This window comes from Phaethon aethereus (assembly GCF_964289735.1).
Source record: "Phaethon aethereus genome assembly, chromosome: 2".
NCBI lineage: Eukaryota > Metazoa > Chordata > Aves > Phaethontiformes > Phaethontidae > Phaethon > Phaethon aethereus.
Window position 1 is genome coordinate 30,573,846 of NC_138582.1, and position 124,568 is coordinate 30,698,413.

Here is a 124,568-nt window from a genome sequence, read left to right on the forward strand (position 1 = left end):
TATTTTCCTTTTAAATTGGGTAAGTGATGACTAGACACAATAGTTTAAAAACTGAAGATTTTTAGACCATGAAGCATAGGCTTTTTTGCACTTCTCTGTTATTAAATACACTGCTGAAGTACTTTAGTTTCCACCAGAACAGTTGATGGAAATGGTTGCTACAACCAGATTATTATCTATTCTTCTTTTTCCAACCTGGCCTAGATAGCCTTACTCCTGTTCAAATACTGTCCCACATCACAATTATATTTACCAGAGTCAGTCCTTGCATTTCTGCTCAGTGCTAGGAAAAGTAGTGCAAACATTTATTTCTCCATAACACCAGTAAACCTGTGTATAAGAAAGGGAAAAGATATTTAAAGAAGTGTTTGTCAGATTATCCTAACAAAAAACCACTGTCCTGCTAAAACGTGAGATCTTTATGTGTTTGTGTTCCAAGGGAGAGATTGGCAGAGAGATGTACATCATCAAACAGGGTGAAGTTCAAGTCCTTGGAGGCCCTGATGGTACAAAAGTCCTGGTTACACTAAGAGCAGGAGCTGTATTTGGGGAGATCAGGTAGGTCCATTGCTATTTTTTAACATTTTCTTTAGAACTGATCAAATAATCAATGGTTGTTTAACTTCTCTGTAGTAAGCATGATCGCTACCATGGGAGTCTAGAAAGTTGGTAGGATCAACCAAGAGGACACTGAGCAAGGAGATGCAGGTCAGTGAAGGAAAATCTAGAGTGAAGCATCAGATACTAATCCAGCAAGATCTGAGACCAATGTTTTGGGCAATGTACACAGGGATATACAGACAGATTTCTCCTTCGGCATTTAAAAGATTTAACACATCTTCCTGTTCTGAGGTCTGCAATACAGCAGGAGCAAATGCATTTTATTGCCTATATAGTGAGACTAGGCGCCCTTACACAGCAGATGGTAAAAACGATAATTAATTTCCAACAAAGGAGATAAAAAAATCTAAAAGAGCAAATAAGACTGATTCACTTAGGAGCTGAAGTAGGGATTAAGTTGCCAAAAATCAGGCATCCTCATTTGAAAATGCATTCATTTAAGAGCACACAAACCAAGAAAAAGGCAGACAGACCAGATTTTTGGGTCTGAGTCTATCTGGAGAAAAAAAAAATTTCTCAGGTGGCTGCAAATGGTTTTCGTATTCTCCACATGGTTGCTATGCAAAATCCATTAACTCTTATGTGTCATGTTCCCCAATTCCCAAGTACTAGATTTTAGGCACTGCATCCCCTGCTGAGATTGGCCTGAGGAAAAGTAATAAAACACATGTGCTGCTGCATGTGATAAACTGGATCTTTGATTTCTTCCAGCTGCCTTCCTGTCGTTGTTAATCCTCTTGCTGGTAGCTTTAATCTGCCTTTTGAAAAGTGGTAATCAGCTCTGTGCCAGGTTTATATTTATCTTCTACTTGTGCCTCCCTTTGTGGTAAGGGAAACGTTCCCGTTTATCCAGTGACATGTGTACAGAACTTTCTTAGACCTCAAGTGGAAATCACCTGATATATCCCATAGATACAGACCTTTTTCATGGAGTGGGAAACTGAAATTGTATTAGTTCCTTGAGAGAAGGTTATTTGAAAGGCATTTCTCTGTGTGACAATATCATACCTGAGCAAAGCCTCAAAACAAAATGCTGTATGGTAAGTTAAGTGGAAAGGCTGAGAATGCACTGGTTTTCAGTAAGGGCTGGATACTGAAAACATAAAAGAAAAAGCTACAGCAGCCCAGCTATGTAACACACACATAGCTTTCAATTATTCATTAGTCTTGCACTTGGAGCAAAGACTTTATTTTTAAAACTGAGAAAGTATAATGATTGGTTTTAAAACAAGGAAGGATTTTCAAACTTTTCATCTAATACAGGCGAGCACTTATTTCCACATGAGAACTGCACAACAGCCTTTAAAGATTCATTTCCCAATATGTGTTACTCTTCACATAGTTGCCAATAAGGACAGTAAAACCCTCAGCAATGCTATAACCCTACATTTCTAGTCTTGTTTTCTTCATCATTGATCTACTGCGGCAGTATACCCATTCAGACACACATAATTTGCATATAAATGTTAGGCAGTGGATAAACTTGAGGAGAAAATACACAGCAACTGGCAGACATCTCCAGAATTGAAGAAAAGCAAAGACATGAAGCACTAAGTGTATCAGTCGAGATTTATCCTCTTCCTCGTGGTAAAGTGTTAGAAAATAATGAGTTTGTATAGCACCTCTCCATATAAAGTTTTGTCAAGGTCTTCTGAATACTGTATAGCAGAAGCAAATGAAAAAAATTTTATTTAATGGATGAAATACTACTTCATTTAGCACACCTAAATTTTCCCCTTAGTATTTATAGCATGGTTATCACCTGATACCAGACTGATTTCCTTCTGATTTCTGATTCAAGATTTGGTTAGAGAAATATGTCAGCTTTAATCAAGTGGTTTAACTACATGATGTATAAGACAACTGCTATTTAATCTCACTCTGTTCAAAATGCATGCAAATGATGCTTTAAAAGTCTCTGAGGGCAAAGGAGTTGAAGCAAACAAAAAATGTTTATTTCAAAAAATTTCCCTGAGTTATACTAGAAGGCTAATGCAAGACTAATGTTCAAACAAGCCCTTTGCCAATTTAATCCTTGAAAATTATTACAGAAACAGATTAAGTAATAGGAGTTACCTTCCAGTTAACATCTTACCCTTGTTACTACTTTCCTGGATAGATAATATCAGTTTGGGGAAGCAAAATAAACTCGGAATTAAAGACAGAGTGCTGCCTTAGTGAGAGCCTGTCTGCACAGACAACTGAGAAAGAGAGAAATTAACTATAACACAACACTTCATTAGCCCAGAGAAATTTACACTTTAAGCCAGATGTCCTCATTCATCCATTTACTGTTATTTCACTCGAACAATTTCCTCTCAGAAAATGGTAATTCTCAAAAAATTAAAACATTTCTCCATTATATGTAAATTTTTGACAGGAAGATCTCTAAATATTAGGTCTCAGCTTTGGCCTTTCAGCTGTTTTTTAACTTTAACATTTATTTAAAAAATGAAAACTAAAGGGAGTCTTTAGCTTTGTGAAAGATTACATTTTCCACTTTGTCCCAGGGTTTCCCACGAAGCGGCAGCTGCTGCGTTTCAATGAGCACTGCACTTTGGTGTTTGACATCTTGCTCAGAAGCAAGATCCAGACCTATTTCCCTTTCCTGACTTACCAGTTCTCTCCATATGCACATAGGTGCTGAGCTGAGCCACCACAAGCCAGTTCAATGAACAGCAGATTCTTACAGAGATCAACTATAAAAAAAAACCCCACAAAACCACTGAGTCATCACTTTGACAACTTTATACCTCTAAATTAAATTTACTAGCATAAAAATTCAAAAGTTATCATCTCATACTACATTACAGCATTTCAGGCTAACAACTGAAGTAAAAAATGTAAGGTAAAAAACCAAATTTCTCTATTAATACAGATATTACAGTATCAAGAACTATCACCAGGCAACTGTAGTTCTTTTTAAAAATCTGATCTATCATGTAAATCTTAGCACACTAGCCAAAATAGGTTCAATCACAAAGTCCATAACACTGTCCTTAGTAATTCTGTTTGAGCAAGGACTGCCTTACTTGTCAAATTCACCTCACATCATCACCATAATGAAACAGCTGATCTCTTTAGTCCTAGTCTGCCTCAATAAAATGAGAAAGCCTGAAAATGATTGTTCAATGACTTGTTGAGAAGTGATTCATCAGAACTCAAAAGCTGTTTGCAATTTTCTTTAGCTGCTTATCTTATTGTGCAAATAGTCCTATTCTATCTGAGGAATTGTACAGAACTGTTTAAAAAGACGACGATATACTCAAGTATTTTCAGCTTGAATTCATATATTGATTGCCATCTTGGGTTGCAGAAAAACATGTGTGTGTGTGTGTGTGTGTGTGTGTGTAAAAACAGCCTTGCAAACACAGTTGCAGATATCTCATACTATCCTTTATAAATCAAATATAATATATTATCCATATGATCTAATAATAATAAATTTGTTCCTTAAATATATTTAATATTAACACCAATATTTATGTATCCTTGATTAATATTTTGGATTAGTACTATTTAACGTTTTATGGTGTCCAAATAATCCTTTATTAATAACTTTTAAATTTAAAAATTACTAAATATTCTCTAAAAATATTTACTCACTGGGAAACGTTTAAGGGACAAATTTTCAGGGTGGGTCACCTTGAATACAGTGATAAAGTAATTTTAGTACTAAGAGCAAATTGCAACTTCTTTTGTTTATCAACACAGCTGAGAAGTGAAGTCTCTTCATTTCATTTGCTTAATGCAAGATGAACAATTTAATTTTTATTTGTACAACATCTAATTTTTATGTGGATGTCCTACCTTTGGCCAACTACTGCTTACTGAACTGCTCTAATGCCTTACTTTCAAAAGAAAATAGCCTTCTTTTTCTGGCAGACACATTTGTAACTGTCAGCTTGAAAGTCCTTCCTAATCCATATCATTCAACTTGCCATCTTTCAAACATGGGATGTGGTACATGAGAAAACTGAAAAACAGAGTCCCACAGAAGTTATTCACTCAGAAAAATGAAAATTTTTAGAGAATCATTCGTTCATTGTAAATAACTCTTTCAATAATAACAAACTTGTGCTGCTCTATTTCTGATGTAAATAATTTTCAACAATAAAATTGAGGAAATGCCAAGTTCACACAAGGACAAAAGCAAATGCAGTCCTTGCAGTGGGTGTCTCTTGGGAGAAATGTCTCTATCTAGCAAGACCTTTCACAGTCCTTAGCATCTACATACTCCTGACCAGTAGCAACAATTTGCTTTCCTGAGGCAAGAAGGTATTTCCAATCCCAGCTGCAAAGAGACTTTACAGAATATCAGAGAGAACAGTTGGGTACGTAAGTGAGCTTTATGATGACTTTAATTGAGAACCATCAGCAAAGAGATTCCTCACTAGGGCAAGTAACGATGTGACTGACAATGCTTATTTTCATTGCAGCCTATTAGCCGCAGGTGGAGGAAATCGAAGGACTGCCAATGTGGTGGCTCATGGTTTTGCCAACCTTTTCACTCTGGACAAGAAAACACTCAATGAAATCTTGGTGCACTATCCTGAGTCAGAAAAACTTCTCATGAAGAAAGCAAAGTATGTCCTAAGAACAGTTTTTAAAGAACATTATTTAGCTGCAGAAGGGACAGTTGTGGCTTCTAGACAGATCTGTGTTCCTTTCCTGTAAGAGTAAGAGATGTAAACACCCTTGTATTTAGAGGTCAGATTTGCCTGGTAGTATTTGGTGGAAGCCATGATCTTGGCAGGGATTCCAAGGTTTGTAGAAATGTGGTAAGTAGAATGAAGTCCTGAATGTAGTTGCCTCCTCCATTGTATTTAAGGTAACTAAACAAATAGGAGATGAATACCAGGACTCCTTACATAGTCAAGAAAGAAACTGCAGGACAGATATTTGTTGAGGAGTAGGTTTTCAAAGATGCAACCGAACACCTGCTACACTGATACACTTCAATGTACCCACAGGCATGTATGCATTTCCAAAATCTTAAACAGTAGTTAGGAACGGATTTAAAGGCCCAAGAAGATGGAAGTACACAGATTTGAGAGGTGTGCATTTTGTTCAAAAGAATCTGAAAGGGGATTTCAAACGAAGCTGCTTTTTGTCTTGCTTTGGCTGTAGCTTGCTAGAAGCACCATTTCCCTAGCTTTGAAAGGCCAAAATATTGTCATATTTTGCCATAAAATTATGACAAAATGACTACCTTGTAAAAGGTCCAAATATGTGAAACAGTTTGTTAGTATACTTCAGCACTGTTATTGTTCTCAGCTCTCGCCTTACATTGGTATCAAAGGTTGGAAGTTTGCTCCCAGACTTGAAATTCCACCAGAGAAGACTGAATACAGCACAGGAGTGACATTTTGTTTAGTGGAAGTGCTAGCAGACAGGTTGCATTCAGCATGTTTCAACAGCCCTGATTATCAAATGATAGTATCTTGAGAATCATCATGTCCCTGAGGAACAAGGAATCTAGACACAGAATGGGATGACCGCTCAATTTTCAAAACCAGCATCAACAGGTAGAAAGGTGGAACAAATCCTCTGACTGATGGTCCCTAGCATTTATCCTTCCTGACTTGTCTCCAACTTCTTTCTGAACAGTTGTACAACCATCATTACTTGTTATTCCTGTCTCTCTGTCCCATACTACCTTCTTCTGCTTTCTTGCCCACCCTAATCATATTAATGGCCCACCCAAGCCATTGACTTCTACTTCCTCCAGATAGCCTTTCTCAACCGCAGGACCTTAATAACCATCCATCCTTTGTATCTGCACTCCCATTTGGGCCCAAAGCACACTCTAGATATCAGACTAGTTACAGATATCCTGTTTAACTTTAAAGATACGCAGTATCTGCCCTGTGCTGGAGGCCATGTATTCTGCTCACCTGTCTAGGCATCCACTAATTCTTCCAAAACTCCCGTGTTCCATGTATGGTCAGCCATGTCTCTAGAAAAACGAGGCACCAACATGAGGCTTGTGCACTGCTTTGATAAAGATTGCAGTTATGTTCAGTTTTGGAATCAAGTTATCAGTTAGTCTGCCCTGGAAGGTTTATGTTAGAGTTCTCCGTGCGGTTGCATTGGCCATCCCACACCCTTAAAAGTCTCCTTGAAATAAACGCAAAGGAGTTACTCAAGCAAGAAATTTGTTCTGTTGTCACCCACTCAATAGTCACTGTATAGTCTTCACATAATAAACCCACACAAGCTGTTGAAGTGTGCTGTTTAAATTCATGACAATAAAACTTAAAAAAAGTAAAATCTTCACTTCTGAAATTCCCGAAGTTACAAAGAACAAAACACTGGAGAAAGTTACAGTATTATGGGATTTACTGTACTTCAGACTGAACGTATAGTCCTTGTTATAAAAAGCCTTAAGTCAGGGCTTTTGCAAGGATAGAAAAGTTACATTGAAAACTGTACAGTAACCTAATAGAAATTGAAAGCATGAAAACCCTCTGCTTTTCACTGCTTCCAACTATCTTGGAACTGTCATCTAATCTTTACCCTCGTTGTTCATTCTCACTTTGTGTAATGGTTGCATATAAGTACAGCTACAGAAGGGTGTGAATATCTAGTCTGCCAAGTGACTGGCAGTAGTTTTCATATCTTCAGGGTACCTTATTCTATTGAAGAAGACCAAAAATAAGTACCCTCCACTGTCTAACCTGACCTATGAGAGATAAGCCATGCTGAGTTTGTTAGTTTGGTAAACTGTTATTTCCACAAGCATCAGCTGGACTCCAAATTGAGCACTAAATTCTCTCTGAATTTTCATCCAGAAGGCCAGGTAAGAGACTTCCATCTCAGGTATGAGGCATCCATCCCCTCCATACTACTTTTCACCTTACAAAACTCTCATCTGCTTTGCGATACCTTAATTCGATCCTGTACTTGTTTATTCTCTAGGATGTAAGTAAGTAATTGGCTGCTCATGGCTTGGATGTGTGTGCTATTTGCCGAGTAAAAAATTGGCTGGATGGCCAGGCCCAATGAGTTGTGGTAAATGGAGTCAAATTCAGCTGATCACCAGTCACAAATGGTGTTCCCCAGGGCTCAGTATTGGCACCAGTTCTGTTTAATATCTTTATCAATGATCTGGACGAGGAGATCAAGTGCAACCTCAGTAAGTTTGCATACAACACCAAGTTGGGCAGAAGTGTTGATTGGTAGGAAGGCTCTATAGATGAAGCTGGACAGGCTGGATCAATGGGCCAAGGCCAAATGTATGAAGTTCAACGGGGCCCAGCGCTTGAGTCCAGCACTTGGGTCACAACAACTCCATGCAACGCTACAGACTTGGGGAGGAGTGGCTGGAGAGCAGCCCGGCGGAAAGGGACCTGGGGATGTTAGCTGAGAGCCAGCTGAACATGAGCCGGCAGTGTGCCCAGGTGGCCAACAGCATCCTGGCTTGCATCAAAAGTAGTGTGGCCAGCAGGAGTAGGGAAGTGATCGTGCCCCTGTACTTGGCACTGATGAGGCCGCACCTCAAATACTGTGTTCATTTTTGGGCCCCTCACTACAAGAATGATGCTGAGGTGCTAGAGCATGCCCAGAGAAGGGCAATGAAGCTGGTGAGGGGTCTGGAGCACAAGTCTTATGAGGGGCGGCTGAGGGAACTGGGGTTGTTCAGTCTGGAGAAGAGGAGGCTGAGGGGAGACCTTATTGCTCTCTACAACTACCTGAAAGGGGGTTGTAACGAGGCGGGTGTTGGTCTGGTCTCTTCTCTCAAGTAACTAGTGATAGGATGAGAGGAAATGGACTCAAATTGCACCAGGGGAGGTTTATATTGGATATTAGGAAAAATTTCTTCTTCAAAAGGGTTGTCAAGCATTGGAAGAGGCTGCCCAGGGAAGTGGTTGAATCACCATCCCTGGAGATATTTAAAACACATGTAGCTGTTGTGCTTAGGGACGTGGTTTAGTGGTGGACTTGGTAGTGTCAGGTTTATAGCTAGACTCAATGATCTTAAAGGTCTTTTCCAACCTAAATGATTCTATGATTCTAACTCCAAATTAGAACAGTAGCCTCCACCTCTACCAGAGCCTAGGGTAAAACCCTTATCCTTTCCAGCTTTCCTCTTGCCACTGGACCTGGGACAAAAAAAATTCGCTGGAAAATTTTCCAGATTTTCATCCATGAATACGACATTTTAGCTTTGCAGGAACTTTGCTCAGTTGCACAGCACCGCTGCATGTTCTCGTTCCTTCCTGTCTCTAGGGTGCTGCTGAAGGAGAAGGGGAAACCAGCTCCAGGACCAACAGTGCAACAACCACGGGGCTTAGCCAGTCTGTTTGAGCTGAAAGAGGAAACTCCAAAATTGTTTAAAGCAATGTTTGGAGGCAAAGGAAGAGAAGGCCTTAGTAGGCTGCTGCAGCTGAAGAGAGAACAAGACATTCAGGTAATGCCACAGAAAATACAGTAGATAATTGCAGGTGCTGAAGAGGGAAACAGGAAAGATACTGGGAGGGCCTGGGCAAACAGAGCAGATGAAAATGCAGCCTTACTGCAATCAACGGCAAAAACTCCCAGTAGCTGAGATATAATCACTGTACCTAATCTCTGTAAACACTAATTCTAAAATTTGGCTCAAATCTTCCTGGACCTGGTCTCTGTGCGGAGCAGAGAAAACAAAAGCAAACGAAAAGCAAGGAAAAAAGCAAGCAAACAAAAAGCTTCAAAGAAAGTAAGGATAAAATAGACTTCACAAAGACTCTAAGGGCATCTGATCTTCTAATTTTATGTAAACAACAGTAAATACAGAAATATCCTAGCACAGTAATCCGATACAGCTGACTCAAGCACACGGTGAACTTTCCAATTCAAAGTCAGATCTTTGGTTGTCAAAAATCCTGAAGACAAAATTGAAAGTTTATCCCAGGTAAAACTGATTAAATCTGTAATATAGTGCACTTATAAGAAAATTGTTATTTTAGTTGATGAAAAATAATTCCCACGTTATACTTTGTTCTGAGATATATTAAGAAGAACCTGCTCAGTTATTTAGCCAAAGGTGGCAGAATTCTTTTCTGTCTTTATAGCTGAACTGGCAGTGTTTGGTTTTGGTTTTTTTTTTAAGTTAAGGACTTTGCTTACACAAGTGACTACAACACTATGATCAGAGCAGAAACATTGCTCAGTTTATTGTGTATTTGTGAACCTAGTAGCAAATAGGCTTGGCCAAGGAACTGGGGCACTGGGAAATATGTCAAGATCTACATAACACTTTTTCTTTCTATATAAAGGAAGGCAAGACCTAAGGAAGGGTTGTGTGCCCCAGAGCATGCCTGTTTCACCCTGCTGTAATAATAAGAAGCAGATATTATCACTATCTACAAGCTTTTTCCTAGGTTTTATATTGACATTCTGGTTCTGAAATTGTATTTTTCATTTAGAAACTGATTTTTGGCATCTAAATATGAATTTATATACGTTGCATACCATTAATCACAGTATCCATGCTGTGCCTTTCCACTGCATATACAGAATATAACTACTGAATTTCTTCTGCAGCATTGGAAAACATTTCACTTCTTGCTTCTAGGAAACTCAAGATGAAGCAGAGAGTAAGCCTGAACAAGAGGAGAAGAAACCCATGGAGCCCACGGCTTCATCTGTACCCCCTGCACAAAAAGAAGAACCGAATGCAGACACTACGCCTAAACCACCTGCAGTTATGCACAGAAGAACCAGTAATGAGTCTCTGATCATTAGTATGTCTCCATCCCCCAGAGCAGGAGAAGGAGAGATCCTTAAAGTTGAAGTTAAAGAGAAAAAAAATGAATAGATGGTGCTTCGGGCTGTGGCTAAATTCAGAGGGCTAATGTGACTTTGCTTTTGGGTAAAAAAGATTAAAAGTAGAGATTACTCAAGAGAAAAATCTACCCCGGCTCCTCCTCTTCCTCCTCTCCTGAGAGAACTGGACAATTTACATACTTACCTCTTAATCTTGAGCCTGAAGAGAGAACTTCTGGTGTAATAGGAATTAGAGCTCAGACTGTATTTCAGGACCACTTGTTTCTTGTTTGATCCATGCTCTCCCTTATCTCTTACTCTGTCTTGTTCCTGCTTCTCCTCTTCCCTCTCCTGTGTATCCTCGCTTTCTTATTGCTGTTCCTGTTGCTCAGTTTGCTCTTAATTTTTGTATGCGTTCTTTTGTACTTTCTTTTCTGGCTTCCCATAGTTATCCTTTTTCTTGTTACTGCCCTACTGTTGCTGAGATTACTTATGTTTCTCTCCATCCTCCTCTCTCCTCCCTTTATACTTCTAATCAGTGACCTGCTTCTGTGACCAGCGTGGCTCAGTGTGATGCGGAAAGTGTGATGCTGTGTGTTGGCATGGTTTAGCTTGGGACAGAGGGCTGCAAAACAAAACCATTATCGAAAGATAAAATCACAAAATACATAACAGGGAAGCAGATTGCAGAATTATTGCCAGCCTTTTGAAAGCACAAGCATCTGCTCCAGTTGTCTGACTCTGGTGAATAAACATGGCAAAGACGTAGATATTCCGCCCCACCCCAGGGATGACCTTTAACTTTGGGCTGCCGATTTACACGTTTGATCTTCTCAAGCGGTTGGACATTAATAATGCTCTCTGGAGAGCACGGAGTTGATACTGGCTAACTTTTTGAAGAATCTTGGTACCAAAACTAGCTGCTTCCTAAATAAAAGCTATTTTACGAAAAGCAGGATTTACGCCTTCTGGCTTGATGGTACATAGTTTAAACCAATGCTCCAGTTGTTCACCTCCATCATAGACCTCAACTGATGGTGCAGACTGAGCCCTGTGCATTACCAGGGCTGAGCTACATCGTACCTTTAACGTAAGCCCTTTACCAGCACCACAGCTGAGAGGGCTACAGCTGTCTAACACGGAGCACCCACACCATCAACCTTCTGCATCGACCCATCACCGAAAGGGATGCAACATTAAACAAAAGGCTGGAGCTGTGTTTTAAGCTTAATTATACATTTTTTTTTTTTTCTTCCATGGGTTTGTGACTCCTCTCTCTCCCTATCTACTTTCAGTCCCTGCTGGATGAACAGCTTTGGGAACTAAAACCATTATGCAGAGGCCAAGCCAAGAAACTGTAAAGGCAGGCTTCACAGCTCCTCCGCTGGCTAGCCAACCAAGGCAGGCACCATGCCAAAATTAAACAATTCGCTTTGCAGGCTACATATATGCAGCTCCTGTGGGCTGTGCATTCTGTAGCCCTGTTCTTTAAAGCCCTTGAACTTCTCTAACCATAGGCAAAGCTGGCAGCCCAACCAGAATCGGTGGGAGCGTTGCCCGAGTAAAAGCTAGATGACTGAATTCCGTATGTTGTATATTCCACACATCCAAACCCAAATCTCTTTCAAAAAGGAAGTTCTGTTGCATTAGCAGTGAGGTCAAGGTTCAACCACTGCATGGGGAGAACCATCTTTATTTATATGTTACTTGTTATTTGATATGTAAGAAAACAGGATGTCACAACAGAGGCAGAAAATTGTAAGATGCATCATAAAGAATTACTCATCTACTGCACATCCAGGAATGTCTCAATAGACTCTCAAAATCAGAAATATTGCAGAACTGCTTCACAAATGAGGCCTTCTGTGAATAATAATCATCTATGAATTCATTACAATATATGGTTCTCACACCTTTTTTTGAGAGTTGTCCATACATTACGGAAGGGGGAAAAAATCCATAAAACCCCGTTTTTTAACATTTTTATATTAATGAGTAAAGCACTCTCATTGCAAAAGATCAGATCCCCTTCTGCCTACACAAATGCTAGCAGGTGACTTTGAACACTTTCACTGTTGGCATACTTAAGTTCATCAGTCACACGCTGACAGACGTTACAAAGTAAGGGCTGAGACTGCAGCAGCAAGCATTATCCTGCAGCAACACGGCATCCCACGGGTTGCTGCTTTGCTATAGCTCCTAACAGCTCCGGATTGCAGGACAGCCTGTCAGCTCTGCCTGCAAACTGACCAAGTTATGCACAGCTCTCGAGCTCCCTAGACCCAAAATGAATGAAAATGTCTTTGCTGAAGATCATGTTCACACGGAAGTAGCATCCATTTGATTTTCTCTGACATCCTACTTTTCTGTTGTTGGAGTATTTTCCCCTTACCAGAATTCCTCCAGTTATAGGGGTGGGCAGGGGCAGGAAGGGTTCAGGAATCCAAGTTGCAACTATTTAGAGGGTTTTCACCAGAAGGAACAACATGAGGAAGGTTAAGATGTATTAAATCCTTTCAGGAACTAATTCTACCCTGTGGATTCTTGACTGGTGGTGAAGTCAAGTGAATTACTCTAGAGCACTTAGAAAACGTAACTTCCAGTATCAAAGCTCACTCAGGTTCTGCATGGCATCGCACTCCCCTGCAACGCTGTGTCTCTAGTGTCTCTTGGTTTCCCAATAAAGCGTCTCAGACTTGACTACAGTTAAATGTAAAGAAACTGAAGGGTGCAGTAGGAGGATGTATTTGAAAACGAAAAATAACCAAATCTCCATGCCTCTCTACTTAAAACGTAGATGCTGTTCTGAAAAAAAGTTTGGGAAAACCTGATAATAATTGTATGATACAGCATGCATGGGAGAACTCTAATGTGGCAAAAAGCATAAAACAGTCACTGCTAAAACTTTCCAATCTCAGAATAGCTTCTTGCTAAGACAATATGAGATGTTTTATGAGACACACACTGCACATTCATAACCAATGAATGAAAAGGCATTTTTCCTCTCATCTTCATCATCATCTCATCATCATAATACTTGCTATAAATCTGAGCTGTTCAGGCCTAGGAATGCTCAGCGTAGGAACTGCAAAACCAGCATTTATCATTACATAGGAAAGGCTGAATACAAAAGCACAATGGAAGAATACTATACTGAAATTGTATTTTTATTGCATAGGCACTGTAAATCAGTTAACTTCACCAGAACTGAAATACACAGGAAAGTAAAAAATTCTTGTTACAGGTTACTTCTCTGCTGTACATAGGTATATATTACAACCATTAAATGGCAAAAAGCATCCGATTATGAAGGCTGCTATACATCACTTTTATCACAAGGTGGTGCAAGTGACCTACAAGCACATTTGCTTTACAAAACTTTGACAATATTTTGCTTTGTCACCCTCAAGCTAATAAGGCAATTTTTACATGTAAAAAAAAAAACCAAAAAAACCCCACCAAACAAAAAAATGGCAAAATGACAAAATAACTCCCCTCCCCCGTGACTCATAATCTGCTGCATTCCTTGAGTCAGAATATTGCTTCAGCCAAACTTGGAAGCTTCCAGATTTTCCAACAGGCTGTTAGCTGTACACCTCTAAGGGAAGTTATACTGGGAAAATAGTTCTTACCACCGTCAGCTCTGAAACACTTTTCTTTTACACGGAGTAGGGCACACTGAGAAGTACGTGTCCTTGATATGCTATTTAATTCCCTAAGCTTGAGGAACATGGGGGCACTTTTCCAACACGAGATAATGAATTATCTCCTGTAGAAACTCAGAATTTATGTATCAAATATGGACAAAACAAAAGGCTTTATGTATATGCAGCAGATATTTAGTATAATAATACCTATTAACATACTTAAACGCACTTCCATGGCAACTTAAAACAGAATTGGTAACAGAAGTCAGAAGCAGCATTATATTTTTGGCAGACAGCTCAGAGGAACTTTAGTATCCTGTACTCCTATCAGAACAGTTTACTGTTCCAAAATCATACAATAACAATCTGCAGCAATGTGATTTAGGTTCATTGTAACGACTTCCTTGATCTTAGTATTTTATGTTGCATATCTGGCAATGACACTTCATTATAATTGGTATATAAAGTAGTAACACATTTGCACTACACTGATAAAAAAATGACTGTAGATTTTTATATAAACAAATACATGAATTAGATTTCAGAAAAGAAAGAGCTCGGCTTAACATGAAACAAAATCTCTTAGTATTCCACTATCGAAACTATTTAGGACCCCCTTCCACCAAGGAGAATGAAGTAGAGAATAACATATTCATCCATGATTGATAACTTGCCAACTGTCTACAAAACATTTGGCATGTTTTACAGCATGTGTATCTCTCGTCCATCAATGTTGCTGTGAATTCAGATTTTTGACAGGATTCTATGTGTATGGGAAAAAAACCAAACCAAACCAAGAGAGCAGCTCCAGCAACTAAGAAGTCACATACACTATGACCTGGTGCAATCTTGAGTACTCAAGTATGCTGAATTTAGCATTAGTCCATTCTGTTCTCACATGTTACAGCTAGACCATCCAAAATAAGATCAGTTGGATGTCTAACTCTAAAATACTTCAAATGTGAAACTTTAGAATTAATGTTTAGGGTGGGCATTTTGGAAGTGATAAATGAGACCTTTACATCCACTTACATGACATGCACTGAGAGGATCAGAAGAGATGCTCAGAAAGCAGTACACAATTGGGAGACAAGAAAGATTCATCTGTCCACTAAGCAAACATGATTTACACTTGGTATAAATGGTGAATAGAAAGCTCAGGCCAAGAACATAAACCAGAAGTTGTTTGCCCTAGAGAAAAGCAATATGATTACGGGATTATAACTCAAAGACTTTCTTATGATTTCCTACTGGGAGGGAAGAGGCAAGATTGGTTTTTTGCAGGCACTTTTCATTAGTGAGCTCATGAAAAAGAAGCAAGATTCAGAATATGACAAAACAAATATAAATTAGGTAGCGTTTTTGAGAACTGCCTTTGCTTGAAAATATGCAATTATAAATCAGGCAAAACTTTTTAACTGAAAAGTGAATTCCCACTTCACAAAAACCCCTATAAAGATCAATAGTTTAAAAAAACAAAAAAAACAAACCAAAACTAAAACAAAACCCCAACCAAAACAAAATCTGGAGTTCCTTTTTTCCAGCACAGTACACACTGAAACACATCTTACAGCCTTTACAGTAGTAGTCTCAAAGGCCATTAGTATCTTCTGAGATGTTAGAAGTTTACCTTGACTCACTCTAGCTATTCCTGTACTACCTTAACAGATGCATACTACAAAAGAGTATATACTTTAATGACTTCTTTGGCTCATGTTCACACAGGCCTGAATGCCAGGCATTGGCCAAAGGCACTGAAGTGGCAAAAGTTGAACTGGCATGCAAGGAGGGCCTTTACGCGCTGTTCTGGCACTCGTCTAATTATGAAACTCCTGTGACAAAATTGTGTTATGGTGGCTTAACAGATACAGAAGTCTCAAGTATTCCAGATTCCTTGAAGCACATACAAACATTTATCTGCTTGGTGGGGATATACCTTCTTTTTCATTTCAGATTGGTTTTATGACCAGTGAGAAACTGCAGTCCTCAGTGTTGATCCCCACAAAAGTAAGTGAACGCTCCCACTGGCCATATTTATCAAAGAGGTAGGTGTCCTACTTCCAGCTATTCTCCCCCTTATCTCTGCATATTCAACCTCTTTTATTTTTTTTTTCCACTCTTACTTCTGAAAATAAAATTCACCCATGCAAGCCCGACCTCTCAAATCAACATTAAATATTAACAGGAACGCAATTTTGGCCCTTAAAAGGCACACTTGGCAAAGTGATGTGCAGGGAAAAGCTAACAGATGTTACCATACAGAGGGGTGTGTATACATGTATAGAGAAGTATCTCGAGAACCCAAGTCTGGAGATACAGCAAGTAAAGCAAACACAAAGTCTCAGCCCATTCACTTTGCAGCAGGATTCTTAGGTGGTTGCAGCTTGTAGGTGCTGAAGTAGTTCACCACTTGCTGAGGGACTTCTGCCAGGACACACTGCGCCAGAGCTTCTTTTGGAGACTTACAAAAACAAGAACACAAAGTTTCAGATTCCAGCAACTGTTAAAGGAGATCCTAAGACAGGTAATAAGTAACTCCTTTACTAGGCCAATTAAGTCTGACATTTTACAGGGGACTTTACACAGCGGCCTTGTGGGAGAGATGAAAGCTTCCCTTACATCTTCACCTTCTCGCTCCCATTACCAGGAACCAGCTGGCTGCTTTCTTCCACTGAAGTAATAGGAGCTGGGTGCACAAAGGGCTGCCCTGTCTGTAGACACCTTTTGTCATATGAAATACACACACAGAGTGCAGATATCGAACGTCAGCCATGTAAACACACTTCCATTATCTGCTTAAGATGACTCTTGAGGAGCTTGTCTAATCATCTGCAACCTTTTGCACCAAGTGTCATCCACAGTAACTGTACTGCTACAGAGCAGCTCTTCCAGAGATACTGGTTTTTTTCGGTAAGACTAAGTATCCGTGGAGAAAAAATGCACCCCTTTTTCTAGAAACTGAAAGCATTTGAATATATAATTTTATACTGAACACTGACCCTAGTTAATCTACATCCAAGTATTCAGTAAGCATATTCTATATTGATTTTGCTCTCTTTCTCCTTTCGGTCTGCCTGAGTTGCTCTGGGATTAAACAAGAACTTGTATCAAAAGTAAAATATTATTAACAAGCTTAATATTAAGAAACAAAACAAAATTAGAACATATTAAAATGGAAACAAAAATATTGATCTTATCTTCCCCATCCTGAGGAAATTTTGTTGTGTGGGGTTTTTTTTTGGTTGGTTGTTTTTTTTAATTGACTTTTTCCAGTGATAGGACATTTCAAATCCAGACTATATTAGTCTGTGCATATTTTATTGGGTTCTAACAGCAAGAAAATCAGGACTCCATTCTTTCACCACCTATGGTTTTGGTATATTTGCTTTAAAGTAAATGAAAACTATCACCACTTTTGTGCCCACACAAAATTTCTGCTGATTATGACCTCCCTGATTTAGTCTTGAATTTTAACACTGCACTAAAATGTGAGACTAATCCACATTTACAAATGGGCATCCACAATAAAAAACAGTTTTCTGTAAGAACAAAACCACAGTAAATTCTTCCTTGTTTAATCAAGTCTGAAGGAGATTTACAAACGTCATTCCCCTGCAGCAACTTGTCAAAAATGCAGTGCTCAAACCAGAAATGAAGTCTTTTTGAACATGAACCAGCTCACCTAATGGGAATTCTAGAGATACTGAAATCATCTTTTTTTTTTTTTTTGCATTTGATAAAGACTTCTCTCAGACTTCAGAGGTCATTTTGGAGACACTGCAAAAGCTTTGGACTATATAGAGGGTATCCTAGAAAACCCAGCACAATATTTATGAGGCATACCATTAAGGTTACTTACATTTTGGAACTTCCTGAATGGCACAAACTGGACAATGTCTCTGACAGCTGGTTCTCCAGATGAGGACCGAAGAACTCCATTGTCACCATCAAGAAACTCCATAGCATCAAAGTCTGCTCCTCCAACACCAACAATGATAATGGACATGGGCAATTTTGAAGCATTAACTATGGCAGTTCGAGTTTGATCAAGGTCTGTTATCACACCATCCGTTATGATCAGAAGTATAAAGTATTGCTGTCAAATCAATAAACACTGTGTTATGACAAAGAAATAGAAAACACATAGGCACGTACACTTAGAAAAACGCACATACAGACTACATACTGTTGTCACTTTGAGCATGTTCAATGCACTCACTGAATTTTACAATCAAACACCTAAAGTTGTGGTCAGGCTTCATCTGCACAGTCCAAAGAAATTTATAAGGGCAACATAATCTTTTAAAAGAAGTCACCTTTAAGCAGCCACCACACAAAACCCCAATGGTATCACCCTTCTCCTCCCCAAAATCCCCAGACAAACCAACGTTTAACCTATCTTCCAAGTATTTGTCCTGGGATAGAAGGCAGTTTGCTGAGGTTTTGGACAGACAAAACCCGTGAAACTTTTCCTTTCTGGTCTATCAATACCTTTACAATATGCTACCCCTTGCTTCATTCAGTTAAGAACAGATGAACAAAAGAGTACTACCAAAGGTAATGGAACAAGCCTTCATTTTTTCAGTTTATTCCTAAAATCCTAAATATAGATTAAACACATCTTTTTGTGCTGAAAAACATCACACCCATTTTCAGATTCCTTTAATCATGTTTTCTAGCTGCTTTATTAAGTTAATTACTATGGCACCTGAGACCACCTTGCAGTACTTTGGTAATTTATTCAAGTACCACTTGAGTTGCTTCCACTATACTGCCAGGTCTTCTAAAAGTTGGCATCTTAGCCTCTGTTCTGGATTGAAGTATCAAGAACAAGCTACAAGTACAAAGTGCAGAAACTATCAAATACTTTTTGAACTTCTGGTCTCCCCTTGGTTCATTTCAGAGAATTACTGGGCAGCACAAATTCAAGTTCCAAAGGTACTACCAGTATTCTTCGAAGTCTTCCTCTTCAATACTTTGCTTCTCATCTTCCCTTACCTGCCTCCAAAAAGAATTAGTTTTCCCTTAACTCCTGTGTTCAAGCATCACTTTTTTCTCATTGCTCCTCACCACTCCATTCCCCCACTCCAGCAAGAACGTCTACAAAGCAACCATGATCAGAGAAGGCTATGGCCAGCAGCATGATAGCACATCACACTAGATTTATTCCTCTCTTCTTATACTTCCTCAATACTGGAAACAAAAACCACCAATCCCCAAAACCAAAATCCAACCCAAAATATCTATGATATGCATTAAATGGTGAGGCAGTAAAATTTCTCAATATATCACAGAATCACAGAATCACTAAGGTTGGAAAGGACCTTCAAGATCATCAAGTCCAACCATTAATCCAGAAGCACCATGTCCCCTAAACCATGTCTTGAAGCGCCACATCCACACGTTTTTTGAACGCTTCCAGAGATGGCGACTCCACCACCTCCCTGGGCAGCCTGTTCCAATGCCTGACCACCCTCTCAGTGAAGAAATTTTCCCTAATATCCGATCTAAACCTCCCCTGGCGCAACTTGAGGCCATTTCCTCTCGTCCTATCGCTAGTTACTTGGGCAAAGAGACCAGCGCCCTCATCGCCACAACCCCCTTTCAGGTAGTTGTAGAGAGTGATAAGGTCTCCCCTCAGCCTCCTCTTCTCCAGACTAAACAACCCCAGTTCCCTCAGCTGCTCCTCATAAGACTTGTGCTCCAGACCCCTCACCAGCTTCGTTGCCCTTCTCTGGACACGCTCCAGCACCTCAACATCCTTCTTGTAGTGAGGGGCCCAAAACTGAACACAGGATTCAAGGTGCGGCCTCACCAGTGCCGAGTACAGGGGCACAATCACTTCCCTACTCCTGCTGGCCACACTATTTCTGATACAGGCCAGGACGCTGTTGGCCTTCTTGGCCACCTGGGCACACTGCCGGCTCATATTCGGTTGGCTGTCAACCAGCACCCCCAGGTCCCCTTCCACCAGGCAGCTCTCCAGCCACTCCTCCCCAAGCCTGTAGCGTTGCATGGGGTTGTTGTGGCCGAAGTGCAGGACCCTGCACTTGGCCTTATTAAACCTCATACAGTCGACCTCTGCCCATCGATCCAGTCTGTCCTTTCAGGCATAAAATATAAATCCCTTGCTAGGCATATTGCACTCTCAGAAAGTGCAGAAATTTTGCTACTTTTTGAATATATATATTGATGACAGTTAATACTGAAAGACTACTAAGGCAAAACCTTATAAACCTCTTGGCATATGAAAATCCATAGCTCTTTTCCAAATTGGTTTCCACAGGTACTTTCATATGCAAAATAGCTAATCTTATTTTCTGATATTACATGACATCTGAGATACTAGTATTTAATATCATCAATGAATTTGGATATATATGGCTTCAGATTTGCTGAACTTGTGTGATTATCTAAACAATTTGATACTCAAGACTTGCTCTTCAGACTTCCCATTTCCTAGTATGGTCAACAAGTCATGCATACAATTTTAATAGGGAGGAGAGCACAGCACATACAGCACCGAAAGCTTTATAATAAGGACAGTTAATTATCTATGTTTGTACCTAGGTGTCAGGAGCTATATCCTCCATTTTGTTGTTACCTTACTTAATTCTCTCAGCTATGTGATGTGAAGCAAGGCCTAGTTGATTTTTTTCAGCTGAGGTTAAATCACTCTCCTATATGCAAAGGCTTAAAAATTAGACTTTAACACCTCTATAGCACTACAAGAGCTTTGAATAGAAGATACCATAGAAGTGCCATGTATTTTTAAGTTGATACTGCAACTCTGAAGAGTTTTAGTTCATTTAGGAGAACTGTTGTGTACAATCCGCAAAAATCAGTTAGCTTTCATCTTGTTTTAAGGGTGCCAAACACCAATTCACATTGTAAATGGCCAGCTGTCAAAACAAGTACACTTACATGCTTAAAAGAGAAAAATAGTATTTATAAACTGGAACGGAAAGAAAAAAGTATGAAAAATACACACACTACCATAAAGAACTTACAGATGCTGTTTGCTGTTGTGTAGCTGCAGCAGCAAATCTTGCCACATGATTTATAATTGGAGAAAAATTTGTTGGCCCATATAACTTCACTTGGGGAAGACAAGCCCGATATGCATCAACAATGCCTTGGATTCCTAGAGAACACAAACAGAACATATTACATTTTTCATATTAGAATTAAGGTATTTTGAAGCACTTGATCTTCCTAAAACACGGTATATATCAGTTATTTAAAGTGATGACGCAATGATTTAAAACTAAACATGACGAAAAAAATAAATGTCATGAGCAATGGAGGCCTTCAGCTTGACCAATGCTTAAGCCCATACTTAACATGGCTGGCTTTATGCACATAGAAAGGCCACATACTGCATGCTCAAGTGCATGTGACAATTACAACAGCTCTCTTCACCTGGCAGTGTGGTCAGAGAGACCACGTTGAACAGGCATCATACTCAAACCGGACAAGTCCACACCAGCAGTGAAGCACAATGAAGTGGCTTGACAACATGAGAGAACCATTCCCAGGTTACCTGTACTGTGCCCTAGCTGTTTACAACACTTCTTTCGCAAATCATTACAGAAGAGAGACCAAGTGTTATTTCTAACAACTAAGAAAATGGTTATAAAATTGTTTCCTGCTACACTCATTGGTTAATTAGAAAAACATGCTTCACAGTTCACCTTTCAAGTGTTTTTATTCCTTCACCTTAGACTTTTTATTCTCTAGGTCTGCTGTTACCTTCTCAGACTTACCATTACAGAATGGGTTTGATGGGTTAAAATTTAATGGGAACTCATGTGACACCTGTCAATACACAAAAGACACAGTCAGGACTGCATATACAATCTCCTCCTGAAGTAAGTGCTTTTGGTTGTCTTATGTAGTGCATTTACGTATTCCATTACCTGAAAGGAAGGGGGTATTTGTGCACCAAATCCAAAAGCTGGAAACATCTTATCTCTAAAAAAGCGATTTTAAAGAAAATGAAATTAGTGCCTTTCTTTAAAAGCTGTCATAGTTCAGTAAGTTTAGTTCACTGCTGCTTTTGATCATTAAAATGCTGCTTATTAAGCATTAAGAGACAAAATTAAATCGAAGTTCCCCCCTGTAATTGTTTCTAGGACCTAGACCAGTCTTTAGCACCAAACTGACAAGAATGCAAGCATTTATTTAAATTAATGCTGCTTTTTATATCACAGATGAAAAGCCTTGCTTGTCTGCTGTAAACACAAGCTTCTGCTTGTGATTATGTGACTGTGCAATGATTATGAAGTCTTTTTCAGCTCTACATTTAATTCTGAATTCATTCATTCAGAATTTTGATTCTGATGTATCTGCTAGCATCTTCAACACTGGTTTAAGAAACTAGCACAAAAATCTATAGATATCTAAACAAGATTTAAATAAAAATCTAACACTTACGTATCATAATCCTGAATGACCATTCCTACAGACCAAATGGCTGTTAGGTATTCATTAACTCCATTAGGGCTGAGGTAATGCAGAGAGTCTGGAGAGCGAGGGTCTCCATTGGAGCCTGTAAAATCTATCCCCACCTGTCAAATGCAGTATTTATATCAAATTGCTGTTAGAGGTAAAATTATGTTTCTTATCTCTGGCAAAGCCAAAGTGAAAATCATGAGAGTTGTTAACAATAGTTACTAGGACATCTAAAAATCTAACAGGCACAACACTTAGATGCAGGTTTCTTGGAATATTAACACTCCTAAAACAATGGCACTACAAAACCAGCAGAAGCTCTGCATCTCCCAGAAGGGCTGAAATGACTTTCATCTGTCAGGTTTTCACTGTGTTTACTTTCACAGAATCACTAAGGTTGGAAAGGACCTTCAAGATAATCAAGTCCAATCATTAACCCAACGCCACCATGTTCCCTAAACCATGTCCTGAAGCGCCACATCCACATGTTTTTTGAACACTTCCAGAGATGGTGACTCCACCACCTCCCTGGGCAGCCTGTTCCAATGCTTGACCACTCTCTCAGTCAAGAAATTTTTCCTAATACCTAGTCTAAACCTCCCCTGGTGCAACTTGAGGCTATTTCCTCTCGTCCTATCACTAGTTACTTGGGAGAAGAGACCAACACCCTCGTCACCACAACCCCCTTTCAGGTAGTTGTAGAGAGCCATAAGGTCTCCCCTCAGTCTCCTCTTCTACAGACTAAACAAGCCCAGTTCCCTCAGCCACTCCTCATAAGACTTGTTACCATTCACAGCTGCTACAGCTGTGAAATTAATTTCAGCCTGTATCTTGCCATACACGTCTTTCCTCTCAGAAGTATTACTAGGCAGACACCACAAAAGCCTAGAGATAGTTCTCTCTGACCTCAATGGGTCTTCTCTGCTTTGGTGATGAGACCTCTTACCAGGGTGAAGACATTTTACTGTTATTTGTGCTGCATTTCGTTCATAAATTACATAACTTAAGAGTCCTAACCCATACAATGGCTTCTGTATGTTGCTTTCATTAAGCAAAAGGCCTTGAAAATCACCATCAAGGGCAAAAATGAAATGGTCAGAGGAAATGTGGGAAAAAAAAAAAAAAAGAAGTCCTTATGTAAAGGAAACTTGAAATAAATCAGAGAACTGTAAATTTCTCCTTGGTCTCCATCCATACCACTCAGCTAGTTCCGAACAAAGATAGCTACAGGTTCAGAAGTTTGTGCCATGAGTAAAGAAAATATTTTTTTCTGAACAAACTAGATGGACTCTGGCAAAATGGCTTCCCCCTCTATGCTACAGAGAAAAAAAAAAAAAAAAAGGCAAATGAAGAACACTGGCAATTAATTTAATACTTCAGTTTGTTATAGAACTCAAAAGCTACTTTACATAAATGATTTAACTTACAGTGAAATTCAGCTGACACCCACCCATGATGTAATCAAGGAATGTGCACTCTACTATAATCTAAAAATAGAAGTTAAAGATAGAAATTAACTTTTTTTTTTATGAGAGATAAACAGTATTACTGCAGCAACTTTTGAGGTTCCATGTTTGTTATCTTTAGCCATGCAAAGCACTACTTTTACTCTATAGATATCCCACCCACCCACCCACTGCAGTGAGGATATTTACAGCATGTGCCATCACATAGTGCATCAGAATCAGGCCTTCTGCAAAATTACAGGCAGACAATAAAGCAGCTCCAAAAGCACTATCATTTATAAAACAACATACTATGACAGACTTACCAGATTTTAATTCACCATAAAATGGTGAGTTGGGAATTGCAGTGGTTCATGAATGGCCTTACAAATTGGTAAGCAACCTTTGCCATATAGATGGCATCTTCAAAAGAAAGTCAGGGGACAGGGAAGGACAGACATGTGATTCAGCTGTCAATCTGTCTCCTTATATGAATCACAGCCCTTAAATATTTACTGTGTCTGGAATTTTCAGACATTTCAAAGTTTCTTACAGTTTGAGGGTGAAGGCGTACTAGATGAGAGCTATGGCTGAACACTTAAAAAAAAGGTTATACTAAAATATCTTACTGACCTCACAGTGCTTAACACTCACAATGCCAGAGTTTTTATAGTTTTTTTTCTTCTGTCTTTTCTTTTCATTGATGCACTCAAATTCAACCTGCATGAATGCAAACAAATCCAAAAAAAGCACTATAAATATCATTTAAACAACAAATTTAAAAATTCTTTATTCTAAGACTAATACTTTGGGCTTGTATTAATAGTGCAGTTTATTTCACTGTCAAGCAAAATTAAAGCCAGCCTGCCCAAAATAAGAAATAAAAACCCCATTATCAAGACAGGAATTGTCTCTCACCCAAAAGCTTACAAATATGTAGACAACTGTATTTCAACAAGTCAAAGAAATTCTGTATCATCTTCCAGCAGCTGTGGCAGTAACATACAAAATATGAAGTTTAATCTTCCAAAATCAGTTGTTGAGGCTTCATTAATTAAACCAATACCTTAACCTCCAAGTAAATCAACAGCTAGATTAAGCAGCTCCTGCCATCATACGGTCATAATGGCACAATGCAGCGCGTCTGGTGCTTAAACAGTCTAGAGGACGTATTCCAGACATGTCTTCTGGCTCAGTGCAAGAAACAGGTTCCACTGCTTTGTCTTAAGTTAATTAAGTTTTAAAAAGTGATCTCGCAATTAATCTCAAGCGAAAAAATGCACTAACAAGGTCAGCACCCAAGAATTCTACACACCTCTTTTTTCCTTCTTTTTTTTTTGGACATTTCACGACCAGCATCACTTCTATTTGATGAAAGTGTCTTTCAGGGACTTGTGTTTGTAGTATGTCAATTGGTGAGGTAATCACTAATAACGGCCATGGGATGCATAGCATGTATAATCTTTCAACTACATTTTATAATCCTCCAACCAGAGCACACAAACAGCACGCCTGGGGGAAGATACACCTTAAGGGATGGGGAAAAAAAAAAAATCAGCAATTCTCCAGAAAATGGAAAGCCACCTATTCACTCCAGTCATACATGATCATTTTTTTCAGCAACTGAGGGTATAGAGTCACACCAACACTTGCCTCAAGAAAACTTGAAAGAAGTTGTGCCAAATCTCTCACAGGTGCAGCTGATGTCAGAATTGTGGGAGTAACTAAAGATCACACTTGGAGTATATAAAGTCAAATTCTAGTGTGCACTGGAAATATTTTATGTACATTATCGAATCAATCAAATCACACAGGATTATAGGTTAGTTCCTTTGAAGAGTAGAAGAAACCTGAAGCACATTATTTGTTTTGTCTCTTATCTTTGCTTCATCTTACTGACTTAAGTAACTATCAGAGTTCTTTCAAAAAATATGTGCTTGAAAACGTGAACATACAAACCTGCTAGGTTTGTTTAATTTAGGGTACTCCTCTATAACAAAAATGCAACTTTAAAAAAAACACTAAGAAAAACATCTTTTTAAAAGGTTCATAAAATCTCCATTAAAAAAGGCAGAAAAAAGGATTTTATGAAATACTGCTGCTCTCCCACTGTTTTTTTTTCCCCACACTTAAATTACAATAATAGGAAGAATCACTATCAGCTGATACCACCTGGTCCCTGAAAATCTTGAAAAGAAGAGAAAAACACCTAAGAGCTCCAACTAGGCAGCACATGAATTACATGCATATGATATTGTCCTGGTTTCAGCTGGGATAGAGTTAATTTCCTTCCTAGTAGCTGGTATAGTGCTGTGTTTTGGATTTAGTATAAGAATAATGTTGCTAACACACTGATGTTTTAGTTGTTGCTAAGTAGCGTTTATACTAAGTCAAGGACTTTTCAGCTTTCCATGCTCTGCCAGTGAGGAGGTGCACAGAAGCTGGGAGGGGGCACAGCCAGGACAGCTGACCCAGAATGGCCAAAAGGATATTCCATACCATATAATGTCATGCCCAGTATATAAACTGGGGGGAGTTGGCCGGAGGGGGTGACCGCATCTCGGGAACTGGTTGGGCATCAGTCAGTGGGTGGTGAGCAACTGTACCATGCATCACTTGTTTTGTATATTCTTTTATCTTTATTACTATTCTTTTATCTTTGTTATTGTTCTTTTCTCTTCCCTTCCTGTCCTATTAAACAACTCAAAGTCTCAAGGCATGAGTTTTACTTTTTTTTTTTCTTCCCAATTCTTTTCCCCATGCCTCCAGGAGGCAGGGAGGAGTGAGCGAGCAGCTGCATGGTGCTTAATTGCCAGCTGAGGTTAAACCATGACAAGATACAAATACAAAATTCCTTACAAACAATATAAAATCGTAAGAGGCATTAAACTGAACCATGCGTAATTCAAAATGAATACAGAAACAGGTATCTAGAAGAAAAGCATCACAGGGCACAAAGCAGCAACCAAAACCACTACAGTCAAGGTTGACTCTTCACATTCAACAGCTCTGAAGAATTTAGTACAAATGCAACACTCAAGATGATGGGAAAGTACAAGCAGGCACTCAATATATCTCATTATTATTAATGCAGGAGCAGTTCTGCAGGTTTTACAGAAATAAAGGAAAAGATGGTAAAATATTTTGACATCATACATGTCCATAAAACAAACATTTATGATAAGGTGGCTACACCACCTTTCTTCTTCTCAATGTAAACCTTGTCTATTAAAAGGTTTGCACGTTTGTTATAGTTCGTAAGAACAGGAAGGGTAATTTCACTTTAAAGAAGAGCCACCTAATGTAACGCATTCAATTGCATTTTTGTGCAGTGGCATGAATACTGAATTTTTTCATATTCACTAAAATATGCATTAGAGTTGATAAATGCCATACTTGAAATAAAGGACTGAGTAAAATCTGAAAAAAATACTACAGGCTTTAGCCTTTTAGAATGCAGTACAAATGTCACTGCAGTTGTCTTTGACACACTAAATCTTTTTATTTCCGTATTTTTATGATTAGTGACATTCATTTTTGCTGACGGTTGGGTATTTAGATATGTAATATTAAAAACTGTAACCAAGATATTAAACCTAGGAAAGCGGATGCATAACGTAAATGCTGAGTCAGCCTCAACTACAGTACCATTGTTAAGGTGTAGCATAACACAATTTGATACCTGCTACTCCAGTGACGTAAGTTTTGCTCCAAAATGAGTAAAACAGCTTATCAAAAACACACAGGCAGTTTAGAATAAGACTTACAGGTGAGGACCGAGATGCTTCCTTCAGTTTTGACATCGTAGTTTGAAAACTCCCTATGAGATCATGAGACCCATCGCTATCATAGTCATAGCATTCAACCTAAAATGAAGCATTATTCAGTGTTAGTAACAGAAAAGGCCCTACAAAGCAATAAACACCGCAATGGCATTTCTAGTTCAGGCAAAGCTGAACATCCATAACATTCCTAAATCTCTTATATCATGGAGTTTTTCCTCACATTGCAGTCTTAGAATTGCATAGAGTTGCATCTAAAAATTATGGATTAAGATTGGGTAAATGCCAATATACCTAGTTTCCTATCAGATCGTCCTGAAGTGAAGGAGAGATGAGAATAGTAAGCAGTGTCAGGTCCCGCATGAGCGGGTAACATCAATTACACTGAACTACTTTTTGGGAGCGAGAGGGTGTCAGGAAGAGTAGGAAAGCAATCTGTAGGTTTTTTTAATGTCATCATGGATTAAGAGACTTAGTTTTTCAGAGTTATTAAGGCAATTTAACTATCTGTGAGCATCTAGCTAAAAATTTAGTAAATCAGTTATTTAGTGATGATGAGTTTTATTAATACTTTTATATTACTTTATTAATCTTTAAGATAACTCAGAATTTCTAAGCATATGAAGGTTCAGCCCTAAACATAGAAACAAGACTTTTTCTTTTTTTTTTTTTTTTTAAATTATAAAATTTAAACAGTCACTATGATTCACACTTCATGGGTATGAATGTCAACTAAAAATCCCTCTTTTTCTGTATTCTATGTTTAATGCTAAGTTTTACTATTCAGTCAACTCATCCTTTAACACCCCAACCCACCAAAGAAGGCAGAACGAGTGAAAAATAGTTTTTTTCTGTTTGAGAACCTATCATTTTAAGTGAGCATAATTTTACCACTGTTACTTTAACTTTATAGTGTCTGCAATTTTTATTTTTTAAAAGCTCAACTTATGAATGTGCCCCAACTGCCTTTCTAGACAAAAGCTACGTATTTATCTAGAACGTATGCTAATTAGATCCACTTCTGATATTTTATTTCAGTTTAGCAACACAGACACGCCAGCTAACTTAATCAAATCACACAGATACAAATTAAAATATTTTAATAATTATAAATAATAACAATAGTAAATCAAGAGTAAAAGTAAGAATTCCCCCATTATTTGGAACCAAAATATAAACTTCAAGAAAAAGCTTCTGAATATATATGGCTTAAATTGAACAGCTCTTTTCATGTCTGTCTGTCTAGACGGAAGAAGTCCTACATTATAGTCAAAAAACGATTTAGTTGGTTACTTGGCCACTTCATTTCGGAATAACAAAGTAAAACAAACAACCTCAACATACACTTGAGCTTTGGACAGGAATTAACTTTCTGAAAACAATTAGTAACGTTGAAGTACAAAATATGATGCATAGATTGTAAGTTCTACACTGTGCAGAACATGCCTTATGTTGTGGCTTGCATTACTCCTACATTTTGAACACACTAATAAATAAGTAAAATGCATGCACATGCACTGAACAACAACTTAAAACTCACACAAGCAGCCACAGTACCCACAAATTAAAGTTCATGGCAGATACTGTGTAAAAATTCTTTTGAATGCTATAAATTAAGCCCATCAAATACTCAGCCAAGTGCTTCAGTACCTGAAGTATAAAACTGACGACACAGTTAGCACAGTTATTTCTTTTTCCTTTTAAAGGGATTAAATTTTGTCTTGCTTGATATATTTGACCCATCTAAGTCAATCTTCAATTCTTACTCCAGGCAAGACAGAAATATTTTTGTTGTTCCATGTATGCAATAGCACTGGGGAACCATGTGATAAAAGCGCATATGTATTTCCCCAGCAGAACTAGGCATGCTTGCTCCAGATGAAAGGCTCACATTTTCAACACATAAAGACTTCACTGACTGCAAACACACTCACAAGGAATATAGCAATAAATACAGAAGATAAAGAATCAGCTTGGTTTGTGCATTGCTGGGGATACACAAACTAAGCCATTAAATAGGTGAAAAGCCACTCATGGAACAGTTGGTGGTTTTACTTACTATGACAAATAGCCCATTATGTATGCAACTGTGCGCACATAAAAGCGTTAAAATTATTGTTTAATCCTTCAACAACATTATAATACAGTTTTGTCTCCATTTTCATGTTTGCAGCGATAGCTCCCAGATTTCTAAGTAAAGGCATAATCCTACTGTCTGTCTGCAAGACCATAACAACTCCAAACAAAATCTATTTCCTCTGGAAATAAACCTACACTTCTGAGGTAAGATTCCAAAGAACAGACTTCATTAAAATCATGATAGAGCTGAGAATAACTCCATCTTAATAGATATAATTTAATAAATGGTCTATACTTTGAATATGGCTGTTTACCAAAAAGGAGAAATATACGTGCAGTATATGGAAATGTAAGAGCTGTCATAGCTATTTTGAGGAAAAAGGAAGCAGAAAGGAATGAGAAGGGAAAAAAAAAAAAAAACAAACACAGAAGCAGCAAGGGAAGCAGGTTCTGGGCTTGTAAAGCCATTCATTAGTCTGCTCTATAACTACGTATTTAAATCTATGCAGGTGCTTGTAACACCCAGTTCCCTGTGGCTGTTAAGCATTTTCCAGGACTGCCTCAAGTCATATGACTAATACCTGTCACATGCAGATCATGCTCTCATTTCTCCTTCCCAGAGGAAGAATGGCAAGTATAGTGGTTTGTTTCATTTTTTTTTTTTTTCCAAATGCTAAAATATCAGGTTCCTAACATGTTCATAATAGCTTATAAATGGTATTTTGATTGGTTGTTTAGCTTCCCCTAAAGGGAATTCCTGAAGAAAAACATTCACAAGTTAAACATAATTTATTCAAGGTAAGATTTGAAGATACAAAGAGCAAGACCAGTCCTGGCAACTGTCCCTTCACAGGTTTGGTTGCCTTTCTGACCGAAAGATTCATCTGAGCAGAAAAGTTGCTACATTTGGTATGCACAAGATACAACTGGTATCAACATCTGTTAACTCAGCTAGTATATTAAGTGTAATTAATTGTATCAGAAGAACTTCATTAGTGTTCCCTGTCACACCAGTAACAAAGTATTACAAGATCGATAATATAAAGCAAAGCATATTCTAGCCTTTACCATGCATCTTTCACTATACAGTATCTTAACACCACCAACACTGGCTGATGCAACACTAAAACTGCACGATCTAAATAAGAAACTTCACCGTTGATTTCAAAGCTACTTATGTTTAACGGGTTTCCTAGATTTTCAAAGACCAACTTTTACCAGATAATGCATCACAAATGTGAGATTTTTTTTCTTCCCAAAACATGCATGTATCTCTGCAACTTTCAAATAAGACTAAGAAACAAAAAGAGGCAATAACTAGAAAAAGACATCGTCCACTTATTACATATCCTGCTTTTTTTAATGCATTGATTCATACACACATTTCATATACACTACCTTGATTGACTTATCCATGTCACTGTAACACAGAGAATTGAGAGAGATTTTAAAAGGCCTCCAAACAGGATTCAGATTGTTTTTAATAACCTGTTAAAACAAACAAAAAAAGAATAGTATTGATGACAAGAGTGGAAAGTAGTCATTGTAATTGGTCATACCTTCATGCCATGATTTTTGTAAGCAAAAAAAGTTGACTAATGCTGCTGTCAACCACTTCCTGCAATCCAAATCCTAACATATAGGATAAAAAAACCTAAACATTCCTATCATGCAAAAGAGATGGTATCTTTCAACTCCCTATTTTTCTAGACTGTACCATGATCTACTATATCATTCAGCTACTACACTGCAAAAAATTAAGTATCTTTATCATTACATAAATATTGATATTGTTGGGTTTTTTTCATAAGCACACACACATATATACACACACACACAAACATATGAAAGTGTGACTTACCAAAAAAAACATAGAAAGAGATTACATTGGAATGTCTGAATAAATCAATTCTCTGGAGATTACAATTCACTCCAGCTTATATTTATTCTGAAATGCCACTTATGGAAAGGTTCCCTCAAGAAATTCGTTGCATAGTTAAGCAGAAACAGTGCACGAGGATAAAAAGACACCCTACTGCACACAGTCTCTCAAGCTAATAAGTGATATTTAAGAATAATATTGAAGGACTTTCAGAATTTGTCAAATGGAAAGTATCTGTAATATACCAAATACACCCAATAATGACCTTAGAAAGCATAAGAAACTACACACAACAAGCAATATTTAATTAGCAATACCTAGTAATAGTAGTATTTCTATTTCCAGCACTGCAGGAGTACAGAGAATTAAATCTCTCTTTTGAAAATGAAAACTGTAAATAATACTTAGTAACATAAAAAAGGTTTCTAAAATCTGTAACATAAAGAACTAATCCTTCAGATAGCTCTAGGCTGGAACGGTAAATTCTGGATTCATTACTGAAATACTCACGGAAAGATACATTTTATGTAGAAGAATCACCTCATGAGAGAAACTATTTTTATAATCTGACAAAAAAAGGATTTATACTTCAACATCCATGCTTCAGAATTGATATGGTCACTACTTCAAATGTGCACAGTACATCAGTTGTGACTAGATCCTGAGCTTCCACTGCAGTGAGACATTTTGAACCTACCCCTGTCCTGTCAGTTGCTGCCACAGGACCTCTGCACCTCCTCCTGGGTGGAATGCCACTACTGCTCAAGCACGTTTTCCCTCACTCAGCATTATCCTTGGCTTGCCCTTGCTATGCAAACATTCGGTATAACAAGTTTCATTAGTGTCCTGGCTTCAGCCAGAATAGAGTTAATTTTCTTCACAAAAGCCAGTGTGAGGCTACGTTTTGGATTTGGGATGAGAAAAGGTTGATAACGTGCTGATGTTTTGAGTTATTGCTAAGTAGTCAAGGACAGTCCAGCTTCTCGCGCTGGCCTGCTAGCAAGAAGGCTGGGGGTGCACGGGAAGCTGTGAGGGGACACAGCCAGGACAGCTGACCCAGGCTGGCCAAAGGGATATTCCACACCATACAGCATCATGCTCAGTATATAAAGCTGGGACAAAGAAGAAGGAAGGGGTGGAGGGACGTTCGGAGTTATGGCAACTGTCTTCCCAAGAAACCATTACGCATGATGGAGCCCTGCTTACCTGGAGATGGCTGAACACCTGCCTGCTGATGGGGAGCAGTGAATGAATTCCTTGCTTTGCTTTGCTTGCGTGTGCAGCTTTTGCTGTACCTATTAAACTGTCTTTATCTCAAACCATGAATTTTCTCATTCTTACTCTTCCGATTCTTTCCCCCGTCCCACCATGGTGGAGTGAGCAAGCGGCTGCGTGGGGCTTAGTTGCCAGCCAGGACTAGACCACGACTATCAGTAAACAGTACAGCCAGGTGACACTGACAGAAGAACAGCACAGTCACAGAATGCCCAAGTTCTAACCTCAGAGTAGCACTAAGACAAATGGCCCTGAGTATGCAGTTTTCAAAACATTTGTTCACCTGTAGATTGCAAAAAGTTAAAAAAAAAAAAAAGTATTTTCCTTTAAAATAGGATGGCATAAACCAGAATCAAAGTAAAGTAGACTTCCCGTCCTATCAGAAAATCAGTGGAAGAGCTGAGGTGATTTCCAACTGGTCTGCATGTCAGCTACCAGACCATTCTCTTCTTTCTGTAAGGCCCTGTACTTCTAGTGATGTGACACACTGGAAATCAAAGTCTCTAGGTTGTTGACTGAAAACATCCTACCTCTGTTCTGTGAACCATCACCCAGTTTCCATCTCCAGTCTGCTTGTGGAATTCCAGATAAGGATCTGACTTTCCAAAAAAATCCTGTATTTAAAGAACATGTAATTATCCCAGAACAGCCTGTGGCATGAATGCCATTAAATGCTAGTTAAAACACACTTAGATTAACAAAAAGTAGACTACATATTCAAGGAACAAAAGCTTTAGACAAAGAAATGCAAGTCTGATTATATCACCACCTGTGAAAGAGAGGAAGAAAACGGGACATGTCCATCAATTTAGGATAAAAGTTATGCAGTGTCCACATACAAAATACCTGGCAGTTCAAACAAAAGAATACTTACAGTAGTAAGTACTATGATGGATAGTTAGGAAACTAAGGATTTCATCTAGTTTCAAAAAAGTATCGTTAAATCGAGTGGGAAAAATAGTAACATTTTTTCCTTTTGAATTTTGATTTTAGAAGTCTTTCTAAATAATTTTCAGCCAGCCCCAAAATATTTAATGTAACAGATTTATATGCTCCAAGTACACTCGTTACCATTTGAGAGAGCTAACAGGTAATCATTGATCCAACTATTCAAACCAGTGGATATACCAAAACTCATTAATCTTTATGATTAAGTATAAAGATTTAGGTTTTAATGGAAGCGTGCTATTCACGCAATATCCCTGCAATGCACTTATCTCATTTAGGAATATGTTATAATTCATTTCAAAACAATCAATGAAGTTACTCTGAAGCAATCTTTCTTCAATTTCTTTTTCAGTGTCAAAAAAATCTTAATGGATTTAACTATTTCAGCAAAAAATGAGAAAGAACATTTTAATGCTTCCTGTTTTGACAAGATTCTGATTTTACTGCTTTATCAAAGAAACAGCAATCACTTAAGTACCTTATTGTCTAGTTTCCTTGCTTCTACTTCCAATACAACCACTCTGTTATCCTTCACTTCTTCGGCTGTAATCTAGATAGGCAAACAAAATAAGTATTTTATTTTGTATTCAGGAACTATGTCCTTTTCTCATTTTCACAACACTCCTATGACAGTTCCATTAAAAAAATCACGTATGCTCACAAATGAATCATTAAAAAATGGGGTGGGGGGAGGGGGGAACAATTTGATTTGACATTAGGATTCACTAGATGATGACACTGAGAATTAAGGATACTGCCTAAACAGTAGCACATTGGATGCCCTAATTATTTTGATGGATACATTGAGACTTATAGATGCAGAAGGTGGGCTGTTCTCTTTTGGATGACAAAGAAATATTAGTGGAGGAAAAAAAAGAGTGCTTTAAGATAATTTTTACAGCACTGTAGATTAGACACACTGTGTTCAAGCTATTAACAAACTAAAAAAATCCCACAAAAACATTTAAGGATAAATGCTGAAGAGATTTATTGTCTCAATTGTCTTACCATAATACTTCCTCTTCCAGCAGGTCTGCCATTTTTAAGTACTAATGGTTTTGTTAGAGTCCTGTTAGAAACTATCTGCCAAGACAAAATTTGAGTATCAAGCATTATTAGCACAATTGAATAGATTTTCAAAGGAATTAAATGAGATAGTGAGATATTTTCATTTTCAGAATTTTTCCGTCATCATGAAAATGATAGCATTACATTTACTTCCCATGATCTCCTATAAATAAACAGGTAATACTTGACACACTTCAAAATTTTAAAATACATATGCAGATGAACACATGCAGTTGCAGAAGCAATATGAAATAAAATGTCTTATAGTAACATGATATGCATATATAGACAAAGACAATACCTTAAATTCCAATCTCAAATTGTTCTGAAGTTTTTCATACATACCATTCAAACACATGCAAGCCACATTTCATAAAAGGCTTCAGCAAACATTTATAAACACAATGTTTGTCATGCAAACAAACATCAGCCTCCCCCTGCAGTGTTTCTAGTTGATGTTACTTTATCCTCTTCAGGCAATGCTTTCTCAGAAGTCTACCTACTCATTCTACAGGTCCTTCTTTACTTTAAGAATGAAGGATTAATTTCAAGTTGTTACTGAATTTCATTTTACAATGCTTCCATCTTCATAATGCACTTAAAATAAAAATACTTTAGACACAGGGGAGGAAAAATCCCAAGAAGAGTCTCCTGAGAAGAAGTGCCTTCAAAGGATCTCTTAGAAAGAACAAGTTAAAAAGGAAGCTGCCCGATTGTGACAGCACCAGTAGCAGAATTTAACAGGGAAATGGGAGTGAAATCAACAGTAGTCAGAACCAGAATCACTGCTTGCCTTGAATGGAAAGCAAATTACAAGGTTTACAATGTGAACATTCTTACGTTGCTATACACCAATTCTCTCTTTATAGAGCATAAAAGTAATAATTTGAGAATTAGAGCAAATAAACAGCCATTACTACTTTGTTCTCATTGACAGTCCACTTACTTTCAGACAACAATCCGGACAGTCACCATTCTAGAGTACATTTCAGGGCATCATCTCAAGACCTTTTGCAAATAAAATGTATACACACTGAACTGAGGCTTGAAAAAACAAATTAAGGGAATCTTATTCAACTTAAGAGTACCCTAACTACACAAGAATAGAGTGATAAATTTAAGATAAGTGGTTAATGATTCGCATCAACATATATTTTCTTAATACTCAGGGAAATCATCTTCATACTTACTTGTCCCAGTGTACATTCAAATTCTCCTAAGAAGTCATCATCATTCAGATCAAATGTTTTGTTGTCGATGTCATATATTCCGAATTTAAGTTTCTGAACAAGCTCAAAATAGTAATCAATTAGGAATTTCTTGGCAAACTTTGGGTTCAAAGAATTCTTAACTCTTTCTGTGCGATCAACCTGCAGTTAGAAAGATACCACTTTATCCAGTATTTCACCAACCAAACAAGCACTCAAATCAAATAACATATTATTAAAGACTTTCAAAAGTTCTTCTTAGTACAAAGTATGAAGCTGTATCTTCCTGCAAAAGTTTCATCAAATTAAATAACCCTATTATATTGCAAAATCCACTGTCATAAGTCAGACATATTTGAAGACCTGGTTTTCTTAGCTCGCTGTAAGGAGTATCTATTCCTGCATAGGGAAGACCAACATAAAAATGGAATATTGTCAAATCCAGGATGAGACCCTAGTTTTGAAGTATTGTATTTATAAAAACACATTTAAACACTTGGAAGGTTTCTTCTGTTGGTCCACACATAGCTGGGGGAACAGTGCTGAAAATCAGACGGGTGTAAGTATTTCCTAGAAAACGATTATTAGTGTGCTCCCTGTGTAACTATTATAAACATAATCTGATGAAAAGTATTCAGAGGTGCTGGTATACAATTAATTTTAATTAAACAATATGCTCCAGTGTTTTAAAAGGTCCAACGAGTCAGACTGTGTTTTTAGCAGATTCATGAGAAGCATCAAACTGTACCTCATACCACTGCTGACCACTCGTGTTCTGGAGAAGCACACACAGTGGGTCTGACTTGGAACCAATATCTTTATCCAAGAGATTGGTGCAGGCAACAGTCAGCTCCACCTTTGTCACACACTGTGCCGCCATTTGTTAAGCTAGAAAAGAGCAACAGAAATCATTATTTTAAAAATGGACTAAAAAGCAAACAATGGGATTGTCACAATGCATTAATTCTCTGACTGATCATTAGAATTGTTAGCTTGTCAGGAGAGAGATTTGAGGCTCCAAATGCAAATTTTACAATTTATGATGCACCAACATTACAGTATTACTTTCATACTCTTGGCTTTGCCACACAGGTATACAACTTCATTTCAAAATCTGCACATAAGAAACATGATCAGGTTTCTTAGAATGCTTGAGGAACCAAATGGAAAACAGGATACACCACAAAGAAAGCACAGTGGTTTGAACTGCTGACAATAAAACCTTGCAAGCTTTAAATTACATCCTGTAAAGCCCACCTGAATGTCAGTATCTTATAATGTAGATATTAATAGTAATGCAATGAATAAGGAAAAAAAAAAAAATCATATGATATACTCCCCCACCAAACCTTTGTAACAAAATGCTGAAGCCATGACCATGGCAGAATTGGAAAAGGAATTTAAGTAGGTAACAGGAATAGATGGTCTTAACTTTCATAAATCTTCAAAAACAACTACAATTTTTAATAATACGGATAAACAACTTTGAAGTCAAGTAACAACTGAGAATTAGAAAGAAGTGTTCTTTCTGGAGGTTAATTTAAAAAAAGAGCAACTGAAAGCTTTCCTCGCATTTCCTTAAGTATCTCAATCATTCTCCACTGGAACTGAGAAGACCAGTAGATATTACAAACCTACAGAAACAACTTCATTATCAGCTATGAATTGCACTCTGGGATAATGTGCATTTGCAAGCCTAATTAGGTCTGAGCAGCAGATATTTTCTATACATATAAAAAAACCTCTATAATTACACTCTTCAGGAATACAGTCGATCATTTCCAATACCCCTCTGGGACGTGAGCCTCTACAGTTACAATTGCCCTTGACACTAAACAAAATAAGGAAGGAAAGGCATCTGCTTCTATCTAGCCAGCTCACTTGCATCATACACATATAGTGTACTTGAACAAGAAACTATACTTGACACAACCCACCTCTCTTCCTTTCACAGCATTCATATGACTTTTGGTGAAAAGAAATGTTTTTAGAGGCAAAAAGGGATGGAAGATGGAAAAGAGGAATGATGAACTGAAAACAGGAGAAAAAACACTGTGGTTTGAGGGAGTTTTCCTGAGGCTTCCTGTATTCCGCTAGGACACACTTTACACATTGCCTCTCCATCTGTTTTGCTGTCTTAGAGATGGACCTTTTGGAAACTGAAGCAAATATAAATGATCTGTAAAGGAACCACTCAAACATACATGCACATACACTATTGTTAAGAAACATGTCAGGTTCACAGAAATCCTCCTGCACCTCCCAAACACCTAAACGTGATTCCATTTTTGAGTATCTTTTGCTCCCACGACTTTCCCAAGTTTCAGACATTGTCCTCGAAATAAAAAAAGTGAAGCTCTGAGTTCTAAATATTTAAATTGTTTTTAAATCAATGTTTAAAATTTCTAAAAAAGGCTTAGAAAGCATACCTTTAAAAAGCAGTCTGCCCCCGTTCTCCTGGTTCTCTTTTTATACTGGTATTTTCGATTTCTTATTGCTTTGCTGGCTGCCAGACAAGTTCATTAACAGTCAGTGGCTTTGCCCATAGAATCCAGTGCAGACCAGTGCATGACTCCTTAATGGCTGTTTCCAGAAAAACAACTTTCTGCTGACAAAATTATGCTCTAATACCCACTTACGCTGCAACATCAAGTAGAAAGGGTTTTCTTGAAATTCAACAGAATTCAGATTTGAACTGAGTCATATTTCTCAAAACAGTCAAGATTTTCTTGCTCTAACTTCTCTGAAACTCCTTATTATGATGAGTCCCCAAAAGGACCTGTAGCCACATTTCTTTTGTTAAAGTAATGTTTCCAAAATCACTGGTAAATGGATAGCATTCAGTCAACCTAAAAATCTGGTCAGCTTTTTCTACTTAGCTTCTGTGTGTGTGTGCACGACTCACTTCTCTTAAATCACAAGTACTTTCTCACATGCGTATGTCAGTTCTGTTTCTTCCTCTCCTCCTCCTCATGTCACTTTCCCACTATGCATCTAACGTGGGAAAAGAGCAGATTTAGCAAAAGAGGTGCTGTGCAAAAAGCACTCTAACACACAGAGAAGGGAAGCAGCTTTTTTATTCTTCCTTTCCCTGAAATGCAAATGCTCTTGGTTAAGACCTAGTAATTGCATCCATATTATATAAAAGATAACTTATAACAAGAACGTGCATTTATCCAAGTGAAGGATACTTAGCTTGAAACCCAGATACAAAAAAGCAACACTTCCAAAATCTTGAGATGGTTCTTTAATCTCTTTCATTTCCAGTTTTGCAAAATCCAAGAAGGAAAGTAATACAAGGCATTTTCCTCAGAGGTTTTGAGAATATTAGGAATCGGTATTTGCATAATGGGTCGAAGAGGTCTGTAATACCTCTAATGCATTTCAAGAAATAATTTTTACATTTTACTTGAAAAAAGACAACATGATTATCCATGATACCATAACACTGGTATGTTTTAAATAGTTGTATACAACCTGATTTTCAATAACATTATAAAAATTAAAAGTTAGTAAAATACTTACTAGTGAGAAAAAGTTGTATTTCATTAAGGCAAAACAGTATTTACGGTACTGAAACTCAGTACATACACATACTTCTCTTACAACATTGCAGTCATTGCAAAACTTGCAGAGGGCACACAGATGCTCCACATCTGTGAACTCAGAAGTCTTTTAAACAGCAATAGCTGTTGAAGCTCTGCGCATGCTGCATGAATCCTTGTAATCCCATATTGCATAAAAGGAACAATGAGTCCCGCTCCACCCAATTTTTCTCACATCCAAAAGCCTGTGTTAGCTGCAAACTTCCAAAACAGGTTTGGGTGGTGGGTGGTAGCATTCCTAAAGATGATGAACATCCTCCAGGATCAGAGTCACTGTCAGGTCAGTAAGCATGCTCTTTTTGAAGACTGGATGGAATCCAGTCTGGCAAATTGCAGTGTCTTCAGGATGGTGGAAATAAGAAATCATGACTGCACTAGTGCATTACCTCTTAAAATACCATTCTACAAAACACTATCAGATCTAGTAGGCAAATCAGATGCAAAATATTCTAGATAAAATGACTGGATTATTTCCACATTTGGGATACTGGCATAAATTTACATGGACTGATAATATTGTTTGTGCTCTATTAGGATGAGCCTTGACAGCCAGTGAGTTACATCATGCAAGAGACTTAGTTATTGTTATGAAAGTAACTATGCTCTCCATTGGCCAAATATAATTAAAACCTCTGCTTTTCTCAAGCTGTCAGCTGTTTGTCCTCCATGTAGGGTGCACTCTAAAGTGAGGTAAAGCACACCAGAATGAGGCCAGATGACAGCTCAATAGTCCTTTTTATTGGAATAGCTTTTATGACCGCAGGAGCATTATCAGGCTCTTAAGAAAACCACCGATAAGTCTGGACAGGAGAGGACTGAAAATTACTATATACAGCAGAACTTGCGACATCCAGACTCTGACCTGCAGCAATGTATGGTCACAAGAGAGATACTTATTCCTACCATGTCTAGGCTGCTCAAGAGCATGTCAACCAAGTATATTACAAGTCTTTCTGCTTGAACTGTCATTATCAAAAGAAAACTGTAAGTCAAGGACTAGTCTTGTCTTGCACTTCCACCAATCATAACATTCCTTGAATTTGACTAATGATTCTATTGAAGAGAAGTGGTGTTCACCAAATAACCCGGCCAATATCTGCTTTTCAACAGAAATTGTAAACATGGTATTCTACTTGGAAAGGAATAGATCTATTATGAGAATAATCTTCTAACAGAGCACTTGGGAACTGTCAGACTGCTGCAATCCCGTCAATGCTGCAATACCAGAGGAGAGTACAGGCTTGCCCAGATAACTTTACAGCGTAAGTACAATGGTATGTTCATACCTACAGATTCTTCCCAATCTGACAAGCAGAAATACATAACTACAAGAAGATAAAAAGACTAATGAAGTGAGCACTGCTCTAGCTGGGTTTGGTATCACTGCCTTTAGTCACAAGTCTCAAATGTCTTCTGATGTAAGCTATTGCTTTCATAGAACATTTCCTAGCTCCTGTGAATTACTAATGACAATAGACCAAAAATCCATAGTTTGTAGTTACCTCAGGGCCCAGATGCATACAGAAAAGGCTGGGGAAACATTTCACAACTTGCTAATAAAATCTATTCCTGATCAGCTTATCTTCTAGGTATAATGCTACACTTAAGCATTTTATGTAAACTGTGTGCCAGACTGAAAAAATCAGTACCATATACAAGCAGCACCCTGATCCTTCTTGGATTATTAAGTATTTCCCATGAACCTGGGGAGATGACAACATGTAAATAAATTAATTATTCAGACAGACTATAAAAATGAAAGTCTTGAACCAAGCCTAAACCAGAAATAATGCACATGAAGCTTTACCATCCTGAACATTCAGTGTATGCAATTGCTCAGACTCTGCTCTTTCAGACAGGACTAAGATACCATTTCTTGCAAATAGAAATTTTTGTTGTAAAGATCTCTAGGCCTGTATTCCTTAGAACCTCTTCTATTGCATCTCAGATCACACAGTAACAGCACTTTTTGCAACCTTTCACAAGAAGGGTTCCAGTGAAGAGCTGGCACAAAGATGGACAAAACAATATTTCAATGAAAATAACCTGGGAGACATCATCCATCTGACAGTATAACTTCCTCAGTCCATAATCTCAGCATAGTCTCCTAGCATCTCTCTATAACTGTTGCGTATGCAAAAAGCAGAGAATAACAACATATTCACGGAAAATGCCACGTCTGCTGCAAGAAGCTGACAACGAAATTATGACAAATGGATCTTTCCTTCCACTGATGGGGCTAGTAGCAACACAGTTTCTACGGATGTTAGACTACACGTATATAAATGTGTATTTTAAAAAAATCTCAAGGTAACCCTCCAATTCTCAAGGAAACAGACCACCTCACAGGAGCTGACATTTCATATAAAGTTACAAAGGCTAAGATGGTTTCATAACCTAATTTCATCACTGCATTTGAAAATTAGAGGCTTCTCTAAAAATCATACCATTAACTCTGAATTCTGGCTCCTCTCTTTCTCTCCCTTTACAGGCAACACAGCTGACAAAATTCTCATGGGGCATTAGCTGATGTGCACACAAGTTGAATAACAGAAGCAGCTCAAAGTAATACATCTCAATTTGAATTCTTCTGTAAGTATTTGAAGAATCACACAAAAACTTGAGTGTAAGCTTTATCTTCTCACATTCACTATTTAGTATGCATGAAGGAATCATATCATTCTTAACTGAACGACTGAGATTACGCTGATAAAACTCTAATGACCACAGAACTCATTTTACTCAGGATTATGCTAAACAAAAATATGAACTAGTACTTAAGAAATCTGAGGCATATGAATGTGAGAAGGGAGACATTATTTTCTCTATGTGAAATTAATCATCTATTTATACAAGCTTCATCACACCGAGGCAGTTTAAATATTTACCTGCTGGATTGGTAACCCACTGGTCTACCAAGTCAGGCAACTATTTGTAGATCGTTCCTATATATAAAAACCTATCCTTAAGTTATATTGCCAAGGAACCTATTTAGAATTCTCTTTTAAAAGACTCCACTGCACAGACCAGAAACTATAAATTTGACTTCTAGGACACCTGTTCACAACATAACTTAGAAAAAGCCATTTCTAAATAACCTTCTGTCGACCTTTTTATTCCTGAATATTCACCCTTTAGGCATATCTTTAATGCTGAGGGTTCTTCCCAGAATCCTCCTCACACAAAAGTATTTTAAGAATTTTAGGTGATGTTTTGATCCAAGTGAGTTAAACTATAAAAGGTAATATTGTGCCCTGAACAAGAAAATTAAGAAACACAGATCTCCTGACTTCAAAATGTAGTTGTTTTAAACAGACCGCATTGCAACCAGGGGGAAATATGCTTCCCGCATATATGTTTTAGCAGAATATTTTTATGTCAATTACTTTATAGAAAGCAATCTATCAACTATGCAATTTGAATAGTATCCTAAATTGTATATTCTTCATTGCAATTTCTCTGCATAGAGCCAGTGACTGACTTTACATAATTAACATTATACAGAAGAAAGAAAAACCTGTATCTCACTAAAACTTGCTTCATTTTATTGCAGAAACAAAATGCAAGCGATCACATGTTTTAGACTAATCCTTCTCACAGTCCATTTCAAGTATGTCATGTTGTAACACTTCACTGTTGCAAATACTGGTTCTTAAAAATGAGTTTATGGTAACTTACCTCAGAGGGCTGCCTCTGGACTTCTCAGAAGAAGGCTAAAGCTTCAATAGTAGCATTAAAATGTGAAATGAAAGAAAATTAAAACCAAGAATTTGTATTCCCATATATCAATCAAAGTAACAGGTTCGAATGCATATACTTTGAGGAACTACAGCTCCGCTTATAATAAATAACCTGTCCAACAGTTTTTATGTGCCCATGACAGCAGCACTATAAAGATTATCTATGGGAAACTCAGAGCCTTTGTTGAAGAACAAAGTACATAGAGAACAGAAATTTGGTATTTTAGAAGTCCAGCAACAAAAGCCTTTTAAGAATTTAAGAACAAAGATCAGATTACCTTTTTTGTCCTTTTCATTTAATGATTTTTTCCAATAAGGTGATAGTGCTTTAAAGTAAGTAGACCAAAATCAGCGGCTTGCAAACTCCCAATGTGGCTTATGCTCCAAGAAATCTATGCTTTCCTATGCTGCTAAAGGTTGCCTAAGAAAAATCCATAAAAACCGTACCCCACAATGATCTGGCATATCATTTTGTATTTCAGTATAAACAGTAACACTAGCTTCAAACTGACAATCACAAAATTACACTTTACTATAGCCCAGATCTATTTCAAACCTTCTTACAGGCAAACCAAGAGCTTGCCAGTCAGCTGTCCTTCAATTCTACATCATAGCAGCTACTTACACTCTCCATTCACTATGCCTGGGAGGCACCACATATGCTCTGCATTTACATAGGCAGTGGCTCAGGCACACAGCAATCATATTACTTCCTGGAACCACCAGATTGTTGCACATGTGCTAATCACCTACCATGAGGACTTGCTAATAACCCTCCTGAATGTGAGAAGCACCAGAAGCAAGTTGCCACCACAAGAACTAATTCAGATGGCTCCTACCTGTGCCTTGGATAAAGCACTGAGTGAACATGTGCCCTCTATACAGCTACAGATGGGAAGGACTTACGGCATACAATCTTCTTTCAACCACAGCTGAAAGCATGAAGCAACTGATCCAAATCATTAAGACTACTTCTTAAACAGCTCAGACCCAGCAACCCAGCCCCAAAACTCCTACATTCAGAAATCCTTCAAACACTTACTAATGCCTTTTTTAAATCCCTGAGCAATAGCATCTCATCTAAAGCAATATTAAAGGCAAACCAAAGAAATTAAAACATAAAACAGTAAAGAGCACCGTAATTCTACTTCCTGTCACTTGTTTCCACAAGCCACAACACAACTTCAAATGTGATGCTGGAAGGGGCCATTATTAAGCTTGGCCTAACTGATCCAAGAATAGAAGTAACTTTGTTGGGTTTAACAGGAACTAATACCTACAAATACTAACTTGATCATGTATTATTTATGTTGGAAGAGCACCCAGACTTTCACTGAAAAATAAACAGAACTAATAAGGAAGGAAAAAAAAGTACATTACTACTTAACTTTGACCCTAAAGGCATTTCCTAAAGGAAACAACGGTAATGACAGCATCTGATTCTAAATCAGAATAAGGGGGGAAAAAAACCCTGAACCCCACAACAGGTAATAACATTAACCTATCTGTGGAGCTGAGATTTTAGTTTTATTACCCCTAAAAGAAGGATCGTTGGTAGTGTTTGTACAAAACAGCTATCATAGCTTCCCTCTAGCCTTAAATTCTGGAGAAACATTTAACGCCTTGAGCATTCCACAAGGCTGCAATAACACTGTGGTACTGTACTGCTACCTTGGAATTGGGGCAAATGACATTTAATAATGGTTATCCAGAAATGGACTTTTGCTTTCAGCAACTGAACTAAAATTAGTCTAACAGTTGTATATAATGGATTTGTATAATTAATTTTGAGATAGTTAACACAAAGATATTTGTTGAAAAAACAATGCATTCTCCTTAACACCATAACAAAAAAACAAAAAAGACCTCTGTCTGGTTCTCCTTGCTCCTCTACACATCCTTCTTGATTATTTTATTTTTTTCCTCCTTCTAATGCTCTGCGTGCCCTTTGAAAAAAGTTTTACCTCTGTGATTATACAAATACAAAGTTAAAATTTAAAACTCCAATTGACAAAAAAAACCTGGGACTACGTTTGACTCCAATTACTTTTGCTAAACAAACTTTTTTGTACCACCACAGAACTATCTTTAACTTGAACATTTGGGGACATAAAACTCCCAAGAAAACAAACGTAAGTTCTGGAGGCAGGGTGGTGCGTATTACCTTGAGGATACTTAATGCACTCTGAAACTATGAGTATGGAAGCAAAAGTGAAGAACTTTCATATTTTTACCTTTTCCCTAGGGGAAGAATAAATTCTGACAACACGCATGTCAGCTAAGGTTTGCCTTAAACTTAGGACGCAACTGCAACAAAAACAAAAACCCAACTACCCACTCGAACAGCAGCGCAGGAAGAACAAGCATACGTCCTTTTAGGAACGACGATGACATCTGACAGTTTCCTTCCTGAAGGGTGAGGGCGCTTCTCAGGGGAGTCTTACACTGCCACAGAGACGGGGACCCAGGACTTAAACGTTGCGCCGTACGGCTTTAACCGCACCGAGCTCCGCTACCTGAGGGACGGCGAACCGGACGACTGACTCCGCGAGCTCCGCCGAAGCTGGTGTCCGGGGCCCCACAGAGCGCCACGGGCCTCTGGCCGCCGGAAGCGGGCCAGGCACCTGAGGGGACGTTTCGCAAGAGGAGGCGGTTGGGACAGCGGCCACCCGCGGCGCCAACCACCGCCTGCGGCCGGGGAGGGGCGGCCGCCCCGGCCCGGCCTCCCAGCCCCGCACGCCTCTCCGCTCTATGAGGCGCCAGCCCTCGCCTGCCGGAGGGCTGAAGTGCGGAAAGCATCGACTCCCTCTCCCCGCGCTGGAGGGGGAGCAAACCCCGCGGCAAACGGGCTGACGCAGGCCCTGCGCGGCCAGGAGGGCAGGTGGGCGGAGGAGTGGCCCCCGAGCCACGGCAAGGCGACGGGCCGCCGTCCCCAAGCGCTCCGGACAATGCCCAGTCCCGCCGGGAACAACGGCATGGAACGGCCGCGACCCCTCACCCCCCCGGCCGCAGCCCTCACCTGCTGGGGCCAGCGGCGGCACAGCGACAGCTACGGACCCCTGGCGCCCGCGGCGGCCACACCCACGCCAACGGGGCGCGCCCCGCCCCGGGGCCGCCGAGGGCGAAGAGCGCATGCGCAGATCCCCCTCTCCCTCACACCCACCCTCCGCCGTAAGCGGGGGGTAACCTGGCTGAGGCTGGGCCGTGGCTCGGGTCCCGGGGTCGTGTAATGGCTGGCGCTTGGAACGGGTGGCCGTTGCCCTTGTTTCCCCTCTCGCCCGGACAGGGCTAGGGGACGGACCGGTTCCTCCGCTGGCGGGGGGTGGTGCTGGCGGCAGGCGGTGCTGGCGGCGACGCTCGGTGGCGGCGGCGCTTGGTGTCGATGGCTGCTGTCATGGCGGCGCTGGTGCTGGCGCGGCCCTTCCGCCGCGGCCCCGCCTGCCTGGGGCGGCTGCTCCGGCGGGAGGCGGGTAGCGCGACGTGCGGCCGGGGGGCGCCCGGTGCTAGCCGCGGCGCCGGCAGGAGCGAGGTAGCCGAGTTGCTGCTGTGGGTGGGCGTCGGGTGTGGCGCCGCTTCCAGGGTCTTCTCACGGGCCTGTGGCCGCCGCTAGCCCTCCCCGGGGTCTCTCAGCCGGCGGGAGGCGGGAGGGGGCAGTTGTGGGGACTCCGGCATCGTAGAGTCGTAGAATAGTTTGGGTTGGAAGGGACCTTTTAAGCTCATCTAGTCCAACCCTCCTGCAGATGTCCATCTTCAACTAGATCAGGTTGCTCAGAGCCCCATCCAACCTGACCTTGATGTTTCCAGGGATGGGGCAGCCACCACCTCTCTGGGCAGCCTGTGCCAGTGCTTCACCACCCTCGTTGGGAAAAATGTCTAGTCTAAATCTGCCCTCATTTAGTTTAAAATCATTACCCCTTCTCTTATGGCAGAAGGCCCTGCTGAAAAGTCTGTCCCCATCTTTCTCATAGGCCCCCTTTAAGTACTGGAAGGCTGCAAAGTCTCCCTGGAGCCTTCTCTTCTCTAGGCTGAACAACCCCAAGTCTCTCAGCCTGTCATAGGAGAGGTGTTCCATCCCTCGGATCATTTTGGTGACCCTCCTCTGGACCTGCTCCAACAGGTCCATGTGTTTTCTGTGCTGAGGGCTCCGGAGCTGGATGCAGGACTCCTGGTGGGGTCACACCAGAGCGGAGTGGAGGGGCAGAATCGCCTCCCTTGACCTGCTGGCCATGCTTTTTTGGGTGCAGCCCAGGATATGGTTGGGCTTCTGGGCTATGAGTGCACATTGCCGGGTCATGTCCAGCTTTTCATCCACCAGTACCCCCAAGGCCTTCTCAGCAGGGCTGCTCTCAAATCCCTTCACAGTGGGACATAGCTGGTTTATTTTTGCCAAAGCTGGCGTCCCTGTGCTCATTTGAAAAACATGAGTTTGCTGGGTTTGGTTCTTACCTTGTGTTTGCTCCATATTTTATGGTTTATTTTCAGTCTAGTGCTCTGTTCATTTTTTAAAGTGTAATTATGAGCTTCTGTTGAGAAAACTTAAAATACCCTCTTGACAACCACCAATGTGGTGGTTTTTGCTTATGAAGGTTTTTTTAACTTTTAAAAGTCTTCTCTCTGGTCAGAATCTTAAATATAACCAGTGCTAGAGATGAGAAATACATTAGCTCAGAGTGATAATGTTTATTAATACATATCTTATGATCCCATGCAGGTGCTTAGAAAAAGCCTTCAAAGGGGGGTTGCACTCTCGACAGCGTCCTTTTTGGTTTATGAAGCTCACAAGCTAATTACTGTCTTTCCTGAGGTTCACGCAAGCTTCAAAGGTAATATTTTCAAAGTTTGATGTGCTTAGGTTATTCTAATTCCAAACTTAAAATTTTTGGTGCCAGAATTATATAGGAAAATGGTGTAATGCTTGTGATTTTCTGCATTAAGACTGCATGCAGTGTATTTCCATGTCAGGATGCTTTTGAATGGGTTCAGGGTAGTCTTGTGGCATTTTAACAAGGGATTCTTTCAAGTGCCACTGAAAGCAGATCTAGTAGTTCATCCTGTCTAGGATATAACACATGCACAAGCTGTATGATGCCAAACTTGTTGCCCAAGGTTTAAATAACTTACTGAGAAAGATATGGTTCAGTTAGGAATACAGACCAAACCTTAATCAGTTTCTAGAAATCTTAGTTCAGATTTTCAATATGATCACAGTGCAATTCCTATTTAATCTAGTCAAGCAGCACTGAGATTGCATTTCACATAGAATTGAGAAATGTCTCATATTTTTGCCATATTGAAAAAGGGGAAGAAAAGCCTTGGTTTACCTACCAGAAAAGAGTAGAACAAGTGATAAAATGTCCTTTTCAATATCTGAATAAAGATAGTCTTACTGCTGGAAGAAAAGTAACATTATCTTAAAAGGGGATGTTGTTGCAGACTTAGAACTTGTCTATTACATGGCAAATTAAGGGTTTTGGAAGTAAGCCTAACTGACCGGAGAATGAGCTTAGTTTAAATGTATGCTTACTGTGTAGATTAGATAGTAGGTAGTTCAGATAACCTGTTTCTCTGTGTCTCAGAGAGAGGAACATGTTAGATGTTTATGCTTATAGAAATAAAAATTTAGACGATGGACTTTTGAACGGGTAAGAGCTGCTGCTTCATTTGATGTAATAGAAGGAGCTTCAGTGAATAGATTTAAGATAGCTACTCAGTACACAGATAAGAAAATTTTTGCAGGAGGAACATAAATAACACTACTTAGTTGCCTCTGGTCTTTTTTAGTGCTCTCACTTGAATCTGGCATTTACCTTGCCAAAAAAAGCAATATTAGTATGCTTTCTGTGCAAGACAGGTAGAAGATAGGGTGAAAATAAGAGTAAAAAAGAAATACCTGAAAAATACTCTTAAAGAAATAAAAGTCTAATAATTTATATAAAACACCTGGTGGGAAATGAGTTCAGAAGTTTGAGTTCTGAGGATTTAGTCATTAGATATGTTAGTGGTGTTCAGGAATTCTCTACTACAACCAAACTGAAGATAATACTGAAGATGTACCATGAACCTAATCTTAGACACTAAAATCCAAAGTCCATGTAGACCATTATCTTATCTTTGAAATGGTTGATAAAAGGTATTTAGAGATGGCAGGGTTAAAAATTATCCAGAATGCTCTCCTAATCTTCACTGATTTATATTCTAGGATCTTTTTAAGCTGAAAAGGGGGCTTTTGTGTTTAGTAGCCTTCAGTGTTTCTTTCTTTAAGTAAAACTGTCCTACTGTGAAACATAACTACTGTGTTCAGTAGATAATTTCAAAAAAGAAAGCTTATAAACATGAATTTTTACGAAGTGGGCAGGATAGAGCTTATGTTTTGACTTAGAAGTTTCATCACAAATCCAGGAGTAATACCAAAGAGACAATAAGCATAGCTGAAAGTTCTGTAAGAAATTAGACAAGGCTTCTGAATTAAAAGGTAATTTTTTCATGTTTTAATGTTGGCAGAAGACTAAACTTGGATTTTGTTCTTCTCCTGTACAGTTACGTACTTCAACAGAATATTCTACCTCTTTCCCTTTGGGTATTTTTCCTCCTAATTCCATGTGTTCTCATGCTTGAATCCTGTATTGCGTGGTGTTTGATATTTCTGTTTCTGGTATGCTGTTCTATGTACTATATACATGTAGTATTTAAATATATATATAATATTATATCGTGCAATATAATATTATATATTATTATATTTCCAGTTGTGGAAATTGTACTCCCCCGTTTCTGTTGTCAGGGATTTTTAAAGTATTCTGTAGAAAAAGAATTAAAGTATCATAAGAACAATGGGTACTTTGTTTATAAATTGATACTCTAGAAAGCCAATTCTGATTTTTCAAAGTATTTTTGCTTTTAGTATCTTGAACATATAAAGGTTTCAGTAGATGAACTGTATTTTTTGGAGTCCTGTTTGTGAAAATCCTAAGGATTTGAGTCAGAAAACCTTTGAGCAAGGTTTCATTTTGGCTTGACGAGTAAGGTAATGGGAACCCACTTAATCTGCAGTGATTAAAAATAAATCTGGCAAAACTATGGAACCATACTGCAAATGAAGAAATTTTTTTTTTTTTCATTATTATTGTTAGATTTAATTTTGGTACATATCCTAATGAAGGGGCTTTGTTACTCACATCTCTACTGCACTTGCTTTCCTGGTCATATTTTTCATACTTCTTTTTTTTTCTTTTCTGCCATTTTCACAAGGAAGAAAACAAATTGCTTCTAGTAGTCTGATGCATTACAGAAGACAGTTTTGAATGTTAAATCCATTAAGCATCCAAAGCTCTGTTACTGAAAGCTGTTTTGTCGTTCCATGAAAGAGGCATATATTCAGCACTGTGTCTTTTCATAGTTGTTCACTATAAATGTAGCTTATCCAATCCTGCTGTGTAAGTTGTTTGGAACAATGGCCCAAGAAGGAACTGCATTATTTATTCTTTGTGTTTCAGCTAGGTTGTCTTGCTCTAAAATGTTTTGTTCATGCTATAACGTCCTACTTACATGTCATCTGTTCTTCTGTTTCCACAATTTTAATTCCTTCTTAAGTGGAAGAAGTTATAGAGCAAGCAGACTACTTGTATGGGAGTGGAGAAACTGAAAAGCTGCATCGGTTGCTGGTTCAGCATAAAAATAGGTACGTTGAGACATTACTGTGACTACTTTTCTGTGCTCTTCTGTTCTCATTGTGGTATGCTGGAGAACCTTGCTTTCATCCTTAGGTAAGTAGGAAAAAAGGACTCTTGATCTTTTTCCTCCTGATGGAAAAATGAATGAAGAAAAGTGGTAGCTGGTAGGTGGTGAGGGATAACATTCAAATTTTTGAGTCCTGCAAAGTAGGGCTTTTTTGCTTGTTTGGTTTGTTACTCCAAGAATCCTTTAAAATACAATGCAAAAACTCATAATGTGTCTATACATTACTAAATGATCACAGTACCTAGAATTCTGGTGTTGAAAACTTTTGAGAGTCTCTGTTTCATTTCTTTTTTTATTGCTGACCATCTGTTTTTTCTGTTTTCATTTGTCTCATATTAGGATTCGAGTCTGAACAAAAAAGCTCCTTACTCATGTAGTTATGTTTTAGTTGCACAAAACATTATTGATAAGCAAACCGGGACAAGCTGTTTAAGGAAAAAGCAGAAAATGCATTGCAAACTGAAAAATCCAGTCCTTTGGAGAAGACAGGGCATCTCACCTATAGAACATTTCTGGAGGAAATCAATTGTTCAGTTGTTTTCAGTAGTTTTCAGGTTTTTTTTTTTTCCCCTTCTTGTTCTTGCCGGGGTGCAAGTATATAGCCTGGGAAGTTACATGAAGGTCCTTCCTAGCCTGTAAGGGACACCATGTCTTAAGCAAGGTGTAAGCTTGCTACTAGGTGTATAACAATGCTAATTATTCTGTGAGGAGTAATGATTCCGGTAGCAATACTTAACATTTTTGTGACTTGGCCGAAAAATGGGTCTGCTATAACAACTACGGTGTTAATTTTGGCTATTTTAATGGAGACTTTAATATTAAATTTAAGTTTAGAAAGTCTTTCAGAGGTTCTGGCTGTGTGGCTATAAAACTCTCCACCCAACAGGAATACTGAGGTCAAAACTACCAGAAACCAAAAATATTAAAAAGCATACAGAAGTTATTGCTAAACTCAGAATATCAATAAAAGCCAGTTTTCTTATATGGAGTAAAACTGAGTCACTGCTCACAGTGCGGCAGTCCTCCTGCAATTAACAGAATCACAGAATTCTGTGATTCTGTGATTCTGTGATTCTGTGATTCTGTGATTCTGTGACTCTGTTTTGACCTCAGTATTCCTGTTGGGTGGAGAGTTTTATAGCCACACAGCCAGAACCTCTGAAAGACTTTCTAAACTTAAATTTAATATTAAAGTCTCCATTAAAATAGCCAAAATTAAAACAGTAGTTAGGTAAAAGTATAGTAAAGTGCAAGTAGTGTTTCAAAACAGTATGTTAACAAAATATTAAAACTTAAAATCCCTTATCTTTTGGCTATAACATACCATACACCATTTGATAGTGATATAAATAAATATATAAACGTACAGCTTTATGTGGTGGGGGTATGGCTAACCTGTTTTTTTCACTGTGTTCTAGGAAGAATTCCATTATTTAGGTACAATTATAGAGAAAAAGATGCATAATATTTTAAACATTCCTAGTAAACTTTAATATCAAATCAGTGGAATGCTGGAAGAAATACCATCTAGCTAAGAACAAAGTAGTCCTTGTTTTCCGTATGGTGTTTTGCATGGTACTTTTGGGGTTTTTAAATCTGCATCTTTTTTTAGAAAAAAAGTCACTTTCATACAGATACTTTTGCTTCACAGACCAGAATGGCAGAACAAAGGTATCGTCCGACAGTCTATAATGGAGGGCTTGCATTTGTTGCTTTTTACCTTGGGGCTCTACAGAATGACAGATGATAATGCTATTGTCTTATCACCCACTTGAGATACATATTGAAAGACTTGTTTAACATCTTTTCTTGGTTTGTTTCCATTATTGCTTTAAAACGTTAGTGTTTCTGTTCATAACTAGTGATGACGCAGAATTGTTATGGCGGCTGGCACGGGCATCACGAGATCTAGCTCAGCTTAGTAGTACTTCTGCAGAGGAGAAAAGACAACTGGCATATGAAGCCTTTGAGTATGCAAAAAAGGCACTTGAAAAAAATGAATCAAATTTTGCAGCGCACAAGGTGAGCCATACAAAACAACTTAACTGAAATTGTGTTCTTTGATTTCTGCCAGTAGAAACTGGAACAAATGTCATTTGTGCTGTCTCAGCAAACATCAACATAACTTAAGTTTTCAGCTGAGAATGAGTGAGACTTCTAATTCTTCCTGACTGTTTTGGAAAATCAATGTTCAGACTTTTGCAGCTAAATTTCCTGTATACAGGAAACAGGAACTGGTTAAATATATGCAGGACCATGGAAAGAGATGACTGATGAGGTTGATTACAGCTGATGTAATCAGCTCATCCTTCTCTGATGTAGCCTTAAAAATGTTGTCCATGCCCCACATTGAGCATGCTGTTTCTGGGCACATAGTAGTCTGTAGAGTTTCACTGGAAAAACTTCAGGCTCTGGCTTTGTTCTGCTCTTTTTTTGTGCTGCTTCTTTCACTGGCAGAGAGGTTCCAAAGTATAGTCAATTGTGTTTTCATCTTGGGTAAGAGGAGGACATTGATTTCCTTATGCATGCAGACCAGCACGTTGCTGTGATGCTGCCTGAGCTGTTTGTTGTTGTTAGAGGTGGTGGCGGCAGCTGTTCTGTTTTTAGTTTTTGGGGTTTTTTTAATTTACTATTAATAGCCATAGTGCTGTATTATATGTTTTCTTTTTGTTCTTTGAATTACAGTGGTATGCAATTTGCCTCAGTGATGTTGGAGATTTTGAAGGAATCAAGACTAAAATTGGAAATGCCGTCATTATCAAAGAGCACTTCCAGGTAATGTAAACAGTTTTTTGCATATGATAGCATTAATGCATCCAGTATATAGATTGTGTGAGAGTTGTGAGCTGTTTTCTTATGAAAACTTGCAAATCTCCTGGTGACACTTCCTTTTTTGGGTTATTGTGACAGTCCTGAATGCCCCAGCAACAAGGAGTACAAATTATCTCCTGCAGTAAACTAAGTCCCTATAGAAGAGAGTCTTGAAATAGCTAAAGTGCTTTTGACACCTCTTAGGACTAGATAAAAGGTAACTGTGCTATTGAGAAATGGATGTGTGGCTGTCCTTTTAACTGTGGATTGTGTAGCAGTGAAGGACAAATAGCGGAGAAGATAAAGGACTACTAATTTTATATCACCAGAAATTATATCAAGATCTGAACTTGCCAAGTCTCATGTGAAACTTGTAATGACCTACTAAACAGAAGTGCCTAGAAATCTGTCAGTGTCTTTAGTGTTTTGGAGGTGAGCCGATTCAGTTGTGCACTGAATAAATGCTGTATCGCCTTGACATTCTACACACTGTTAATCTGGTTTAATTAACAGTAGGATAACAAGTCTACTTTTTTTAATGTCTTTTAATCCAAATATTGCAGAACAACTTTTTAGATCTTGTCTTTTTTTCCCCCTCTCACTAGAGAGCCATTGAACTGAATCCAAAGGATGCTACAACAATTCATCTTATAGGCATTTGGTAAGGAGTATTTTCAAACAAAAGTTAGCATGTGGCAAAGAAAAATGCCAGAATATAAAATGTCTTATAGGAATTGCAAAAATGCTTGGAATAATTCAGTGGCTTGTAGTTAATTGATGTAAACATGAAAACCTATTGAACGCGTATAGGACATCATGCCTTTTAAAGTGTGACTCTTAATTCTTACACAGTTAAAAAAGATGAAAAATAATTGTTCATTCAATTTGTTTGTTTTACTCTATGGAACTATTAAAAACTCATTTTACATGTTTCCATAGCAGACATCAGAGACTGTGAGTACTACTCATTTTGTTCTACTGGTGTGACTGAAGACAAAACTCAATGCTGAATTTACATTGAATTTCAGTGATGGCTGCGACCTAATACAATCTGTGTATAGTGGAAAGCTATCAAAAGTGATATGTGTTCCTCAAATAATTATGTTGTTATCTGTCATGATACTGTATTTTAAAAGTTACATTTAAGTAAAGGTAGCTTATACATATGCATTAACAAAAATCTCTGAAATTTAATTTATTGCTCAGTGAAATTGTTACTAAGAATTACTGTTACACAGCAGGCGAAGGACTGGAAATACAACTTTCCATACTAACCACGGTATTCTGTGGAAGTGGTGTGTGTGAAAGTAGTATCTTTTATGTGTTAGTGAAGAGACTAGACAGCATTTCTGGTTATATGAAAGAGACCAAAGCATTGTTTTACAGGAAATCTCTACTGTAAGACTGAGAGGTTGAAAATAAATAAAGCCAATGTATTTGTAGCTTAAAAAACAAACATACTAAAAACACAGCCACCTTCTCTATGTCTTTTCTGGACTCTTAAGTATCAGAGTAAACTTCAATCTACTGCTCCAGAGTTTATTAGTTTACAAACGTACTTCAGTTTTTCAGCATCCAACACTCATTCCCATGTGACTTAACAATAGTCCAGATTTTTAAACAGAAGCATATGCTACCATCTGAATGAGCCTCAAGGTCAGTTTTGAGATACGAAGCCTGTTCTGGAAAGTACTTAAGACGTTGTTCCTAAGGAAAATTAGAGAACATCAGAAATATGAGATTTCTTTTCATGCTATAATATCCCCATATTGTGTACTTAAATAAACTCATTATTGAATCCCAGAGCATCTGGGATTTCATCTGAAACTGGGATTCAGCCAATTCTTGAGGATTTTTCACCTTTCTAGTCTATCCTGGATTGAACCTCTTTTATTGTCATTTCTGATAAGGCATGTCTGATGGCAGAATTTCAGATCACACTGTGTATTCCATGCCTTACCCCTCTTTCCTCTGAGCACTTCTGTATTTGCATTTATTAATTTTTCACCTCTTCCCGAGTGCTCAATTTTACACAGTGAAGAATATTTTTATACTCATTGTGGGAGGTAATAAAGTGAATAGCGTTGTTTAACACACCTGGAATGTTGTGTGTATTTGAAGTATTTAACAAATGTTTAATCTTTTCAGCATCTCTAAGATAGGTGACTGATTATCTTTGTAGAATGGCCGAGCCTAGAACACAGTAGTTTGATTCTTGGGTTTATTTTCATTCTTATAGATAACAGTCTTTCAGGAATGTACTGCAGATCTCCTTTATATTAATAATTGAGAAAACCAAGGTAATGTTGAGGTAAGGCAATGACATTACTTAGTTTTGCCCTGTTTTTGCAGATGTATTAGAACAGTATCAAATACACATAAATCGTTAAAATAATTCAAGCTCAAAAGCTGTCTCATGGTTAGTAACTGTCTGCAGTTTTGTCTAATATAATAGCAGTACCCAGTAAAAGACACACCAAAACTTCCTTAGTACAGCTACACAGCAACTTCAAACATCTTGCTCTTTTGTTGTACAGTTATAAAAACTGGCTTATAGAAATTGCAATGTGGCTGGAGTTGTTGTGACTCTTGGAAACAACAGTTATGATATCCAAGGTATGAGAAAGTTGCTTGAAACTAAGATAAAAATGTGAAGGGTATATACAAATGTTTCCTTTTGCTCCAGGTGTTACTCCTTTGCTGAAATGCCATGGTACCAAAGAAAAATAGCTGCAACACTATTTGCCACACCACCAACCTCCACATTTCAAGAGGTACAATATGAAAATGTTTCACAGATTATTATTCCCCCCACAAAGCTGCTGATATAGTTTTACTAATTTTCCTGGCAAAGATGACCTCTGCTTATAGAATAAGCATGGACTTGCGAGTTTACAACTGTCATTAATGAAATAATATAACAGGAGAGTGAAGGATATCTAGAAACATAAAAATCTTTAATTTTTTTCAGCTGTAGCTGAAAAACACACAGAATAGTGAAAATTATTTAATGTAGTTTGTGCAGCAGAAAATAACAAGCTATATGTAACTTAGTTCGTATTTACTGTTGTGATCTATTGCAGATACCTTCTGATCCCCTGGCTACATATGGTGTGGTTTTTTTCAACTGAAAGTATTTTTGTTAATTTTTGCTATGAAAATTCCTACTGTCATACACCCTAAAACATACTGTCCAGATGTGTATCTTCTAGGGTGTCTAACACAGTATGCATCTTACTTAAACACTTGTACATAGAAACTTGAAAATTAAATTGTAATAGGAAGGTTTGCTGTAGCTATTATAATTTTTTGTTGTTGTTTTTTAGATCAACCAGTGACTGACCCATTATGTTTTGTTCTTTTAAGGTAGGGTGGGCAGGAGTCGCTAGAAAGTAACTGTAGAAGGCTGCTTGCTCTTACACAGAAAGCAATTTAAGCTCTGATTGAAAAAGAAATAAACTTTTTAATGGAATGTCAAGCTTCTAAGTTTTGCTGAAAGTCACTCTCAAAGAATACAAAGTGTCAGCCAGGATTTTGAATACTGCAGAGTCATGCCAGTCCCAGCATCAAGTTCTGAAGCATTGAAAGTGGGTGAAGAAGCAAACTTGTCCCAGAAGCTGCAGAAAATAAGACTGCTGCAGTTTCAATACAAAATTTGTGTTGTGGATACATCTGCACTTCTAAGTTCTCTGACAGTATTTTCCCTCCAGCTAGTAACATCAGAAGAGGTAGGAATGGACTGAAATTTCTGATGTGCAGGATGGGAAACTAGTTGAAAAATGCACACAGATTTCCTAAAGGTTTATTCTCAAGTAAGAGGATACTAACTGGTGCTCTGTAGGAACCAGTACTCCCTGAAATATTTGTCAACATTAATGACCTGAATAATAAGATTTGTTTCATCTATTAACTTTATACATGAGAACTGGCCAGGGGAAAACTGTCAATAGGCTGGAAGGTAGAAATAAAATTCAAAATGATCTTGACAAGTTGAAGTCTGGAAAAACACCATCCAATTTGCTAGGGACAAATATGAGGTACTGTACTTATGGAGGAAGTTGCAGGGGAATAGTTGGTAAGTACTAGTTCTGTTGAGATGTCAGGTCTGATTGTACAGTGAATGAGAACCATCAGTAGCATACTGAATTAATAAAAATAAGATCATGGACAGGAAGTCTTTCTTGAGCTATGTCAAGCATGCACATAAGGGTTTAGTTTGACGACAGCGGTCAGTTTATTCTCCATTTTAAAGACGACAACCTTATCTTTTGCAGGCTCTTCATTACTTCCACATGGCAGAGGAAGGTAATACTTCTAGCTTTTTTGGACTGAATAGTATGTTTTTTATGAATGATGACTTGCAATACATGACTAGCTTTTGGTTTTATCTTAATTGCATATTATCTGCTGATAAGCATATCAAGCTGCTGTGCTACTCAACATTGGAATATTTCATCAGAGGTACTCAAAGCATGTTACACACTTACTATTATTATTAGAGTGTATTGTAAGTCTGTTTTTTGGAGTAAGTATTAAAGTGAAATTTGCACCTTTATTTAGTGACAAAGCACTCTTCCCCAAGGCATTCAACTGGAATGCCAGGGGAAGAAGCAAGCAAAAAAGGGAATTTTATGACACTTTTTCTAAATTTTCTTGAAGATCATAAGTCCTCTGTATTCTAAGTAGAACAACAGAGAAAGCACACTCTTTATTATTTCAGAAGCTATTTGGATCAGAGTGCCAATCTAACTGGCAGTAAAACTGTCCACATGTAAAAGAAAATATGGACCCATTATTTCTCCAAGAGAGAGGAAACAAGCAAAACTGACTAGCTGCAAGATAAAGGCAGACAAAGGCAGACAAGGGAAAACAGTAGTCTATGAAAGACCTGTATATATTCAGATCAGTGAAGTTTAAAGGAAAAGTTCATTGTGTATCTTCCCCTGGTTGTCAAATAATGCAGCTGTGAACTGGAATGATGGACTTAATCTCAAAATTTGCCTGCAACTACCTCCATATAAATACACCTGTATTTCACGTAATTTTTTTAACTGGTTTTCTTGACTGATCTTAGTGGGCCAAGCTCTGTATCCTTTTGTACAGCTGTGAACTTTGCTTGCTGGAATTTGCCACACCTTGAATACTGTGTTCAGTTCTGGGCCCCTCACTACAAGAAGGACATTGAGTTGCTGGAGCGTGTCCAGAGAAGGGCAATGAAGCTGGTGAAGGGTCTGGAGAACAAGTCTTATGAGGAGCGGCTGAGGGAACTGGAGTTGTTTAGTCTGGAGAAGAGGAGGCTGAGGGGAGACCTTATCGCTCTCTACAGCTACCTGAAAGGGGTTGTGGCGACAAGGGTGCTGGTCTCTTCTCCCAAGTAACCAGCAACAGGACAAGAGGAAATGGCCTCAAGGTTTAGATTGGATATTAGCAAAAATTTCTTCACTGAATGGGTTGTCAAGCATTGGAAGAGGCTGCCCAGGGAAGTGGTTGAGTCACCATCCCTGGAGGTGTTTAAGAGACATGTAGGTGTGGCACTTAGGGACATGGTTCAGTGGTGGGCTTGGTAGTGTTAAGTTTGCTGTTGGACTTGATCTTAAGGATCTTTTCCAAGCTAAATGATGCTGTGATTCTATGAAGTGTAAGAACAGAATAATAGAGTCAATAACTAAAAAAAAATCTAGCAAGTATTGCAGCAATTCTGAAAGTATTATTATAGCTCATGTTTGCATATCCATTTTCTATGTACACGTAAAGTCACTCCAGTTTTAACAGACTAGTATGCCAATCATGAACACAGTTGGAGCTTTTTACTGAAACTACTGTATATCCTGGACTATAGCCGGCAGTGTGTCCACCTGCTAAAAGAGGACATAGGAACAGGCAATACCACTGCTGTCCGCCTCTGTCATAGTTACCAAACTACGCTCTTTCCTCAACCAGGGATTTACCTGTCTTTGAATACGTTTTTTACTATTGCACAAGAACTATAAAATTTGATTACCAGCATTTTGAATCCTGACCTTAGGTCCAGCAGCAGAGAAAGCTTGTGTTACAACTAAGAACAGTAGGCAAGACTAGTCTTTAATAATGATTGATAGTCAAAGCATGCTTTAAAAAAGCAACTTCTTAAATCTCTCCTTAAAAGAAGTTAAATGTGGGTACAAACAGTTTTATGTTTTCTTCGTGTGTAGCAAAAGCTAATACCTGTATGTGTGGTCTGAAGCTAGGAAATGTACCCTTTATTTCCTTGCCTATCCTTGCTAAGCTGGTTGCATTGCATGTTGCACCTACTAGGTCCAGAAAAGCACAGAATCTGCAAAGCAAAGCTGTTAACAAAGCAGTGAGCTTAATGCATCTTTGTGAGGAATCTCGTTTCATTTAGTATATGAACTAACAAGCCGCGAGCTAATGTAACTGTATGCGAGACCAAAATCTAGCAAGTGAAAGTTTTACATTGGCTTCCTTCTGATACAAAGCCAAAATACTATTCATCTTTTATGAAATAAGTATTTCAAGGAGTGATACTATATCATGCCTTTGATAGTCTGCTGCTCATTCTCATTCAAAGCTTTTCTCCTGTCTCTATACAGCTGACCCAAATTTCTACAGCAAAAATTTGCTCTTTTTGGGGAAGACATACTTGAAGCTAAACAATAAAAAGATGGCTCTTCTGTGGTTAAGCAAAGCGAAGGATTATCCCGCGCATACCGAAGAGGACAAACAGGTAGGAAATTAAGAATTGTAACCAACATGTGTGACATTATGGCAGCGGAATGTTTTTTAAAGTTAACTCAGAGTAAATTGTAGTTCGGCAGCTATATTCCAGGATCACATCCAGACACCAAGAAATTCTGGTATGTTGGTAACTTCCTCTGAATGCAAATGGGAAAAATTCTGTTTATAATAAAGAACTGTGATGCTTTCTTCTTCATGATCTTTTTGTAGTGCTAACAACAACCCACCCTTAATTAGTTGTTGAAGTTAAGACAGACACACCTGAGCTAACCTATGTCTATGTGAGCACTTACCTGCTTAAAACTGAAAAGGTAGAAATCATAGTGTAGAAGAGCTAAACCACATGAGTAGGAGGAATAAAAAAGCATGGATGTATGAAAAACTTTCTAGATCTATAAAACATAACATTGCAGTCCTTTCCAGGCCCCAAGGGAGAGATTCAGACTATCTGAATTGAGACAAATGGAAGCAAATGTATCTTTGACAGGAAATCTCCAGTGCTAGGTGACATGGAGGCACTTAATTATCCTTTTGAACTGCTCAGAAGGATCCTGGTTTGGATGGGTAGGCATCTGCTTCCTACCTAAATACATACAGAGTCCTTCCAGGAGGGTAATCCATTAGACTTGTTCAGACCTAATACTGTATGCATCCAGTATAAACCACAGCAGCTGCAGTTACCTTCCATAAAAACAATCCTGTCAGCATCAGGACTCTCAAAGCCTGATTTCCAACTGATTTTTTGTATGGTTGATTGACTTCTAATCCATTTAGCTGCAATGTGAAATGCTTTAACTGTTACAGAAAACATCCAAATATGTTGTGACATTCTGAATGTCCTAAATGTAAGAAATACTTTGGTAGGATTCTGCACTTCACACCTCAGAAAAAACACTATTTGGGTTTCCCTCTGTAGATTCTCTAGTAAGGCTCGAACTGTTTCTCCCAAAACTGAGTTCTATCAGTAACATCTTTCAGTAGAAACACAAGCCAAAATTCCATTCCTCTACTGCTTTGCAAAATGTATAGGAATTTGTGGTATTAAAGGTCTGTATGAAGTTGGTCCATTCTCCTGACAGTTATTAGTAGCTGGAGGCACCGGTGAAACCAGCGATTACAAAAGCTTCCCTTTCTCTAGATCCCACGCAAAAGGAGTCACTAGTGATTTTTGTGCGGTAGCCACTTAGTATTGCAGCAGTGCTTGGCCTCCTGGTACAAACATCTGTTTCCAAGTGCAGAGCTGCTAAACTGCGAGAGGTGGTATTCTCCCTCTGGGTGAAGATGCAAAATGCACTGGGAACTAGACTTGGTAGTCCAGTAAGACGGAAACTGGCCTGTGCAAAGAAATTGGAATTCTTGTCTCTGCATTTGGCAGAGGTAGGCAGGAGTAGGTTTTTCCGAACATTTTTTACCTCCGAGTATCTACAGTTATCTGGCTTACATTGCCTGCACTGCTTGCTCCATCAGGGCCAGAAGCTTGTTTTGTTTTGTAGATGTTAGAAGTCGTATTCAAATTTTATTACATTTTACCCAGAATACCTAGGCAAAGGGAGTCTCAGAAACAATCTTCTTGTACTTCCTTAGCTACTATCCAGAGTTATGAAAACCATAGGTGGGTTACGGTTAGAAATAGGACAACTTGCTACCTGCTACTACTGGACTACAGCAAGTCCCAAGAGCTAATCATCTGTATTCAACACAAATAAACTTATTACATATATTAAGTGATTTACACTGAAGACACAGGCATAAGTGGTTTTATTCCCATTCATGTTTTAAGTGTTGAGCATCTTGAACTACAGGAAGAAGAATGACTAGTCTTAGGAGGGTTCCAAATTTACAGAACTGTGGTGAAACGCCTGGGTGCTTGCATCGTAAGTAATGCTAGAAGAGCCTATAACTACCTGGCACTGTTTTGTTATATTTCTTTCAGGTACAGAAAGAAGCTTTGGAGTTGCTTAATTCTATATAACAAGAAACAAGATAATGAGAATTCAGCACCTCAAGTTTGAACAGCATAGGAAAAAGACCCCAAATACTACTTTGGTTTATTGAAGCTGTTAATAAAAGTATAGCCTAAACTTGCTGTTGCCCTCTCATTTCAATTAAACTGTCAGCTAGAAGAATGTTTCTTTATGTGATCCTGTCTGTTGATTTACATGGGAATAAAGGGCTTCATGGACAAGAAGAAGAGGGTCTCGAATCCTGTGTTCAGTTTTGGGCCCCTCACTACAAGAACAACTTTGAGGTGCTGGAGCGTGTCCAGAGACGGGCAGTGAAGCTGGTGAGGGGTCTGGAGCACAAGTCTTAGCGGGAGTGGCTGAGGGAACTGGGGTGGTTCAGTCTGGAGAAGAGGAGGCTGAGGGGAGACCTTCTCACTCTGTACAACTACTTGAAAAGGGGGTTGTGGTGGGGTGGGTGTTGGTCTCTTCTCCCAACTCAGTAGTGATAGGATGAGAGGAAATGGCCTCAAGTTGCGCCAAGGGAGGTTTAGATGAGATATTTGGAAAAATTTCTTTACGGAGAGAGTGGTCAAGCATTGGAACAGGCTGCCCAGGGAGGTGGTGGAGTCACTATCTCTGGAAGTATTCAAAAAACGTGTGGATGTGACACTACAGGACATGGTTTAGTGGGCATGGTGGTGTTGAGTTGATGGTTGGGACTTGATGATCTTAAAGGTCTTTTCTAACCTTAATGATTCTGTGATTCTGCATGAAGAGGGGGATATATTGGAGGAGAAGGGCTGAGGCAGGGGCGAGCAGGTCTTTGAGGTTTTTACACTGTTCAGCTAGAAGTTATGTATGAGGAGTAATAAGAAATGTGACTAGCCTAAACTTTAAAGAAAGGATGGTACAAGGCCATGACATAATTATAAACGTGCATTTCTTTTCTAGAACATTCTCCTGTGGGGTTCAGTGGCATTCAAGAGTAATGTATGTTCACATTATTAGGTACTCCTACAGATTTCCCATTAAGGCTGCATAAGCAATCTTAATTCCAATACAGTTAAAAGTTTGTGTTTGACTTTGTCGAAAGTGCTGTAGTTAAAAAAATAACAGTGAAATAGGAGTACCTAAAAAAATCCTTTTATGGGTGATAACAGCATATGCAGGAAGCAGCATTCTGTGAAATAGGAATACTTATTTACACATGGAGAGGCTGTGAATTCAGAGAATTTGGGGTCTGCACAACACTTGCTGGGCATACACACACCTTCCTTCCCCTGGACTATGGTGATGAGAGGAATGCATACTCCTAGTACGCTAGAAGGTAACTACATGACTATGCAATGCATAGACTTCTCTTTGTAGGAATAATAAAGTAAAACTTTCTTCTTGTTCTTTCTATTTTAGCAGGCACTTTCACCAGAAAAATAAATTAATTTTCCAGCATAGGAAATACTTAGATTTTCCAAACAATATATTCCGATTACCCAACAGCAAAAGAAGACCAAATAATGAAAAAATGATACTGCCATTAAAAAGTCCAACAATCTAGACCAAATTAAATACCGTTTGCTTTAGTAGAAAAGGATGTGATCTACAGGAGGAAGATGAAGAAGGGCATAAATTGCTTAGGTTAACAAACCCAGCCTAGGCCAAGCCAGTAGTAAAACATCAACAGCTGAAAGACAATCTAGAGCTTTAATTCTAGCTTCAGATCACGAAACTAGTTAAGAGGAGGGTTTTCTCCACTACAGTAAGGTAATTCTTATTTTTCTATTAGTAGAGCATCAAAATGAAGTATTTGATATGTCAGAGTCACAGGATGGATGACATAGTGTTTCAGAGAGATTCTTCAAATTTTCTGCATTCATACACTACAAAATCATCTGCAACAGACAAAACTGCTTCTAGTAGCCTCTTGGCAGAGGCACCTTACTTCTGTGCCTTTTCCGCTGCAGAAAATAGTATCTGCAAAGAGGAAGGCTTATCCAGGCATCAAGTAAAGACTGTTGCATGTTTACAGAAGTGCAGAGTTGCTTGCAGGAAGAAAGGAACAAATGGAACCCATGAACTACACAGTAGCTCCTTCAAGTAGTATGACCTCGCTGGTTCCCTCTGATCCCCAGTCTTTGCTGCTTTCCCTCTCTTTGCTGTCCTCCTCCCTCGCCCCAAGTACAGCTGAGTTATGGGGAATGCAAACAGGAAAAAGTTACAATGCAGTATTGCTCAAATTCCCACAAAGTCCAAGTTAACTGTACCCACGCACACCCATGCACAAGTATACAAATTGTTGTGTTTTTTTTCATCTTAAAAGCTGTGCTTTCTCAGTCGGTCCTTTGAAATGCATGAATATATCATATACATGTACAGAAGGACACAGGGCTTGTTTTTTCTCCTTGGTTACTCACCCTTACCCACAGGAAAAACCTTATTGCAAACATGAGACAGCTACAACTATCAAAACAATAAACAACTACGCTCTTATGATGTGCTGTCTTTATTATTATAATTTTGTTCACTTAACTCATAGATTCACAAAATTCAGCAGGTGGCAGTGGGTCACCAAGTCATTCATTAGTGCAAATTCATGAAGTTCAACTCTATGACATTGAGCCCTCTTAACTGTCTGTTAGGTAACACCACACACACATCTGCTGCCCGGCCTTTGCCATTTGGGGTTTTTTGTGGTGGGTTTGTTTTTTTTTTTTTAAAGCTTTCTCCGTTCTAACCAGCATACGTCATAATTTAAGTGGATTGCACTTGAAATTAATTTAATGCTGTATTTATGAAAATGATTTTGCAGAAGATATTTGGTGTAGTATGAAAAACCCTCAAAGTGCTGGAAATTTTTGAAACTCTTATGGAAAGTTTCTGTGAGAAAACTGGGCCCGTTGCACTACCGCCGTTACCAAAGCACAATACAGGTGAACAGCTCTGCAGTAAGCTGTGCATATTGAATACAGAGCCTCAAGAGAATCCAGTATGTAGAAAAATAAAAATTCAGCAGAGTTCAGTTGCTGTATTGGAAAGATACATGAACAGATACAGCTATTTTTTCTGCATGTACACTTTTAACAGTGCAATAATGATGCATTACAGAAGTGTTTTTAATCATTCTAAGAAATCATTTTCATGTGTGTACAAAATTCTGTATAAATTAAATGTAATGGAATTTACAATTAATATTTAAAGCATACTACAAATGGTAATTTTAAACGTTTTTACTGTATAATAAGGAAGCATGTTTTGCTAAAAGTACCAGTTAACATAATTCACATCAATCAAGTGTTAAATTTTAATTTTTTTTTTTAAAACACATCTTTGCAGTTCAGCAAATGCCCTTAATGCCAATAAAACTAATTTTGAAATGGCTTTATATTACTGTGCACTTAGGACAAATTTAACCTACATAAAACAATGACAGGTTTTTGACATATTTACTTAATTCAGGTACATCTGAATTTCTGTAAGAACTTAAGAGGAATGACAGTATTTAATACTTAAGAATATTTTTATCTGTGCAAAGCTTATGTAACTTTCATTTTATTTGTGTTTACTAGATCCAATAACTGAAACTGAACATGAACATAGAAAGCAGCAAAGTTCACATTACCTTTTGTATACCCTCATAACTCAGTTTTCATTAATATACTCTATGAAGTTGTAAAAAGGGTACCATGGATTGAAAAGGGAAACAAAAAACAAACAAACAAACAGAAACCTGTAAGACACCAGACCAAGGAGAGAATGTGTAATATTTTCTCTTTTATTATTATTTTTTCTTTGAAGATTACCTAACATCCTCGTGGTAATAACCCAAGGTAATATGTAAACAAATTTCAATGCTGCTCAAATCAATTAAAATATTCTGTTCAGCTCCTACAATAAGTCAGAACAGTGGCACCAATTCCTTTCAACATTAAATCACATTCATCTTATTGTACATGACTCTTGTGCAAGTAGTAAAGGCTTTATTCATGACCTTGGCTACATCAGTAGAGAGGGATATATCAGCTATTTACGTATTTAAAAAAATTAAACTGACAGAACAACATACTCTGTCTTCTCAAATACCAGCAGCATCTTTCTACATATTTAAGATACGTTTGGCCTAAGCCTTTAACACCTTTTAGAACAGCCATGCAATAAAACAAACTTGGAGATGTTTCTTAAGAGAGAACACAAAGCAGTTTAAACATTTTTCTGAATAATAAAGCCAAGATAAAGCAAATCCAGGCCCTTTTAAATGGCTGCAACTTTTCATACACTTAAAGCTCTATAAAACTAGAGCCTATTAGTATATATATTTATATTTTTTATATATATTTTAAATAAGTCTCTTGCCTGCTTTCAAAATTTATGAGGGGTTTTTCTGGTCTTTTGGAAGGGCAATAAATAAAAGTAGAAAAGGCTGAACTGTTTTGCATATCTTTGTGGAAGAACGGAGAACAATTATACTTTTAGAGTTCCAGAAGGATCACTGTACAGAACAAAAAGCTTATATACATTTAAGTGTGCAATTTTAGTTGGCTGGGCCTTTTATTATGCAAGAACTCCTTTTTGACTAGAAGCCACTTCTACTCTTGACCAAATCCCTCTGTTTCTTCAATGGCAAAGAGAAGCTTCTCTTTTAGTTGTTCATAGCTTTTATATGGTGGCAAATCCAAACGATTAAAACTGAGCAGAAAAAAACAAAATTTTGTTAAGTTGATTTAAATCCGACGTAGAACCCTATAGAACTTGACTGCTATAGTACAAGTTAAAAATATTCTGATCTAATAATTAGAAATGAAGAAATCTCACTCCCTGACACTTCTACGAGCAAAGTTTGAGAAGAATACTTTATGAAACAAAAGACTTATCACATCAGATAAAACCCAAAACCTTTGCAGACTAAAGACTGACCAAGAGACAGAGAACTATAACACTCAGAAAAGGAAATGTTCACCATGAAGTTTAGTATCATCCTAGTTTGATGCATCTCCAAATTCCACCAAGAGCAGGAAAAAGCTGAATTTTTCTCCTTCCCATGCATGCCTGGATATGGGGCGGGGGGGAGGGGGAGGGGGGGGTGTCGCTCTAAACTTTGTCCTAAAATTCTGTTTCATTCCATGTCTTCCCTACAATTATCTTAGATAAAGAGGAATGTTTAATTCTTGCAATCATCACTTGAAAAAACAGCACTGGTGTAGAAAATGGTAAAATGGAATATTCCCTGAGGTAGTTTAAAAGTATGATGAATATTATTGTCACAACGTTGCCAAAAGGAGGTGTGTTCATTTTCCACACAGTATATACAGGAAACTCATCTGTGTACCTGCTGCTCCAGTTTGGCATAGGAATGCCAAGCCAATAACAGTCTGAAGCCTGGCAGGAAAAAGTATCTGCGTTCTTGGCTAAGCATCTTTGTTTTGAACATTTGCTGTGATTTCTTTCACACTACTTTCTCTCATGACTATACATTTTTTTATTGTAAAGTAATTGTATAATAAGTGTATCTAATAAATGGATCTATCTAATACCAACATGACTTTTGTCCAGTTGTTTAATATTCTCTAAAATAAAGAATTAGGGAAACCCTTCTCAATTCTATGCAAGAATGAGGATATCGTACTTTTGTACTTTTTTTGTACTTTCTAGTAATTTTTTTGTGCTTTTTTGTATAACAAACTGTGTACAGTGCAGTAGCAAAATTTAAGAATAGGGCAATCAGAAAAGTTTTCAATACTGGCATGTCAGAGCAATCAAAGAAGCTGAAGATGGAGACAGAGAACTGATTCAAATTAGGTTTCATTTGATTTGGTAAATGCAAGACCAGAAGAGAGAACTAAAGGTACAGAAAGTTTACATGTAACAACTCACCAAGTGTGACTTCTTGGTAACCAGGTTTCCTTACCAACTTTTTCAATGCAGAATTTCTGAGGACCATTACTTCCTAGAAAAGATGATTTTAAAAAGTGTAATCTGTTCCTTTTAAGTAGCACATGTGATAGATACATGATATGAGACACAACTTGGATACAGCAGGCAAAGCTCGTTAAATGCTACTCAATGTTACATGAATATGAACATTCTTCTCACCAAAATGAGCTAATTTCCTCATCATTTATAAATGTATTCATGTGATTTCTGATATAAAAAAGCCCTTCTAGATCCAAGCTGATATACATGAAGTTCCTGCTATTTGTACAGTTGCAACATGGTTCACTTCTAAACAGAACAGTTACAGTATAGAAGTTTTGGTCACCTTTTACTTACCCATAAGTTCAGCAAATCCACCCAGTGGTAATCTGCAAGTGCCAGTGACAAACTGCAGAAGTCGCATGCGAACCTCGTTGTCTGTTTCTTTTACAAACTATGCATAGGAATATAAATTACTTAATAAAAATTTTTAACATAGCTGGAGAAAAACAAAAACGCCACAACATAGTTGAAAAAGTGTAGTTCCATTTAAAAAGACACCACCTTGAGAACAGTTTACCTTTCCTGATGTCAGTAAAATTGGGTGGAGGGAAAAGACGGAATTGGGTGGAGGGAAAAGACGGAATTGGGTGGAGGACGAAAGGAGGGAGGGAAAATTTCAGATTATATGCACTGTCAATCATTACAATGTGAAGGCTGGGAACAGCAAATAAGGACAACCTTTATTTTATTCTACAGTAAAATATAAATCATGCCAATGATTTATATGAAGACTATTGCCATTTTGATTAAATAGCCTAGCCACAGGCTTTCTGTATTTCAAGACTGAAATATTCCCTGCATGTGGCAGTCTCAGTGAGAGGAAACACTATCCCCAACAGCTGCATCACTTCATAAGGAAATTCACCGGGAAAAGGAAGAGGAAGAAAAGAGAGGGGAGATAGAGAACATCTCAGTAAGAGAGGGGACATTGATACAACTAGAACTTTGACTCAGAAAAACCTGGATAACAAAATGAATACTTTTGTTCTATAAATATTGAAAACATATCCAAGTTACTTGAACTTCTGGTTAAGATTCTTTCACTACCAAGCTTCTTAAAAAGAGAACATATCATCAGGTCTTACTTTATTCTGACAACATGAATAAACTAGGAAATAAATGAATTGCATCAATTTCTTACAGTAACGTTGTCATAAGCATCTCTAAAATGGTGATTTATCACAAGACAAGAGCTGCCTAGCTGTGACTTCTCTTCAGGGAAATTCATAGAAACTGTGAGCCTGTATAGCATTTTTGGAGGTTTTTTTCTGAAAATACTACTTAGCCAACTTCATTAAAATGTGAGTTATAATCAATCAGTGCTAGACTGGCACAGTTAATGTGACAATAATCATAAATAATACATGGCATTTCAGATGTACAGGTGTACCACATATAAGAACATTTAGAGGGTAGATCACTGCTAACAATACAAAACACACTTATCATTGTATAATCAATAAGGACAAGATATAGGAAAAGTATGCATGATCCAGCCATCCAAATGTAATGCGGGTATCTAGTTGCCATTTCCCACCCTAAAGTATGCTCCCTAAGAACCAGCAATCCTCCCTTTCTTCTCCGAAAAGAAAAAAGAATGGAAGCAGCAAGAACCTTCATTCAGATGGCCTCCCTCCACTCCACATGTCATCTGTGTTACAAAATAAAACAAAATCTAAAGTGCAGTTGGAAATTCTGCTAATCAACATACCTGCCAGAACCATATGATCTGCTTGCTATTCCTTGTATAATGACGATAAACAGTGTTCCTCTGCCAGTCTGCTAAATCAACTTCTTGCATACCACACAGCATAACCTAGAAAAGAAAATGTTTACTTGACAATATGCGTGTCTACACACACAAATTAAGAGTTCATTTGTATCTTGTATAAGACACGCTAACAAAAATGGAGGTTCTTGCTCCAAAAAAAAAAAAAAGGACTGGTACCTTTTTCATTTTACTCCAGTTAGATTTTCCTTAATCCTAATTTTACAGAAGTCCTCCAAAATTGATTAAGTAGTCTGAAAGTCTGCATACCAGAAACTTAGGTTCTTAAGACTAATAAGTCAATAATAAAAGATATTACCTTTCCCACTAAAACCTTGCCTCATATTCCAAGATTATGATGATTACATAGTTACTACTGCTAGTAAAGATAAAACACACTGCAACATTTAAGTCCGCAAAGTATTCATTACAAGAGGCAATGAAAGCTCAAAATGTTAAAGGCAAAGCCTCCTAGAAAACTGAACACCTAATAAGATAGATCAAAGTCCTTTCTCAGGAAAAATTCCCATTTAACTTAAGAAGCTTTCGGAACTCTGCTCATTATATACAAGGAACCTTGGCAAGTCTCAGAGAAATAAATAAGCATAGCACTAGAGCCTTTTGTCCCTGCTCCAAATCACAATCCCAACAGTAAACGTGGGTCAGGCTGATTGTTAAATAAAGGTGCTGCATGCAAGCGATTCCTGTTATCAGCCCTTGGGTTACATATTGAGGATCTGCAAAATTCAGTTTCAAACCTTGTTGGTTCCTTCAACTTTCTGTTCTTAAGTGTAAGAACCCTAAAACCTACCCTAGACGATGTATGTGAAACTAAGCAACCACTATACACCAGCATCTACTTCTGTGCCATCTGTTACAAGGTAATTCTACCCTTCTAACACACAGGGAAAAATTTTCTATGACTAATAGATCCACCTGTGACCTCGTATTCTGATCCTTTCATAGAAACTTGCAAAACACATTTTAATACTGAGGATGGAATTTAAAATTCCCAACTGCTGAACACCACAAAACACCGATTCAATACATCACTATGATTTACCTCCACTACTCCTATTAAATTCTGCATCTTCCAGAAGCTATCAAATGCAGCATGCCACAGATGAAAGATTCAAGCTGACCTATCCATTTAATCATTCCATACGTATTACCTTAGCAAAAGGTAAAAATATTGAACAAAAAACCTTACCTCCAGCTCCTTTTCATCAAAATAGTGTAGCCACTGCAGAGGAACAACTTCATTAAAACCATCAAGAAAAGCTTTGGTTTGTTCTCTAACTCCCCGAGAAAATCTCCACTCAGCCATTAGCCTGGGATGGAAAAAAACAAACATACATTAATCAATTAGCAGTCAACATGAAGTTCAAACACGTATGACTGCTTGTGTGCTCCCATGAGGTAACGTTCTCTCCAATTTTATTTTCTTACACCATATGATTCCATAGACTATAAGGGACCTACCATACTAATATTATCACAAATCTCCAAACTCAGACAAAAGTAAAAGTAGCAAGACTTACTTGGATTACCATTCCAGTTATAAAAAAAAATATTATTAACCTTTCATTAATCAAAATTCAGCAGCCTTTTCATGAAAATAATGCTACTTGGGCATTACAATTTTGCTATGGCAAAATTTGCTTTAGCTTAAAAAAATGCATAATCCTAGTGTTTCAACAGTAGAACAGAAGAATTTCCACTGATTTTAAAATATTTTTTTTCTGGAGCAAAAAAACACCGTGTAGGCAGAGAATATAAGAAATACTATTGCTTGTAATACCTATAACTATGGCTGCCCAATACTTCCAGCATAAGGCTATTTCCAGCTTCAAAAAAGAGTAGTCATTTGCTGTTTTGAGCTTCTGATTTATGCGAAAATTTGAAGGAAGAGGTAACTTTTTTTAAGTTTCAACTGAAATGGTCAAACCATTTCTGAATTAAAAAAAAAAGACAAATATGTATATATACTATAGAAACTACTTCACTGAGAAACTGAAGACTACTAATTTAAGTGGGTACTTTATGTGCAGCACTGGACATACAGTGTATCACAGAAAAGGATTTGTGTACATCTGCTTTTGAGATCTCTGAATAGATGGATCAGAAATACAGGTTCAGAAGATGAAAGGCAGTGATAAGATTAGGAGAGAAGCAGGAAAGAGTAGCATAACAGAACAAAAAGAAAAAATAATTTAAGTCACACCACATCATACACCATTCTGAATTTCAGTTTCCACAGTGACAGCATAGTTCTGAACAATTTTGAAACCCTCTGTCAAATATATGTCCTCCCTCCACCTGGATTTGTTACCTGAAGTTACTGAAAATAGATTTACTCATTTTCAATTTCACCTGTTCTTTCATTGTACACGTAACAACATGACAGGTCATCTTCTCTCTAGCAGGTCTTCTCATTTTTAATTTTTTTTTATTTGGGGTGGAGCAGGGGCAGTTGGGGGAGAGAGAAGAGAATACGAGAGATCCAAATGTACCAAGAGATCATATGTACCAAGATACCAAAATATACCAAGATACCATTTCGATAATAGTATTGAATAGTATTTCAAGAATTACAGAGTAATAGAAAAAAAAACATATACTGTGTCAAAAAAGACTAGAGCAACAGAAGAAATACAAAACACTTTTTCAACATCTACACCTTCCTACCCAATATATTCTTCTTTGTTCTCCTCAGTTACTAAGATATTTGAACCTCCTGATTTCAGCTCATGTGAGGTTACTTTTCCTAAGAGCTCCATATCCACACAAAAGTACATTTCCAAGTTACACTCTTCGATGTTATTATCCCTAAATGAAAAGGGAGGAAAAAAAAGCACAATGAATTCTATATAAACAAAAAAATCCATGAAACATAACACACACACAAAAAATAATGTACAAACCTTATCCAAATTAAGGAGTTGTAAAATTCAGTATCAATAGATTCTAGGTCCTTAATAGTAAGTTTCTTGCTCAGCATTCGTTTGTAGAAAGGCAGAGAAAAACCAGTGTCAATAAATTTCCCATGAAACAATGCCTGTTGAACAGAAAAAACTCTGTTTAGCTTTTATGGAACTACTGAATTATTGAAGTATTTCTGGACTTGAATTCTTTTTTTTTTTTTCTTTCTCCTTCAAATAATAAAAAGCATCAAGTAGCAATAGCAGCTTCGTATTTAAAAAGAACAGAACATTACATTAAGTATGGGAAGGGAAAAAAAATTATTAACTGACAAAATTTATCCAAGCATATGTTATCATTACAATTTATAAATTCTTTCATTAAAAAAACTTCTCATAAAATGATGAAGTCTATGAAAAGAGGAAATTACTACATTTCCTCTTTCTTATGTGCAGAGATATATATGCCAAGTGTTGTTTGATCCTACTTGATCATAATATTTGATCTTAAACTTGAGTACTACTGCCATTTTTTACATACATGCATCCTGCAAAATCATCCTTTACACAATGCTACCGCAGCTTGTACAAAACAGTTTAAAAATGCAATCACAGACTGCTTCAGAAAGAGCTTTGGGAATCACATTTTTAATAGGTAACAGAACTGAGAAATTCTCCCTTCTACTGCAAAAATTAAATTGAAAAAAAAAAACCCAACCCAAAAAAAAGCAAAAAAAAAAAACCAAAACATGGTCACATTTGTCTCGCCACACGTGCACAGAGGGCGTAAGGTAATCTCCAGTACTGAAGCACAGCATTACACACACACGCACACAGTGTTAACCTCTGTACTGACTCAGTGCATCTGAGAGCTAACAGAGCACAGTTCTAACTATGAACACTTTTTTTCTCCCTCATCCTTATCAAGTACACTTTCTTCACTAAAATACCTCTTTAAAAAATAATCCTAAACATAGGCCATGTACAGCATTCACTGCTTGTCCTTCCTTACAGCTGAAGTTCTATGAGCAGAAGAACCACTGTAATGGCCCACTTCCTCCATAAAAAGTCAAGGCTCCATCTTTTTTCCCCACCTCCTAATTTTCCCCCGAAGGCTTAATCTAGCATGCATTTTCTTCTGCTTAAAAAGGTTCTCTCAGAGGCATTTATGTATGTATGTATGTATTTATTTTTGAACTCTTCTATACTTCTCATGGGAGAGTTAGCTGATAGAAAAGGAAAATTAAATGTCCAGTGCAGCATTCAGCCATACAATTTCCTGCTTTTTACTAGAATAAGTTCTTAAATCATCTCATTTAATGTCTATGATAATCTTATGGCAAAATATAAAAGTTGCCTCAGCAAACCTCATTTAACAGCTTTTTGTTACAGAGTAAGCTGTGTATTCTTTATGTTTAACCCTGTTTCAGTTGAAAACACCCGTGGTTATTTCAGTACTTAAAACCAAAAGAAGTCTTTATGATCTGAAAATCACAACTATTTTAGAACTGTGAGAAGGACAGAAACTACAACTGCACTTACAAAGCCTATCTACACTCCTTAAAATGATTCCCACATACAGTACTACCTGAGCTATTTTAAGCCACTAGAGGGTATCCCAGGAAGTACTGCAGGAAACACCATCCATTATAAACCATGAATATACTCAAACCTTGCAAGTGAACCACATTAGGTACCATTACACAGGTTGGTCTCTCCCCCCCACTTAGAGAATTTAAAATAAAAATACAAAAATAATTCAGAAAAAGTTTGGGTTTTAAATTCTCTTCTATGATCTGTACTTCTGTGAAGTAGTTTTCCTAAAGTTAACATTTCCATTATGGATTTATCTTATGTGTAAGATCAAAAAAAACTGACTAAAAGAAACAGAATTTGGCTCTAGCACCTAACTGGTTTTATCATGTCTTCCTGCTAAATGGCATTACAGCTTGCTGAAGGTTCTAAAAGAAAGAAAAAAGTTGGGACCCTATTGAATGTATTAACCCAATGAAATAAATTTTCATGGCAGTACAGAAATGGGGAACTTGGCCATAAAAATCCTCGAAATCACAGATGTTATCATTAAAACTGAACAAACTGGTTTCTCAAGAAGTATCTGTAAGAAAAGCAAAACTAAGAAAACCCCCAAACCTAACTTATTCTAAGTCTGAAAGTACTTTTTCCATTCATGTTACACTTTGCTTGTATTTATTCTAATTTCATACAAAAAGCCTGAAGAAAAGGAGAAGACGACATACTCTTCAATCTGAAAATGCACTTTTATCTACTCTTTTTGGTTTCACTATTCACCATGCTCAGGGATGCCACTGAGGTCTATCTGTAGACATCATGATGATTATGTGGAAAGATGACTGTATCACTACATGGAAGGAAAGAAATGTGACAGAGCAGGAGTCCACTATAGAAAACTGACACAGTGATACCAGAAGAAGAAACGATACAACATGCCTTGTAAGCTTTTAGTTTAAGAAAAACCTAATGGCAGAGAATCAGCTCCCTGCCAGCTTGTGCTCTCCTCAGTATCTGACCTTTGTATCCAAGTACATAAGTACTAAGCGTACATACTAAATTAAGGGTCAGTGTACACCACAAAACATTCCTAACTTTTTTTTTTTTTTTTTTTTTTATACAGTAAGGTATACCAAGTCTAATTGAGGAGCTGTTTTGGAAAACACTAGTCACATTTTTCAGAGCATCAGTATTCAGACACTCAATCAAACAGTGGTTTGCATAAAGTACACACATCCAATTGATAAAAATAAAATATATTGAATGTCACATAAACTTTCATCACTATCCCAGGACACTTGAGGGTGTAAGAGACTTAACTCTTAGGGAATACTTTGGCTCAATAACCTTACATGCCTTAATCTTCCATTTCCAAGAGATTAATATAACCTTTAAGAACTGTAGAAACAAATACTGTTCAGGAATAAATGTATAGCTACAGCAAATAATAAAACCTTAAAAATCTAACCTACCATGGCAATAAAGCGCCCAATGAAACAGAAATATGAAAGATGGTCAGGATTGATTGTTGATGCTGGATTTATCTGCAGGCAATAGTTGCTCTTGCCAGCATATTCAAATAGGCAGTACATAGGGTTCAGTACTTCATGGGAAAGCAAGAAAAACCATTCTCTAAGGAAAAAAAAACATGTATACACATAAAAACCATCAAATACAGATGTTTATCACCATTCCCCTTAGGTAACTAGCAAAATGATCAAAATATATGCAAACTTAGAAAATAATATAAACAGTGTTGTATTAGAATCACAGAATAATATATGGCATTATATACTTAAATATAAGAAATTTCACTATTAAAACAATAATGTTAGAAAGTCATGGTTTCCAAAGTTTAGAAACGATTGTTAAGATTGTCACCTTGAACACACCCTCAAAGCACAGGTTTTAGCTGCATATTAGTAACATTTTTGCTTATAAAGTCCTTGCCTCAATCAGTACACAGTGCCTGTTCCATGGGTAGTGCTTATTATGAACAACTTAGGTAAAACAAAACAAAAAAAAAAAATGCAAACCACCTTGTTTGCAAGTAAGTGCGCCTTATTTGCTTTCCCAATTTGACAGCAGAACACACACTTGAGTTACTGTGGTTTAACAAATTACCATGCATCGGTTAAGCCCACAGGACATGACAATGTGAAAATACAGTTTTTTTCACATTTAATTAATACATTTGTTCACCACTTTCATGGTTCCCAACTCAGCTGACCTGAAATAATAGAATCTGGTATTTCGGTGTTAGGATAGCTGATTTTTAGACTTTTTGTTGCTTTATAGTATTTGCTTATAATCAGAGACCTCAGCAGCAGTCATATATACTCGGGAGTTTTTCTATCAGGCCCTAAATGCTTGTAACTGAACAACCAGGCTTAGGGAAAAGCTGAAAAAAAAACCTAGATGTCTATCCTATAACTGCAGGGACTGAATTCCACCCTGACTGCCTTTCAGCTGTCACATTTAAGAGGCATCTTTTCTATCCCTATATTTATCTGAGATCAGGGAATAGAAATGAGAGGTTTGCTAGCATGTTTCTCCTAACAGTTCTATGAAACTCAAGTCATGGATCATGATTAACTACAATACACCTCCAACCCAAAGGCCAAGTAGAAAGAGTTAACAGAGAAAGGCAGCTAAGATATGATAACCCTAATGGAGTTCTGTGTATCTTTTAATAAGCATGAGAATGTTGTACAGCATTCTGTGCAAGTTTTATACTGAGACAAACTGCATAGAAGCAGTTAACTCTGCATAGAAGAATCAAATTTAATAGGCATTTAAATTAGATCAAAGATAATATGGGAGGAATCAAAGAAATCAGTCATCAACAAGAAGTTTGCAGAAGCAATGAATTTTTCACATCAACAACTAGAACTAGCCACACAACATAGTGTCAGATTGGTCCTGCTAAACACAAAGTAAAAATCTGGAGGGAACACTGAGTTTAGCCTGCTGAGAGACAGATCATAAATCAGGTGCATCAGCTTTCTATATTTGTACTAACGCAGTACTACATTAGCAAGTCAGTACTTGAACATTTACTCAGTGTCACTCAAGATTTTGAGCTCAAGTTACAATGAGATCCTTGCTGCTTCTCAATTTCACATAAAAAAATCTAGTGCAAGACTTATTCCTAAAACTATGAAATTACACTACTTGTATATTTGTGTGTTTTTGTTTTTTTTTTTCATTTCAGCTACTTTCTGTGACTAACACTCTTCAGTTAAATTATTCTAACATCACTCCTTTGGAATACTTTGTTTCTCTGGAACAGATTAATTCTCCTGGTTCCCATCCTATGCCTAGGACCATCATGATAGGGACACCAACCAAACAAAACCCATGCAAAGCAAAAATTGGATTCCTCCCTGCAGTCATCCCACAAAAGCGTATCAGATATTGTAGTTCAGAAACACAACCACCCTTATATCCAAAAATGCTCAACCTTCAGAGGCAAGCTTCCTTACAAATACTACATATTTTCACTGAACTTCATTTTAACACAGTAAGCTATATAAAACTAGAACAAAACCAAAACAGAACACCTTTATATTAAAAAAAAACACAACAAAAAACAAAAAACCAAGAAAAATATATCGCCTATGACTACTCCTAGTTCCCTGGATCTGCAGTAGTACTGAAATTTTCATCCTAATAGTAACATTTCAGTCAAGTAACTGGAAGCAGTAGTCAGTGGCTGTCTTCTGTATGGTCAACACTTTGTCTACGGTTTTCGTGTTATCAGGTTTTTCATCGGAATTCTACTTCAGATTCTAGAAAAACCTGTAGTCTAGGTGTTTTGCATTCCTGCGCAGCCTACTTAGTCTGTTCTTCTGCTGTTACCTCCTGTTTATGTCCCTTCTGTTCATATCAGCTCCAATCAGGTGTTTGCTTCTATTTTTCCAAATAAACAAAATACTTCATTTTTCCACAGTCCCGCTTCCAGGAAAGTGCAACTTTCTGATAGAAAGTTTCTGAAATAACTCAGTCTAGAGCAATTAACTGGCATAAAAAAATTCCAACTTAAACATCAATCTTTGACAAAGAATTGAATGACTGAAACAACGGTTTTACTAATGCAAGGTTATAACCCATAAAAATAGCCAGTGCTGCCAGTTCCACCTCCTTAATATATTAAGAGATGCTAAAAAGGTAACCAGGGTCAGACTGCAAAAGCAGGCAGTTTCTTTGCCAACAGAATGACATTAGAAATGAAGGTTAGAGTGCTATTCAAAAAATGAAAACCACTTTAAATAAATTTTCTTTTACCTTGCCAAGCCACCATAATCCAAGCCTTCTTCTCCTCTGAATATAACATATAATCTTCTCCTCAAATCATATGGTTTTAATGCCATAATCTATGAAAAAAACAGAAATTGTAATAATTTATAAATTATGTATTGCCAGTACGATCACTCCTTCTTATTCAGATTTTATTTAGTTGATACAGAAATGCCATATATATCAAAAGTTTACACAGACTTGACAAGCAATTAGACCATCTCATGAAACGTGCAATCAATGAACTGCACACAAAATACCAACTCGGATTTAAAATCTTTGAGCAGCAGACAGCTAGCAAGTGGGAGAGCGTACCTGGAAAGTATCCCTGTATGGTTGCCCTGTTCTTATACCCTTCCTAAGGCATTCATTATCGTTAAAGGAAAATGGGTGAAAAGGCATTTCATCTGATATATTACAGGTTTTTTGTTTTCGGCAATTCACTTAATAAGTAATTTACTCCAATTCAAAATAAGTGTAATATACTTTCATTAATAATATACTTTTTACTTCTAGGGAAACCATCCCAAGAGGTTTTGATGTGGTGACAGCAGCAAGAATTTTCATTGTTACAGAGAAAGAAGGAAGGAACATGTATCAGCCGCAGACTGTAAGCGCTCAAGAACTGTATGCAATTCCCACATTTAATGTCTGAAGGACAAAGCAGGACACCAGTTCTAATTGGAAAAAAACACAATTTGTAATGTATATAGCCACACACAAGAATCAGAAAAGCAAATCTGATGTGGTTAGTTTAATATGGTATGCAATATGGTTAAGCTATGAACCTCTTTACCACAGGATGCTGGAGTTGCAAAAAGTTCACAAAAGGAGCACAGACAAGCTCACACAAGAGAAGCCCCCTGAGGATTATTAAATACCCAGAAGCCACATCAAGCTCAAGCAGCATTTCAATTGTAACAGCTGGGAGCTGAAAGATCATTTGGTAAAAGTATTATATACATTACTTCTGTCCTTACAGTCTTCCCTAAGAATCCCTCTTTGGCTAATACCAGAGGAAGATGACTGTGCCTGAAGGACCATTAGTCTGAACTGGTTATGGCCATTTTTGTTCTTATGCTTTGTTGTGATAAACAAACACAACAGTCTTTGTAGGCTTACTTGCTGGAAGGAATCCTCAAACAAAGTCTGTCTGGACACATTGATTTTCACATGACTTGGCAGTGCATTGGACTGTAATCATAAGGCAATAACGTTAAAAGCAGAACATATAAATGTAAATTCAAACAGTTTCAAAAAGTAAATAATTACTTAATCAGTACCTGACACAAGTAACGAAAATGAGCAAGTTTCCACCTAAAGCTACGCTCATAAGCAATCTGTGGCCCTTTATTTCTGTAAGGAAATATATTTGAGATAGATTAGCTATACAGACATCAACCACTACTTTCAATGCTAAACAGCAGCATGGAAATTTCAAAAATAAGATATGATCAGAAACAAAATGCTGTTGATGGTTTGGTCAGCCAGTCCTCCTTCCCCCCCCTCCTTTTTTTTTTGTTTAAGTCAATGTACCAAATCTGAGAGAAAGGTAGAGATTGAGAGGATTTCGAATCCCTATCAATCTCATAAAAATAACAAGCCAGCTACAGAAGAGACATCTAATCTATTGTCTTCACTGAGAGAAAAACTGCTAAATTAGGTTTCCAAACTCATCTGCTTGTGTAACTAGGAGGAATTTCTAGTACAATACTCCATAGGCTCTTCGAATCAAAAGTCATCAATACATCATCAGAAGTAAATCCTACCCTACATAAAAGGCTTTAAGACAGCCATCATAGGCTGGATCACTACTTCTGCTTAAACTATTTTTAAAAAGATTTGCATGTAAAATTTTTGAAAAGTATTTAGAACTACGTTGTTTAGACATTAATGTTGCTAGAGGGTATATAACTATAAGCAATACTCATTACAATTATTTGCTGTTTCTTTAAAAATTTAATCATTAGTTACATTAGTTGACTATTCAAATTTGCCTCACTTCCCCTCTCTATTTATAAAACAATTATAATCTTCATATTTAAATAGTGTTTAAAAACTACAGAACCTTGGAGTGCTACAGCAAAGTGTGTCATAGATAAACTGACAATCAAAGCTTAGAAATAGATTAAATTTACAGGACAACAATTTGGTCATAATATAGTGCTTAATTCCAGCTAAAAGTATAGACTGTTTTCTAGTATGAGAAGACTTCATCATTGATCTACAACAACTTAAGAAGTTTAAAAATGTATTTAGTTTCTCACTTACACAGAAGATTTCCCAGTACGAGGATCATTGAAAGTAGTGGTTCTTGTATTATGGTCAACAAAGTATCTGACACCTTCTCTGGTATATCTTATTTCCCAGCCCTCTGGAAGAGGGTCCTCATTTTGTAAACTGCAGAAGAAATTGTAGACAGTGCTTTTTCCCTCATGTCATGACATATAAAAATTAAGCAGGATCTTTTTATCAGCACAGTCAACATACACACCTACCCTTGAGTTCGAGGGTCTTCCCACTGTGTTGTCTTCGTGTTATGATTTACAAAATACACCCTATCATTTGAATCCACTCTCCTTTCTAGCGGGAAAAAGAAAAAAAAAACACTATACAACAATTGCATTCCAAATTTCTCTAACTGTCACTTCCTGAAATCAACAGCTAATTAACTTACCCCAACCTGGTGGTAAAGGCCCAAGTGGATCATTTTCTGCTGACAACATCGAAGCCTATTTAAAAACAAGAGGACAATCAGTTACGCCAAATATTATTCATGTTTTTTCCTTAATGTTTTAAGATTACCACTAGTTCTGAAAACTACCCATTCTGAAAAAACATCATGCCATTTTTAGTCTGTTTCTGTGAAGAAACATAGATTGTGTGATAATAAGATACGATTTGTGCATTTGCCTCCACTGTTTCCAATCCAATATACCCTCCCTTTCCCCTCCTAGAGCAACCTTGAGAGAGAGTCAGTGGTCTTAAAGATGTACAGTTCATAGAAGTTTTGCGGAAGCACGTATAAGCAGATAAGCACAATGTTCTTGCTTAACAACATGGTTTACCATAACAAACATTTCCAGGCACAGTGATTACTGCCAACATAGCGTTTTTTGCTTCCTCAATACATGATGTCTTCCCTGGATGTTTGGCTATTTTCAGACTTTGTCATTCTTTGCAAATGCAGCTGCATTCATTAAAATACAGGGATGGTTAAAATTATACCAACATAAACTAAGGTTAAAAGGAACCAAAAAAGTAAAAAAAAACAGACCAAACTATTATGTAAAACCATGCTAAGCTCGTAATATCCTGTAACCTTGCAGAAGTCTCCCAGTAGTTCCCAAGAATACAAAGTATGGGAAAAATAAAATGTAAAAGGCAGAAATCCCTGCAGGATCTATGCTCTGATCTATAACCATAAACATCCACCCCCTAAAATTTTTTGGACACAAATTGTTTTTTTTTAATGCAGAATGGAGTTTTGATATATGGGAAACAATCTATATTTTCCAAAGAGTTTCTTAAGGATCACCTTGCCACTCATGCTCCTTTATATAGCATTTGCAATCCAAAAATTTCAAATCCACTTAAGGGTTTACAACAGCAAATTCAGGCAAAAAAAGCTACAATATTTGCCCTCTGAAACAGAAACAGAGCAAGGATCAGAAGAAAATTCAATAGTTACACTCAAAATCAAGGGGGCAATGGGCACAAACTGTAGCACAGGAAGTTCCACCTCAACATGAGGAAAAACTTCTTTACTGGGAGGGTGACAGAGCACTGGAACAGGCTGCCCAGGGAGGCTGTGGTGTCTCCTTCTCTAGAGGACTGGATACGTTCCTGTGCAACCTGTCCTAGGTGATCCTGCCTTGGCAGGGTGTTGACCAGATGATCTTCAGAGGTCCCTTCCAACCCCTACCATTCTGTGATTCTGTTAGCAATGTGTATAAACACCTGAAGGGAGGATGCAAAAAGGATAGAGCTAGGCTCTTTCCAGTGGTGCCCAGTGACAGGACCAGAGACAACGGGCACACACTGAAACACAGGAGGTTTCCTCTGAACACCAGGAAGCGCTTCTTCATTGTAAGGGTGACAGCACTGGCACAGGTTGCCCAGAGAAGCTGTTGAGTCTCCATCCTTGGAGATATTTAAAAGCCATCTGGACATGGTCCTGGGCACTTGGCTCTAGATGGCCCTGCTTAAGCAGAGGGGCTGGACCAGATGACCTCCAGAAGTTCCTTCCAACCTTAACCATTCTATCTTTCTCTAACTGCGTAAGATAAATTGACTCTGATTCACAGCTCCAGGAGTCCAGCTGGAGCACAAGTCTTACGGGGAGCGGCCGAGGGAACTGGGGTTGTTTAGTCTGGAGAAGAGGAGGCTGAGGGGAGACCTTATCGCTCTCTACAACTACCTGAAAGGGGGTTGTGGTGACGAGGGCGCTGGTCTTCTCCCAAGTAACCAGTGATAGGACAAGAGGAAATGGCCTCAAGTTGCGCCAGGGGAGGTTTAGATTGGACATTAGGAAAAATTTCTTCACCGAGAGGGTGGTCAAGCATTGGAACTGGCTGCCCAGGGAGGTGGTGGAGTCGCCATCTCTGGAAGCGTTCAAAAAACGTGTGGATGTGGTGCTTCAGGACATGGTTTAGGGGTCATAGTGGTGCTGAATTAATGGTTGGACTTGATGATCTTGAAGGTCCTTTCCAATCTTCGTGATTCTGTGATTCTGAGTTAAGAAAATTAGTGGTGATGCATGTTTCTGCTATTGCTAGTGATGAGATATAATGTCTAATCAGATAATGAGAGGCTGAGAACTGTGAAATGTAAGAATACTGCAGCATCCTTTACTTCAGAGGGGTACCTGAATAAAGCTCATCAAATTCAAAGCAAAGTTAGGTATGCAGGTGCGTAGAGTCCCAGTCCAGTGAAGCTGTTTCAGACTTGTACTTCAATGGTTTCTTCTTTAAAACACTCCAGATTTGCTACATATCACCTATGAAGTCTCTGGGATGGGATCTTTTTTTAAGAGACCAAGCACAATTCTTAGAATCAACTGTTCAGAGTGACAGTGACATGCAGGCACCACTATTCTTAACTCTGAAAAAGCAACTATCCTGTTTATCCAGTCACAGATGGAAAAATGTCTCAAGAAATATCTTCTTTGAAGCTACTTATTATATTTTCTTCAGGCAGAAGTAAGTGAGCAATTAACTGAGAGAAATGGAAAACCATGTAGGAAATTCCAGAGCTGAACCAGGTGCATATGCCTCAAAATAAGCTCAAAGTAAAAGAATTGCCATCTGTACTAATGAATTACTCCTAATCACTAAAACAGTTTTGAAGGCCATTTCATGTTCAAAATGTCCATAACTCAGCTTTTATGTTCCTTTTCAGTTACAGGACTGCTTTAGTTTTACCTCTTACTACATTAAAGTCTTAAGTATCCTGCAGTACACAAGGCTCAAGTAATGGAACAGACTCAGAAAGGAGTACTTTTCGCCTTTAAGGATGATTTTTGTTAATGTTTTTCAACAGAATCACAATCTGAGTTGATGCCAAACATCTCATAACATGGCTGAATAGTTATAAAATCACTTTATATGCAAAAGTTACCGAATAGAGGTATCGTTGGTTAAATTGTTGCATAGCTCCCTGCAGTTGATTACGTTGAGACTGCCATTGCTCAAAGTTCCTGACTGATTCCATCGTTGGTCGCTGCCACGTTGTCGTTCTGGTATTGTGGTCCACATAGTAAACTCTCCCACGATCATCAACTCTTCTTTCCCAGCTTTCAAGAAACACAAATGTGAACAGCTAAATTTTTCAGTAATATTACATAACTAATTTTCTCTTTATGCTGAATTCCTAGATAGTACTTGAATGAAGTACACGAGTTGCAGGAATGATTTTAATTTCTAAAGTACACAAAAATACTCCCCAACTTTATTAGTAGGACAACCACATTGAGCTAACATAGACTTCAAGCAATAGCATGCTCCGCTCTGCCACCTTATTTTTAACTTTGTACATTCCTGTGACATAGGCAATGTTGGCAGGTTTCACAGAAAACCCTTTGCCTGGAAAGTTGAGGTTTGGAACCAGTGCACTACACCTAGTGGTGCCACCGAAATAAAAGGTGGTCAAATATGCATTATTTAATGCTTAAGTTCTAAAGGAAGAACAAAATAATTCAGTAACTGTATTTGAACAAGTGATCAGAACAAGCAACATATATATTACCAACACTCGTATAAAAATAGCTGTAATTAATATAATTCTCAATTAACTGAAAGCTAGAATTTCTTAACATATAATGTATGATACAGTTTTGATGAGCTGCTTATTAAAGTTGGTACTTTCTGCTGCACCAAACAAACAGAAAAATTTTTATCATATTTCAATCAAAAAAGTGCACATTACCCAGGAGGTAAGGGTTGTGGTCTTTCCCATGTTGTAGTTCGTGTGTTGTGATCAACATAATAGGTTCTGCCATGAGGATCCTTTCTTTGCTCCCACCTTCAAGAAAAAAAAAAAAAAAAAAAAAAAAGACTTTCATGTAAGTCAAGGTGATAATGCTTCCTTAGGACTTATTTCCCACTAAGCCAAAAAAATACCTTGATATTGAATGAAAATACTATGATCCAAAACTCATTCTAAAACACCAAAGTGAACTCACAGTAGAATACATATCAGTTACTTCTTATTTGAACTGATATCACCATAAAGACTTCTTTAAGGGTCTTGCTACATATAACGAGGATACATCAACATTCACAAGCATTTTCAAATTCTATTTAAGGTATTTGACAAGGAAGTCAATTAATTATCTGCTCAAAGCTTAGATGCTAAAATAACCTCATTCAAGCAATGTTTAGACATCCCTTCCTTGCATTTCCAAGCACATGCCTCTCAAAAACCAAAGAGGGAGTTTACATTTTGAAGCACTGTTCCCTACATCCAACAAACAACAGAATCTTTCAGAGTGAACCTGAAATGTGTGTTATCAGATGGTTTTCCTGTGTTTCTATTTCCTGTCCTGCTAAATTCTCTATCTGATATCCTTGAGCATTATTTTGTTCAGTTTTAGTTGCAAAGCAAACTTACATTGAAGATGGAGAGAGGACCAAACATTATAAACAACTGAAGTTTCACCCTGCTGAGAACTGCCACAAGGCAGTAAAGGTATTTATAAACAGGAGAGGAAATCATGATGTTAGATGAAAAGCTGAACCCCTTGCTTGCATTAGATATATCTTTGTTCTTCTTATGTACATAATTAAATAGCTCCTAAAAATGTAGGCAGAACACCTTGCCTGCTACTCATAGGATTTGATGTGCATTTCCTCACTATGACAAGGTATCCTATAAAGCTCTTAAAAAATGTCTTCTGCAATTCAAGAGGTTAAATGCCAAGATTATAAGGAGATAGGAGAAGAGCAGCCTCATGTTACAGTTACTAGGGCTAAACATAATGGCAACCCAACAACACTGGGGGGGGGGGGGGGGGGCACACAAAAAAACCCACAGACATGTGATCAGGGAGGAATGATGAAGAAATGCACTTGGCCATAGTGTGTACTATGCTTGGAACTTATGACCATGTCCTCAGTGGGAAAGCAGGTAGTTAATTTTTTTTTTTAAAAGCGTGTGTGGAGGGGCAGATGACAACAGGAACTGCCACCTGTAAAGAGCTTCCATTGTCAAGATATCCAAAAATTAAAAATTTTTTAACGCTTCCCCAACAATATATATACAGTATTTCTATCATTTTAGATGCTTGTTTGCATGTTTATCCAACTGCAGAAACTCATGTTAAGTTACTAATAACTTACTGAACCTCCTTCAGGGGGAGAAGCTACAAGACAGGCTCTCTGAAAGATCAGCTACAATGACACAAGGTAGATACACTTCAGGTAAGAAACAATTTCTGTGTTCAGAAAATGCTAAAATAGTTAGTATTTAGAATATTATGTAAAAGTCAGTATTTCCAATTAGTTACTGAAGACATCTTCTCGCCCAAACACAAAAGCATCTATAAAAAAAAAAAATTAAGACCAATATATATTTGAGCATGTACAATGTTTTCATTTAAAGTCTAAGCACATCTTTAATTTTGCATTTAAAGTTTAGGACTATAGAAGCAGTTTCTAACAATCCAGTAGAATTAAAAGTTTTTAGCTATTCTGAGCACATACATATGCTTCAAATCTGTATTTCTACCTATAACATTACTGGTTTTATTGTTACACAGTAAGCACCTACAAGTATTTCTAGACAATTTATTAATTTGCACTTCACTTTTGGTCTCTACTACATTCTTATAACTTAAAAAACAAAGTAGTAACAAATTATGACCCAAATAAGTTTGAATATATCAAATGAAGAGTCTTCATGTCCATAATGCCCAAGAGTTTGTCTATTTAGATCACAATAACTGTCTCAGCAGATCAGTTCAGCTGTTACTTTCTGGGACAAGAGCTACTAGCCAGTTATAGCAGCAGTACAAATCCCATTTTAGATCAAATAACCCCATCTCAGCCAACTGACTTTCATTTGGCAATCCCAGTATAGAATTAAATTTCTGTTTCCTTATATGCCTGTTCAGATAAAACATAATTATAGCATTAAAATCAAGCCCACATACCCTGGTGGCAAAGGTTCTGTACTGGCATTACCAGGCTGCTGTCTTACAGGTTCTGCAGATGCACTTGAGGTGGAGGAGGATTCCCTTGGTTTTGCTGCATCTGTTGCTGTACTGTTTCTAGCACTAGGTTGAGCACAGTCTGTTGCAGCTGTAGATTCTAGTCCAGCAGACACAATAGGTAATGTAGAAGTGTGGCTTTCAGAACAACTACTTGCTTCGGTTGTTGACTGAGGTTCTGCTGTAGTGTTAGTGCAATCTGAAGACATTGGAGCTTCGACTGAACCTATTGGAGCCTCAGAGACAGAAGAATTACCAGCTTCTGGTGCAGAGGCAGATGACTCGCCGTTAACTGAGAAATGGGAAATAAGAACATCTGTGTATCAGAGTCTGGTAAGATTTACTTTTCAAATGACCAACTTTTGGAGTAAATAACATGGAAGGAATACATTTAAGTTGCACCTTATATGCCATAAGCAGCATTTTTGTCTAAGACGACAAAAAGTCACAATGCACCTGCCTCAGTTAAAGCTGTAATTAAAACTTACAGTCTGCAAGCCATCCACTATACTTCCCTGCTAAGGTAATATCTTCATTTCTCCATATCTTGGTCAACTCAACATTACACCTTACTCTTTAGATTAGCAAAAGGTATCCATCTGCTTCCCAGAAAACAGTACTGCTTTATTTGCTTTGAAACTTTGAACTTACATCAACTTCAAAAAAGAACCCTGACTAGAACGACATGAAAGAAAAATATTAAGATATAACTATAGGAAACATGGAAAACTAAGAGGCAGATCTTACCGATTTTTTTTTTCTTCCTTTTTCAGATTTGAGGTACAGAACCCTACAATTAAGCTAAAAGCACTTGTGTGTGACTTGCAAAAAAAAAAAAAAATCCCTCTCCAAAAGTGGGATTAAAATATAAAAATTAGTGTTTGGCTAATGTAACTTATGTAGTTCACTGACTGTAGAAAGTGATTTTAGAATCACAAAGTAAATCAATTTCTGTGTTTTAAAGAACAATACAAATGTCATCCAACTCAAGCAAGCATAATCTCATAAAAAGTTTAAAGCAGGTATGGATTTAGCAGGAAAATGGGGCTAAAAAGGCCCCTACAATACATCAATACTTATCAGAGCAGTATCTCAGCACAAGATCTTGCCTTAGACAAGCAAAATCAGGTACGGCAGTCCGTAGGATCCCCATTAAAAGTCAAGGCCCTATTAAAAGGAGTGCAACATCATTCACAGCTTTCATTTTCTGCACCACTAATTAACACCAGACAGTGACAACTCTACTTGAACTCATCAGTTTGTACCTATTCTAAAGTTGGAACTATTTTTCTACAAGACTAAATATAATAGGCAACATAGACTTCAAGTAATTTTCTAACAGCACACTATAAGCTTAGAATTCTAAGGACTGAGGCCAATGCAATTGCTCTAGACTCATAACCTTACTGATACAGATTTGCAAAATTTAACCCAAGACTGTAAAATGCTGTTCCATCATTTTAAGAATTCATTTATTTTAATTCTGTATAACACTCTTAAAAAAAAAAAAAAAAAAGCTAGATTCTACTTACTACTTGTGATATCTATACAATATCAGCAATTTCTTGCTTTCCCAGATGAATGGAAAAGCAGGTCACAAAGAATACAAACAATACAAACAATAAAACAGTCATCAGCAATGTATTTAAATTAGCAAGCCAGTTTCTTTCAGGTATTATCACTGGGCCATAAATATTTTCTTGATATGTATAGTGACAAGCATGATTTTACAGGCAGCAGCAGACTTTAAGATCTGTAAAGGCACTGCTTTTTGAACACAACTATTCCAGGGTAATACATCACTACTTCCAGCTCACAGAAAACAGGTTAACTACATTAAGACATGTCAGGACTTTGTATTATTCCAAGCAAATGTAAAGCATCACATTAAAAAGAAAAAATCCTAACTACAGACAATCTGATCAAGTTTCTTCAAACTTCTGCTTTAGCTAGCAACAATTTTACTTAAATAGGAAAAAAGCCAACTGAAATTTCAGCTTTCATTAAAAAAAACATTCCATTCATCCACATGAAAGAGTGAATGGGATTACATAATGAAGTTAGAAGTAAAATAACTGACAAATCATCAGCTCTTTTAGTAAGCTGATCGCCAAAACAGATCTATGAAACATTACATCAGCCAATTACCTCACCAATTAGATCTAAAACAGCAATTCTGGCAACATCACATGAAATTACAATCCTGCTAAGCACAACGGGGGGGGAAAAGTCATCAACAAATGCTGGAGACCTGTTTTATGCCTTGCCTTAGAAAAGTCTCCACCAACTGGTACTGTAGTTGAAAACTGTTATAGCAGTGCCTCCAGTGCAAGTTCAGTGATGATTTCATCAATATTACTATTTGAACAAATCAATTATTTTTGCAATTACCCTATCCTAATACAGATTTCAAATTGATCTCTCCGCTATTGAAGAAAAAGGGAGAAACGCCTAAATAATATATATGCCCTCTGGCCTTCAAATGAAAAGAGTGGAATCAAATTCAAGTTCACCAAATAGAGAAAAGCTTCAGAGAAGGACAAATTTAATTATTACCTTTTAAAGGTTGTAATTGCTATCTTCCTACCATAACCACATTTCCCACTCTATTACAGAAAGTCTGACAGTCTCTGTTCTACTGTTAAACAGCTTGCCTATTTCTATTTAAGGTTATCTTTTTCTTCTATCACTGTAATCTCTCTCAAATAGCTGAGAAAAGGCAGAAAGTGCTTAGAAAGCACAGTCATTATTAGATACAATGTTTTGCCAGAGGAACAAAAATTAAAATAAGACTTTTGTTTCACTTGTTTTACCGTACTGAATGTTACTTGTAGTCATAATCAAAGTTTTTGTGTTTAAGAAGAGAATGAAATTTAGTATTTGCCAATACCTGTTTTGAAACAGCATACCTTTTGAAAAAATGGAGGGCAAGGAGAGTCTGCAACACATCTCTACTCAGAGTACAGCAGCACCCTGACAGCACTAAAAGTCAGATTTATCTAATGGCACAAGAAACTTAACTATAGTTACTCAAATTAATTGTGAAAGAAATCTGTTTTTTCCTCCAGACAACAAGTAATATGGGACAAAGAAAATAGAAGGTTTGGATGCTTTACATCTTTCTCCATCAGAGAAGAGAACTGACAGGAAAGTACGAAATTTGTACATTTAAGAATGGTTCTACTGCAGAAGAATTCACAGAAGTGGACATGCAAGATTATAAATTCAAGCCCAGAAACATGGTTTCATTATTTTTGAAATCTAACAAAAAAATGTACAGAAAAAGTGGCAAAAGTTCAGATACACTTCAATCAGATAAAAAAGCCTCATGGAACATGTTCTCATAACTCTCCCATTCTTACCAGTGCTGTTGACAGGCTGAGCTGCAAGTGGTTTTGGTACCGGTGTATTTTTGGGTCTGGCTGCAACATGAGTAGGAGATGGTGCGGTGTCTCCATTAACAGCTTCTATACAGAATGTATTCTGTACTACAGAGTTGGAAGGTACTTGATTGTCTATCCCATTAGAAATGTCACAAGCAGATCTTGGTAAAAATAAAAGATCACTTTAGGTTACTACAAACATCATGTTAAACAGTTATGCAACTAAACCAAATCCTACATAAATCACGCTAAATAACAAATAAAGAAATGGAAGTAAATTCGCAACGGTTTATAACAAAATGTTTGCAGCTTAGAGAACAGTCAAGTGCAAGACCAAAACAATTAAGGAATAAAAGGCAAATTTGGGTTCTGGGAATTTCAGATACTTAAAACAGGTAAGTTCTTCCATTTCCACATCATCTTGTAATGACATATTAGAATTAAGTTGGGCAGACTGATGTACCTGACACATCTTCCAAAACTGCCTTAGGGACCCTTCCAAAGTGCACCTATGAGCAGGAAAAATTTTTCTCTCATTAAGCAAATGGAACAATTGGTTTTGTTTGTCATATCTCCAAAAATTTTCTAGTCATAACAGAAGAAAGTAACTCTTCCCCAGTGAAAGGAAAATAACATGAGCTTTTCTATGCATAAGCAGGATGGGACATTGTGAGGACAGATATACACAGGCAGCTCTGTGTTTATAAGGCCACATAAAAATAAATGTAGTAAGGACTTGTGGATGGAAAATCTTTTTCAATTACACTGTTTTTTACTTAAATCTATTCCAAAATGCTTAAAGCCACCCAGCAGACACACATGTGTGAAAGTTACAATCAATGCCAACTCCCCATCTTCTCAGGGAGTAAAGGCTACAAATTAAAGAGAAGTTAAACAGATGACAAAAAATGTGAGAATTGTTAGAAGTCCTAATTTGCAGAGTCAGAAAAGAAGAAGCAGCATTTCCATGCTACCTTACCCAACTACAAAGAAGTATTAGAAACAGAAAATTAAAGTATTATCTCTTTTCAACTCTAGACTACAAACCCAATTTGCTTCCCAAAGACATGCAGAGAAGCTACCTTAAAACTTCTCTCCATCTCTTAATTTCAGAGCTGTAAATCAAAACTGCTGGACAGTTGTATAAAAACTGCTGTAATCAAAATATCAACATCAAGAGCAGGATGCCACTAAAAGCCACTCTTCCAGCAACAATAGTTGAATGAAAACAAATTATTGTTACTTACTGTTTCAAAACAGTATGCAGATGTGTTTCAAATCACTTTTAACAGTCCCAAACCTTTCCAAATAAAACTAAGGAGAAGCAGCTTTTTTATCCTCACTCCCTCATATTGGGCACCCATAGGGGAACAGAGACAAACCTCCACATATTCAAAAAAAGAATCAAGGCGTACAAGGACAAAAGTGTCCCTGTCACTCAAATGCATAGCAACCACGTGTTTTTTCACTCCATTGTGTGGCAACAACTGAAACGGAAAGGAGTTCACTGCAAGGTAACTGAGCAGGCAAGTAACATTAAATTGATCTGAATGTTGACGTATTTGACTCACTAGTGGTGATGAGGCAAACAATCTACTTCTACTTTTCTCCAGACAGTCCTTGAGCTGGTATAAAGATAGAGAAGCCAAGAATGAAGCTCCAAATTGATCCCAAAGCCTTTTTCTTGCCACTTCAGGTTGAAGGAGGCAATCTCTTTGCCTCAGTGTTCTGAGTACTGCCTCCTAAACTCAATACAAGTCTCTTAAACAACTTCCTGATCATGACCTTAAAAAGGAACTGGGTGAAGCGGAAGTAATTGAGGCTTTTTTTCCTTCTTCCTTCTGTTCAGATGGTACATTGCAACAAGTTGGTAGACATGAATAGAAATAGTTCTTAAACAGCAGAAGAAAATGAATGGAATAAATACAGAAAACCACACTGAACCACTGTTCCCCTAACATCTCTGCTGCAGCATTTACCAGAATTCCAATCAGTTGAATTTTTATGTTTGGAGGGCTACACATCCAAGAGGAAATGATAAAGTAGTGGAAAGCAAGACTCTACCAGCAGAGGAAGAACAGAGTTGTAAATATAATTCTTCTCAAGCTAAATTATGTAACAAGCAATGTTTCTAAAACCTGTGGTAACATTATTTAGGGCTTGACATTCCCTTCAAGATAATTACAAAAACCCAAAAAAACCAAAAGAACAAAAAACCAAAACACAAACCACCCAAACATTTCAACTGATAAGTTTGCTAATACGCTTCATATACTGTAAAACACAAAAATAATTCCAACCTGGATGTACTTCTTGCTGAAGCATCTCTGCTTTCATGCACAGCCTCGCCATTTTGCTGAACTTCTACTGAACAGTAAGAAACAAATTAAACAGAAATATTCTATTACATCTGTTTGAAATCTGAATCAAAATATTACCATCTGATTTAATTATTTTAACTTACTGGTTGCTGATGAACTGAGATTTGTAAGAGATTCTTGTTCAACAACCAAACCATCTAGCACAACTGTCAGTTCACCTGTTTGCACCATGCCACTCTTGTTTTCCAAAGAGAGTTTCAACTGTTCTTTCACCTTCTCCACTAAAAATGGAGTTGGGGTGGGTAGGGAGAGAGGAGAAGAGAAGGGATAAAGGAAAGATTAAATTCTAAACAGCATTAAAAGAGACTTTCAACACAAAAATGCGATACATATATTTAGTTGTATGAGTATGAGAGCTATTCAGATGATTCAAATCAGCATAGAAATCACTAACGAGCTGTGTAAATTTACATCTGCTGTGGGTAAAAGCACAGTTTATTGTAAAAATAAATTGTCCATTTACATCGTATATTCTACAGGTATGCTATAGGATCCACATAGTTTCAGTACTTTATTATTAATGATTTCCCAGGTTTGCTGTTTCCACTAAGCCCTTTTGAAATTATGCACTACTTACATAACATGAGAAGGCTTAAAGTCAAAAAACTTCTGAGCTACACATCCAAATATTACAACTCACAGGGAACCTCATTCTACAACCAGAGCTTATGTTCATTTCTCATATCAGCTTCCAAAACTAATTCTAAGAGACCATTGAAAAGAACACCACTTTGAGGAAGAAGTAAATGCTACGACTGCATAGTGTCCTTCCTCATTTTTAAAAATTATTTTTAGTAAATCCTTACTAGCATTTTCATAGATCCCAACTCCAGGGAATAAACAGGAACAGAGAGGGTATCTCAAATAACCAAGAATTAAATCAGAAACTATTTTCACTGAAAGAAACTTTGAGAAAAATGTGTACATGGTACAGTAAAAGAATTTGGTATGACTGATAAGCAGTGCACACATTTGTAGAGATACATACATAACCCAGAGGTAAAATACGCTGTGAATGCTACGTAATTCTCTCTAAATCAATTATTAGTAGTAGAGCAGTTAAAGCTACATGCCATAAATCCAAACACACCCAGCTACGAGTTCACATTAATCAGGTTAAAATGGTTAAGGCCTTTTAGTATTTGCAGTCTCAGATTAAAAGATTAATTTTTCAAGATATACCACGGTATCTTCCTCCATATGATAGCATTCCAAGCTTAACTTAAAGCTCACTGTGCACCTCTATGTATTAAACTAGCATTTCCTTATTTTTTTAAATCTTAACATATATCATAAGTGAACAATAAACATGAAAACAGGGAAAGCTACCATAAGCTATTGCCAGATACCCCCAAACTGTTACTTTAAAGAGCAGGTTCAACAGTGTAGTTGGGCAGCAGTTACTAGCAGACATCCACTGCTATCTTATGATGGATTTCAAAGTACTTTAAATCACTGCAGCAAGCACAAAGCTCCCAAATCTACAGAATTACTGATTTAGCAATCTGCATTCTAGAAAATGGTACTACCTGAAAGAAGAAGAAAGAAGAAACGAGCCTATCTACCACTGAGTTTTTAAATTAACATTTATAAATCATCATTTCTGCAAGGGGTGATTGGGTTAGCTTCTGCTATTTTAACAGGTTATGTCCCCAAACCAGATCAACAGTTGGCTGTAGTCCAGCTGAGCTGGCAAGAAAGCTGGGAGTGGTATGGGCAGCAATTCAATACTGGTGGTGTTTAGGAGAAGAAAGTAACAACTCTGAAGTTTCTGCATTTAGAGGACTTCCCCTTTACATTTTCTTCAGTAAAAAGCCTTTCAAGTGCTGCATTTGAGATTAGGTATCAATAGCTGAACGACTGAAGGATACCAATCAGATTATCCTACCACTGAATTATTGGATTATCTGGTGTATGTCAATATGATGACTTGCCCAAATCAGAAACATCGCACATAAATTACTTTCGGCGCAATGTACAGCTAATGCAGTCAACCATTCCCTGAAATTTGCCAAGTTGATCCCCTGGATCTACAGTAATAAATTATTAACAATTTTGTTAGAAATAGTTAAAATATTAAGGGGGTTTTTTGCTATCATTATTACAACCCAGTTTCCTCTGATACCATTTTTTTTTTAATTTAAAAAAGAAGCAATACTTCTGCTTAACTATGGCATCTTGCACATAATCTTTATAATACTGCTGAAGAAACCCACTTCATTTTGGACTGTTTCAATTTTCTGAAAGAATCAGAAATATTAAGCTTTTTTTCAGCTCTCCTTTTCCCCCACCTCCTTAAACAGAGCTCTCAGGTTTGTGTATCTAACGTGTGAGAAAGGTTAGAGATTGGTTTAGCTGGAATTCTACTGCCACTCTGGAGTGGAATTTAAAGTGTGGATTCACCATCTTCTTGTACGAATGCAAAAAGAATTTAAAAAGCAAATTAGATAAAGAAGACCTGTTTTAGTTCTATTAAAGATGATTAAAATCAGAAGTTACATAGAACACAACAACCTCTAATGTACTAAAATTAAGTTCTCGATTGTGTCATTAGTCAGTGGTTCCTACTGCCCTCTGGGCAGCTAAATTACGAGGGGAAAATATCCAGCCTTTCTACTAGTGATTCCAGAGAAGGAAAACATGAAAAATTACATAGATGGCTTTTCTGAAAGTTTAGACTTTTTTTTTTAACCAAGTCTAAAACAGATCTTCTAGCAAATTAGTTATTAGTTTGCCACAAAACACTGTATTTAATCACTTTGGCTTTCACTTAATTTGTAGTAACTCATACTCTAATGTTTGTTTCAAAATCATTATATCCCATTGTTACATTTAAATTGCTCTCCATAGCACAGACATCTCTAGAAGAGACAAATAAAGACATCAACTGAAAGTCAGTTGTAATTACATGTATAGTTAGTAGTCTGGTTGCCAGTTTGATATATAGATTAGTAATAATAATTCTACTTTACTCAAAATATCCTTTGTGATAACTTACATTTTCTATTGTGTATTTCCAAAGCTTGTCTCAAGTCTACAGTGGCTCTTCCTAATAAAGCATCTGCTTTTAAAGTGTGATGGCTCCACACTCTAAATTCCAGCGTAGTCTGTGGAGTCACATTCCTGCACATAAAATACATTTTTTTTAAAAAATACAGATTTTAAAGTATTCGTTCGTGTTATCAGGAGTATTTGAAATGAATTCATTTTCTCATATCTACTACATTTCTTGATACTAATTAACTGAAAGATGTTTTTCTACTGCAAGGGGAAGTTTTAAACTAAAAACCGCAAACACTACGATATTTATACTTAAGATCAAGCTTAAAGTGCATTACTACATTCCTTATAGCATAAGGAATTTGAGGACTATCAGAATAACCTACACTAAGCTCAAATCTCAGTAATATAAAACATGTCTGTCTGTATTTATGAAAGACATATTTTCCTTATTCCTCACTATTCCAGAATTTTAAATAAAAACTCACATTATTAAATGTGGAGAAAATGGTGGTAAGCATATCTGTCTGTGACTAGAAAGAAAAATATTTAGTATTTTTCAAAAAAAAAGGAAAAAGCAACCAATGAGGTACTTGCAAGCAGGAATAATCCATTTAATAGGTGTCAGCTTGCCATGAAAGTGTTGATAAAACATTATTAGTGAATCCACAAATATATATAAAACCATAAGGCATACTCACAGAAATCAGAGGGGAAAAATCAAATGATGAAGCTAAAGTAAAAACTGGAGGGAAGCAGAAAGGTAAAGGACCCAATTACAGTAATATTGTGATAACCTTTGGCAGTGATCTCTCCCGTGCTCAAGAAGGAAAATGGGAAGCTATGCTAGGTCCTGGAGAGTAAGTTTTGTAGTACAGGGTCTAGTACTGCAAGAGTGCTCCTGGCTGTGAAAAATGGGAGTAAAATCACTGTACTGCAAAAAGTCCAAGGCCACATATCCATCAGTACTGGATACAGAAAGTTATATCAGCATTGATGAAAACAATACTAAAAACAACCCCCACCCTCTCAACAACAGAGTTAGCTTTGGAGTCACCTGAACATATTGGACAACTTGGATCATTTGTGCTGAAACCCCATGAGCAAATATATTTTTGCATTTTGAATAGGCTGCCTTATAATGGAAGTTTTACTAAAAGACCAGCTCAACAAAGAAAAGAAAAAAAAAACACCTACAGACAGACAATATATTGCTGGTGCTTATGCAGGCCCATAAAAGTAAGGGGAATTTGGTAAGCCAGAGAGTTCACTCATCCTCAAACAGACTGGGCAACTGAAGCAACGATACCATTCCAATAGTCACAGGAAGAGGGGGACAGAATACCTTATACATATAAAGGTAAGATCCTAAGTAAGTAATACTGATGACGGAATGAGTCTGTTTGGCTGTACTGTGCATGCCATTTCTATCAGCTCACCAAATCCTGACAAATCAAACCTGCCTCCTCAACAGAAACTCTGGTCTCTCTGAATATACTGATAGCTCTGTACCTGTGCTAGTAATAGCTCCTGGAAATCATCATCAGGTCCAAAATTATATTACTCTCTTTTGCAACTATTGCACAGGGCTAATAAGCGCTATTAAACCTGAATAATTGAGAAATATGGCACAGGAATACCCTACTTGCTTCAGTCCAGGTCTGTAGTTGATAAGTAAGTATTTCCAAGCAAACAGTTCCCCAAAACTAGGTATGTTGAACCACTCCACTCTCCCCAACACTGTTAGTCGCAAGAACCTGGCATGGTTCTACTACTAATGAAGCTGGCTATTGCACAAAAACAAGTCAGATGCTGTAAAATATACTGGTCCATGCCCAGTGCCACTTGATAGTAGCTATGCTGTTTCCAAACCCAAATCTGAAGCAGTACAATCTTGCTTGTATAATAATGCATTCTAGCCAACTGCACAGTGCAAGATTGCCAGTTCTTCATAGAGTCATATTCAGGTATACTACATCTGTAGCACAGTTAAACCAAATTAAACCGCAAGAAGATTAAAAAGGTCAAACATTAGGATAAGTTGCAAGGTCACTTTGCAGTAAACTGGTCTTGTATGTATATCCCTTCATTAGGAAACTTAAAGGAAAAAAATGACCTTCCTTATAACTACTACTTATCCATCTGAGATTTTTTTCCTTTTAAAGTTGAGAATGACATGATTACAATTAGTAACATCTTCTAGAAAGGAATCTTGAAACTTGAATGGTGTACAGTGCTAACAAATATCAAGAGTACACCATGTATAGAAACTGTATGCAAGGAACACTCTGTTAAAAAAAAAAAATTCTCAGAACATTGTAAGAATTAAGAAAAAAAATTCATTTAAGATAGATATCATCTTATGTCTGCATTTAGTCATCAACCGCCAGAGAAAATTACATAGGCAGCCAGGCTTAGTAAATATTTGCCTGCAATGTCTGCCTAATAAATAGTATTAAACAACCAAAAAAAGAACTTACACTGTCAGCTGCTCATCCCATTTTGGATTTGAAGAACTACTTGATTTTGCTGTTTTCTTAATCTCTCCATCTGCAGTTAATTCCGTGTAGAAAGTTGTTCCAAACCAATTCTTTTTCCGTTTCAGTTTGGCACTAGAAACTAATAAAATATATTGCTTTATCTATAACAGCATACTGTTGCTGAAAAAGTGAAAACGTACTGTCTACACAATGTATGAAGCATAGCATGGCAATGTTATACCTCACCTTTTCTACTTCTGCTGAACATAAAGAGGTCAATGCTAAAATGGTAGCTTTTATTTTCAAAAGCTACTTTGTCAGATAGTTGAAATCAAGTGTGACGTACTCTCTTCACCACATACTGGCAGGATGGGTTGGAAAGACAACACAACAGTTATTTCAGGGATAAACACTGAAAATCATGTGGGTTCTTTTGTTTATTTTCTCATTGTACTTCCTACTCCTCCCTTAACTGAAAAATATCTAAGTATGAAACATCTGAGAGACTATCAGGAAGATTGTTTGTTTGTTTGTTTTTAATGCTATGCAGTTATGAAAGTATATGCAGTTCAGGCCTATTTCAAAATGTCCCTGTATAGCAAAGCCTGTATACAGAGCTTCATTTCCTTGCCTATATTACCTGTGTGGTTAACCTGTGGTTTAACACATCAGTTTGTTAAAAGTAAGAAATCAACTCTCAGATTTCCCCTGTTTAAACAGCTTTGCAGATGAACTTAAAAGTTGCAGCTAAATATTTAACAATTAAGAAATAGCAAATGACCACAAAAGCTATTTTTTACCTCCAAATCACTGGTGAGGTCCTCAGTGCTCCTGAACATAAATCTGTTCTCCCACTTCCTTGCCCATCTGAGTTCTCCCACTTCCTTGCCCATCTGAGGAAGTCACTACAAAAACTAACAGCAACCTAACTGCCAACTTTTTAATTTTTATTTCAGGCAGATGTTGTCTTCAGAAGACCATATCAATGAACTCACAGCTGTACCTACCTGCTGGCTACGCCTTCTCGCTCATTCCTCCCATACTTCAGTATGATTCTCTTTCCCTTCACTTTCAAACTAAAGCAAAGCCGAGTATTTTCAGCCTCCTGGAAATAATCATTCCCTGTTACTTTTCTGTATGGTACTTGCTAATTCAAGCAAGTTAACTAAACTGTCAGAAAGGGAAACCAAAAAGGTCTGCCATGTATTTCTGGATGACAGTATTCTGAAATATATACCTTAGTTACTTAAAAGTTAGTGGGATGAAACTATTCAAGGTTCTAAAGGCATTAGCCACAGACCTTTACTTGATTTCAATTAAAAGGTGCACATTAACTCCCTCACATTTGAAAAGTCCAACCTAAGTTACGTGTGACATGTCATAAAAGGGAACTGCAGCCTTGATAATGATGAAAGATTAAATGTAGAAGACTTAAAACAAAATTCCACATATGGGTCATGTTTTTTCATCTGAAACTGATATATTTTTAAGCTATAACAACCTCTATTTCTTCCACATTTTTTCCTCCATTTTTTTTCTAAAAGCAAATGCTGCATTTGTTTAAACATAAGTATTTACTCATAATATTCAAGCTTCTAGTTTCCCTCCTTTCATCTGATTACGTTTTAAGTCGTTAAGTTTTAAGTTCCCAAACATGAAAGGAGACCATTATCATTTTTTGATTAGTACTTATTTTTTTAAAAATTAGAAGTAACAAATACTAGAAAAAGACTTCAAAAAATAGTAACAAGACAAGACATTTCACCAAGTATATTTGAAAAAGTACTGATGGCAAAACTTGTCATCAACATGCTGCAACTGTCCAAGCTCCAAGAAGTCACCACTCCATATGAATCTCCTTGTCTACAAAATGAGTATATGCTACTTGATGCCTTTATAAAAGTGCTTTTTAAGTACAGTTCTTGAAATGTAAGTCTAGATTATACAGCAACATAAACTAATCTGAGCATAAATCAGTGTAAGTCAGCAATACTACAGTCCCACACTCCTGTCTCCCACTTCTTTCCCTGTACTGCCACTGGTCCTCTGATCTTGCAATAAAGTTTGTTTAGGGAACTAAATCTTCAGAAAACTAGTCCTAAAAATTTTACAGATTTCTTCCCACTTTGATTCTTGAATCAGACCTCTGGAAGTCAAGAGAAGCTCCAGTGCCACAAAAATACAATGCTACTAACATAAGGGGCAGTGCAGTACAGGATCAAAATATATCAAAATAATCATTTCTGCATACACAGATCTGAAGTTACAGGTCAATTGTGTAACTCTGTTTCTTACAGTTATGTATATTCAATCTGCAGATGCCTCCATCTATGCTATTAGTTATTGACAGTTTTAACGATTCATCACATTATCAAGTTATCTGGTCCTTACACAAGGTAAAATCAGTTTTTGTGTTCCTCATCTAATTTGACAAAATATCCATTTTGAGGACTCTCCAACAATGGGGTTTTCTTTCAGATAACTTGGCCATCCTTGGACCATCCAGCATGATGTATCTTTCTTGACATGCAGCTTTTTTTAAGACATGATATCTTACTTATGTTTTTTCCAAATTTTGTCCAACATAGCCTTAATATATTCTTGGTCATGCATTCATTCTTACTTCAGGGTTCCCAGATTTCTCAGGATCCCTGGAAAATTCAAATTATTTATCAATGGTAAAAAAATACTTATTATTTTACTTATTATACTTATACATACACACACATACATTTATGTGTGTATATATTTATGCACAATATCTAACCACTTGATGGTAACATTTTCACTTTTAACTACCGTAACAGTCATAATTAGCTATCAAACTTTTTAACCTAGATGCATCTTGCTTATCTTCAGACTACAAGAAGTCTTTGTTCTGCTCTGCCAACCTACAGAAAGAGCAGCTAAGACTGACCTCGATTGTCACATCCCTGACCAGTTCTTATGCACGAGTAGCAAAATGCATGACCTACTTTGCCTGTTCAACATCTGTTGAAAAAACTGCCCCAACACAATCAGAAATTTCCAGAATTGCTTGTAGCCCACTGTGTTTCCCTTCCAGCAGATACTTGGGATGGCTGAATACTGCCTCAAACTATGAGAACCAGGACAGCAAAAGGAAAAAAGTAAACAGTCACAAGATGCAACATAGTAAAATCCAGCTGGATGAAGTGATGTGGTTTATCACCAGAATAGGCTGCCCAGGAAAGTTGTTGAAGTTGAAAATCTACAGCCATTGAGGTACTGAAAATTCAACTGGACAACAGCCTGAGCAACCTGATCCACCTTCAAAGGTAGCCCTGCCTTCAGCAGAAGAGTGGACTAGGAAACCCCCAAAGGTCCCTTCCAACATAATTATTCCGTATGTCTGTGTAATGCAATCTGCTGCCCTGATGATAATACAGAATACCCATTTTATTTGCAAAAGATGTTTACCTGATATGTAATCAAAGGCCTTAATCTTTTGAAGGGCTAGCAGATTTTGTGATCTCCTCCAGTTCTCTAGCTTCACTATAACATTGCACCCTTTTTCAGCTTGGGGGTCACTACAACTGTCCATCTTTTTTGTAGAATTTCAATAATATATGTTCCCTATACAGAATCTGTGACATTACGTATTTGTTCCCAAGTGAAATTCCTTACATTTGTCCCTACTGTTGTATTGAATCTTTTTTTTTCCTAATTTGAAGAGATCATTAAACCCTGTCATCCAACTCACTGTATAACATCTGCCTAGCTTCAATTCTTCTACATCTATTATAGTCATAAACATGTAACATTCTGTTATTAATTAAAATATTAACTACAGTGATCCAGTTTTTACACTTGTCTTTTTAGAATACATATGCTTTCCTGTAAAAATCACCATGATACAAATCACTACTTGCCTGTTACTTGCATCTGTAATCTTCCATTATGGTTGTTACTTGTATCAGACCTTGGTGAGGCTGTGGCCATGTCAGAGGTTTAGGCTTTAGCCTAAAAAAAAAAAAAATAAGCACACGAGTAGCTTATTGAAAAGTACTTATCTCTGCATGTTAGTTACAATTAAGTAAAATGCTCAACTAATCAGCAAGTTACCAAATGTTACTTAGGTATGGCAGAACGCATTATTCCATAACACCAGTTAAAAAAACCCAATTACACCGGAAATTTGTCCCATGTTATCTTTGAGGATGCCAAGACACTTCAGTAATGCATACATTTACATAGTTTAGAACCCTGTGTAAGGCAAGAAAAAAAAAATTCAGCTGTGATAGATCAATACTCCTGTCTCCAGAAGGTACGCTTATGGTCTGATTTCAGCTCAACTAAGCACCAACAACTTCAAATGAACGCAACATCTGAAACGTTTACATGCTTGAAAATCAAGCTGTCCCCAGAACAATACACTCTAAGCAGTAGCAACTCAGACAAAGAACATTTGAATTCTATCCCTAGATTTGCAATCAGCTTTTTACATCACTGCTGCCCAACCACAAATCACTTCCCTTCGCAAGGACCACCCCATCTTATCATTCGGTGACTAAAATAGTGACTGATCTTAGCTGGGGCATCCCTGCACTTGACGCACATTAAGACAACATCACTCCCATCGTCATGCATTACTACACCTGAAACAAAGGCAGAAGTAAAATAATCTCTGTTTCTACCAGACAACTATTTTTCATGAGAAATATGTACATTTAAAATTCACTTTCCATGATCTGGATGAATTTCCATATATTTATTTCTGTGAACATTAATTAGTATCAATAATAATGTTAAACATGTGTCACCAAACCTTTTAGATCGTGCACCTCTATCAGTAAAAAATTTCTGAGGATGCACCTCCAATATGTGTATATTTATTTATACATTATGTATAGGTAATACTGTACTAATATATTATGTGCATTATAAAACATAAAAATAGAAATTAAAAAGCATGAGATAAAGATGAAATAAACAGCTTTTTAAAATAATTTATATTAATGGTACAAAAACCCCTTTTTGTTCCTCTTTAAAAAAAACATATTTTTTTCTATGAGAGCTGTGTGATTTAATATGCTTCATCATTTTTTAAAATGTTGGCTTAACACTTCACAATTGCAGTGATTTGGAAGTCTGGTCTAAATTCTGTTTATTTCCATACTTGGTTTTAATGGCTGTCATAACTGGAAAGGACAATTTACAAAGATATATACATCTAAATGAAAGTGCATCACTGGCTGCACTTACTAAATCATTAAACTAATTCTTCATTCCCATCTACTAATTATACAAAGGTTTTTCTTGAAATTTTGCCAGTCAATTTCCATCTTTCCCAATGTCAATTAGTTGTTATTGAAAATTAAGGGAAGGTGTTGCTTTTTTATATTTTTAACAAACACGTTCAAAACTCGCTGAAACTCTTCATTTGGAAGATTTTTAAACAGGTGAGGAAATTCTGTTTCCAAGTGTACAGATAGATGAGTTTTTATAGATGACAACTTTTCTGGCAACAAAGTCACAGAATGATGGAAACATTTACAAACATCCGTTTTCAAAATCCTCTCTCCATAGCACAAGTTTCTTTCAAAAGGCAGTCACTTTCTTGCTTGTTGTTAAAATGTCACCTTCACCTTGAGGGGACACATTACGTGTCTTTATTTGTCTGAAAATACCTGTTAGCATACTGCTGACAGACAGTTGTCATCACAGAACAGGTCAGCAAGTTCAGAACACTTGTCTTTTTGTAAAAAAAAAAAAAAAAAAAAAAAAAAGCTTAAGTAATCTTTAAGTCTTACAACTCTCCTGAACACTGCCATGATAACCATCGACCTTCTGCATGGTACAAAAGATTGACATGGGGTCTTAACCATGAAATTACAAATATTGTAAAGATTCTACTATTTAAAGGTCTCATTTTCATACAATTAACCACACTGATGACATCCTGCAGCACTTTGTCCACTTCTGGCTCCAACTTCCTGGTTGCTTGCCTACGCATCATCAGTGAATGAATTCCATGTGTGGTGCTCTCCTTGTAACCTAACCCCAGAATCCATTTTTACTTCAGTCAAAGCAAGTCCACTCCATTAGTGGTTATATCTGCAGAGTTTTTCCATTAAAGAAAAAACGTTGTTACTAAAGAATTCATTTACTGTTAAGAATATATCTTCTCTGGTACATCTTTCCTCAGTGACTTAGTTCTTTGTGTATTTCATTATCAACACAGAATGTAGCAACTACCGTAAGCCGAGCCATGTTATAAACATCTATACTTTCATTCAGCTGTATAGCAAGCCTCCCACATTGTGCAATTTGTTCCAATATTTGTTTTTTTAAATCTTTGGCAATGTTTTCCAGACATCATCCAACAGTATCTGCTGACAAAGGAATTGCATCTTAGTTTGTCACCATACTGTTTCCCATGTATTATTTCAGACATTTTTACTGCAGCAGGAAGATCGAGTGTCTTCTAGGTCTTTTGCTATTGAGAAACCTCAAAAGAGGCTTCTAGAGATCTATCATTAAGTTTAGTAAAATCTTGTAAAGTACTGGACCGAGTATCACATGACTTCAAACATTGCTGAAAAAATTGTTGAGGTTTATCTTCATGTTCTGTATGCTTAGTTTTTAAATGCCTGGCTAATTGTGATGGCTTCACACTATCATAAGCTGGTATCTCAAGGTTCCATATTCTCTTAGGGTGAAGTTCATCATTAACGATAGTGGATGTACTTTCACAATTCAAATAGACTTCTTGATAAACCAAATTTTTTTTGGCCAACATCTTGTCAGCTCTGATTGCCATTGTTTTTACCTCTTAGTGCCGCTGACCAGGAGCTCATACCAGAAGCATCAGCTCTGCCATGTTCTTGTTCTCTTGTTCTCACATTATTAGTATTATCTTCAATCCATGGTCTCTTTGCAGGAATTTTTTTAAGCCACTTGCCTATTTTGTGAGTGTTAGTTTAGTTAAACTAGATAATATAATCCATAAATCCACCTAACCAGGCACACATAAACTGCACATATTGCAATACCCTGAAAGCGAATGAACAAGTAAAGGTGCTACTGTGACACTCCCTCCCCCCCCAAATTGTGGAACACCAAATCCACCCTCAGGACACCTCAGGAACCATACGTGACAGAAGGCCATCTGACATACGGACTAAGTGAGGGTGCCAGTATCAATACATATACTAAAGTAGAGCTTAATTTCCTTCTTATTTTTCAGAGAAAATGTAAGTCCTAATATTTTCTTCCTGCACCTCAATGAAAGGTCTTGCACACCCCACTTTGTAGGCCACTGATATGCAAGACATCAAAGGAGCAACAGATGTAATCAATTCTCTGGCAGGTGAACTCAAATTCTTCACAAGACACCAAGACCTGCAATCTAGTTCTAATCATACATTAAAAAATTAGTTTAGGCACACTTTTGTAACTGACAAATTATGATTATTTTCACAGGATTTTTTTCCTCCTACCATTCAACCTGCATCAGATCTAAAATGCTAGGAGGGGTTTTGGTTTTTATTTGGTTGGGTGAATGGGTTTTGTTGCATTTTTAAACTCTACTCCTAGCATGCACAAAGCAAAATAAACATAGAAATGAAGAAATAAACTGTGTCAAGGTCCTCAGACAGTACATTGCCTAATCTACTCAGACTTCAGGTTTCAGGTGCTGATTTACCTGCAAGGCCTACCACCTGCCCTAACCTGAGTTTCTGGCTCTGCTACTAAGCTGCTAACTGCATTTGGCAAACATGTTTGCCAATCTCCTGATAACAGAGCAGCAAGAATTCATCATACTTCGCTTTGCATCTTTCCCCTTGAAAAAGAAAGTGACCATGATGGCTGGGAAAAATTAATACAATGCCAGGGAGATCCCGACAGAGGATGAAATGTTTCATCTCCATTGAGATGAAACAAAGTTAGGTTTAGGGTTGGCTAAGGGGCTTCATATTTCTGCAACAACTACATGACTGCATCCCACATCAGCAGTGCCCCTATGTTCTATTTCTGCCCCTGTAAAATGAGCTTATTTCTATAATAAAGTCTATCTTATATTCTTGCCAATATGGTACATCTAGGCACATTTACATAGCAATGATTACAGTTCCAAATTTTTATTAAACAAAACAATGCATTAACATGCATGTCAAATACTATTTAGAAAACTAAATTAAAATACACAGAAGAGCAAAAAAAGCACTTAAAGTTTTTTAAATAAACATAGTTTTTTTATCAACAATACATCAAGAAAGCGCTATATAATAATTTATATTCAAAAAGGCTTTACTGAACAGAGCAAATCAGTTGAACTGACTGATTCTGGTCTCATCACGTTCCAAAGGTTCCAAAGCTGCAGCCCTCACTCCCTGTTTAACTGATTAGGAATTAAGAACTGGTTAGGAATGAAGGCAGAAGGAAGCATTAAATTTTCTCAGAGTCAAAAGAAGAAATCTCGTTTTCCTAGTAACTTCTTTTTCAAGAATACATAAAATAAGTATTATTTAAGGCTTCAGCTATGAGTTCGTTTCATCAGTAACTATCCAAACGTAGTTATTGACATTCGTACATCACAGAATCACTAAGGTTGGAAAGGACCTTCAAGATCATCAAGTCCAACCATTAACCCAATGCCACCATGCGGCCTAAATCATGTCCTGAAGCGCCACATCCACACGTTTTTTGAACACTTCCAGTGATGGTGAATCCACCACATCCCTGGGCAGCCTGTTCCAATGCTTGACCACTCTCTCAGTCAAGAAATTTTTCCTAATATCCAGTCTAAACCTCCCCTGGCGCAACTTGAGGCCATTTCCTCTCGTCCTATCACTAGTTACTTGGGAGGAGAGACCAACACCCACCTCACCACAAGCCCCTTTCAGGTAGTTGTAGAGAGCGATAAGGTCTCCCCTCAGCCTCCTCTTCTGCAGACTGAACAACCTCAGTTCCCTCAGCTGCTCCTCATAAGACTTGTGCTCCAGACCCCTCACCATCTTCTGTGCCCGGCTTTGGACACGCTCCAGCACCTCAGTATCCTTCTTGTAGTGAGGGGCCATGAAATGAAGTTAACAGGTTATTGTCTAATCAGCCTTGATGCAGGTTGGTTCTCCTAGGAGAAGAGAGAGCCTGCTCTCTACTACATGATATTTGTAATTTTCAGTCAAGATCCAAAAAGCTACTCTTATACCGTATTATTGAAACAAACAAACAAACAAACAGTCTTCACTGCCTGATGCACACTGCATCACACTCACTCCCAGTTGAACACATCTTTCTTCCAGGTAAAGAAAGCCTTCAGGAAGAAAAGTTAGCCAAGTTACATTATGCAAGAAGAAGGATCTTATCTGGAGCTTTGGACACCTATTACTCCGTGAAGGCTGGTCTGGATATATGACAAATGCTGCTGCATAATTGAAGAAGAGAAGAGTAATCCAAAACTTAGCCCCCAGCCTTTGATAGGAAAATTACTTCTGTGATGCAGCCATGATGGGGGGCAGGACAGGACACAGGACAGCAACCCTATTTATCACATGAACTGCAGTAGTGATAAAGTATTAGTGACATCGTGTAAGATATTAGTACTGATTGTCATATTCAAGAAAAGGACAGGACATGAAGAGAACTACTGGGAGAATAAAGACAATGAAAGAGCAGTCTAAAAATAATAAAGACTGGGAGTAAAGCTGCTCATCATCTATAAATGTATGAGGAGCATGTAGAAAATAAAAAATAAAGGCTACTGAATTCAAAGAATAGTGTTGACAACATAAATGTTTCAAAAAATCCCACGTTTCTGGGTGGCAAGGTTGCAGCCGAGAGTGAGCAAACATATACTGTACGAAACTAAGCAGAGTCAGTAAAGAAGTCACAGAGCAGGGGAACTGACAGACTTGCACTAGGATGCAATTACACCATCACTCTCGTGCCTCATTAGACATAAAAATTTTCATAAACTAAGAAAGATTGAAAAAAGTTCTACAGCTAGAAATTCTTCAAATACTGAAAAACCGTAAATTTCAAGGGCTAGCAGCCTCCCACCTTTATGAGCCAGAACAAGGTGCCTGCATGGTCAAAAATAATCAAGATTACAACTAAACATGTTGTCTGATCTTGGTAAAGGAAAGGATGGGATGGCAATTACACAAAGTTATGATATTCATTTGGACGGTTGAGAAGTTTTCACAACCAGGGACAACATCAAAAGGAAAATACTAGTACTTTCTTGATCTAACTTGCAAGAAAGCCTATATGAGAAAGAGAAACAGGTAGTGAAGAAGCACTGAAATATGGGTTTTTTTTAAATAAACAGGTTTTTTAAAGTTTTATTTCAAATCATGCAAGCCCTAACCACTAATGGGCAAGGGAACACTATATCCTATGGGCACTGTTTACTGCTTTCTTGCATCATGCACACACTTTTTTCCCCTCAATCTTAAACCCCTTTTTCTTATTACTAAAAATAAATGCCCAGTTTGGCTACTGAATATGTTGATTAAAGGTTAAAATCTTTGAGGTTACCTCTACATAATCTTAAAAAGAGGATTACATACAGCAATGTAAGAGTAACCATCCTTATCTTCCTGAAAATCAGGGGATTAATTCTGACTACAATCACCACACATTCCCGAACTTGCTACACCTCTTTATTCAAGTTCTAGCTTAAATTTCAGTAGTCTAAAGGATGTGAAGCTTTACTTTCAGAACTGTTTCACTGATACATACGGTGTTGTCACCCCCGCCAAATTCCTGGACACAAAAAAATGAATTAAGAGAGAGTCTTGAGATCCACATAAAGCTCATAGTTCTCACAATGCTTCTGTCTAAACCATCCTCATCATACATAATGGCTACATCAACTAGAAGAGTACAATCTATTTCTTAATGTCTATAACAGATATTTTAAAAATTAATATTAGTTCCATTGTATTAATTATTTTGAGTAACTACAGATCAATTAGGACAAAATAATACTCTAGCAAAACCATGGAATGGCTGACATAGTAGTCTATTAAAAAACTGAAGGATGATTTCCTAATTCATGTGAATCAAAAATTTCATGCAAGACAGTCTAGTAACAATAACAGCATTCATAAATTTACACTTCTGAAGAAGCTTCTCTAAATCTCAAAATGCTATTAAAATGTCAGAAATAAAAGACAACCATGCTAGTGGATATTTCATTAATTTATTTTTCAGTCTTCAGTAGATGATTTACTTACTCATGGAATTTAAGCAGGCACATTGTAAATGACATTACCCATTTTGTAATGAATGCACCTGGTTGAGACTTACTATTGTGCTATATGGAAACAAAAGATGTGAAGTTGAAAGCTAAAAAGTATCACTGGAGCAGCAAAGATATTTAAATTGACTGATGCCTGAAGGATGGGATGCCATCCAGAGGGACCTGGACAAGGTCAAGGAATGGGCTGATGTGAACCTCATGAGGTTCAAAAAGGCCAAGGGCAGGGTCCTGCACCTGGGTCAGTGCAACCCCCGGTATCAGTACAGGCTGGGGGATGAAGGGATTAAGAGCAGCCCAGCCAACAAGGACTCGGGGGTGTTGGTTGATAGGAAGCTGGACATGAGCTGGCAATGTGTGCTTGCAGACCAGAAGGCCAACACCATATCCTGGGCTGCATCCAAAGACGCATGGCCAGCAGGTCCAGGGAGGGGATTCTGCCCCTCTACCCCACTCTGGTGTGACCCCCACCTGGAGTTCTGTGTCCAGCTCTGCAGCCCTCAGCACAGGAATGACACGGACCTGCTGGAGTGGGTCCAGAGGAGGGTCACAAAACTGATCAGAGGGATGGAGCACCTCTCCTGTGAGGACAGGCTGAGACAGTTGGGATTGTTCAGCCTGGAGAAGGCTCCAGGGAGATCTTATTGCAGCCTTCCAGTACTTGAAGGGGGCTTTATAAAAAAGATGGGGACAGACCTTTTAGCAGGGCCTGTTGTGATAGGACAAGGGGTAACAGTTCTAAACTAAAAGATAACCTGTGATACAAAACTTTTAAAATATAGGAAGAATGATAAATCTGCAGAAACAAGAAGTTACACAGGATGACTTCTCAATTTAACTTTAAAACAGAAGACTTGCAAATCAGGAAAGTATCAAGGGAACATTCACCCAAGAAGCCTGGCCTCTCCCCATCCCAGTTATCTACAGAAAGTCAATCCACTGTTAAAAAAAAAAAAAAAAAATTTAAAAAAAAACCCCTAACTAAACAGGATGACATAGCCAGGAACTCAGAAACCATCCATAAAACTGTGGTAGAGAATTTCACAAGCCACAAGTGTCGCTCGGCTGAAACTGACTGCAGTTTTATCTAATATATGACAGAAGACTGAACAGAAAATAAACATAATTGTAATTTAAAATGAGTTCTATTCAATCACAATGTATGTGGGCTTTATTTATCACAATGTATGTGGATGACTGATTTATTCTGTTGCTAATCTGACACTTCTGTTCCAGAAATAATAGAGAACATGGTGGATAAGGAAAGAGAAAAAATAAATATGAATAGATTATACAATTAATAAGCACTGTTGAATCAAAAGTATTCCTGAATGCCCAAAACCGGAATAAGAAAACTTGAGAGCTAGGTATATGAATGCGCTAAGCAAGGACAAAGTAAGTAGGTGAGCAAAATGCCTAGGTATTACTAACTTCCCCACTAACACCTTTAATTCAATTTACTGTACGAATTGAGTTGGCTAGGTTAAATCACCATAACGCCATAAAAATTATTTTTCCTGTATCAGAGCATATCTTCCAAATAAGAATGGAAATGCAGAAATATATTTTCTCAATAGATTGTTTTTTTTTAAAACAAGGACACTGATCTATTCAAGATTTTCCACACACATCCCCAAGCACAAAGGTAGGAAAGCTTGAAGGAAGTATAGGGTGGAAAAGAAATAAGTGAACTGAAACTCCAAAACCTACAGCTATTTAAAATAATAAATACTTCTATGGAGAGTCATGGGAAGATAACAATACTGACATTAGTTACTTTTCCTTGTAACCTTGTAAACACAAACACCAGAATTATAAAGTTCTATATGTAAGAAATTCTTAAAATACATTTTAAAATGTTTTATTTACATTAAGCTATCCCATGACATGATCATGCCTTTATCAGTATTATTTAGTGCTGGATTACCTGAAGTCAGCACAATACTGTCACGATTCTATTAGATTTAAAACTGAACAATATGTGTACTATCATAGTATTAGGAATATGAATTTGTACACTACACTTCAGACATTCCCTTCCTGTTCTCCTGCCTCCACGTACACACTTTTGTTTTCAAGATGGGATAATGCTGCTGGCAACAACCTCCTTCAGTGGAAAAAGAGGGCCTGGAGGCAGGACTAGAAATGTGAATGATTTTCTATTCTCGGCACCACAGTGAAACAACTGTCTTTTTCCTGAAAGATGCTCACACACAGCTTTGTCACCCTGTACTGCAGGTTCCACCATGGGCAAAGTCTCCTGAGAACATCCTTCCTTCCCACACCTCACACTCCAGCACAGCTACAGTCCATGTAGATTCTGACCCCTACAGCCTCCTGAAATCACTGATTGCTTGTCCAAAGCCTTTAGCAGTGTTGCAACAATTTGCTTTTTTACATTACTGAAAAAGCCAGTACCATAGAAGCACAAGATAAAGACAAAATCAGGTGTTATTAAGTGGTCGTAAAACCAGAAACAGGAAAAGTAGAGACAGTATAGTAGCTTTTAGGACAACACAGTTCCTAAAACAGCATACTAAAGGAGTTATACAATAGTCCAAAATAGAAGAGACAGCTTTTAAAAGCAATGAAATTGTTGATGTACTAAAGAAAATTTATCTTTCCTCTTCAATTCTCAAAAAGGGTTTATCTTCAACATGGGGAGGGAGGGGGAGATGGGAGGGAGGAGAATCATGAATCCTCTACAACAAAATCAAAAACTGTTAAGGTTGGAAAGAAGTTTTGATGTGAAAATAAGAACAAAGAACAAAAATAAGAAAATAAAAAAGAACTTATCTCAGATGCAAGTAAATTTCTTAATGGATTCCTTTCCTTTCAGGCTTATAAAATTCAGAATTTTTATTCAACACAATTCTGATTTAAAAGTCTATTTCACTATTTATCAACAACAAAAAAGGTGATGATTGCTAATCTCAGGAGGATCATTAAATTTAAGTGAACACTCTGAACACCAAGACCCCTTAAATTTAAATATATTCTGATCACACCTGTACCAAAGGCACAATATTTTTCTAATTTTGTTACAGCAAATTGCATGTATGTCTAATTAACTGATACTTTTAAAAAATAAAAAGCTACAGATGTTAACTGTATTCCTTACAGAGAGAACCAGTAATTCTAGATCATTTAAAAAAAAATAAGAGTATCTCCCTTTGACATTGGGAAAGTTTCATCTCAGAAACTGGTTACACACAAATAGAGACCAGACCTGTTTCAGGTCTCGAGAAGAATCTGCAGACCCAAAAATGTCTTGGCCTTTATTAAACTGAGCAGGATAATAAAGGATTATTTCTACAACTTGCCTTGCCTTCAGCAACACTAACAAAAAAACTCTAAGGCTTGACACTCCCTAAACAGATAGCTTTGGTCATCAACAACTAAAATGGCAATAATATTTACACCGAGCCAAACAGAGAACTTTAAACTCAAAGTTCTATTTCACTGACTGCCACAATCCTGCTCACTACTTTAAGAGGTAATGGAACAACTACGCTTACACACAAGGGACATCCTTCACAAACACCAATACGGCCATCTGAGAACCACTGAACTTTCCTTTTGTCTTGGTGACAAAATTAATTCATTGTTCTTCATGAAACTTTGATCTGCCCTATTCCATTTCAGATGTCCTCTTCCTTTTTAAGATCTACTATTACAGGCTAATTCAAAATGTCAGCAATTCCATTCTCCTTTTTAACCAAATCTATGGTAACCAGGAATATACTGCAAAGCCCAGTAGGTACTGTTTTAGGCGTGATGGACTAAGAATACAGACATGAGTAGTGTAGGCCTACACTGTGTAGGCCAAGGTATTAGCTTTTATTAACCAATAATTTATTAGACTACGTGAGGGGAAAAGGAACCTCTCCTGTGAACAGAAGCTTCCAGCAAAAAGCTGTATTTATGAACATCTTATATATTTAATGAAAATACTTGCTGGTTTGATCCCTTTCAAGAGGATGCCAGAATTTAAAACACTCACACACTGTATTACAATCCTTCTTTTCAGGTATAACTAACTAAACTTAAAGGTGGCAAAATGATACCTTAACATGCTACAGACATTTAGAAGGTTTCCTTCCTGTATGCACTATGTTACCGTCATTTTTAAGGAACCAAACTGTTTGAACAAAATGACAAAATTTAAGAAAAGGAAAATATTGTTTACTCACACTAGTGTTTTAATTATCTTACATTACACATTCTTCTAGCTATCAAGGAGTTTAAAAACGGTTCTATTTTGTTGTAAATGAACACGCTGTAACAGTTACGCAGCCAGTAAGTCCCCCTTAAAATTATTAAAAGTTGCAAAAATGTTAAAAAGAAAATATTTTAACATCAAATAGAAAGCCTTGACATTTTTTAATTTATTGAAATTAAGAAAACGAATAGAATAAGGACAACAGACTAATAAAGCATCACTGAGCAGCAGGCCTTGTTTTGTCTCTCTTACACACATACTGAAAGAAACACAGTCCAGCAGCAAAAAACAGTAACCAGCACTCTGATCCGTGACTCCCGCTAGCCATACGCAAGGAAAACAAAGTCCAAGCCACACAAACAGCTCTAACCTTTGTTTTCTAATCTGAATGCTTTACACTAGAAGTCTTCAATTATTTCAATATAACTCAGAATATCTGTTTACATGACAGGGAAATGCTATGGTTTTTTCACAGACTATGTCAAGTTCCGTGTCTTTTGGTATTCTGCTTTTGCCCCAACACAAGTTGCCAATTCCCAGTCACACTTCTTTTTTTTACCTGCGTGAGTTCAAACACTTCCTGTTTTTTAAACCCTTTATTTTTTGGTTTTTTTCAACTTTACTACCTTTAACTTTCAGTCCTATGTATATTTTTGTCTTTCAGTTTCACACCTAAATAATTTAGCATTTCTCTTGGAAATACTTTAATTATTCACCAAGAAGTACCCATGAAAGGCATATGTTATGGAATAAAAAATATTTAAGATTACAACCACACAACACACATGGTGTCCATCAGCTTTTCTAACTATGTCTTAAAATTATGCATCAGGAAGATGAAAGAATGTGCAACATAACCAATCCTACCTTCTGTGACAGTATGCTCAAGAAAGGAAAACTTATTAACCTGAAAAAAACCTGTGAAACAATTTAAGCTACAGTCCTATGCTCAAACTGAAGGCAAAAGATGGCACAAGACACATTCAAACCCATAAAACATAGAAGAATTTTAATTATTAAACTTGGAAATTTGTAAGATGCAGTGAGCTATACTGAATGGTGTCCTTACCTATGAAGTATTACTTGTGAAAATATTACAAATAGTAGCTTAAGTCATTTCTTAATAGCTCAGACGATATTAGGAACTGAAAGCAGTTTTTCACTGGCCATTTAAATAATACTGCTAGGAGAACTGATTTTACTTCTCATCACACAACGGAAACACACCATCACAGTACCTTTAGGACAGGACTGTAATAAGATCATCACTTGCTGAGCAACAAGTTATCTCATAAATAATATTCTCTCTCTAAATTGGAGAGAGATGGATTTGATGGGGGGACTGTTGGGTGGATAAGGAATTGGTTGGATGGTTGCATCCCGACGGTACTGGTCAACAGCTCAATGTCCAAATGGAGACTGGTGACAAGTGGTGTCCCTCAGGGGTCTGTATTAGAACCAGTACTCTTTAATGTCTTCATCAATGACACAAACAGTGGGATCAAGTGCACCCTCAGCAAGTCTGCAGACGACACCAAGCAGACTGTGGCAGTTGACACACCTGAGGGACAGGATGCCATCCAGAGGGACCTGGACAAGCTCAAGAAGCGGGCTGATGTGAACCTCATGAGGTTCAACAAGGCCAAGGGCAGGGTCCTGCACTTGGTTTGGGGCTACCCCCAGTATCAATATAGGCTGGGGGATGAAGAGATCGAGAGCAGCCATGCCGAGAAGGCCTTGGGGGTACTGGTAGATGAAAAGCTGGACATGAGCCAGCAATGTATGCTCACAGCCCTGAAGGCCAACTGTATCCTGGGCCGCATCCAAAGCAGCGTGGCCAGCAGGTCCAGGGAGGAGATTCTGTCCCTCTACTCCACTCTGGTGAGACCCCGCTGGGAGTCCTGCGTCCAGCTCTGGAGCTCTCAGCACAGGAAAGACATCGGCCAGTTAGAGGGGTCCAGAGCAGGGACACCAAAATGATCAGAGGGATGGAACACCTCTCCTATGAAGACAGGCTGGAAGAGTTGGGGTTGTTCAGCCTGGAGAAGAGAAGGCTCCAGGCAGACCTTATTGCAGCCTTCCAGTATTTAAAGGAGCTTATAAGAAAGATGGGGACAGACATTTTAGTAGGGCCTGTTGCAACAGGACAAGGGCTAATGGTTTTAAACTGAAAGAGGGTAGATTTGCACTAGATACAAGGAAGAAATTTTTCACAATGAGGGTGATGAAACACTGGCACGGGTTGCCCAGAGAGGTGGTAGATGCCCTATCCCTAGCAACATTCAAGGTCAGGCTGGAGGGGGCCCTGAGCAACCTGATGTAGTTGAAGATGTCCCTGCTCACTGCAGGGGATTTGGACTAGATGACCTTTAAAGGTCCCTTCCAACCTGAAGATTCTATGATTCTATGTTAACAAAGAGTGCTGCTTTTTCTGTTACAATCTCTCCCTTGCTTTTGTGGGGATATGAGGAAACCATGATTAAGGAATACCAATAATGGGAAATACATTAATACTGTCCCACAAAATAGTCTCCCAGTCTCCCCATTATTCTGGTAACTCAGTAGAAAACAACAATTCAAAGAAGAGGGGATAAGAAACCTACACAGTGTTATACACTAAAGTGGATTATGAAGGGACTTTGAAATTTTTTCAGCAGTAAGAGATTTGATGTGATCCACCTCTCCTCAGTAACTCTATCTCAAAAAATGGCTCAAAGAGGTGTAAGTAGAATTCACTGCATCTTCTCACTCTCCTTTCTCTGAATATTTGCATTTTAAGTGTGCTATGCAAGCTTCTTTCCAGCCGTCAATCTCAGAACTGTTAAAACACTAACTGTCCTAATTCCAGTCACAGACTGGTCTAATCTTACCTATTACTACCTGAAAGCACTCACCCAAGCATTTGTCGCTTAGTTTTGCAAGAACAGACCTTCAGTCACTACAGTGCTATAGAGAATTCAACCCGACCTTTAGTAAGGCTCCCAGGTGATAAATAATTCCCACTTCTGACAACAAAGAGTTGCTTGCTCCTGCTAATTATTTTCCAGTACAATTCTACTCTGAGTTAATCTGATTCCAAAATTTAACTACACAAAAATGACAAGGTGAGAACATGAAAACAAAGAGCACCCAAGTCTTACCAGAAGAGCCCAAAGCTTGACTTCTCAAGGGTCAATACTGGACCACATCAATACATTGCATATTAAGTTTAACTCAACACTACATAGGAATCAGCGGGCTATAAGAAAACTAATAAAATTTTGTAGTAAAAGAGTGTTTGAAATATTAGTTATCTTCATTTTAGGTGAGCAGATAGAATTAATGAGAAATGTAGATAGTCTCATGAGGGTCAGCATCCTTTCTAGTGAAAAGCTAAAGACTAAATTATGTATTTTAAAATCATTAACAGCTAATTCTTGAGAACAACACTGCCTTGAAACCAAGTGACTACAAAAACTGCACAGAAAAGGTCATCCAATTTCCCACTGAAAGACATCAAATTTCAGAATTATTCCCTTATCCATGTTGATTTTTGAGGAACTTTTGAGGGTAGATATTAGAGACAGAGGAAAGACGAGCATCTCCAGCATCCTTTAGCCAGCCACGTAACATACACTTGCATGACACGGTCAGCACACAGGTCTTCCATCCTGAAGAGTATTTAGAAACCTTAGTCATTCTGTAAGTCTTCTTCCATATAAGGCAATTTGTAAAAGAGCTAAATCTACAAGGTCTCTACATAGCACCAGAAACACCTGCCATACAAGAGCAACACTTTCAAATACGGTTATGTAATTAATATAAAAATAGTATGCAAGCTAGTGTATGTTATATTCTTAACCCATTCCAACATTTACTTTTTATTCCGGTCCTAATGGGACATTTTCATAAAGCAATTCCTAATTATGTCAGCCTCTTATCACCAAATATTTAATTTATACCCCATTTTGATGAACAGTTCTAGCTACTCCTTCGAATACACATTAGGTCTCCTATGCTAACACAAGAATATACCTACTGCCAAATATTACACTAGCCCCGTTAAGCCCCTCTGAAGTTTCCACCTCCATTATTCAATAAATAATTTCACCACCTACAGATTTTGCCAGTTTATTAGTACCAGTCTTTTTCGTCATGTTACGAACTAAGACTCCCACTAGTTTTCTCCCCCATAGCTATTCCCTTAACAATGCAGTTTTACTCACCATCCCATGACAGAATCACAGAATCACTAAGGTTGGAAAGGACCTTTGTCAGCAACCTCTCACAACACATTCACCAATGGATTTATTTCATTTTATTTTGAAATTACACACAAATATCAGTCTTCCACCAGATTTTCAATACTAACTGAATTTTTTCCTGTCCTTGTAACTTGGATCCAGAAGTCAAAATACACTTTTTTCTTTTAAAACCCAAATCTTTCCAGCTACTACAGTAAGACAGTGATCATTTTTTTAAAAGGTAACACTGTAAGAAGGTAGTTGGAAATGGAAAATAAAAAGTGCCAAGAATGAAGGAATAAAGGGAACAGAAATTTAAGACAAAGCAGCTTCCATTCTTCTAACCTGGGAGGAAGAGAAAAGGGAAGTTTGGCAATCTCGTTGCTCTTCATCTTCCACTTAGCTTTCCTTTTATATTTGATTTTGCCTTTTGACTGTTACACATAGATACTTTAATGTCACTGTGTATACTAGCTAATGAAAGAGAATCAATTCCAATGTACCAGTTAGTAAAAACAAAGTCAGTTTTTAAGACGAATGTATCTTGATCTGTTCAGCAGTTTTAGTTCATGCTTACAAACAACAACAACGAAATACTACTGAATTTCTCAAGAACTAGCAGAGTACTGTGTTTCAAAACTGGACATGTGTTCTTTTTTCAGTTTTGATGAGCAGGTATCTTGTGCAATTTTACAGATTATGAACCTTATCTTTCCTGTTTACTTTTTCCTATTCTAAAACTACAACTCCTTTGACTTGATTTATACTGAGAAATCACTGGCTACCTTGAAATGCACATACAATCCAAAGTTCTCTCATATTTTTCACCTGCCTATATGAGGAACAGATAAAAGGTTTCATTTGTTTCTTTTTTAAAGGACTCTTCTGCTAATCTCCTGCTCCATTTAAATGCTTATAGCAAAAATACTTAGTTAGAAACCCCAATAACTAGCAAGGTGCGCAGACTATACTCCGTATACTTTTGTCTGTGCTCACAGCAGCACAGACAAGAGCTCTCTTCTGCCCACTTCAGGCTGCAAGGTGAAGGTATTGAATGTGTAAAACAATTATTTTGCTGTTTATTTTTAAGATGTGACATCCTCTTCTAGTAATTGTTTTAATTGTTTTCTTCCACCTCCACAATGATTTTCAGGAAGATAACTCTAAAATCCTAACACAAAAAAAGTACATGGAGTAATTCTGTGCCTTTAGAACTACTTGAGAAGGTCAGTTACAAACACATATATGTATTCACAATGCCATTTACACAGAAGACAAATCAAGAAAATGTCCTACTGTGTTTTCAGTAACATATTTATATTTGAAAGAATTATTCTGAAGTGACTTGAGCCAGTGAAAGATTCCTTGTATTAGACATCAGAGGCGGAATTTCACTACAAAAGAAAAGACTATTGGCCATACTAATTACATTACTCCAAGCTAACATCCTTAACAGCGAGGATGTTAAGAAGTCTTCAGCTTTTGAACTGGTTACATTTAAATACGCTCAGACCCTAGTCACTTAAAGCAGAACATAAGCATCTCTAACATATTCCAGCAATAAGAAAAATAGTGATTAATAAACAAGTTTCAAATGCCCAAGAAAATAGTCTGCTTTGTTAAACACAAGCTTTGCTCCAATTTTTATTAAAGACTTTCTTTTAGTCAAAAGCCGTTATAAAGTAACACAACCAGCTAAGTAAATTTCAGTTTATTCTTCAAAGTCAGTAGAATTTAAGTTAAATCCAAATCCATATTCTCTTCAAATATGATATTGAAAGTGGTTTTTTGACAATAGTGCCTTATCAAACTACAGTTAGTAGTACATTAGATTACAAACTTACACGATCCTCAACATTGACTAAGGAGAGAGGAAATAAAAAAATAGTTTGCCATATATCTGCTGTTACAGAACCACAGCACTATACAGTCACACACACGTTTGTCCTGCATACCACATGCATAGCAGTTACTAAGACCTACAAGTAACACAAGGGTAAAAGGTTCGCTGACATATTTGTCCTGAAATGCTAAGAAATTATTAAGAAAAAACCACCACAGCAGCAAAAAACCCCACCCACAGCACTCTCCCAGGTAAATAATTCTGACATACTGTAACTACCCTGACAAAAGATAGCTTCCCTGGAATCTCTAGTGTTCCTCTGTAAAGCAACACTACGCTTGCAAAATAGAGCTAAACTTAAGTATGCTTCTGGTTAAGCTATTAGGTCCTCAAACACCACAAAAACATATCCCAAGCAGCAGTAATTAGAACTTCTCACTTACAGAAAGCAATTAAAAACAAGAACTCCCTATTAAAAGGTACTGTAGCAAGTTTTAGCAAAAACCATGCCATGTCACAGGAAAAAAAAAAAGAGGGTGCACCATTGGTAAGATCTGTTCCTTTCCTAGAAGCCTCTGGAATGCCTCTTTTGGACACTCCAACTCCTGCTGATTGAGGCAGAGATTTCTCTCTCCACTCATATCATTTTCCTTCAAGAAAACAGAGATGAGATCTCCAATACTTCCACTGGTCCTTACTTATGACTATTTTATGTCACTGCAGGAGGACATGCGCAGATCATGATAAACCCGAACTAACACCTACAGAGAAAAGTTGACTACACATGCAACGAAAAAAAACTTTTAAAGAAGGAAGAACTGGATATAACCAACTCCTATTGTCTGCATTTGTACATGGCCCAAAACAACGTAGAAGAATGTCGCTATACATTGCCTAACTAAGAATTCAAAGGAAGCGTTTGGCAGTTCTGGTTTACACTTTTCATAAGGACAGCAAAAATGAGAGGATTTTGGTTACTCTGACACTACCACAGAAACTGGGGAACTGTGCCCCAATTTACACACTTTCATACAGGAAGGCACACTGGAACAGTTTTTCTACTGACTTTGAGCCATATGCAATTTATGCAAAGCTAGAAAGCCTTTTTTTTTTTTTTTATTGAGGTGAATGTTACACTGTGCAGAAGCAGGTAAGAGCAGCACTGACCTAGCTTAAAAGAGGCGACATTTTTATGAGTAGCTTCGCTCCTTCTCTGCAGTCTTTTTTTCCACAAAGAGAGTCTTTTTAACCAAGTTAAAAGTAACTTCCAAGAATCACTTAACCATAGCTTGCAGGAAGCACTTCTTTTTGTTTTTGTCTATCACTCCATCCATTCCCATTCCAAGCCTTCTCACTTCATTATCTGCATTTCACCCAAGTAAATCCTAGGATGAACTTAGGTTTTGTGAGGGGATTTGGGTTGGGTTTTTTTAAGCCAACAATGAGTGTTTGCTCTAAGTGCATAAATAGCAGTCATTTCCAATTAATAAACATGGCCTAGGTGACAATTTTTTTATTATGGTACATTAGTTTTCAAATCTAGTGTTTTAATGGCATAGGAATACTGAAGCATGAAGAAACCGGATGCAGACCAACTTGCTGTCATAGACCCTTACCCCCAACTCTTCTTCATGTCCAAAAACCAGGAGAAATCTCTTTCCCCACACACATTCTTTTAAGAGAAAAAACAGGAAAGTGGGTAGAAATTCCAATTTATCAAAATTCCCAATTTCATGTGGAAAGACAAGAAGGAAACGGAGAAAAGCAATAGAACTAGCAGACATTCCTCCTTCTTCCAAGGGGTCCATAGACTCAGGAAAAGGGGTTGGCTCTCAACTCTGTTGGTATTCCCATGACTTAAGAAGCACTTGTAGACAGATGAATACTTACTGCCAACCCTTTAACAAAAACACACAGGCTTACTTAAAATGTGTTGTTCACTTATGTTTAGCAACAAATGTAGTATTTTCTCCCAACAAAAGTAATACATACCCTTTTGGTAACAAGGTGTCCCATGCCAAGAGATTAAATCAGTCCCCGGTATGTAAAATTACTTTCATGTTTTCAAGTATAAATATATACTTAAGGGAATTATTCTACGCTATCATTGGAAAAAAACTACTGATAGTGGTTAAGCGTTTATAGGATCAGACCTTCAAAATATAGTTCAAAATACTCAAAGAGGTGACAAAAGGATTCTAAACCCACAGTTTCACAAGCAACATCAGCTGAAAGTATTTCTAGTTGCCCCATTTGAAAGCATTTTTGTCAAGAGTCTGGATAAACTGTGCTTTTACAACTGTAAAATTTTTCTCAAATGATGAAAAATCCTTCAGATTTTTTTCTACGCAAAATTTCTTTAGTCTTTACTAGTATTAAAATCCATGAGACATAATAATTCAGTTTATACCTTGACCAACAGAGACTCAGATAAGGCAGCATATAGAATTTTAAAACAAAAAGCCAGTACAAGTGACTGAAGCATTATCATAGCCCACCAATAACCAGTTTGTTTCTATATCACAAAGAGATTAAACCAGAACGTGAACTTTAAGGAGAGACTCTCATTACCGTGAAGGACATACTGTCTTTCACACATATGACCAAATATAACCCAGCCACCTGCAGTAAGTGACAGCATCACCTAGTAAGCCAGTGTTACTAAACTTGTATAACCTGGGGTTTTTTTAATGCAAAATATCCTGATGACTTTCTACATGACACAGGTGCCATGTTAAAATATGACTGAAATATGAAAACCTCTTTATACAGTTTCACCCAAACATCGAAGTGCTCTCATTAAAGTGTTAAGTCCTTTTGATAGTGATGATAGTGTTAAGTCTTTTTCTCTCTTTGATGTACAGTTTAAACATTTATAGATCCGGAAGCAGAGCTAGATCATCCTAGTTAAACTGGGATGAGAACTGGTATTGTTCCAAAAATAAGACAACTACAAATAAAACCAAGTAAATAAACACTGAGTTGTAACATTTTGCCACAACATAAACAAAGATAAATGACATAAATAGGTCTTCTGAGGTCTACAATTCACGCAGTCTGCTCAGCAAAACATACGTTAGAGGACCCAGAGAGACTAGCCGACACGTATAACTTGAGCAGCAACCGTAACGACGTCCCACCCTGCTGTGCCCCCTCCTCTTGAGAGCAGGCACACCACACTTACTGTGAGGGGTGACAGCAGAGAGGGGGATGGCTCTTCACCTCCCCCCTCCCAGTTTCACCAAAGGAAGGTGAACTGAAACGTAACAACATCCCTCTCCTCTGCTTTCGCCCCGCAGATAAGCGAGCAAGGCCCGGCCGTGGAACTGCCCCACTGACTCCCACTCGGCTAACGCCTCTCGCCATCCACTCAGCGCTGACACAGGTCAGGACCGAGCCCGCAGCCACCCTCACCCGAAAGGCCGTGGACAGGAATAAACAAGGTTACTCGCCTGACATCGGACACCGGCGACGCTCCCCCCTCGCCTTCTCCCCCGCGCCACACCTCCACAAGCTCACCGAAGTATCGGCCCTCCCTCCCCTCGCCAGGTGCGGGCCAATAGGCCCTCAGCCCTGTCCAGACCCGAGCCAGGGTGGGAAACGGCCGGGAAACACCGCAACCCGCCAGCCACCGAACGGGGACATCGAAAGGGGAGAAACAACGGCCGCCAACCCCCTCCAGCACGGCCCAACGGGCGCGACGAGTTGAAGTGCCGGAATGGGAGAGACCGAGACCTTACTAGCGCTCCCTTCGCCATTTTAGCCCACACGCCCATTCCCCTCCTCCCCGCCCCTCAATGACAGGGGCAGCTCGCTGCCGTCCAGAGCCCACCCCCTGCCCTCACCGCCCCCCCTGCCCCGCAGCCGAACGGCCGAGGAGAAAAGCGAGA

General features: G+C 37.7%; 4 protein-coding genes across 4 annotated transcripts in view; 2 read left to right on the forward strand and 2 right to left on the reverse strand.

Moving 5' to 3' along the window:
• Positions 1-10,517, forward strand: part of CNGB3 (cyclic nucleotide gated channel subunit beta 3) — a gene marked incomplete at its 5' end in the record, with an annotated part of 97,174 nt that extends 86,657 nt beyond the window's left edge. The window contains 4 exons of the mRNA XM_082015082.1: positions 440-558; positions 5,061-5,207; positions 8,707-9,034; positions 10,178-10,517. Of these exons, the coding sequence (XP_081871208.1) occupies positions 440-558; positions 5,061-5,207; positions 8,707-9,034; positions 10,178-10,420 (837 nt within the window). The 3' untranslated portion in view covers positions 10,421-10,517. The remainder of the gene's footprint in view (positions 1-439; positions 559-5,060; positions 5,208-8,706; positions 9,035-10,177) is intronic.
• Positions 10,518-16,365: 5,848 nt separating this feature from the next.
• On the reverse strand, positions 16,366-37,980 carry CPNE3 (copine 3; the record flags this gene model as incomplete). The annotated part of the gene is made up of 15 exons (XM_082015078.1): positions 36,905-37,980; positions 36,139-36,318; positions 34,889-34,963; positions 34,359-34,430; positions 33,463-33,546; positions 31,174-31,263; positions 27,682-27,780; positions 24,548-24,634; positions 23,897-23,956; positions 22,452-22,585; positions 21,935-21,989; positions 21,782-21,833; positions 21,026-21,159; positions 17,875-18,111; positions 16,366-16,476 (listed from the first exon to the last, which is right to left on the reverse strand). Exons 1-15 carry the CDS (start codon positions 37,034-37,036, stop codon positions 16,366-16,368), a joined length of 1,602 nt encoding a protein of 533 aa, XP_081871204.1. The 5' UTR covers positions 37,037-37,980.
• Positions 37,981-46,883: 8,903 nt separating this feature from the next.
• Positions 46,884-62,756, forward strand: RMDN1 (regulator of microtubule dynamics 1; the record flags this gene model as incomplete). Its single annotated transcript, XM_082014642.1, has 10 exons — positions 46,884-47,030; positions 48,213-48,324; positions 51,092-51,179; positions 53,101-53,260; positions 53,924-54,013; positions 54,655-54,710; positions 56,736-56,823; positions 58,324-58,354; positions 60,640-60,773; positions 62,718-62,756. 10 exons carry the CDS (start codon positions 46,884-46,886, stop codon positions 62,754-62,756), a joined length of 945 nt encoding a protein of 314 aa, XP_081870768.1.
• Positions 62,757-67,307: 4,551 nt separating this feature from the next.
• Positions 67,308-103,637, reverse strand: WWP1 (WW domain containing E3 ubiquitin protein ligase 1; the record flags this gene model as incomplete). Its single annotated transcript, XM_082015079.1, has 23 exons — positions 103,047-103,637; positions 99,164-99,295; positions 96,682-96,806; positions 93,767-93,904; positions 93,603-93,669; positions 91,282-91,463; positions 87,863-88,211; positions 85,639-85,734; positions 84,832-85,006; positions 81,890-81,944; positions 81,711-81,795; positions 81,484-81,612; positions 80,496-80,568; positions 80,335-80,406; positions 79,201-79,289; positions 76,386-76,545; positions 73,387-73,520; positions 73,151-73,291; positions 71,673-71,793; positions 70,406-70,510; positions 68,989-69,085; positions 68,593-68,665; positions 67,308-67,407 (listed from the first exon to the last, which is right to left on the reverse strand). Exons 1-23 carry the CDS (start codon positions 103,121-103,123, stop codon positions 67,308-67,310), a joined length of 2,775 nt encoding a protein of 924 aa, XP_081871205.1. The 5' UTR covers positions 103,124-103,637.
• Between the last annotated feature and the right edge of the window lie 20,931 nt (positions 103,638-124,568).